This window comes from Carcharodon carcharias, chromosome 10, assembly GCF_017639515.1.
Source record: "Carcharodon carcharias isolate sCarCar2 chromosome 10, sCarCar2.pri, whole genome shotgun sequence".
Lineage (NCBI taxonomy): Eukaryota > Metazoa > Chordata > Chondrichthyes > Lamniformes > Lamnidae > Carcharodon > Carcharodon carcharias.
The window spans coordinates 104,681,495-104,825,673 of NC_054476.1; the positions used below are offsets into that span (position 1 = coordinate 104,681,495).

Here is a 144,179-nt window from a genome sequence, read left to right on the forward strand (position 1 = left end):
AACTGAGCCCTGACCCCCCCGACCTCCACACGGAGCATCTGAAGTGCTGTAACCAGCAAGGATACAGACCAGGTCCTGGAAAATGGGATTAAAATGAGCAGTCAATTTCTTTTTTCTCATTTTGGCCAGCGCAGCCCATGCTGGACTGAATGGACTCTTTCTGTACAGTAACTTTTCTACGGTTCCATGGCCTGACCCCCCGAGCCCCCCCACTCCCCTCCCCCGACCTCCAGTTCCAACCCCCACCCCCAAACCCTATCCACCTACCTACTCCTTGACCTGTCAAGGACCTTTATATCTCAATCGGTTTACAGCAGCCAGTGCTGTTAAAAAGGGGGCGTGGCCTCCACTTTGACAGAGCTGGACTTTGACACTGGGCTCCGGGGACGCGCTGCACTGCCTGGATATCGCCCAGCCTGAGTTGGAAGGTCAGGTGAGATAGCATCGGAAAAAAATTTGAAGTAATTGCGCACTGAGTGGAGATCCAATGCTGATTACAACTCCAAAGAATTTATGGCTCAATTTGTAGTGCTGAGTTTCCCAATAAGTTATGAAGCATCTGAAATTTTGCTACCATGGACTGAAGGCCACTGTCACTCATCGTAATGTCAGGAATGCCGTAATGACTGAAGTATGCTTTCAGTCATTCTAGAATCTCACTGTTGGTCGTTGGTGTCAGCTTGTCCAATTCGCAGTAGTCTGAATAATAGTCAATAGTGACAAGATAGTTCCAAAGAGAGTGAAGAAGTCCACTCCAAGCTTCATCCACGATCTGGGATGTCATGATTCATGAGCGGCTCTTTAGCTTGCTTAGCTTGATGTTTATTACAAGCACTGCACTGACTGATATGGTTCTTGACCTCATTGCTCATGATTGAGCAGCAGAGCACTTCTCTTGCCTTCCTCAGACTAGACTTGATTTCTTAATGGTATGCCTGGATGCTCTTCTTCATCTCTTTTCTCATCTCCCTAGCTCCTTGTAGAAGATGCCATCTTGAGTAATCACTTTATTCCTGTATGCCCTATACACATAATAATAGGTGTGTCTTTGATATTTTCAGGCCATCCTTTCATCACTACCTTCTGCAGCACTTGGAGATTTGCATAAAGTTGGAAACATCTCTCCCACCCCACTCCCCTCCCCTCCTCACCCCCGGCCTGGCCTGGTGTTTGAAAAAAGCTAACCTTCTGAGTTAATCATAAAGAGAATTTGCTGCATGTAACTTATAAAATTGGACCACACAAACTGAGGGTTTGGGGAAAGATGCCTACTTTAAAATAATTCAAAATCATCACTGGTTACAAAGGGAGGATAAAGAAGGTTGGTTGCCTCTCTCTCACTCTCCTGTCCGTAATACTTCTTTCTGCAGTGATTTAGCTTCTTGCAGTTAGAGTACTGCTTTCCCACCTATTTCTACTATTGTTTTATCTAACCTTTTAACCTATTTCGATCCTTTCCCCCCACCCCACCCCCACTAGGACTCTGTCACTTCCTCCTCCTGCATTCTACCCTTAGCACATTCCTTAGCTAATATCACCACCGTTAACACCCCTTTTTATCCTTTTGTCTATGACATCTTTGGCAATCTCTTCTTTGCCTCCATCTATCACTGGCCCTCTATCCAGCTCTACCTGTCCCACTCCTCTCAACCAACTTATATTTCACCTCACTTCTATTTTTCCTTAGTTCTGATGAAGAGTCATACAGACTCAAAACGTTAACTGTGTTCCTCTCCGCAGATGCTGTCAGACCTGCTGAGTTTTTCCAGGTATTTTTGTTTGTGAATCTTTGGAATTCTTTATCCCGAAATTTTGTGGATGCTCCATCATTGAATACATTTAAGGCAGGGACCTTCAACATCCTGGTGATCACCGTCGAACATATAGGAATATGTTTATGTTGTACATTGAATATAGTAAATCTGTGTGAACGAGAAACATATGGAATGATTATGATCGTAGATCCTTATACTTCCGATATATATCCGTGTTTGGTGTTGTTGCAGTGCCTGAGAAAAGCATTTCTGTTTACCTCTGTGACTACAACAATGACATGGACAAAAAATGATGAATAGCAATGTTACCTGGAAATACAAAGTGCAGATGTAACGGATGTGCCCGGTAATTGAAAGCTACCAGATCAAGGGGAGAAACAGGAGAAGCACAGCTGTGATTATTTGAGCGGCGCCATTATTAGTCCTGGCCGCTGCCGGCCCACTCCACGGCTCGGTGTGACGTAGGGGTATTTTCGGGTATTTCCGACAGTACTCGGGCTGCTCCGGCTTTGTTTGGCGGTCGCTCTGTGATGACGCAATGCACAGCGACGGATTGTGTCCAGCATGTGTCCAGCTGTTTAGCCCGGGTCCCGGTCTGTGTCCCTGATGGAAAGCACCCCCCCACCAGCCAAGAAGTTTAAAACCTCGTTGTCGCTGTGCGGCCAAAGGCGGGACCATGCGTTCACCAAGGAGATGGAGCAACAGCGGAGAGAGCTTCCCATCTCCCGGGCTCGGGGCAAACTCATCGGGCAGCTGCGGCAGCTGGAGACGGCGATTATCATAGGTAGCGACCCCACACCGCACACACACACCCCACACACAACCACCCCCACCCACACACACCCACTCCCCACCCAGCCCCCCCCACCCACACACACCCACTCCCCACACACCCACTCCCCACCCAGCCCCCCCACCCACACACACCCACTCCCCACACACCCACTCCCCACCCAGCCCCCCCCACCCACACACACCCACTCCCCACCCAGCCCCCCCCACCCACACGCACCCACTCCCCACACACCCCCCACACACACACCCCGCCCCCACACACCCACTCCCCACACACAGCCACACACACCCACTCCCCCCACACAGCCACCCCACCCACACACATCCACTCCCCCCACACAGCCCCCACACCCACACACACCCACTCCCCACACACAGCACCCCCCCCACGCACACACCCCCCAAACACACACCCCCCCACCCACACACATCCATTCCCCACACACATCCACTCCCCACACACAGCCCCACCCACCCACACACACCCACTCCCCACACGCAGCTCCCCCCACCCACACACACCCACTCCCCACACACACACCCACTCCCCCCACCCACACACACCCACTCCCCACACGCAGCTCCCCCCACCCACACACACCCACTCCCCACACACACATACACACACACCCACCCCGCCCAGACACACACCCCGCCCAGACAACCCCTCCACACACCCACTCCCCACACACAGACCCCCCCACCCACACACACCCACTCCCCCCACACACACATCCCCACACACACACACCTACTCCCCACGCACAGCTCCCCCCAACCACACACACCCACTCCCCACACACCCATCCCTCACACATACACCCACCCCCCCCACACACACCCCCCCCCACAAACACACACCCCCTCCCACACCCCCCCCCTCCCACACCCCCCCCGCACACCACCCCCCCCCGCACACCCCCCCCCCCTCGCACACACCTACCCTCACCCACACACCTACCCTCACCCACACACCTACCCTCACCCACACACCTACCCTCACCCACACACCTACCCTCACCCACACACATACCCTCACCCACACACACACCCTCACCCACACACCTACCCTCACCCACACACCTACCCTCACCCACACACCTACCCTCACCCACACACCTACCCTCACCCACACACACACCCTCACCCACACACACACCCTCACCCGCACACACACCCTCACCCACACACACACCCTCACCCACACACATACACACCCCTCCCACAAACAACCTCCACACACACCCCCAACACCCACAGCCACGCGCACACCCACACCCCCTCACACACAAACCCACACACCCCCCCACACACACACACACACACACACACACTCCACACACACACACACACACACACACACACATCCCCCAACACACGCACCTCCCTCCCACACACACAGCCCACCCCACACACGTCCCCCACACAGACCCCTCCCCACACAGATCCCCCCCAACACAGATCCCCCCCCACACAGACCTCCCCCCCCACACAAACCCCCACCACACGCACAGACTCCCCCCACACGCACAGACTGCCCCCGAGGCGCCCAGCCTCCCCCCGAGGCGCCCAGCCTCCCCCCCAGGCGCCCAGCCTCCCCCCCAGGCGCCCAGCCTCCCCCCCAGGCGCCCAGCCTCCCCCCCAGGCACCCAGCCTCCCCCCCAGGCGCCCAGCCTCCCCCCCGACGCGCACACGGTCTCTCCGCCCCCCCCAGGCACCATCACTCGCGCCCCCCCCCCCCCCCCCACGCGCCCTCCCTGGCCCCCCCCCCCCCCCCCCCCCCCCCCCCCCCCCCCCCCCCCCGCGTGCCCACCCTTTCCCCGTGAAGCCTCCCCCCAACCCCCACGCATCCTCTCCCCCACCCCCTACACACACCCCCACCCTCCCCCTTCCCCCCTGCAAGCTCTGTGCGTGTGTCAGCCCCACTGTGCCGCCCCCGGCCTGAGCTGTGTGTGCACCTCTGCACCAGCCTCCACCCCTACTCCCCACATGCAGGTTACTGGACTTTGGGTGCATATCAGACACTTTTTAAATGAGTTGAGGGCTTTTGCCTCTCCTGCCCTTTCAGACCGAGAGTTTCAGACCCCTGCCACCCTCTGGGTGAAAATATTTTTTTCACTTCCCTTCTAATCTTTCTACCAATCACTTTAAGTCTATGCTTTGTAATCACTGACCTCCCTGCCAAAGTATATATGGGCTTCCCATCTACTCTATCCAGGCCTCTCATAATTAGTACATCTCAATCAGATCTTTCCTCATAGCTGCAATAGTCCTGGCAATATCCTTGTAAATCTCCTCTGTACCCTCTCTAATGCAATTCCATCCTTTCTGGAATGAGGTGACCAGAACTGCACACAGTTGAAGCCTAACTAATGTTTTATACAGTTCCAGCATAACCACCCTGCTGTTATACTCTATGCCTTGGCTAATAGATGAAAGGATGCCATATATCTTAACACCTTATCAACATGTCCTGCTACCACCTGGGACCTGTGGATGTGCTATCCAATGTCCCCCACTTTCTCTACACCACTCTGTATCCTCCCATTTATTGTGTAATCCTTCATTCAAATCTAACCTATACCAATAGAAGGAAGGATTCTTCAGCCTATTGGTTCTGAGGGTCTCAAAGGAAATGAGTTTGGACAGTTTCAACTGGGCCAGAGTGTATAGATCCTCAGCTCGTTCTGTGTTTCTTTTCAATTCGAGGTGAGACAGGTTCTGGAAAGACGACCCAGATTCCTCAGTATCTGTATGAAGCTGGCATCGGGCGACAGGGTGTCATTGCCATCACACAGCCCCGGCGAGTGGCAGCGATATCACTCGCAGCCAGGGTCGCCGAAGAAAAGAAAACTGAGTTAGGCATGTTGGTAAGATTTGTTTTTATTTGTTTTCAGGATGTTGGTGACACTGTCAAAGCCACCATTTATTGTTCACCCTTAGTTGTCCCTGGCGTGGTCCTTCTAACAACAAACTAAATAGGAACTGGAGTTGGCCATTCAGCCCTCAGAGTCTGTTCCATCGCTTAATACAATCGTGGCTGATCATCTACCTCATCTACACCTTCCTGCCTGATCCCCATATCACTTGCTTCCCTTAACATTCAAGAACCTATTGATCTGTCTTGAATTTAGCCAACAGCTGAGCCACCACAGCCCTCCGGGGTAGAGAATTCCAAAGATTCTGCACCTCTGAAATAGTGAATGGTTGTTTATCAGACTGGAGGGGAATACACTGTGGCATCTCCAGGACCATTACTCTTTTAATGTATGTTTCCAACCTGGACTGGGTGTGGGCAGCATTACGAAGTCGATAGATGGCACAAGGCTTGGGAGGATAGTAAAGACTTCAGTAAGACATAGACAGACTGGTGAATGGGGTAGGCACATAGTAAATGTAAAGTCAAGTGATGCATTTTGGTAGAAAGAATGATGAAAGGCAATATTAACTAAATGGTGCGATTTTAAAGGGAGGACAGAAACAGAGCTGAGAGTTCTCACAGTGTTTCAAGGTGGCAGAACAAGTTGATGAGGTTTTTCAGAAACATGGTATCCTTGACCTTATAAATAGAAGCATAGAATATAAAAGCAATGAAGTTAAGCTCAATCTTTATAAATCACTGGTTAGGCCTCAGCAGGAGTGTTATGTTCAGCTCCGGTATCACATTTTAGGAAGGGTGTCAAGGCCTTAGAGAGGTTGAAGAAGAGATTTGCTGAAACTCTACCAGTTTGTTATTGGAGAGACCAGAGAAGTGAGAATTGCCCTTGCTGGAGCAGTGAAGGTTAGGGAGATTATGAGGCGTTCAGTATTAATTGGGTTATAATAGAGTTGAGACTGAGAAACTATTTCCACTGCTACAGGGGCAGTAACAAGTGAGCACAGATTTAAAATAAATGCCAAAAACAGGTGGTGATGAGAATCTTTTTACTCCTGCCTGATAAGGCGGTCGAACCAGATTCAAAAATATAACTTAATACAAAAGCAAAATACGTTGGATGCTGAAAATCTGAAATAAAAACAAAAATTGCTGGAAACACTGAGCAGGTCAGGCCGCATGTGTGAAGAGGAAGAGTTAACAGCTCAGGTCAATCAGAATTTTGACCTGAAGCATTAACTTTCTTTCTCTTAACAGATGCTGCCTTACCTGCTGAGTGTTTCCAGCATTTTGTTCTTATTTCAAATGAAACCTTGGTGAAGTGGGTTTAGAAAGGAAACATTTGTAAAGCTATGGGGAAAAGAGCAGGAAAGTGGACTCGGTAGTTCTTTCAGAGAGCTGCCACAGGCATCATGGACTGAACAGCCATCTGTGCTGTATGACTTGAAACACAGTCTAGAAGTGATGTCCTTTAGGACTCGGTCAGCATTGATATTCCCCACCCAATGTACATTTTGTGCCCTTGCTAACTCTGTGCTTCATGCAAATAGTGTTCAACATGGAGACATACTGAAACATCAGCTAAGGGAGAACAGTAGATGGTAATCAGCAGGAGGCCTCCTTGCCCATGTCTGTCTCTGGGCCCCATAAACTTTCATGATATTGGGTCAGTGTTCAGGGCTTCCAGGACCACTATAGATAAAAACAAAAAAACTGCGGATGCTGGAAATCCAAAACAAAAACAGAATTACCCGGAAAAACTCAGCAGGTCTGGCAGCATCGGCGGAGAAGAAAAGAGTCGACGTTTCGAGTCCTCATGACCCTTGACAGAGTTCTGTCGAAGGGTCATGAGGACTCGAAACGTCGACTCTTCTCCGCCGATGCTGCCAGACCTGCTGAGTTTTTCCGGGTAATTTTGTTTTTGTTTCTTCCAGGACCACTACCTGTGCATGTGGGTGGGTAGGTGTGGGAGTCTGGTATGTTGGCTGGTTGGTATGATTATGGGCTTGACTAGGTTTGTGACAGCTCTCCCAACTTGCTAGATTTTCATTTAGGTCTGAAAGATATATTTTTTCACTGTAGTATTGTTTAGTTCTGCGCTGCTAACTTGCTACTATATCACAGAAATAGATATTCAGCATAATACATCTGTATCACTGTTTCATGTCCACACAAGCTGCTTTCACCCTTACTTATTCCTTGATTCTTAATGTACTTTTCTAATTTCCTCTTAAATGCATTATTTACTATTCCCCTCAACTACTCAATTCTTGCCAATCTGGGTAAAGAGGTTTCTCCTGAATTCCCTATTGGATTTATTATTTTCTATTTATCAGCCTTGGTTTTGGCTCACCCCAGTTTTATCTATACCTATCCTATTGAATCCCTTCATTATTTTAAAAATTTCCATAAGGTCACTTCCCAGTCTTATTTTTTCTAAGTAAAAGAGCCCCAGTTTGTTCTATCTTCAAGAGTATTCTGCTTTTTAATTCTTATGACCAAAGTGAATAACCTCGCTTCCCCACGTTATACTCCATCTACCACCATGTTGTCCACTCAATTAACCTGTCCACATCTTGCATCTGCTCTGAAGCCCTCATTCATGCCTTCATTGCATCTAGACTTGACTGGCTGGTCTCCCACATACTGCCCTCTGTAAACTTGAGATCATATAAAATTCTGCTGCCCTTGTCCTAACTTGCACAATGTCCTGTTCACCTGTTGCCCATGTTGGCTGACCTACTCTGCTTCCTGGTTAACAACTCCTTGATTGTCAAATTTTCAGCCTTGGTTTCAAATCCGCCATGGTCGTGTCCCTCCCTATCTCTGTAATCCTCATCAGCCCTACAATGTTCAGATATCTGCACTCACCTAACTCTGCCCTCTTGAGTAGCCCTGATTTTAATGACGTCACCATTGGCAGACCATGGGCCCTAAACTCTGGAATACCCTCCCTTTCTGCCTCTCTTTCATCATTGAAGATACTCCTTTAAACCTACCTATTTGCCTTAATCATATTATGTCACATTTTGCTGCCAGTAAAGTCTGCTCGGATGTTTTATTACAAAAAAGCTGCTATATAATTACAAAAGTAAAATGCTACAGATGTTGGAAATCTGAAATAAAAACTGAAAATATCAGAAATACTCATCAGGCCAGGCAACATCTGGAGAGGGAGAAACAGAGTTAATGTTTCAGGTTACAATGACCTTTCATCAGAATTGCACACACGGAGAGATCTAATAAGGTTTGAGGAAGTGAAGGTGAGGGGTGGTGGCAGTGGGAAAAAGAATGAAAGGGAAGGCTTGTGATAGGCTAAAAGGGAAGGAGAGATTAAATGATAAAAGAGTTGATTGTGCACGGTAAAAGGAATGGTAATAGGAGAAGTGAGGAAACAAAAGATGTCCAGAGGAGGTGTGAATGACAGGATGATGAACAGCTGTCCTGCATAATCAATAAAAGAGAAAAGTGAGGAAAAACTAACAGCAGCAGAGGAAATATGGTTCCAGAGGTTAGAGTTTGAAATTGTTGAATGTGGTATTGATTCAGGATGACTGTAAACCACTGCAGGCTATGTAATGTGGGCACACCCACAGTGCTGTTCGGAAGGGAGTTCCAGGATTTTGACCCAGTGAACGGTGAAGGAGCGTGTGTGGCTTGGAGAGAACTTGCATTTGCCGATGGTCCCATGGATCTGCTGCCCTTTCCCTAAGTGGTAGAGGTCATGGGTTTGGCAGGTGCTGTCAAAGGAGCCTTGGTGTGTTTCTGTCGTGCATCTTGTGCATGGCACACGCTGCTGCCACTGTGTGTCGGTGGTGTAGGAAGTAAATGTTTAAGGAAGTGGAAGGGTTGCCAATCAAGCAGGTTGCTTTGTCCTGGATGATGCTGAGCTTTTTGAGTGATGTTGGAGCTGCACTCATCCAGGCAAGTGGAGAGTATTCCATTACCCTCTTGACTTGTGCCTTGTAGATGGTGGACAGGCTTTGGGGAGTCAGGAGGTGAGTTTTGCCCAGTTTTGAGTTGCTGGATCGGTTCGAAATCTAACCCATCTTGCATGGTGGTAGTGCCACACAGCATGATGGAGGGTATCCTCAATGTGAAGTGGGACCTTGTCTCCTCAAAGACTGTGTGATGGTCACTCCTAAAGATACTGTCATGGCTAGATGCAATAATACAAAATTAGGTGTTTTCTGTTGTTGGTCCCCTCACCACTTGCTGCAGACCCAGTCAAGCAGCTACGTCCTCTAGGACTTGGCCAGTTCAGTCAGTAATGATGCTACCGAGACACACTCCTACTCAGGGTACATTCTGTACCTTTGCCACCCTCAGTTCTTCCTCCAAGTGGTGCTCAACGTGGAGAATCCCAGAATTGTTGCAACTAAGAAGGAGGCCAATTGGCCCATCTTGTCTGCAATGGCTCTCCGAATGAGCAACTCACCTCGTTCCATTTTCCAGCCTTCTCCCCATAACCCTGCACATTCTTTCTTTTCAAATAACAGTCTTATCCCCTTTTGATTGCTTCAATTGAACCTACACCTACCACAATCTCAGGCAATGCATTCCAGACCCTAATTACTCACTGTTTGAAAATGTTTTTCCTCCTATGACTAATTGCTTTAAATCTGTGGCCTCTCATTCTCAATCTGTTTATGAGTGGGAGCAGTTTCTCTTTATCCACTCTGTCCAGACCCCTCATGATTTTGAATACTTCTATCAAAATTCCTCTCAGCCTTCTTTTCTCTGAGCAAAACAGTCCTAACTTCTCCAACCTATTTTCATAACTGAAGTTTCTCATCACTGGAACCATTCTCGTGAATCTTTTCTGCACTCTGTCCAATGCCTTCACATCCTTCCTAAAGTGCAGCACCCAGAACTGGGCGCAATACTCCAGCTGAGGCCTGACTAGTGACATACACAAGTTCAACATAACCTCCTTGCTATATGCTCCTAATAATTAAGTCTAGAATACAGTATGCTTTATTAACTGCTCTCTCAACCTGTCCTGCCACCTTAAATGACTTATGCAAACATACACCCATGTCTCCCTGCCCCCCCCCTTTAGAGTTGTACCCCTATTTTCTACTCTCTCCGTGTTCTTTCTAATAAAATGAATCACTTCACATTTCTTTGTGTTGAATTTCATCTGCCACCTGTCTGTCCATTCCACCAACTTGTCTATGTCCTTTTGAGGTTCTCCACTATCCTCCTCACAGTTCACAATGTTTCCAAGTTGTGTATCATCCACAAATTTGTTCTGATTCATCAGCTGAAGGCGGAGTGGGGGGATGCAGTATATGGTAGTCAGGTTTCCTTGTCCATGTTTGACCTGATGCCACGAGACTTCATCGGGTCCAGAGTCAATGTTTGGCACTCCTGGGACTACTACTTTCCGACTGTATACCACAGGGCTGCCACCTTTGGCGAGTCATTCTGTCTGTCTCAAATAGGACATACCCAAAGATTGTGATGGTGGTGCCTGGGCTGTAGTCATACTCACAGAATCATACCTTACAGACAATGTCAGGCTGTTGCTTGACTAGTCTGTGAGACAGCTCTCCCAATTTTGGCACAAGCCCCCAGATGTTAGTAACGAGGCCTTTGCAGGGTTGACAGGACTGGGTTTGCCGTTGTCGTTTCTGGTGCCTGGATTGGTGCTGCGTGATCCATCCAGTCTCATTCGTTTTAGACTTTGTCGTGGTTTGGTACAATTGAGTGGCTTGCTAGGCCATTTCATAGGACATTTAAGAGTCATTGTAGACCAGACCAGTTAAAGACAGCAGATTTCCTTCCCTAAAGGGCATTAGTGAACCAGGTGGGTTTTTACAACAATCGACAATGGTTTCATGGTCACTATAACTGAGACTAGCTTTTTAATTCCAGATTCATTAATTCAATTCAGATTCCACCAGTTACTCTGTTAGGATTTGAATCCGTGTCTTCAGCATTAGCCTGTGCCTCTGGATTACTAGTCCAGTGACATTTTCACTGCATCACTGCCTCCCCTGTCATTTCAATGTTGTTCTCTGATTTGATAATCTGCTTGCTCTGTGCGCTGGTAGCCATTGTTAGCTGGACATGTGCAAACCCCTTTACTTCACGCCAGAAGTGTGTGCATGCATTTTGGATACAATTTTCTTGTGCTAGGAGTCCCCAGAATGCCTAATTTTAAAATATAAAGGCACCATGGGGCTCCATTTTACCCCACTATTTGCCAGATTCCTTGTATCTGCAGCTTGCTTTTAACCCCGTCCTCCACCTCTGTGCATTTTCCTTTTTGTGGGCATCATTAACTTGAATTTATGTGATGCCTCACAAGGTACTTCACAGGAGCATTATCAAACAAAATTGGACATTAAGCCACAGAGCTGACAGACAAAGAGGTCGGTTTTATGGAGCATCTTGAAGAGAGAGAGGCAGGGAAGCTTAAAGATGGAATTTTAGGTCTTGCTGTTTGTGTAGCTGAAAGCACAGCCACCAGTGATTAAAGTCGGATGTTAAAGAGGCCAGAATTAGACAAGCGCAGATATCTTTGAGGGTTGAGGGGCTGAACAAGGTTACAGGTAGGGAGGGGCAAGGACATGGATGGGATTTCAAAATTATAAAACAAATATTAACATTAACATTCTTCATTTATTTGTTGCCTACCTGTGGTTAGCATAACTAATTTGTATGTCTCCCTTTCTCTAACCTTATGAAAGCGCTTATCTTTTAGATTATCGTTCTGATAATTGTGCACTTGAAGCATGAACTTCTCTGCTGTTTACGGATGCTAATTGACTTGATTTGTGTTCCTAACATTTTCTGCTTTCCTTTGATTTTCCCCATTTATAGTTTGTTAATGTTTCTCCTAAATTTATGTCTCAGATTGGATATACTGTGAGGTTTGAAGATCTCACCTCTGACAAGAGTAAAATCAAGTTTTTAACAGATGGGATGCTGCTTCGTGAGGCAATAGTAGACCCACTCCTTCGCAGGTACACTGTTGTGATTTTGGATGAGGCCCATGAAAGGACTGTCCACACGGATGTTCTCTTTGGCATTGTGAAAGCTGCACAGAGAAAACGAAAGGAACTCAATAAATTGTCACTGAAGGTAAGGGGTGGGGTGGAGGGGCATTTATCACCTAATCACATGCAAAATTCTAGAAAACTGAACAATGTTTCTGAATCCCAACCTTACCCCAAGTTCTTACTGTGTTATGGAACAGTACAGAACAGGAGGCGGCCATCTGTTCATTGAATCTTTGTCAACTCTTATCCAAGAGCGATCTAGTTAGTTCCACTCTCTGTTCTTTCCCCATATTTTGTCTCCAAATATTTATCCTATTCCCTTTTGAAGTCTCCCATTGAATCTGTATCCATCATCCCATCAGGCAGCGCATTCTAAGTCCCAACCTTTCGTGACATAGAAGTTTTTCCTCATGTTGCCTCTGGTTCTTTTGCCAATCGCCTTAAATCTGCACCCTCTTTTTATCTGCTCTTTAGCAATTGGAAACAGTTTATCTCTATTTACTTTATCTAAACCCTTCATGATTTTAAAGCCCTGAATCAAATCTCCTTTAATCATTCACTGCTCTGAAGAAAACAACCCCAGATTCTCCAGTCTATCCACATAACTGTAACAACCTTATCCCTGGAGTCCTTCAAGTAAATCTCTTTGCTCCTTCCTGAAGCCTTCAGCTCCTTTCTAAAATGCAGTGGCCAGGATTGGACAAAATGTTGCAGTCAGGGCTAACTAGTGTTTTATGTAGGTTTGGGATAACTTCCTGCCTTTTGTCTTGTATGTTTCTGTTCATAAAACACAGGCTTCCATTTTTTTTATTAACTCCTTTGTTAAGTTGCCCTGTCACATTCAAAGATTTGTGTACAAACACTGCTCGGTCTCCCTGTTCAGGTGCCCCCTTATAAGTTGTACTATTTAACTTGTATTGCCTTTCCTCCAAAATATATCTGCTCGCACTTTTTTGCATTGAATTTCATCAGCCGTTTGCCTGGCCATTCCACTGGCCTGACGATGTCCTCTTGAAGTTTATCACCATCTTCCTCACTTTACCACACTTCCAAGTTTTGTGTCACCTGAAAATTTGAACTTGACTCCTGTACCCTCAAGTCTAATTTGTTAATGTTTCTCAAAAACAGCAATGGGAAACACCACTGTATACCTCCTGTCAGTCTGCAAAACAGCCATTCACCACATCTCTGTTGTCTATCCAGCAGCTAATATTGTATCCAGGCTGTTGCTGCTCCTTTTTATCCTGTGAGCTTTAACATAACTAACAAGCATAATATGCGATACTTAATATCAAACACCTTTTGAAAGTCCATATACACACATCAACTAACACCCTTGTGGGCGGGTTTGCTAGTGCTGTTCGGAGGAGTTTAAACTAATTCGGCAGGGGGAGGGGACACAGAATGTTAGCAGAATAGGGACGCATCATAATACAGTAAAACAATCAAGTCAGAGGGAGTACAGCTGCATTGAGCTTCAGGGGAGTAAGGCAAGGCTGAATGGCCCCTAATGCCAGAAGTATTACAGGTAAAATGGATGAGTAAAGGGTGAGGATTGACACGTGGAATTGTGATATAGTAGCCATCACAGAGACGTGGTTGAGGGAGGGGCAGGATTGACAGCTTAACATTTTGGGATATAGAATTTTCAGGCGAGACAGGGGACGGGGTAAAACAGGAGGAGGCATTGCATTATTAGTTAAGGAGTCAGTTACTGCAGTAAGGAGAGATGATACCTTGGAGGGAGCATCGAATGAAGGTTTGTGGGTAGAGCTTAGGAATAAAAAAGGGGCAGCCACATTGTTAGGTGTTTATTGTAGACCTCAAGATAGTCAGCGGGAAATTGAGGAGCAAATTTGTGCACAATTTGCGGAGGTGTGTAAAAACAATAACAATAGGGTAAAGATATTAGGTGATTTCAACTTCCCAACATTAATTGGGATAGACATAAGTGTTAAGGGCTTGGATGGAGTGGATTTCTTGAAATGTGTACAGGAGAACTTTTTAGGTCAATATGTAGAGGGTCCGGCAAGGGATGGTGTACTGCTGGACCTAATTCTGGGGAATGAAGCTGGACAGGTGGCTGAGGTGGTGGTGGAGGAGCATTTTAGTGATAGCGACCACAACATGGTACAATTTAAAACAAAAACAAAAATACCTGGAAAAACTCAGCAGGTCTGACAGCATCTGTGGAGAGGGATACAGTTACGTTTTGAGTCCGTATGACCCTTCATCAGAACTAAAAAATATAGAAATGAGATGAAATATAAGCTGGTAGAGGGGAGTGGGAGGGACAGGTAGAGGTACAATTTAAGCTTGTTATGGACAAAGAAATGGACAAGTTGCAAAAAAATGTTTTGGATTGGGGGAGAGTGGATTTTAGTAAAATAAGGCAGGATCTAGCCAAGGTAGACTGGGAACAGCTACATGTGGGGAAATCTGCAGAAGAGCAGTGGGAGGCATTCAAAAAGGAAATGGGGAGGGTACAGGCTCAACATGTTCCCTCTAGGGTGATAGGAAAGAGTAACAAGCCCAGAGAACCATGGATGACCAGAGATATTCAGGATCAGATGAAAAGGAAAAGAGAGGCTTTTAGCAGGTACAAGGGAAACACGTATTAGTGGAGTACAGACAGTGCAGGGTGGAGCTTAAGAAAGCAATTAGGAGAGCAAAGAGGGGATATGAGAAAGCTCTGGCTGGTAGGGAAAATCCCAAGATGGGAAAATCCCAAGATAATGTATAAGTATAACAATGGGAAGAAAATAACCAGGGAAAGAGTAGGGCCCATTAGGGACTAAGAGGGCAATCTAAGGATGGAGCCAGAGGGCAGTGATAGAGTGTTGAACGAATACTTCATTTCCGTCTTCACCCAAGAGAATGAGGATGAAGGTATGGAACTCGGGGAGAGGGACTGCGAGGCTCTTGAGCAAATTGATATAGGGAGTGACAAGGTATTGGAGGTGTTGGCAGGCATAAAACTGGACAAATCTCCAGGTCCGGATGATTTGTGTCGCAGACTGCTGAGGGAGGCAAGGGAGGAGATCGAAGGGGCTCTGACCCAAATTTTTAATTCCTCTCTGGCCAGGGGGGAGGTCCCAGAGGACTGGAGAACAGCTCATGTTGTTCTGCTATTTAAGAAGAGTTGTAGAGAGAAGCCAGGGAACTACAGACCAGTGAGTTTCGCATCAGTGGTAGGGAAACTATTGGAGAAAATTCTGAAGTAGAGAATCTATTTCCACTTGGCGAGGCAAGGTTTGATCAGGGATGGTCAGCATGGCTTTGTCAGAGGGAGGTCATGCCTAACAAATTTGATTGAATTTTTTGAGGAGGTGACCAGGTGTGTAGATGAGTGTAGTGTAGTTGATGTAGTTTATATGGATTTCAGCAAAGCCTTTGAGAAGAACTCACATGGGAGACTTATAAAGAAGGCAAATGCACATGGGATACAGGGTAATCTGATAAGGTGGATTCAAAATTGGCTTAGTTGTAGGAAACAGAGGCTGATGACAGAAGGTTGCTTTAGTGACTGGAAGCCAGTGTCCAGTGGTGTACCACAGGGATCTGTGCTGGGTCCCCTATTATTCATAATTTATATAAACGGCACAGATGACTATGTGTGTGTGTGTGTGGGTAGGTAGGGAGGTCATGTTGGAGTTGTATAGAACCTTGGTGAGGCCACAGCTGGAGTTCTGTGTGCAGTTCTGGTCATCACATTATAGGAAGGATGTGATTGCACTGGAGGGGGTGCAGAGGAGATTCACCAGGATATTGCCTAGGATGAAACATTTAAGTTATGAAGCGAGGTTGGATAGACTTGGGTTGTTTTCGTTGGAGCAGAGAAGACTGAGGGGCGACCTGATCGAGGTGTATACGATTATGAGGGGCATGGACAGTGTGGATAGGGAGCAGCTGTTCCCCTTTGTTGAAGGGTCAGTCACGAGGGGGCAGAAGTTCAAGGTGAGGGGCAGGAGGTTTAGGGGGGGTTGTGAGGAAAAACATTTTTACCCAGGGGGTGGTGATGGTCTGAAATGCACTGCCTGGGAGGGTGGTGGAGGCAGGTTGCCTCATACCCTTTAAAAAGTACCTGGATGAGCACTTGGCACATCATAACATTCAAGGTTATAGGCCAAGTGCTGGTAAATGGGATTAGGTCGGTGGATCAGGTGTTTCTCACGTGTCGGTGCAGACTCGTTGAGCCGAGGGGCCTCTTCTGCACTGGCTGATTCTGTGAATTGCACTACCCATATCCACTCTGTTATCTCATCAAAAAACTCAACTAAATTAGTCAAACACAATTTGACTCCCTCCCCATCTCTAACTCCACCTCGACAGCAAGTAATACTTCGTCACTAAGACTGCGACCATCCCTTCTGCCAACTCTGTTGCGTCCATACTTCTGCTTGCTGGCCATGCCAAATCCCCCCTCAACTGGGGTCTTGAACTTGCACCTTTCTCCAGTTTCTTGACTCAAACCAGTTATTAACCCCCCCTCAAAAAAATCCACATTCACCCTCTGTCGTGAGGGGCAATTGCTTATCTCCAATCTACCTTGTCCTTGAAAATGTCTCCTTCCAAATTTGTGACCATTTTTCCTGCAAATTCACATTGAAACCTCTGTCATCAGGTTTCTGCCCCTGCTACAGCACTGAAACAGTCCACAAATGATCCTCTGAGGCTGCACCATCCCTCCTCATTCTTCTGAACATCTCTGCACCATCTCAGCTTTTCTGCAGACTTTATCACTGGACACTACACCCTTGTACTACAACATCTCTCTTCCATTGTCTGTTCTGTGGGACTGCCACTCTTAGCAATCTAGTTGTAGCCAGAGAATCTTCAGCAATGGCTTCTCTTCCTTCTCCCACATTGTTACCTTGGGGTCCCTTCACTTCCAGATCTTCATCCTGCCCTTTGGCACCATCTGCAAACATGACGTTAACTTTCACAAGTCTACCCATGATATCCACCTCTCTCGACCCGCTCTGTGCTTGTTTGATAGCTGCTGTTGAATAAATGATTATTTCCTCCAGTTTAACTTTGTATAGGATCTATATAGAATCCACAGCATAAAAACTCAATCCAACTGGTCTGTGCCAAATAATTTATGTAATCGATCTTAGGAGCCCTTGTTCAGAACTCACCCACAAGTGGAAACTGTTTCTCCACATATGCCCCCTCAAACCCCTTTGTAATTGTCAAGACCTGTTGTCATGTACGGTGAAACTTGGATTTCCTGTACTTTGCAGTATGGAGGAAGTACTGCAAACTCTTGAATGGAAAATTATTTCATAACTTCAAAGGGGCAATTTTTCTCACTTGCATTACTGATTATCTTCGCATTAACTTGTCCCATTAGGATGCCATTTTAATTCCCTCTTTATCAGAACAAAGGTCCTTAGGAGTCAAAACAATTTGAATGATTCTTCCTTCCACAGCTTCCAGCCTCATAGTCTCCCAACCTCAGACTTCTACCTCCTACCCAAAATCCACAAACAGGACTGTCCTGGCAGACTGATCAAGTCAGCCTGTTCCTGTCCCATGGAACTCATTTCTTGCTATCTTGACTCCATTCTCTCCCCCATTGTCCTGTCCCTTCCCACCTACATCCGTGATTCCTCTGACACCTACATCATGTCAACAATTTCCAGTTCCCTGGCCCCAACCGCCGCCTCTTCACCATGGACGTCCAATCCCTCTACACCTCCATCCCCCACCGGGATGGTCTGATGGGTCTCCGCTTCTTCCTCAAACAGAGGCCCGAACAATCCCCATCCACCACTACTCTCCTCTGTCTGGCTGAACTTGTTCTCACACTGAACAATTTCTCCTTAAACTCCTCTCACTTTCTCCAAATAAAAGGTGTGGCTATGGGTACCTGCTTGGGCCCCAGTTATGCCTGTCTCTTTATGGGGTATGTGGAACATTCCTTGTTCCAGTCCTACTCCAGCCCCCTCCCACAACTTTTTCCGGTACATCGATGATTGCTTCGGTGCTGCTTCATGCTCTCATCTGGACCTGGAAAAATTTATTTATTTTGCTTCCAATTTCCACCCCTCCATCATTTTCACATGATCCATCCCTGACACCTCCCTTCCCTTCCTTGACCTTTCAGTCTCAATTTCTGGTGATAGACTGTCCACCGATATTCATTACAAGCCTACCGACTCCCACAGCTACCTCGACTATAGCTCCTCACACCCCGCTTCCTGTAAGGATTGCATCCCATTCTCTCAGTTCCTTCGCCTCTGTTGCATCTGTTCTGATGATGCCACTTTCAAAAACAGTTCCTCTGACATGACCTTAATCGAGATTTTCCACTCACGGTGGTTGATAGGGCCCTCAACCGTGTCTGGCCCATCTCCCGCGCATCCACCCTAACACCTTCCTCTCCCTCCCAGAACCATGATAGGGTCCCCCTTGTCCTCACTTATCACCCCACCAGCCTCTGCATTCAAAGAATCATCCTCCGCCATTTCTGCCAACTCCAGCATGATGCCACCACCAAACACAACTTCCCTTCACCCCCCTGGTGGCATTCCGCAGGGATCGTTCCCTCCGGGACACCCTGGTCCACTCCTCCATCACCCCTACACCTCAACCCCCTCTTACGGTACCTTCCCATGCAACCGCGGAAGGTGCAACACCTGCCCCTTTACTCCCCCTCTCCTCACCGTCCAAGGGCCCAAACACTCCTTTCAAAGTGAAGCAGCATTTCACTTGCACTTCTCTCAATTTAATCTACTGCATTCGTTACTCCCAATGTGGTTTCCTCTACATTGAAGAGACCAAACGCAGACTGGGTGACCGCTTTGCAGAACACCTTCGGTCTGTCCGCAAGCATGACCCAGACCTCCCTGTCGCTTGCCATTTCAACACTCCACCCTGCTCTCATGCCCACATGTCCGTCCTTGGCCTGCTGCATTGTTCCAGTGAAGCTCAACGCAAACTGGAGGATCAGCACCTCATCTTCCGACTAGGCACTTTACAGCCTTCCGGACTGAATATTGAGTTCAACAATTTTAGTTCATGAACTCTCTCCTCCATCCCCACCCCCTTTCCGACCTCCCCTTTTTTTTCCAATAATTTATATAGATTTTTCTTTTCCCACCTATTTCCATTATTTTTAAATGTATTTCCATCCGTTGTTTTATCTCTTCCTTTTAGCCTATTTCGGTTCCTTCCCTTCACCCCACCCCACCCCCACTAGGGCTATCTGTACCTTGCTTGTCCTGCTTTCTACCCTTAATTAGCACATTGCTTAGATAATATCATCACCTTCAACACCTCTTTGTCCTTTTGTCTATGACATCTTTTGGCCATCTCCACCTATCACTGGCCCTCTATTCAGCTCTACCTGTTTCCCCCCCCGCCCCCCCTTAAACCAGCTTATATTTCACCACTTTTCTAATTTTACTTAGTTCTGTTGAAGAGTCATATGGACTTGAAACGTTAACTGTGTTCCTCTCCGCAGATGCTGCCAGACCTGCTGAGCTCAGTTTTTCCAGGTATTTTTGTTTTTGTTTTGAATGATTCTTCCTTTTCTCTCTGAAAGGTAATTGTCATGTCTGCCACAATGGATGTAGATCTCTTCTCCCAGTACTTTAACGGAGCACCCGTTTTGTATCTTGAAGGGAGGCAGCATTCTATTCAGATCTTTTACACAAAGAAACCTCAGAGTGACTACTTCCATGCTTCTCTCGTGTCAATCTTTCAGATCCACCAGGTGAGCTTATATACAAAGTATCTTGGCCAAATAATCTGTTGCCCTTTTCATTCTGACCATTGGGTTAGATTTTGTCTGAATTTTGAATGCTTTCATTTTTGCAGTATTATTAATATAAAGTGCGCATTCAAAAGGGGTAACACAATCAATCTTTAATCTATTAAAAATCTCACAAAGGGTGTGTACCCCCTGTCCGCAAACCTCATTTTCTGTTACTTTGGTGTCAACATCTTCCATTCAACTCTCTCAATCCAGTTGCAGATTCGGAGCATGAGGGGACTGGGATGAATTTCTGTAGACTCTTTCTAACAACTTAATCATCACCTCCCTGTAGATGCAGCCTCTCATCACTGGTATAATTTAATGATTCGTTTCTGCACCATCACCCATATCCTTGACCATATCCTAAAAGGAGGCATTCAAACCCAGATATGCCGTTTGATGGTTCGGTTGTGTAGAGCCTTAGTCAGATCCAATCTAGTGTACTGCATTCAGTTTTGAGCAGTGGATCTCTGGAAGGATACATTGGCCTTGGAGGAGTACAGCATAGATTCATCAGAATGCTAGCCAGGTTAAATTATATGTGCAGGTTGCATAAACTTGGTCCTTATTGTTTTGGGTTTTGAAGGTTGATGGATGATCGAATCAAGATGTTTAAAATGATAAAGGGATTCAATACGATAGTTAAACAAAACCAATCTCCTTTGGGATAATCCAGAACAAGGGGTCATAATCATGAAATTAGAAACAAAAACAAAAATTGCTGGAAAAACTCAGCAGGTCTGACAGCATCTGTGGAAAGGAGGACAGTTAACATTTCGAATCCATATGACTCCTCTTCAGAACTAAAGAGGAATAAGAAATGTGGTGAAATATAAGCTGTTTAAAGGGGAATGGGACAGGTGGAGCTGGATAGAGTGGCCAGTGGAGGCAAACGAGAGATTGCGAAAGATGTCATAAACAAAAGGACAAAGGGGTGTTGACGGTCGTGATATTAGCTAAAGAATGGGCTAATGGTGGCATTAAGAGTAGAAAGCTGGATGAGCAAGTGACAGGTGGCCCTAGTGGGGGTGGGGTTGGGGGAATGGATCGAAATAGGCTAAAAGGTGGAGATAAAACAATGGACGGAAATACATTTTAAAAATAATTATAGAAATAGGTGGGAAAAGAAAAAAAAAATATATAAAAAAAAATTATTATTATTAGAAAAATGGATCAAAAAGGGGGTGAAGATGGAGAAGAGAATTCATGATCTGAAGTTGTTGAACTCAATGTTGAGTCCGGAAGGCTGTAAAGAAGAGTCTTACGGACTCGAAATGTTAACTCTGTTTTCCTTTCCACAGATGCTGTCAGACGTGCTGAGTTTTTCCAGCAATTTTTGTTTTTGTTTCAGATTTCCAGCATCCGCAGTATTTTACTTTTATCATGAAATTAGAGATTGACCAGTCGGGAGTGAAATCAGGAAGCACTTTTCACACACCATTCAGTTGAAATATGGAATTATCTCCCTACAAGAGGCTGGGGATCAGTTTAAATTTTCAAGACTGAGATTTTTGTCAGGTCAGGTTATCACATGATGTGGCAGTTGTACAAATTAGCTGTGATCTAATTGAGTGCTGGGTCTGAATGGCCTCCTGTTCCTATTCTTTTCCAACTGCAGAATAATCAGTAACGTGCAGAAATCATGTGCCCAATCTATTAACCCTTAGATAATTGCTGAAGTTGTGGAGGGTTTCTCTGTAGTTAACCACATTCCCTATTATTCTGTAATCAGCTAATGTTGATATTGTGCCCCTCCCATCCTCCAAACCAACAGCTTTGATCCCTGGGGAGATATGGCAGTTCGCATCCATTGACTCTTCAAAAAAATGTTTGTTTTCTATTCTTTAACCAACTTCCTACCATGGTGTAACACCCTTTGATACTATGTGATTAATGTTGTTCGCTAGCTTCCCACGCAGCACCGATCTAAAACCTTGTGATGACCCACATGCACAATATCCACTGCATTTCCTTTATTAATGCCATCCATTAATTCTCAGTTACATCTTTCAGATACCATTTGTTGATTTACCCATATCTTTCTGGGTGATCTGTGTATTTTGGTGTCCAGGAGTTTACCTCAGAGTTGGGCCAATTGGTCTGTAGTTACCTGGTTTACTCCTTTTTCACTTTTTTTGAACAGTGGTAATACTCCAGTTCTCTGGAACAGCTGCCATATCCATCTCAATGTTTGGAAGATTGTGGTCTAAGCCTTTGCTCTTTTCTCAAACTTTCTCCATCATAGTAAAGTTGCAGCCATCAGATCCCAGTGCCTTTTCCACTTTGACACCCAGCAGTTACTTTAGTATTCCTTATCTGTCGTTCTTTTTCTTCAGACTGCTCCACCACCTCCTCATGTATCACTTCATTCCCAATGCTATAGTCACGATAGAGTATCAATTTAGTTGTGACAGAGGAAAATCCATCAGATTATGGAAAAGTATCCTGGATATTGGAATGCTACTTGCTTCACTTCTGTTATGTTCTTGTGAAAATACCCTGTCACATATAGAGGAATCCTTGACCATCTCTTGCATTATTTTTATGATATTGTGCGTGTCCTTACAGATATGTGGTATTCACAATTGAAAGAAAATTTAATGAAAGGTAATATGAGGAATGGGGAAGGTGTTTGAAAGAATGTTGCTGTGAAAATATGGTAATTGTTGCTTTTCCAACAGGAAGCACCGCCTTCACACAACATTCTAGTTTTTCTGACTGGACAGGAGGAGATTGAGGCCATGAGTAGAATGTGCAGGGACATTGCAAAGCACCTTCCACAAGGCTGTGCACAGATGTCAGTATTTCCTCTGTATGCATCACTCCCTCACCTACAGCAGCTTCGAGTCTTTCAACTGGGACAGAAGGTACTTTTTAAAATTCCTGAACTGTTGATCAAATCATAAAATAAGCATTAAAAGATCTGTTTATTCTTCATAGAATTAACAATTGTTAAAGCAGGATTGTTGGAATATACATTAGGCTGTTAGCCTGTAGACAAAATCTGATTTGTGAGCTCCCTTTAGCTGTTAGGTCCCTAACAGGTCTCTTCACCCTTGCATCCATGTATGCAAAGCTGATTTAACTTTAGCTCAACTTTAGCCCTTTAAGCTTGCAGTCCTAGAAAAGGTTACTGCGTGATTGCTGGATTTAAGCCTACAGAAAATTATTGTAATATGCTTTGGGAAGCTTGTAATTTCCCTGTTGATTGCGCAGCACAGTTCCTTCCATCTAATGCTACGGTCAGATTTCATGTTTGTCCTTGTAGCACCTGTCTCTGTGCATTTAATATGCAGTAACTAATGGGTTTTATAATACCCCAGTTTATAATCAAATATAATACCTATTACTTCATGATAGCATAATGACAATGTTACTGGACTACGAATCCAGAGGCCTGCTATGGAGACATGAGTTCAAATCCCCGCACAGCAGCTGGGCAGTTTAAGCTGACTTAATCAAAAAATCTGGAATAAAACGCTAGTCTCATTAAAAATGATCGTGAAACTACCCAGATTGTCATTAAAAATCCATCTGGTCAGTAAGGGGTGCATGAGGAGACAAGCGGCTACACTGAAGTGATATGGAGACCAAGTGAGTCGCAAATTAGGCTCACGTGGGAATTCAGTGCATGGAGGAAAGAGGTGTGCTGTACATAGGAATTATTCTAAGTCAGGTACAAGAGCAGCTGAGCAGAAATGGACCTGGGTGTAAACCCCACCTTTGGAGCTGAATTTGGAAAAAAAATCAAACAGTGACATCGCAGGAAAATCATAAGTTTGTTAGTTGAATGGAAACCATTGTTAGGGAGTGTCTTTATATAGCCATAAATTAGAAAAGCACATTATTTTGAAAGAAATAGCTACTTGGATTTGAGTAAGAAACACTAGGAATAAGGGGAAGTCAGGACCAGTAACATAAAGTAAGATAAGTAAACCGAAGTAAAACACAGTTAACGTAAGGAAAGTAAAGACAGGACAGGGCCACTCAGTCGTATGGAATGCATGTCCTGTAATATGTGGGAAGTTGCAGACACTACTGGTGTCCTAGATGACCACATGTGCAGGAAGTGTCACCAGCTGCAGAAACTTGAGCTCCGGGTTTCGGAGCTCGAGCGGTGGCTGGACTCACTGTGGTGCATCCGCAAAGCAGAGAGCTACGTGGATAGCACATTCAGAGAGGAGGTCACACCACAGGTTAGGAATGTGGTGGCAGAAAAAGAATGGGTGACCGCCAGCAGTCTAAGAGAACCAGGTACTGAAGGAGTCCCTTGGGGTCCTGCTCGCTAATTGGTTTTTCCATTTTGGATACTGGCGAGGGCATTGAGTCCTCAGAAGAGTGTAGTCACAGCCACGAGCAGCACGGCTTTACAGGAGGGGAGGAAGATGAAAGGAAGAGCAATAGATAGGGGTTTCATTAGTTAACAGACAGGCGTTTCTGTGGCTGTAGACGTGACTCCAAGATGGTATGTTGCCTCCTTGGTACCAGGGTCAAGGATGTCACCAAGCAGCTGCAGGACATTGTTCTGGAGGAGGGTGAGTAGCTAGAGGCTGTGGTCCACCTTGGTACCAATGACTTAGGTAGGAAGGGGGATGTGGTCTTGCAGACGAAATATAGGGAGCTAGGTGGAAAATTAGCAAACAGGACCTCAAAAGCAGTAATCTCCAGATTACTCCCAGTGCCACGTGCAAGTGAGTACAGGAATAAGAGGATAAAGTAGATGAATGTATGGCTGGAAAGATGGTGCAGGAGGACTTTAGATTCCTTGGACATTGGGAGTGCCTCTAGGGTGGATGGCACCTGTACAAGCTGGACAAGTTGCCCCTGAATAGAGCTGGGACTGAGTTCCTTGCGGGGCATTTTGCTAGTGCAGTTGGAGGGGCTTTAAACTAACTCAGGCTGTAGGAGCCAGGAGAGAATATTGGAGGGTTATACCAAGGTGCACAAAATACTGGGAAGGACAGATAGCACTAGAATAGAGAATAGTAAGTTAATAGGTGAGTTCGGAGAAAGGGAGAAAGAAACAAAGCCTAAATCAGGGTTATACTGCATGAATGTGAATCCACGGAGTATAATAAATAAGATTGGGCAGCTACAGGTGCAGATTGCCATGTGGAAATATGATGTTGTGGCGATAACTGAGACCTGGCTCAAGGAAGAGTAAAACTGGCCGATAAATATTTCCGAGTACAAGGTGTTCAGAAAAGATAGGAAAGGAAGGAAAGTGGGAGGGGTGTCGGTATTGGTTAAGGAGAGCTTTGCAGTGTTGGAGAAAGAGGATGTCCCAAAGGGTTCAAGGACAGAATCAATTTGGCTCAAGCTAAGGAACAAAAAGCTTGCAACTTCATTGTTCCGTGTAGTCTATAAACCATGAACTGGTGGGGAGGATGTTGAGGAACAAATCTGAAAGGAAATTATAGAGAGGTGCAAACATTATGGGGTAGTTATAAGGGGGACTTTAATTACCCGAATAGAGTAGTGAAGCCTTGCTTCAGTTGAATAGAAGCTTGGTTAGATCTCACCTGGAGTACTGTGTGCAGTTTTGGTCCCCTTACTTCAGAAAGGATATTATTGCCATCGTGGGAGTGTAATGAAGGTTCACCAGACTTATCTGGGGATGACGGGACTGTCTTATGAAGGAAACTGGGCCTGTATTCTCTAGAGTTTCGAAGAGTGAGAGGTGATCTCATTGGAATCTACAAAACACTTAAAGGAATAGGCAGGGTAAATGCAGGTAAGATGCTTCCCCTGGTTGGGGAGTCTAGAACCAGGGAACACAGTTTCAAAATAAGAGGGAAGCCAATTAAGACCGAGATGAGGAGAACTTTCTTTACTCAGAAGGTTGTGAATCTTTGGAATTCTCTACCCCAGAGGGCTGTGGAAGCTCAGTCATTGAGTATGTTTAAGGTAGAGATTGATAGATTTCTGATTAACAATAATGTAAAGGGTTATGGGGGTAGTGTGGGTAAAAGATATTGAGATGTTCGATCAGCCATGATCGTATTGAATGACGGAGCAGGCTCAATGGGCTGAATGGCCTTCTCCTGTTCCTATGTTCCTAGACTGGGATAGTGATAGTGTAAAGTGCAGGGAGGGGCAAGAATTCCTAGATTGTGTTCAGGAGAATTTTCTACAGCAGTATGTGACCAGTCCAACAAGAAAGGAGGCACTGCTAGATCTGGTTCTTGAAAATGAGGTGGGCCAAGTAGCTCAAGTGTCAGTGGGGGAACATTTAGGAATTAGTGATCATTATGTCATAAGATTTAGGATGGTGGTAGAAAAGGACAATGGGAAATCCAGAGTAAGAATAATTAACTGAGGGAGAGCCGACTTCAATGGGGCAAGAATGGAGCTGGGTCAGATAGACAGGAGCCAAAGGTTGGCAGGAAAATCTGCAGTTGAACAATGGGCTACCTTGATGAAGAGAGAGTTTGGTCACAGTCAAGGTATATTCCTCAAAAGGGAAAGGTAGGGCAGACAAATCCAGAGCTCCCTGGATGACAAATGAGATATAAATTAAGATAAAGAAGAGAAAGTGTGCTTATGACAGGTGTCAGGCAGAACATACAACTGAGAACGAAGTTAAATACAGAAGGTTCAGAGGAGTGGTGAAGAAGCAAATAAGAGAAGCGAAGAGGGAGTATGAGAGATGACTAGCAGCAACATAAAGGGGAACCTCAAAGTCTTCTATGGGCATATAAATAGTAAAAGGGTGGTAAAAGGAGGAATAGGGCCAATTAGGGATCAAAAAAGGGAATTTGCACATGGAGGCTGGGGGCATGGCTGAGGTGTTAAATGAATGCTTTACATCGTCTTTACCAAGCAAGCATTGCTACCCAAGTCATAGTGACAGGGGATGAAACACTGTCACTAGGAGGGTTCAAAATTGATAAGGAGGTGGTATTGGATAAAGAATTGATACTTAAAGTTGACAAAGCACCGGGACTTGATGAGATGCATCCAAGGCTATTGAAGGAAGAGAGAGTAGAGAGTGCAGGGTCATTGGCCATAATCTTTCAGTATTCTCTGGAATCAGGGGAGGTGCCAGAGGACTGGAGAATTGCAAATATTACACCCTTGTCCAAAAAAGGTTGAAAGGATAAGCCCAGCAATTACAAAGCAGTCAGTTTAACTTCGGTGCTGGGAAGCTTCTAGAAACAATTATTCAGGATAGAATTAATAGTCACATGGAAAAATATGTGTTGATTAGGAAGAGCCAGCATGAATTTCTTAAGCGAAATTTTATTCATTCACGGTATTTGGGCTTCGCTGGCTGGGCCAACATTTATTGCCCATCCCTAATTGCCTTTGAGAAGGTGGTGGTGAGCTGCCTTCTTGAACCGTTGCAGCCCCTGTGGTGTAGGTACAACCACATTGCTGTCAGAAAGGAAATTTCAGGATTTTGACCCAGCGACAGCGAAGGAACAGGGATATATTTCCAAGTCAGGATGGTGAGTGACTTGGAGGGGAACTTGCAGGTGGTGGTATTCCCATCTATCTGCTACCCTTGTCCTTCTAGGTGGTACGGGTTGTGGGTTTGGAAGGTGCTGCCTAAGGAGCTTTGGTGAACTCCTTCAGTGCATCTTACAGATGGTATACATTGCTGCTACTAAACTAACATGCTGGAGCTTTTTGAAGAGGTAACAGAGAGGGTTGACGAGGGTAATGCTGTTGATGTGGTGTATATGGACTTCTAAAAGGCATTTGATACAGTGACACACAACAGACTTATGAGAAAAGTTATGGCTTATGGAATAAAAGGGACAGTAGCAACATGGATACAAAATTGGCTAAAAAATAGGAAGCAGACAGTAATGGTTAATGGGGTATTTTTCAAGCTGGAAGAAGGTTTGCAGTGGCGTTCCCCAGGGGCCGGTACTTTTCCTGATATATATTAATGATCTAGATCTTGGTGTGCAGGGGACAATTTCAAAGTTTACGGATGATACAAAACTTGAAAGCATTGTAAGCTATGAGGAGGACAGTGTAGCACTTTAAAAGGACATAGACCAGTTGATGGAATGGGCAGACAGGTGGCAGATGAAGTTCAATGCTAAGGAGTGTGAGGTGATGCATTTTAGTAGGAAGAATATAGAGAGGCAATATAAAATAAGGGGTACAATTCTTAACGGTATGCAGGAGCAGAGAGACCAGAGTGTATATGTACATAGATCATTAAAGGTGGCAGGACAGGTGGAGAGAACAGTTAATAAAGCATACAGTACTCTGGGCTTTATTAATAGGGGCATAGAGTACAAGAACAAAGAGGTTATGCTGAACTTGTATAGGACACGAGTTAGACCTCAGCTGGAGTATTGTGCCACATTATAGGAAGGATGTGAACACATTGGAGAGGATGCAGAACAGGTTTACAAAAATGGTTCCAAGGATGAGAAACTTCAGCTATGAGGTTAGATTGGAGAAGTTGGGACTGTTCTGCTTGGAGAGAAGAAGACTAAGAGGAGATTTGATAGAGATGCTCAAAATCATGAGGGGGCTGGATAGAGTAGATAGGGAGAAGCTGTACCTACTCGTAAAAGGATCAAGAACAAGAGGGCACAGATTTAAAGTGATTTGCAAAAGAAGGAAATGCGATGTGAGAAAAAAACTTATTCACACAGCGAATAGTTCAGGTCTGGAATGCGCTGCCTGGAAGTGTGGTTCAATCGAGGCATTCAAGAAGGCATTAGATGATTATTTAAATAGAAACAATGCGCAGGGGTATGGGGAAAAGACAGCAGGATAGGCACTGAGTCTAATGCTCATTCAGAGAGCTGGTGCAGGCGCAATGGGCCTAATGGCCTCCTTCTGCACAAAGCGATGCTGTGGTTCACTCATGTCCTTCAGGGGATGAAATCTTCTGTGCTCACCCGGTCTGGCCCACAGGTTACTCCAGATCCACAACAATGTGATTGAACGTTAACTGCCATCTGACAGGGCAGTAGCAAGCGATTCAGTTGTATCAAACCACCATGGAAAACAACACTATGGGTGTACCTACCCCACATGGACTGCAGAGATTCAAGACGGTGACTCAGTACCACCAGTCAATTAGAGATCGGAAATAAATGCAGACCTTGCTGTAACACCCAAATGCCATGAACAAATATAAAAAAAATCTCTGGCTCTACATTTAAACAGTGCCACAAAACACTGGCTGTCAAACTCAAATGATTCATGTCCTTTTTGAGCAGGACATTGGAAAGGAGGTTACGAGTAAAAATTGGGATGCAGAGAATTATATGAAAATGAAGGATACTGCAGTGGCTTGTGATGATGTGTGTTTTATCTCTGTAGAACTGCCGCAAAGTGATTCTTTCCACAAACATTGCGGAAACATCTGTCACGATTCCTGGCATCAAGTATGTTGTTGATACGGGGATGGTGAAAGCCAAGCACTACACACCTGGTAGGTGATATTACTCCCTTAAGGCTCTCCACCTTGTCCCCCTCCTTGTCTTCACCCTGCTTCTGCCCCTATCCTATGGGATGTAGACAGATTAAGTGAACGGGCACAATTGTTGTCTTTGGCACATACCTGATTTCCATTGTTTCATCATTGGTGGCCAAGTTGTCAGTTGCCTCAGTCCTAAACTCTAGAATTTCCCTCCCTAAACCCCTCTGCCATTCCCTCTATCGCTTCACCCCTCTCCCCTCCTCTAAGAACTTCATTAAATCCTACTCCTATAACCAAACTTTTGGCCACCTATTGTCAATTATGTTGCTTGACTGATAAGGCTGCTCTTGAACACTTGGGCATGTGTTACTAGGCACTATAGAGACACATAGGAATGGAGGAGGCCATTTAGCCTTTCGAGCCTGTTTCCCCATTCAAATGATCATGGCTGATCTGTTACCTAATGCCATTTACCTGTTTTTGCCCCATATCCCTGAATACAAATGTGTATCAGTCTTAGATTCAGAATCAATTATCATGAATTTCCATTGACAAACTCTTACCACTCTTTCTTTGCAGAAGTGTTTCCCAATTTTGCTTCTGAAAGATTTGGCCCTAATTTCTAAGACAATGCCCCTGAGACTCCTCAACCAGCAGAAATAGTTTCTCTCTATCTATCTTGAAAACTTTGATTAAACCACCCCTTCACCTTTCAAATTCCAGGGATATAACCAGAGTTTGTTAACTCTCTTTGTAAATTAACCCTTGGAGGCCAGGTAGAATTCCTGTGTGGTTCATCTTCTCCCCAATGTTTGTGCAAATTGAGGATTTTTCCTGAAGTAGGCCCAGCTACCTAACTGAATGAAATAAACTGAAGCTCGAAACCTGTGGTAAATATTGCTGTGTTGTAGAGAGTGGATTGGAGGTCCTTGCTGTACAGCAGGTTTCGAAAGCTCAGGCCTGGCAGCGAGCAGGGCGAGCAGGACGGCAACATGCAGGAATCTGTTACCGACTCTACACCGAGGAAGAGTTCGAAAAATTCCTCAACATGACTGTACCGGAGATACAAAGGTGATTACATCTGATACATCGAGAGCCATAGAAACTGTTTGGGATCATGTTGCTAATAGTTGAATCAAAGTTTGCCATTGCTGTGACAAGTTGTGATACAGTATGATTTGATGCTGACTTCAGCCCATCCTGTAACCTTCTCTTGTGCTTCCTGTCATGTTGCTGTGTGCAGGTGTAATCTGGCGAGCGTGATGCTTCAGCTCCTGGCACTTCGGATCCCCAACATCCTCACATTTGACTTTATATCGAAACCATCTCCAGGTAAGGGGATAAATAGTCCCGTCACATAATTATCCTACGTTTACGTGCCCCTGACAGGTAGAGTTTCTACAGAAAGCCAAAGAAGAACTTTGAGTATTCTCATTCCTTGGAAATGTAACCACTATAAATACATGAAAGAAAAGCTAATACAAAAAGATAAAATCCTGCAGATGCTGAAAATCAGATTTCATCAGAACTGGCAAAAGTTGGAGATGTAACCGGATTTAAGCAAGTAGAGAGGCAGGAGGAAACAACAGAAGGGAAGGTCTGTGATATGGTGGAAGATGGGAGAATAAATGACATAAGGGATAATTGTGAAAGGCAAAAGGAGATAGTAACGGGACAGGTAAAGAAACGAAGGATGTGTAAATGGCAAGAGCAGGATCAGTACTGCCACCTGCTGTCTATCTCTGCCATTCCTGCCATCTCCAGCATGATGCCATCACTAAACACAGCTTCCCTTCCTTTTCAGCATTCCGAAGGGACTGTTCCCTCTGTGACACCCTCAGTCACTCTCCAATGCATCATCCCCTTCCCATGGCACATGTGCATGGACAGGAGATGCAACACCTTCCATCTTCCCTCTCACTGTCTCAGGCCCCAAACACTCTTACCAGGTGAAACGGTGGTTCACACATACTTCTAGTTTAGTATACTGTATTCCCTACTTATAGTGCAGTCACCTATACATTGGGGAGACCAAATGCAAACTGGGTCACTTTGCGGAACACCTCTGTTCAGTCCGCAAAAGTGACCCTCAGCTACCAGTTGCTTGTCATTTTAATTCTCCACTTTGTATCCACTCTGACCTCCGTATAATGTTCTAATGAAGCTCAATGTAAGTCTGGGTGATACCACCTCATCTTTACAACCTTTGAGATTCAATATCAGATTATAGAATCATGAAATGGTACATCACTGAAGATTTGAATAGTGTTATAACCGTGACTCCCTGTTTTTCACACAAGTTCTGTTACCGATCCTCTTTCCTAGACCTGCCTTTATTTCTTTCCTTGTCCCATTGTTGTCACCTTTTGTCTTGCATCATTTAATCTCTGCTGCCTTCCACCCTATCGCAGACCTTCCCTTTGGTTCTCCCCACCACCCCCCGGCTTAAAACCTGTTACATCTCTATCTTTTTCCAATTTTTAAACCTGAACTGTTAATTCTTCCTCTCTCTAGAGATGCTGCCTGACCGACTGAGTATTTCAGCATTTTCCCATTTTTTATTAAAAAAATCCAACATAATGCTGATTTTCTTTGAGCTGGGGAAGGACAAAGCAACTTGCTGAGCATCCTTAGACCCCAGGATCCTTCATGCCTGACCTTATCCCCCAGTTTGATTCAGTAGCACCCCAACGAAGGTGGTACTGAGAGGTAAAGCTGAATGGAGCATTGTTTCCTGTCCTCACCTTCAGCCCCATTGAGTGAGCTCCATTGCCATGAGCCTATTAAGTGGTTAAGGTGACTGGGGAATAATTGAGTTATTTTTCAATAGCTGCTCGACATGCTGATGTTGAAAAGTGAAGTTAACTGTTATGTTAGTTTGAAATAACCTTTCTGTGAAATGTCTTACGAAAGGAACATGATGCTGCAAACAGGAGCATTTGGGAACCTGTGAGACTCCATTCCACTGATTAGTCATTCCTGCTTCTGATCTCAGCCACAATCACAACAGTCAGTTGTCGAAGTTATTTCGATTTTTACATTGAGTCTCATGGCTCCTGCTGATGCTTCAGTTGCTGAATTCCCAAGTACCTATGCCATTCGCACCTGGAAGTTCAATCCTAATTGGCTTCATTGGTCATTTCCTGGAAAGGTGACATAGTGGCTTTGTTAAGGAATGAGTAATCCAGAGGCCCAAACAAATGGTCCAGAGACATGAATTCAGTTAATGATATAAAAATCTTCATTAAAAAGCTGGTATTAGTAACAGTAACCATGAAACTATTGAATCATTATTTTAAAAAGAAAACCCCATCTGGTTCACTGATATCCTTCAGGGAAGGAAATCTGCTGTCCTCATCCAGTCTGGCCTACATGTGACTCCAGACCCACAGCAATGTGGTTGACCCTTAACTGCCCTCTGAAATGATCTAGCAAGCCACTCAGTTGTATAAAACTGCTGCAGAAAATTTGGAGAAGAATAAAACCGGATGGACCACCCAGTATCAACCTAGGCACCAGAAATGATGACACAGTGCCCAGTTGATGCTGCAAATTCCTCCTTATTAACATGTGGGGATTGTGCCAAAATTGGGAGAGCTGTCCCACAGACTAGTCAGGCAACAGCCTGACATAGGCTGTGAGGTATGATTTGGTGTGAGAGACTATGTTCCAGACACCACCATCATCTTCCCTGCAACACATATGGGCTTTAAGTTTGGAGCATTGAGCTTACCTTTATTTGTAGATAAAAAATACATAGACTTTGCAGCACAGAGATGGGTCATTTGGCCCGAGCAATCTGTGCCAGTGTTTATGCCCCGTACTTTAGTATACAGCTGAATAGCCTCCACCTGAACCCTGTTGGGACCTGTATCCTGGCAAATCGTACAACTAGGACTGTAGAGGGAGCTTTAAAATAAATAGTGGGGTTGGCGGCAGGGAGGTTCATGTGAGGGAGATTTGGAAAGTTAAAGAGAAAGGACAGGGCAATAGTATAGGTTAGTGATATGGGTAATGATAACCAGAGTGTACAAATGTAAGAGTGCACCAACAGATAAGGTCAGAGTGAGGAAAAATAAGGCTCTTTATCTGAATGTACTCTTCATCCGTTTTGCTATGAATGCTTTGTTAGCACAAATAGAAATAAATGACTATGATATGGTAGCCAATACCAAGACATGGTCGCAAAGTGACTGAGGCTGTGAATTAATTATTCAAGGGTACTTGACATTTTGGAAGAGCAGGGAGAAAGGAAAAGAAGATGGGGTAGCTCTGTTAATGAAGGATAAGATCAGTACAGTCGTGAGAAATGATCTTGGTTTGGAAGATCAAGATGTAGAATCAGTTATGGTGGAGGTAAGAAAAAGTAAAGAAATTATTGATTAGACTAATTTACAACAGTATAGGACAGGGCATAAATTGAGAATGATGGGGGCTTGTAAGAAAGGTATTGCAATAATGGAGGGTGATGGATGAATTAAATTGGCAAAGCTAGCTTTGAGGATGAGTTCATAGTGTATTTGGGACAGTTTCTTGGAACAATACATTCTGAAATCTATCAGGGAGCAGGCTATTTTAGACCTGATAGCGTATAATGAGACACGATTAATTAATGACATCATAGCAAAGGATCCTCTAGGTAAGAGTGATCATAACTGAATGTGAAATTCTATCATGTTTACGGGAAAGGAATTTGGGCCTGAAACTAGTGCCCTTAAGTTAAATAAAGGCAATTGTAAGGGTATGAAGACAGAGTTGGCTGAAGTGGACAGCATTAGGATCTGGTTAGGGACTAGTAATGGTTTGCTTAAAATACAGGAAATTTGAAATCCCATTTACTTCCTTAGAGAATAAAGTCACCAGATTCCATGGTTCTAAACAAACAGAAGAAATTTTACTATACTAGAGTCAAGAAAGATAGAACTCTAACATCCAGAATTTACAAGAAATAAATGTGAATTAACAGGCAACCTGTGGTCAAACACCACAATCTGTGCAAAATAGTGCAGACACACCCAAGTCAGGTCTCCAGATTTCTCAGCAACCCACCCAGATGCTGGTTGTTACTAAGCCACAAAAATTCTTTTAAAATTCTGATTCCTCATGAGGAATTTCAGCTCCTCTCTTTCACAGAGCTAGTCTAATCCCTAGCCAACAGAAGCTCTACCCTACCCGAGTTCCTTGGGTACAATCCTGACCCAAAAGGCACATTATTCCAGATCTCTGTCAGATTTGCTCCCAGTCCAGTCGCCTTGTTTTTCTTTTCCAGTTGAGCTGACCACCTACCGAGACTGCGTCCCACTGTGTTAGTCAGCCTACACTCCAACGTCTAAACATAGGGATGGTCCCTGCTGCTCAGTCACACTGCTGCCAACAATTGCTTCTGACCTTCATGAGCCCCAATCTCCCCAGAGCCAGAGCCGTAGCTGCAGGGAGTTAATCGCTGCATGAAGCTGGCAACCTTCTACCTCTTCAGCTCCAGACATTTCTTGGCACCCTTTTTGTGCCCTAAAACCTTAATCTTGTGGTTGGGGTTTCACACCCTCTTCAAATAGGTTGTCCTTATGCATGTGTGCCCTTGCTGCACTCTGCACTTGCACCTGAACACATGGGCATGCCAGGAGTTGTTGTTCTTTCACAGCATGAACCAGAGTGGCAGGCAGCAGTGTTGCATTCCCTTAGAACTGGGAAGATAGGTTAAAAGGTAAGACAGTAGAGAAGCAGTGGCAGACGTTTAAGATATCTTGTAACTCTCAACAGTTATATATTTTGTTGAGAAAGAAGGACTAGGAGAGGGATGCTCTGTCTGTGAGAAACTAAGGAAGTTAAAGATGGTATCAAATTGAAAGAAAAGATGTTGAGTGCTGCAAGGGTTAATGGTAGGCCAGAAGATTGGGAAAATTTTACAAATGAATTAAAAAAAAAAGAAATTAGAATGAGAATAAACTAGTAAGAAGTATAAAAACAGGCAGTAAAAGCTTCAACAGGTATATCAAAAGGACAGCAGCTAAAGTAAGTGTTCCCTAGGAGAGACTGGGGAATTCATAATTGGAAACAAGGAAATGGCAGAGATTTTGAACAAATATTTTGTATCCATCTTCTTGATTTGTCAAATCAAAAGGACAAAGGGAAGGAGGAACTTAAAACAGTCAGCCATCACTAGCGAAAAAGTACTTGAAAAACAAATGGGACTAAAGGCTGACAAGTCCCCTGGACCTGATGGCCGGCATCCCTTCAGGACTATAGAGATAGCGGATGTATTGGTTGTAATCTTCCAAAATTCCTTAGATCCTGGAAATGTCCCAGCGGATTGGAAAATGACAAATGTAACACCTCTATTCAAGGAAGGAGGGAGACATAAAGCAGGAAACTATCAGCCAGTTAGCCTACCATCTGTCATTGGGAAAATGCTCGAATCCATTATTAAGGAAGTAGTAGCAGGGCACTTAGAAGATCATAATTTGGCTACAATACACTCAGTCCCTTCAGCCAGGCCATTATATAGATCATAAATAGTCGAGGCCCCAGTATCGATCCGTGTGGCACTAAACTAATTACCATTTTTCAACCTGAAAATGACCCATTTATTCCAACTCTGTTTCCTTTGGTTAGCCAATCCCCTATCCATGCAAATATATTACTCCAATACCATGAGCTCTTGTGTCGTAACCTTTTATGTAGCACAGTAACAGAAATCACTGTGGTTTTACAAAAAAAAAAATGGTGTTTCACAAATTTATTCCAGTTCCTTGAGGATGTGACAAGCAGGGAGGATAAAGGAAACCCGATACTCTGGTGTATGTGGATTTCCAAAAGGCATTCGATAAGATGCCACGTAAAAGATGACTGCACACGTTAAGAGCTAATGATGTTGGAGTAATATATTTGCATGGATAGGGGATTGGCTAACTAACAGGGAACAGAATCGGAGTAAATGGGTCATTTTCAGGTTGGAAAATGGTGACTAGTTTAGTGCCACAGGGATCAGTGCTGGGGCCTTGACTAGTTATGATCTATATAATAACCTGGATGAAAGGACCGAGTGTATTGTACCCAAATTTACTGTTGATGCAAAAATAGGTGGGAAAGCAAATTGTGAAATGGACACAAAAGAGCCTGTGAGGGTTAAGTGAGTGGGCAAAAATTTGGCAGATGGAGTATAATGTGGGAAAATGAGGTTGCTGACTTTGGTGGGAAGAATAGAAAAACAGAATATTATTTAAATGGAGAGAGATTGCAGAATATTGTGGTACAGAGGGACCTGGGTGCCCTTGGCATGAATCATAATTGTTAGCATGCAGGGACAGAAAGTAATTAGGAAGGGAAATGGAATGTTGGCCTTTATTGTAAGGGGGATGGCATTTAAATGTAGGGAATTCTTGCTACAACTGTACAGAGCATTGCTGAGATCCCATCTGGAGCACTCTGTACAATGTGTTCTCTTCACGTAAGGAGGCATATACTTGCATCCTCAGTCAGGGAATGAAGCTTTGTGTATCCAAAGGTGCCGTGATGTTTCTAGTGTTTGGGTGAAGAGAGTTAGCATGCATTCTGCTCTTGTGCTAGTTTGCTTCTCATTTTCAGGTCACACCACTGGCTAACAGCAACGCAGAAAGAGAGGCAAATGTACAAGTCTCTCCCTGCCTGTACACAGCTTCTCCATCAGCAAGACCTCATCTATGCCTCCTTGTTGAAACATGGAAACTAGGTCCCTCGTGGCCTCAGGCTAAAACTTCGGAGAAGGTTTGCCCCTCAGACATGCAGTGTGTAGAGCTACTGGCGTGTGGACACACCCTGACACTCATGAACCAAGCTTCATTGCCTTGTGTATACCTTGGGAGAGTTGAAGGCTAAGGGAGTAAATGCTGACAAAAAATTCAAAAGCAGACTGCTGCCTAAATATGTCATCTTTCCAGCAGCTCCTGCAAACCATGCTGGCACCAAATGTAGTGCTTTGCATTCTGTTGGGAGATTGCAAGGGGGCCTGTAATGTTTGGGCAGCCCAAGGCCTCCATAAATTTTGCCCAGGTTTGTGCCCTAGAGAGGACAGTGAAGCTTCACTGCATAGCATTAACGCAACATGGCAGACAGCAGTTATGAGAGTTCGGTTGGATAAGAAGAGGGCCAAGAGAAAACAGAGGCCAGCAAATCGTGCACCTTCTCAACCCACTGTCTTCCTCTGCACCAAATGCGGCAGAGACTGCCATGTCAAGATGGGACTCCTGAGTCACACCTTAACACAGAGTTGACCAGGACGCAAGCTATTGTTTTACGAGAATGAAGGGTGCCCCTAGTGTTGGAAGCAGTTCAGAGAAGGTTGTCTAGGCTGATCCCTGGAATCAAGGAGTTCATTGAAGTTTCGAAGAATGAGTGGTGACCTTATTGAAACATATAAGATTTAGAGGGGACTTAACAAGGTAAGTACTGTGAGGATGTTTCACGAGTGATGGAATCGAGAAGTGGGGGCACAGTTTCAAAATAAGAGGTGTCTCATTAAAGAAAATGAGGAGGAATTTCTTCTCTCTAATGTCCATTGCAACTCTCTTCCCCAGGGAGCAGTGGGTTCTGGGTCATTGAATATAGCCGATGCTGAGTTTGACAGATTTTTGATCTACCAGGGAATTGAGGATTATTGGGGTTTGGGGGAGAGTGGGGGGAGCTGCAGCAAAGTGGAGTTTAAGGCCAAAATCAGAACTTATTAAATGATGGAGCAAGCTCAAGAGCCTGAATGGCATACTCCATTTCTTATATCTTGTTGGGCCTTGCCTTATCAACATATCAATATGATTCAGATATAGAGGTTAATTACTGAATGCAGTCAACTGTTCAGGAGCATGTCACAAATCACTAGTCACAAGGCGCAATCCCCAATCCGTCAGTGAATTTTAATTATTTGTAGAATATATTGACCAGCGTTCACACATTTGGGAATAGCCCTAGAGTGTATTTCAATGTAGTTGAACATAAGAACTAGGAGCAGGAGTAGGCAATTCAACCCCTCGAGCCTGACCCGCCATTCAATACAATCATAGCTGATCTCATTTCGACCTCAACTCCAATTTCCCGTCCTCTCCCCATAACCTTTCAACCTGTTACTAATTAAAAATCTGTCTATCTCCTCAAATTTATTCAGCGTCCTGGCATCCACTGCCCTCTGAGATTGTGAATTCCACAGATTCACGACCCTTTGAGAAAAGTAATTCCTCCTCATGTCTGATTTAAATCTACCACCACTTAGCCTAAAACTATGGCCTCTCGTTCTAGAATGCCCCACAAGGAGAAACATCAGCTCCATGTCTATTTTGCCTATTCCCTTTAACATCTTATATTCCTCAATTAGATCTCCTCTCTTCCTTCTAAACTCTAGCGAGTATAGGCCTAAACTACTCAATCTCTCCCCACAAGACAAGCCCCACATCTCTGGAATCAATCTAGTGAATCTCCTCTGAACTGCCTCCAATGCAACTACATCCTTCCTCAAGTAAGGGGACCAAAACTGTGCACAGTACTCCAAGTGTAGCCTCACCAATGCCTTGTATGGTTGCAACAACACTTTAATATTTTTATACTCTATTCCTTTAGCAATAAATGCCAAAATTCCACTTGCCTTCCTTATTACCTCCATACTAGCTTTCAGCGATTAATGCACGAGGACACCCAGATCCCTCTGCACTGAAGCATTCTGAAGTTTCTCTCCATTTAAATAATAAGTCGCCTTTTTATTCTTCTGACCAAAATGGATAACCTCACACTTAGCCACATTAAACTCCATCTGCCAAATTTTGGCCCATTCACCTAACCTGTCCATATCCATTTGTAAATTTCTTAGTTCTTCATTGCAACTTACTTTCCCACCCATTTTGGTATCATCTGCAAATTAGCTATAGTGCCTCCTATTACTGAATCCAAGTCATTAATATAGATTATAAATAGCTGGGGCCCAAGGACCAAACCCTGTGACACTCCACTAGTTACAGCTTGCCATCCAGAAAAAGACCCATTTATCCCGACTGTCTGCTTTCTGTTGGTTAGCCAATCCTCTATCCAAGCTAATATATTACCCCTAACTCTGTGTGATCTTATCTTGTGTTTTAATGTTTTGTGTGGCACCTTATCAAAGACCTTCTGGAAGTCCAGATATCCTACATCTAGTGGATCCCCGTTATCCACTTTGCTTGTCACACCTTCAAAGAACTCTAGCAAATTAGTCAAACACTATTTTCTCTTCATAAAACCATGCTGACTCTGATGGATTGCATTTTGACTTTCCAAATGCCTCATTATTACTTCCTTAATAATGGATTCCCACAATTTCCCAACGACAGACCTTAAACTAACTGGCCTATAGTTTCCTACTTTCTGCCCCCAACACACACACCCCCACCGTCTTTTGAATAAGGGCTTTATATTAGCATTTTTCCAATCCACTGGAACCTTTCCAGAATCCAGGAATTTTGGAATATTATAGCCAATGCATTCACTATCTCCACTGCCACTTCCTTTAAGATCCTGGGATGTAGGCCATCGTGTTCCTGGGACTCGTCACCCTTTAATCCCAATAGTTTGCTCAGTACTTTTTCTCTAGTGATTGTCCTAAGTTCCTCCTTCTCTATACCTTCTGCACTACCTGTTACTATTGGGGTGATACTAGTGTCCTGCACCGTGAAAACTGAAGCAGAATATTGAAGAAGCGTCTCTGCCATTTCTGCGTTCCCCACTATTAACTTCCCAGTCTCATCCTCCAAGGGACCAACATTCACTTTAGGTGCTCTCTTTCCTTTTAGATACTTGTAGAAGCTTTTGCTATAAGTTTTTACAAAAGTTTCTCACTCTCAAACTGAACTTGAAATTCTAGCATGCTATGATCACTCTTCCCCAGAGGATCCTTTACTATGAGATAATGAATAAATCCCATCTCATTACCCAAAACCAAATCCAGAATAGCCTGCTCCCTGGCTGGTTCCACAACATATTTCTCCAAGAAACAATCTCTAATACACTCTATGAACTCTCGAGGCTACCCTTGCCAATTTGATTAGTCCCAGACTATATGCATTTTGAAAGAAGCCATGATTATTGCCGTGCCTTTCTTACGTGCTCCCAGTATTTCCTGGTTTATACTGTGCATTTCTGCTGAACTGCTGTTTGGGGACCTATAGATTACTCCCACCAGGGACTTCTTTCCCTTGCTATTTCTTATTTCTACCCAGACTGACTCTACGTCTTGCTCTCCAGTGCCTATATCATTCCTCATTATAGCACTGATCTCTTCCTTTACTAACAAAGCTACACCATCTCTTTTTCCTTCCTGCCTATCCTTCCGAAACACTGATTACCTTTGGATATTCAACTCCAAACCTGTTCTCCCTGTAACCACGCCTCAGTAATTGCTACCAGACCATATCTATTTATCTCTATTTGTGCTATTAACTCATTAGTTTTATTCCGAATGCTACGCACATTCAGATACAAAGCCTTTAAGTTTGCCCTATTGTCAATTTTGCCTGCTCTTATATGATTCTTTGGTGCAACATGGCGTTCACACACTCTGTCCCTTTCCTTTTACTTTTTGGTAACAATCAGCCTTGTCACTAACCTGCACTCTTACCCTCTCCTTGAAATTTGATTTTTTATATTTCCATGCAACTGAACCCTCCCCCCAACCCAACTATTTAGATTAAAGCCCTATCTACGACCCTAGTTATGCAATTTGCCAAGACACTGGTCCCGACATGATTCAAATGGAACTCGTCCGAACAGAATAGCCCCCTCTTTCCCCAGTACTGGTGCTGATGTCCCATGAATTCGAACCCATTTCTCCCACACCAACCTTTGAGCCACGCATTTACCTTTTTAATCTTATTGACCCTGTGCCAATTAGCTCATGGCTCAGGTGGTAATCCAGAGATTATTAACTTTAAGTTCTGCATTTTAATTTAGCCCCTAGCTGCTCGTATTCCCTCAGCAGAACATCTTCCCTAGTTCTACCTATATCGTTGGTACCTACGTGGACCACGACAACTGGATCTTTCCCCTCCCACTCCAAGTTCCTCTACAGCCCAGATGAGATATCCTTAACCCTGGCACCAGGTAGGCAACACAGCCTTTGGGACTCTCGATCCTGGCGACAGAGAACAGTATCTATTCTTTATAATTACCTGGAAAAACTCAGCAGGTCTGGCAGCATCGGCGGAGAAGAAAAGAGTTGACGTTTCGAGTCCTCATGACCCTTCGACAGAACTTGCGTTCGAGTCCAAGAAAGAGTTGAAATATAAGCTGGTTTAAGGTGTGTGTGTGGGGGGCGGAGAGATAGAGAGACAAAGAGGTGGAGGGGGGGGAGGTGTGGTTGTAGGGACAAACAAGCAGTGATAGAAGCAGATCATCAAAAGATGTCAACGACAATAGTACAATAGAACACATAGGTGTTAAAATTAAAGTTGGTGATATTATCTAAACGAATGTGCTAATTAAGAATGGATGGTAGGGCACTCAAGGTATAGCTCTAGTGGGTTTTTTTTTTATATAATGGCAAACACTAGGAGGGAAATGGAAAGCAAGGAAGGTGAGCAAGACAACAGAGAGATACGGAAATCTTGTCGCAGAGAGGAACAGAACTTCTTCAAGGAGGTAGGCATTTCTTGAAGAGCAGTGGCAGTCAATTAAACACAGAGATAAAAACAAAAAAACTGCGGATGCTGGAAAAAAGGAAAATCTTTATAATTACCTGGAAAAACTCAGCAGGTCTGGCAGCATCGGCGGAGAAGAAAAGAGTTGACGTTGACATCTTTTGATGATCTGCTTCTATCACTGCTTGTTTGTCCCTACAACCACACCCCCCCCCCAACCTCTTTGTCTCTCTATCTCTCCGCCCCCCACACACACACCTTAAACCAGCTTATATTTCAACTCTTTCTTGGACTCGAACGCAAGTTCTGTCGAAGGGTCATGAGGACTCGAAACGTCAACTCTTTTCTTCTCCGCCGATGCTGCCAGACCTGCTGAGTTTTTCCAGGTAATTATAAAGATTTTCCTTTTTTCCAGCATCCGCAGTTTTTTTGTTTTTATCTCTGTGTTTAATTGACTGCCACTGCTCTTCAAGAAATGCCTACCTCCTTGAAGAAGTTCTGTTCCTCTCTGCGACAAGATTTCCGTATCTCTCTGTTGTCTTGCTCACCTTCCTTGCTTTCCATTTCCCTCCTAGTGTTTGCCATTATATATAAAAAAACCCACTAGAGCTATACCTTGAGTGCCCTACCATCCATTCTTAATTAGCACATTCGTTTAGATAATATCACCAACTTTAATTTTAACACCTATGTGTTCTATTGTACTATTGTCGTTGACATCTTTTGATGATCTGCTTCTATCACTGCTTGTTTGTCCCTACAACCACACCACCCCCCCCCCTCCACCTCTTTGTCTCTCTATCTCTCCGCCCCCCACACACACACCTTAAACCAGCTTATATTTCAACTCTTTCTTGGACTCGAACGCAAGTTCTGTCGAAGGGTCATGAGGACTCGAAACGTCAACTCTTCTTCTCCGCCGATGCTGCCAGACCTGCTGAGTTTTTCCAGGTAATTATAAAGATTTTCCTTTTTTCCAGCATCCGCAGTTTTTTTGTTTTTATAACAGTATCTATTCCCCTAACTATACTATCCTATCTATATCCTAACTGCACTATCAAAGATTGTCATCTTTGAGCTAGCAGAGAGTGTGTTTGTGGAGAATTGTGTTTGTGGACAATTAATGCTACCATGAATTTTAAAAGCTTTGGATTCTAATGCAGTTTTTCCATTCTTGTTTTGCAATGCTGTTTTTGTTGTTATCTAAAAGTATAATCTGCTTTTCCATGTGGCTCTTGGCTCTTTAATGACACCCTAATCTTACATTGTGTGTCCACAGATGCGGTGCGAGCTGCCATTGAACAGCTTGAACTGCTGGGTGCGGTAGAGCACAAAAACAACCAGATCACCCTGACACCAATGGGCAAGAAAATGGCAGCATTCCCACTGGAACCCAGATTTTCTAAGGTAGCACTAGTAACGGTTTAACTCATAGCTTCCAAAATCAAGATGCCCAGACCCTAGGAAGTAGATGGGGAGCTGTGCAGCGTTGGACAAGTCCCAGGGAAGCACCTGAACATGAGGTGACTAGTCCCAGAGTGTACCTGGGCCCCTGGTGATTCACAAGATTATGTTTAGCCACTTTATTCAAAGTATGTGGAATAGACTGCCCAGAGGGTGTGGCTATGGGATGGGGAGTGAGGCAGGGGGTGATGAATGTGACTATTCCAGGCTGGAATTCTTGACAGGAAATTGAGAGGGGGAGGTTTGTAGGGTCTTGAACTGAGGAATGGTTTCCTCAGCAAGGTATTGTGAAAAAATGCAGATATTTGAAGTGAGTTTGAAAAGGAACAGTGTTCTGGGGAAAGGGCGGGAGAATGTCACTTAGTGAATTGCTCATTCAGAGAGGTGGTACAGACACAATGGGTCGAATGGCCTCCACCTGCGCTGTCCAAATTCTGTGATACTATGACGGCCTATTTGTGGGGTGGGCTGATTGGATTGCTGCGTGTTCTTTCCTCCTGCAGTTCCTTTATTCCTGTATGGCAAGAGAAATTATGTGTTTATAGCTGAATGAAGAAAGAAAACCATACAGTATGGGAATTGTTCTGACCAGGTGAGAAAGGGGTGAACTGGCTCCCCTCTATCCAGCCTTCTCAATCGGTCACAACAAAGATTTAATTTCTTTTTCACGAGGATATGCCTTTTCCGAATCCAAATGTATTTAACTATTTATGCAGGGAGCTAATCAAACAAGGTTTTCTTGAGTTAAAGCGAGAGCAAATTTATTAACCACTAAACTTGAGAGAAAAGTAAAATAAAAACACATCACGCACGCAGGTATAAGGAAAGTTAGAGCCTAATAAATTTAAAAGAATAATACCGTTAAATGTCCTTTGATTGTTCTGGAGGTGTAGATTTTTAAACGTTGTGGCCAGTGAGTTTGAAGTGAGTTTGAAAAGGAACAGTGTTCTGGGGAAAGGGCGGGAGAATTTTGTGATTTTGTGGATGTGGTCACATGTAGAAGATGTTGCAATTCTTACAAGATCTTTACTCGCTGGTAGATTTCTAGTAATGCTGGTTTCCGAACTGGTGATACACTTGTTCCATAAGAGCGAGAGAGCCCAGCTGTAAGCCTGTTTCTACTGCTTTCTTGCAATCTCCCTGCAGTAGCTGCAGTCTGGCCTGAAATATCTCACCCTTTGTGTACTTCCGAGGGGTTTTGGGTGGGCCTATCTGTGGCAGTTATTGTTTTAATATCCAGCACTTTTCATTTTAATGTCTCTTCCTTAGACATTGACGGGTTTCAATGGGTCTCTGAATTATGGGAAATGTCACCCTCTTCACACTCTCCTGAAGATGATTTGTTTGCTTTTCCCCTTCACCTTGGGAGGTGGCCTTGCATTTTAAAGTAGATTATTCTGTCTCATTTCAAATTGCAAAATTTCTAACAGTTGAAAGGGGCGGCATGGTGGCGCAGTGGTTCGTGCTGCTGCCTTGCAGCTCAAGTGACCTTGGTTCGATTCTGACCTTGGGTGCCTGTCCGGTGGGTTTCCTCTGGTGTTCCAGTTTCCTCCCACCATCCAAAGACATACTGGTTAGGTGGACTGGCTGCAGTAAGCTGCCCCTTAGTGTTTGTGTGTGTGTCCTGTGATGGATTGGCTTCCCGTCCTGGGTGTACCCCTCCTAGCGGCCATTGCCTGTTGGAATAGGCTCCAACTTCCCGTCACCCTGAATTGGATGAAATGGTTCTGGAAAAGTGAGTGAGAGTGAAAGTTGAAAAATCATATTTACAAAAAGTACAGGGCGTAGCCTCGTGATAGAATCTAAGCTTGAGCTCCTTGCCTCCTGATTCTAATATTTATGGGAGTTTTCAGCATATTGCCAGGGATTAGCCTATTCCTTATGGTTCTTGAGTACCCCGGAGCATCGGAGGCCACGTCCCGGAGCATCAGAGGGCGAGAGGAGGACCCTGAGACAGAAAGTAGTACCTAGAGAATCTGGTGTATCTAGAGGATCTAGCAACACAGAAGTGTAAGAATATAAGGCAGTAATAGTAGGGGATCTTAAATACCCAAATATTAACTGAGATAATTTTAGTGTTCAAGGTAGGGAGGGAGCAAAATTCATGAGTTGCATCCAGGAGTACTTTTTTAGCCAGTAAGTAGAAAGCCCAGCAAAGGAGGGGCAGTTCTGGACCTAATATTTGGAAATGAACCCAGGCAGGTGGAAGGTGTATCAGTAGGGGAGCATTTTGGAGATAGTGACCATAACTTAGATGTAGGGTAGTTATGAGAAAGGATAAGTTTGGACCAGGAATAAAAGTTCTAAACTAGGGAAAGGCTAATTTTACTAAGATGAGATATGATTTGGCCCAAGTGGACTGGGAGCAGCTAAATGCAGATAAAACTGTGTCAGAGCAGTAGGAGGCATTAAAGGAGGAAATAGCGAGTGTAGCAAGGGCACGTATGTTCCCGTAAAGACAAAGTGGGGGACCAAGTCCAGAGAGCCCTGCATGTCAAGGGACATAAAGGTTAGGATTAAGAAAAAAAGAGAAGCCTATGGCAGATACTGAGGGCTCAATATAGCAGAGTCCCTGGAGGAGTATGAAAAGTGCAGAGCGAACTTAAAAAGGAAATTAAGAAAGCTAAGAGAGTGCATGAGAAAGCATTGGTGGGTAGAATAAAGGAAAACCCAAAGGGGTTTTTTAAATATATAAAGAGCAAGAGAATATCTAGGGATAGTAGGGCCAGTTAGGGACCATAGAGGTAATCTGTGTGGACCTGGAAGACGTGGATACAGTCCTCAATGAATATTTTGCATCGGCCTTCACATTGGAAAAGGACAACGCAGGTATAGACATCAGGGTGGAGAACTGTGAAATGTTAGAGGAAATTAACATAGAGAGAGAGGAGGTACTAGCGAGTTTAGCAGCCTTAAGAGTCTACAGGCTCAGATGAGATGTACCCCAAGCTGTTGAGGAAGGCAAGGGAAGAGATGTCAGGGGCCCTGGTAATAATTTTCAAATCCTCTCTGGCCACAGGTGAGGTGCTAGAGGACTGGAAGACTGCTAATGTTGTCCCGTTATTAAAAAAGGGAGGAAGGGCTAAAGTCCTGGAAGTTACAGACCAGTCAGTCAAACCTCGGTGGTGGGGAAGTTAACTAGAAAGAATTCTGAGGAACAGAATATATCTGTACTTGGAGAGACACGGATTAATCAGGGATAGCCAGCATGGATCTGATAAGAGAAGGCCGTGTTTGACATATTTGATTGAATCCTTTGAGGAGGTGTTCCTCTCCTCAGATGCTATCAGACCTGCTGAGTTTTTCCAGGTATTTTTGTTTTTGTTTTCCTTTGAGGAGGTAACCAGGAGTATCAGTGAGGGTAATGCATTTGATGTGGTCCACATGGACTTTAGCAAGGCTTTTGATAAGGTCCCTCATGGCAGATTGATCAAGAAAGTAAGAGCCCATGGGATCCAAGACAAAGTTGCACGTTGGATCCAAAATTGGCTAAGAGGCAGGAAGCAGAAGGTGATGGCAGAGGGATGTTTCTGTGACTGGAAGTCAGTTTGCAGTGGGGTTCCGCAGGGCTCAGGGCTGGGGCCCTTGCTGTTTGTGGTGTACATAAATGATTGGGACTTAAATGTAGGTCTATGATCAAGTATTCACATGACACGAAAATTGGTAGGGTGGTAAATAGTGAGACGATAGCTGTAAACCACAGGAGCTTATCAATGGACTGGTTTGTTAGGCAGAGCAATGGCAAATGGAATTTGTGTGAAAATGCACTTGGGGAGGGCTAACAAGACAAGGAATTTCACTATGAATGGTAGTACTGAAAATCAGAGGGAACTTGGTGTGCATATCTACAGATCCCTGAAGGTAGCAGGGCTGGTAGATAAGGTGGTTAAGAAGGCATATGGGAATACGTGCCTTTATTAGCCGAGGCATAGAATACAAGAGCAGGTAGGTCATGTTGGAGTTGTATAGAACCTTGGTGAGGTCACAGCTGGAGTACTGCTTGCAGTTCTGATCACCACATTATAGGAAGGATGTGATTGCACTGGAGAGGGTGCAGAGGAGATTTACCAGAATGCTGCCCGGGCTGGAGGGTGTGAGCTATGAGGAAAGATTGGATAGGCAGGGGTTGTTTTCCTTGGACCAACGAAGGTTGAGAGGGGACCTGATAGAGGTGTATGAGATCATGAGGGACATAGATAGGGTGGATAGGAAGGCACTTTTTCCATTAGTAGAGGCGTCACTAACCAGGGAGTGTAGATTTAAGATAAGATGTAGAAGGCTAAGAGGGGAGTTGAGGAGAAATATTTTCACCCAGATGGTGGTGGGAGTCTGGAACTCACTGCTTGAAAGGGTAGTTGAGTCAGAAGCTCTCATAACATTTTAGAAGTATTTAGATATTCACTTGCGTGCCATAGCCTCCAGGGCTATGGGCCAAGTGCTGGAAAATAGGATTGGTGTTGACAGATCTTGGTTGACTGGCGTGGATACGATGGACTGAATGGCCTCCTTCTGTGCTGTAAACATCTGAGTCTAATCAGGCAGCACAACAAAAAGGCTGTTCAGCCCATTGTGCCTGTGCTGGCTCTGTGAAAGAGAGTCCCAATCAGTCCTGCACTTTGCCTTCCATGGCCCTGCAAATTTTCCCCAAGTCTTTATTCAATTCCCTTTTGAAAGTTGCTGTTGAATCTGCTACCACCACTCTTTCAGGAGGTGCATTTCAGATCACAACAGCTGACTGTGCATGAAACCATTCCCTGCAATTCCCCTCTGGTTCTTCTGCCAGCTACCTTCAATCTATGCTCTCTGGTTGCTGACCCTCTTGCCAGTGGAAAGTTTCCCCTGATGTAATCTATAAAAACTCTTGATTTTGTACACCTCTCACATGTCATTTTAATCTTCTCTGCTCTGAGGAGAAGAGCCCTAACTTCTCTAGTCTTTCCATACACCTGAAGTCCTTCATCCTTGGTATCATTCCAGTCTGCACCCTCTCCAAGGCCTTCAAATCCTTTCGAAAAAATGGCACTCAGAATTCAACACGTTCAGCTGGGGCTTAACCAATATTTTATTGTTCATGGGATGTGGGTGTTGCTGGCTAGGTCAGCATTTATTGCCCATCCCTAATTGTCCTTGAGAAGGTGGTGGTGAGCTGCCTTCTTGAACTGCTGCAATCCATGTGGTGTAGGTACACCCACAATGCTGTTAGGAAGGGAGTTCCAGGGTTTTGACTCAGCAACAGTGAAAGAACAGCGATTATATTTCCACGTCAGGGTTGTGAGTGACTTGGAAGGGAACTTCCAGGCGGTGGTGTTCCCATCTATCTGCTGCCCTTGTCTTTCTAGCTGGTAGTAGTCATGGGTTTGGAAAGTGCTATATAAGCAGGCTTGGTGAGTTCCTGCAGTGCATCTTGAAGATGCTACACACTGTTGCCACTGTCCGTCAGTGGTGGAGGGAGTGAATGTTAGTGGATGGGGTGCCAATCAAGTGAGCTGCTTTGTCCTGGATGGTGTCGAGCTTCTTGAGTGCTGTTGCAGCTGCACTTATCTTGGCAAGTGGAAAGTATTCCATCACACTCCTGACTTGTTCCTTGTAGATGGCGGACAGGCTTTGGGAAGTCAGGACGTGAGTTACTTGTCGCAGTATTCCTAGCCTCTGACCTGCTCTTGTAGCCACAGTATTTATATGGCTAGTCCAGTTCAATTTCTGGCCAATGGTAACCCCAGGATGTTGATAGTGGGGGATTCAGTAATGGTAATGCCATTGAATGTCAAGAGGTGATGGTTAGATTCTCTCTTGTTGGAGATGGTCATTGCCTGGCACTTGTGTGGCGCAAATGTTACTTGCCACTTGTCAGCCCAAACCTGGATATTGTCCAGTTCTTGCTGCATTTAGACATGGACTGCTTCAGTATCTGACGAGTCACAAATGGTGCTGAACATTGTGCAATCATCAGCTAACATCCCTACTTCTGACCTTATGATGAAAGGAAAGTCATTGATGAAGCAGCTGAAGATGGTTGGGTCCAGGACACTACCCTGAGGAGCTCCTGTAGTGATGCCCTGGAGCTGAGATGACTGGCCTCCAACAACCACAACCATCTTCCTTTGTGTTAGGTATGGCTCCAACCAGCGGAGAGTTTTTCCCCGATTCCCATTGACTCCAGTTTTGCTAGGGCTCCTTGATGCCACACTCAGTCAAATGCTGTCTTGATGTCAAGGGGCAGTCACTCTCATCTCATCTCTGGAGTTCAGCTCTTCTGTCCATATTTGAACTAAGGCTGTAATGAGGTCAGGAGCTGAGTGGCCCTGGCGGAACCCAAACTGGGTGTCAGTTCAATGAGCAGGTTATTGCCAAGCAAGTGATGCTTGATAGCACTGTTGATGATCCCTTCCATCACTTTACTGATGATTGCGAGTAGACTGCTGAGGTGGTAACTGCCTAGGTTGGATTTGACCTGCTTCTTCTGTACAGGACATAACTGGGCAATTCTCCACATAGCTGGGTAGATGCCAGTGTTGTAGCTGTACTGGAACTAGCTTGGCTAGGGGTGCAGCAAGTTCTGAAATACAAGTCTACAGTACTATTGCTGGAATATTATCAGAGCCCTTAGCCTTTGCAGTATCCAGTGCCTTCAGCTGTTTCTTGGTATCATGTGGAGGGAATCGAATTGACTGAAGACTGGCACCTGTGATGCTGGGGACTTCGGGAGGAGGCCGAGATGGATCAACCACTCGGCACTGCTGGCTGAAGATTGTTGCAAGTGCTTCAGCCTTATCTTTTGCACTGATGTGCTAGGCTCCTCCATCATTGAGGATGGGGATATTCGTGGAGCCTGCTCCTCCAGCGAGTTCAAGTGTCCACCACTATTCAGGACTTGGTGTAGTAGGACTGCAGAGCTTAGACCTGATCCGTTGGTTCTGGAATCACTTAGATCTGTCTATCATTTGCTGTTTATGCTATTTGGCATGCAAGCAGTCCTGTGTTGTAGCTTCACTAGTTTCAGATGCCATTTTTAGGCATGCCTGGTGCTGCTCTTGGCATGCCCTCCTGCACTCTTCATTGAACCAAGGTTGATCCACTGGCTTGATGGTAATGGTAGAGTGGATGATATGCCAGACCATGAAGTTACAGATTGTGGTTGAGTGCAGTTCTGCTGCTAGTGATGGCTCACAGCGCCTCATGGTTGCCCAGTCATGCATTGTTAGATCTGTTTGAAATGTAACCCATTTAGCATGGTGGTATTACCACAGAACACAATGGAGGTTATTCTCAATGTGAAGACAGGACTTCGTCTCCACAAGAGTTGTCCGCTGGTCCCTCACTCTCTCGTTTTCACGGTCTCTCACTCTCAGTTAGCCATGACCTCCGTTTCGGGTCATCCATCTCACTGAAATTGCCCTTCTTTCCATTGAGTATCTGCACCTTCAATTGTTCTTTTTGTTTATCCTTTAGAATCACAGTGCAGAAGAGGCCCATCGAGTCTGCACCGACACATGAGAAACACCTGACCTACCTACCTAATCCTATTTACCAGCACTTGGCCCATAACCTTAAACGTTATGATGTGCCAAGTGCTTATCCAGGTACTTTTTAAAGGATGTGAGGCAACCCGTCTCCACCACTCTCCCAGGCAGCGCATTCCAGACTGTCACCATCCCCTGGGTAAAAAAGTTTTTCCTCACATCCCCCCTAAACCTCCTGCCCCTCATCTTGAACTTATGCCCCCTTCTGACTGACTCTTCAACAAAGGGGAACAGCTGCTCCCTATCCACCCTGTCCATGCCCCTCATAATCTTGTACACCTCGATCAGGCCTCCCCTCAGTCTTCTCTGCTCCAACGAAAACAACCCAAGTCTATCCAATCTCTCTTCATAACTTAAATGTTTCATCCCAGGCAACATCCTGGTGAATCTCCTCTGCACCCCCTCCAGTGCAATCACATCCTTCCTATAATGTGGCGACCAGAACTGCACACAGTACTCCAACTGTGGCCTCACTAAGGTTCTAGACAACTCCAACATGACCTCCTTACTTTTGTAATCTATGCTTCGCTTGATAAAGGCAAGTGTCCCATATGCCTTTTTCACCACCCCACTAACGTGCCCCCCTGCCTTCAGAGATCTATGGACACACATGCCAAGGTCCCTTTGTTCCTCAGAACTTCCCAGTGCCATGCCGTTCATTGAATATTTCCTTGTCAAATTACTCCTTCCAAAGTGTATCACCTCACACTTTTCAGGGTTAAATTCCATCTGCCACTTATTTGCCCATTTGCCAATCCCGTCTTTACCTTCCTGTCGCCCAAGACACTCAACTTCACTGTTAACCACCTGGCCAATCTTTGTGTCATCTGCAAACTTATTAATCCTACCCCCCACATAGTCATCTATGTCATTTATATAAATGACAAATAATAGGGGACCGAGCACAGATCCCTGTGGTACACCACTGGACACTGGCTTCCAGTCACTAAAGCATCCTACTGTCATCACCCTCTGCCTCTTACAACTAAGCCAATTTTGAATCCACCTTATCAAATTACCCTGTATCCCATGTGCATTTGCCTTCTTTATAAGTCTCCCATGTGGGACCTTGTCAAAGGCTTTGCTGAGATCCATATAAACTACATCAACTGCACTACCCTCATCTACACATCTGGTCATCTCCTCAAAAAATTCAATCAAATTTGTTAGGCATGACCTCCCTCTGACAAAGCCATGCTGACTATCCCTGATCAAACCTTGCCTCTCCAAGTGGAGATAGATACTCTCCTTCAGAACTTTCTCCAATAGTTTCCCTACCACCGACATGAGACTCACTAGCCTGTAGTTCCCTGGCTTATCTCTACAACCGTTCTTAAATAGCGGAACCACATTAGCTGTTCTCCAGTCCCTTGGCACCTCCCCCGTGGCCAGAGAGGAATTAAAAATTTGGTTCAGAGCCCCTGCGATCTCCTCCCTTGCCTCTCTCAGCAGTCTGGGACACAAATCATCCGGACCTGGAGATTTGTCCACTTTTAAGCCTGCCAACACCTCCAATACCTTGTCACTCCCTATATCAATTTGTTTAAAAACCTCACAGTCTCTCTCCCAAGTTCGATACCTTCATCCTCATTCTCTTGGGTGAAGACGGATATGAAGTATTCCTTCAACACTCTAGTGATGTCCTCTGGTTCCACCCATAGATTGCTCTACTCTTTCCCTGGTTATCCTCTTCCCATTGATATACTTATAGAATATCTTAGGATTTTCTCGAAAGGGCAAGAGGGCCCAGACTAGGCCTCTGAACCGTCAGAAAAGCCACAGCCATGAATATCAAGTTCTTGAGTCTGAGCAAAGAGATAAACTGTGATAAAGTCTTCAGCTAATTACTCTAAATGTGATCATTCTCGACCTAAAAATATTGAGAGACTTGAACCTAATCTCTCCTTGATCTCTGCAGTGATCAGTGCTGGGTCCAATACCCACTCCTCACATATAGACAAATCAAATTGTTAAAATTCACTTGGTGCAGCGGTTCTCGAGCCTTTTGCTTCTGAGGCCCCTCTCCCCTGTTGCTAAAAGAAATCTGGGGGCGCCCTGTAACACGATGAACATTTATCTTTATTAAAATAGGGTTGTACAATTAAAAACAAAAACAGAATTACCTGGAAAAACTCAGCAGGTCTGGCAGCATCAGCGGAGAAGAAAAGAGTTGACGTTTCGAGTCCTCATGACCCTTTGACAGAACTTGAGTTCGAGTCCAAGAAAGAGTTGAAATATAAGCTGGTTCAAATCCAATCCAAACCCATTTGTACAATTAAATATGTTTGTGTCTTTTATATATTGTATATATTATCTTTGTTTAATTTTCCTCCTCCTATTTTGGAAACACAACTACCCTCTTACTTCAATTCTAAGCCCAACATATGGGTAAAAATCAGTGACTCGAATTAGCCACACCAGGGATGGCGAAATGGCACGAGAGAAATGGAGAAACAATCAGGGCTGTGAGCAACTTGACACATCCAACCTTAATGCCGCAGCTCCAGGCTTCCTCCTCCCCTCCCTTCCACAAATAGCTGATTCGAAAGGACAAGAGGGCCCAGACTAGGCCTCTGAACCGTCAGAAAAGCCACAGCCATGAATATCAAGTTCTTGAGTCTGAGCTAAGAGATAAACTGTGATAAAATCTCCAGCTATTATCAACTCACAAAATGATTACAGCATGGAAGGTGGCCATTTGGACCATCATGTCCTCTGAAGGAGCAATTCACCTGGCCCCAGTAACCCATCTTATGAGTTCCCTTTTGACAGCCATGATTGACCCTATCCACCCCACACACTCAGGCAGAATATTCCAGATCCTAACCACTCGATTGACCTTGTCTCCCTCACACTCTCGGGCAGTATATTCCAGATTCTAACCACTCGATTGATCCTGTCTCCCTCACACTCTCGGGCAGTATATTCCAGGCCCTAATCACTCAAATGACCCTGCCTTCCCCACATTCTCAGACAGCATATTCCAGGTTCTAACCATCACTGCTTTCCCCACAAACTCAGGCATTGTGTCCCAGTTCCTAACCACTCTATTGACCCTGTTTTCCCCACACACTCAGGCAGTATATTACAGATCCTAAACACTTGATTGACCCTGTCTACCCCACACACTCAGGCAGTATATTCCAGATCCTAAACACTTGATTGACCCTGTTTCCACCACACTCTCAGACAGTGCATCCAAGATGCTAAACACTCACGGCTTCCCCAACACATTCAGGCAGTGTATTCTGGATCCTAACCACTCAATTGACTCTCTCTTCCCCACACACTTACAGTGCATTCCGGATTCTAACCACTCGATTGACCCTGCCTTCAGCACACTCTCAGGCAGTGTATTCCAAACCCTAACCAATCGATTGACCCTGTCTCCATCACACTACCAGGCAATATATTCCAGATCTTAACCACTTGCTGCTTCCACCACAAACTTAAGCAGTGATTTCCAGATCCTAACCATTCACTGCTTCCCCCACATTGTCAGGCAGTGCATTCCAGATCCTAACCACTTGATTGACCCTGTCTCCCCCACACACTCAGGTAGTATATGCCAGATCCTAACCACTTGCTGTGTGGAAAAGTTGCTTCTCTAGCCAGCCCATATCGATCTGTGCCCTCTTCTCGATCCTTCCACCAATGGGAACGGTTTCTCCCTATCTACTCTGTCTGTATCTCTTCATGATTTTGAATAAAGCTATCAAATCTACTCGCCATCTTCTTCCCCAAAGAGAACAGTCCCAACTTCTCCAACCTTTCTATGTAACTGAAGCTCCTCACCCCAGAACTATTCTTGAGTCTTTACTGTACCCTCTCTCATGTCTTCAGACCCTTCCTAAAGAACTGGACGCAATACGCCAGTTGAGGCAAAACCAAAACCAGTGTTTACACAGATTTAGTATAAGTTTGTTGCTTTTGGTGAAGCCCAGGATTCTGTCTGTTTTATTAACTGCACAGGCCATCTTCAATGAAGGTGCACGTATACACCCAGGTTCCTCTGCTCCTGCATCCCCTTTAGAATTGTATCCATTATTTTATATTGTGTCTCTACGTTCTTCCTATCAAAATGAGCCACTTCACACTTCTCTGCATTACTTCATCTGCCACTTGTCTGCCCATTGCAGCAACCTGATTATCCTTTTGAAGCCCTACATTTCCTCGTCATAGTTCACAATGTTTTCAAGTTTCGTATCAGCTGGAAATATTGAAATTCTGCTTGGAACACCAAAGTCTGTGTCATTAGTGTATGTGGCAAGCCCTTGCTTTAAGTTGCCTCGTTTTGAGACATTTCGATTTAATATACTTTTTAATGGAGATGGTATTTTAGTGTTTAGCATTGTGGATTTGTAGTAATGTCATTTTGTGTTGTGCGACCCAATCAGTGTCATTCGGAGTGGCCTCTCTCGCTCCCTGATCCTCCCAGCCTTCACCGATGCTCCTGCTGTCTGACCCTCCTGCTTGCTGCCTCTCCAATTTCCATTTTCCCTCCGTGACTCTGCAGTGCGAAGCTGCACTCATTCTGTGAGCTGCTTCCTGCCTCTCAGAGTGGGGGAGTTGGTGAACACCATCAGCATGAGGTGGAGTGTTGGGGCGCAGGAGAAGCAGTGAGCAGGAGGTAAGTAGAGTTAGCCTATTTTTCATATTTTTAAGTTCATTTTATTTTAAAAATTGTGTTGTTTACCAATATAGTAATTTAGCATGTACAGTATTTAATGTTTTTTCTGATGTTAAATGCCCCACAGAACCTAGCTAATCTTTGTAATTGATTTAATGGGAAAATCTGATTTGTTCATTTAAAGTTGCACTGTTCAGGAACGGAACTACACCAATAAGTGAGGAATTATAGTGGTCCTAATACCTGGGGAACTTCACTATAAACCTCTCTCCTGTCCAAAAAAGAAACAACTGTTCACCACTAATGTTTCCTGTCACTCAGCCAATTTCGTATCCATGTTGCTACTGTTCCTTTTATTCCACAAGCTCTAACTTTCCTCATGGGTCTGTTGTGTAGCACTTTATCAAATGCCCATTGGAACTCCGTGTACGTGAACAGTATTAGCCTCATCAACCCTCTCTGTTAGCTTATCGAAAACTCAAACAAGTTAGTTAAACATGAGTCCCCCTTAGGAAATCCATGCTGGCTTTCCTTAATTAACCAGAATTTGCCCGAGGGACTATTAATTTTGTCCTGATCATTTGTAGAAGTTTCCCCACTACTGAGATTAAACCAAATTGCCCGACATATGGCTTATCTTTATGCACCTTTTGGAACAAGGGTGTGACATTTGTAATTCTCCAGTCCTCCGGCACCATCCCTGAATCGAAGGAAGTTTGGAATATTATGGCCAGTGTCTCAGCAATTTCCACCCTTGCTTTTCTCAGTATCCTTGGATGCATCCCAATGGTCCTGGTGCCTTATATGAAGTCAGACTGAAGGAAAGAATCTCATTGGATGCTGATTATTATGCTCTTGCCGCAGGACCAGAGATTAGAGAGTCTCTTTGTTTACACCCAATTTCCCCTGCACCCTCCCTCCTGGCCCCCACACCCAAGACTATGTGGTGTGTGCATGCTCTCCATTGACTTGGGTGGCACTTGTACTACCAATGTGGTTTTGAACCATACAGAACAGGAAGGATCCTGAATTTGAACCCTGGTCTGTGCTAAGTTACCTGATCTGAGCTAGGGTGGCAATAGTGATGCTACACTTGGTCTCGAAGCTCCTGAATAACACCAACATGGGTTATGGCTTTGCTGAGGCCCAGAGACTGGCAAGTGTCTTTCTATCCACCCTCCCCTTCTCCTCTATGGCCATGTGGCACTCACTTTCTCCAATGTCCACAACCCCTCACCATCTCAAAGCAGCAGTTTAATCAGGAAAAAAAAAACTTGTTTTTCAACTCTAGCACCCGCTTCCGTCCAACATGGTAATTCTGCACAAGAGGAAAGGGAGGGTTGAAAGGAAGCGTCACTTTGTCGTCCCACACAGCACAGGCTAATGGATTTTCCTGCCCTCAAACCAGTTTTCAAGAAGTTCTGACACCCTCTAGTTATTTAGCTCAGCCATGAAAAGCAGCGAGTGTCTCTGTCTGTGATGTTGACACAGTAAGAAGCAGTTACTGAGATGAATCTGTAAAAGCCAGTGATACACAGAGGAACTCGCCCAACCACCTTTCTCTGTGGGTTGGTGGGTGGGGGCTGTTCCCCCACCCACCCCTGTGAGACAACATGCCCCTTTTCTGTGGGAAGAGACATGCCATTTTCCTTCGGGGCTGTGTGTGTGTGTCCCTTGTCCCCCCTCTGTGGGGAATGTGGGGGGAGCAATCCCCCTTGTCTATGGGGACTGGGAGGATGCTATCTGTGTGAAGGGAGCCATGGCCATTTGCCAGTGGGGGTGGGAATGCTGGTCCCCTTGCCCCTTCTCTGTGTGGGTGGGGGCGGGGTGCATGCTTCTCTGCGGCGTGGTGGGGAGCCGTGTTCATCTGTGGGTTTTGGGAGGGCTGGCCCCCATGCCCCTTCTCTGCAGCCCTTCCAGTACTTGGATATTTCCCTTGTGCCTGGTGACCAGCATTGAATACAATGATGGCGTTCAAAGAGAAGACTTCATTTGGCCCTCCAATTACACTCTTGCCATATTAACGTTGAGCTGTGTAATTCACGGTGGTATCCTCCTGATTATGTTGGTAGCAGCAGGTTGCTCCTTTCAGAATAAAACTTGAATATTTTCATACCCTTGTATGATTTGGGTGGCCTTGTCTCTACGGAGCAGACTCGGAGGGAGAAGCACCGGTGCGGTGACCTCGGGGTACAGAATAACTGAAGCCAAAACTGAAAAAGTGAAGTCCCAGGAAAGCTGTGACCTGATTGGTTGGTAGGAAATCTGCACCAAATTTGAAAAAAAAACACTGCAAAACTAATTAATAAATTAATTATCTAAGTAGAGATGGCTGGGCAGGTGATGTGCTGTAGCTGTATGATGTGGGAGCTGGCAGATCCCATTGTGAGCCACAGTGACCACATCTGCAGCAAATGTTGGTTGCTGGAGGAACTCCGGCTCAGAATTGATGAGCTGGAGTTCGAGCTCCGGACGCTGCAGCACATCCGGAGAGTTACTGGACACTTTGTATCAGGAGGCGGTCACACCCGGTAGATTAAGTGCCTCAAGTCTAGTCAGTGGTCAGGGTCAGCAGGTGTGACTGCAAGTGAGGCAGGTAGAGGCATCCTGTGTTCAGGAACAGAGGAACCTCAGCTCTTGACCTTGTCCAACAGGTACGAGGTACTTGCTCCCTGTGTGGATGAGGAACAGGGCTGTAGGGAGGATGAGCCAGCTGACCACGGCACCGTGGCACAGGAGGCCATTCAAGAGGGGGGAGCAAAAAGACAAGTGGTAGTTGTAGGGGATTCTATAATTAGGGGAATTGATAGCTTCCTTTGTAAGCAGGATCGAGAGTCCCGCATGGTATGTTGCCTGCCCGGTGCCAGGGTGAGGGACATCTCTGTCTAGCTTGAAAGGATATTGGAGAGGGAGGGGGAGGATCCAGTTGTTGTGGTCCACTTCGGGACAAATAACATAGGTAAGACTAGGAAAGAGGAACTGTTTGGGGATTATCAGGAACTAGGAACTAAATTAAAGAACAGGTCCTCAAAGGTAATCTCCGGATTACTACCTGAGCCACGTGCAAATTGGCATAGGGACGCGAGAATAAGGGAAGTAAGCACATAGCTAAAGGAGTGGTGCAGGAAAGAGGGATTCCATTTCGTGGGGCACTGGCATCAGTATTGGAACAGGCGGGATCTGTACCGTTGGGATGGTCTCCACCTGAACTGATATGGGACCAATGTTCTAGCGAAAAGGGTAAATAGGGTGGTCAACAGGACTTTAAACCAGAAAGTTGCGGGGGAGGGAATGGTCAAACTCCAAACTAATGGGAAACAAAGTAGCAGGTTAGCATGTAGTGGGGTGGATTCAACTTCATGGAAAATTATGAAAAAACTGAAAAGAAAGGAGAGCCCAGGAGAGGCTATTAAAGTATCCAGAACACAAAATAGGACAGAGTATTTGGAAAGGGCTAGGAATCTAACTTCAAGCACATCAGATAAAGGGATGACAATAAGAAAGGGGACGGGAAATACAGGACTGAAGGTGTTGTATCTGAATGCACGCAGTATATGAAATAAGGTAAATGAGCTTGTGGCGCAGATTGAAATTGGCAGGTATGATGTGGTGGGCATTATGGAGACATGGCTGCAAAGGGATCAGGACTGGGAGCTAAATATCCAAGGACATACATCCTATTGACAAGATAGGCAGGTTGGCAGAGGGGGTGGGGTTGCTTTGTTAGTAACAAATGAAATTAAATCGATAGCAAGAAATGATGTAGGGTCAGATGATGTAGAATCTGTGTGGGTAGAGTTGAGGAACCGCAAAGGTAAAAAAACAAGAATGGGAGTTATGTCCAGGCCTCCGAACAGTAGTCAGGATGTGGGGCACAAGATACACCAGGAGATAGTAAAGGTGTGTAAGAAAGACAAGGTTACAGTGATCATGGGGGATTTCAATATGCAGGTAGGCTGGGAAAATCAGGTTGGTAGTGGATCCCAAGAAAAGGAATTTGTGTAATATCTACAAGATGGCTTTTTGGAGCAGCTTGTGGTGGAGCCCACTAGGGAACAGGCAATTCTAGATTTAGTGATGTGTAATGAGGCAGATTTGATAAGGGAGCTTAAGGTGAAGGAACCCTTAGGAGGAAATGACCATAATATGAAAGAATTTAGCCTACAATTTGAGAGGAAAAAGCTGGAATCAGATGTAACGGTATTACAGTTGAATAAAGGCAACTACAGAGGTATGAGGGAGGAGCTGGCCAGAATTGACTGGGAGATGAGCCTAGCAGGAAAGACAGTGGAACAGCAATGGCAGGAGTTTCTGGGAGTAATTTGGGAGACACAGCAAAAATTCATCCCTACGAAGAAGAAGAATACTAAGGGGAGGACGAGGCAATCGTGGCTGACAAGGGAAGTCAGGGACAGCGTAAAAGTTATAGAGAAAGCATACAATGCGGCGAAGAGCAGTGAGAAACCAGGGGATTGGGAAGCCTACAAAGACCAACAGAGGACAACTAAAAATGAAATAAGGGAGAAGATTAAATATGAGGGTAAACTAGCCAGTAATATTAAAAAAAGATTGCAAGAGTTTTTTAGATATATAAAGGGTAAGAGAGAGGCAAAAGTGGACATTGGGCCGTTGGAAAATGACGCTGGAGAAGTAGTAGTGGGGAACAAAGAAATGGCGGAGGAACTGAATAGGTACTTTGCGTCAGTCTTCACAGTGAAAGACACGAGTGACATCCCCAAAGTTCAAGAGAGTTGGGGGCTGAGGTGAGTATGGTGGCCATTACCAAGGAGAAGGTACTAGGAAAACTGAAAGGTCTGAAGGTGGATAAATCACCTGGACCAGATGGATTACACCCTAGAGTTCTGAAGGAGATAGCTGAAGAGATAGTGGAGAGGTTAATGGTAATCTTTCAGGAATCACTGGAGTCAGGGAGGGTCCAAGAGGACTGGAAAATTGCTAATGTAACCCCCTGTTTAAGAAGGGAGTGAGGCAAAAGATGGGAAATTACAGGCCGATTAGCCTGACCTCAGTTGTTGCTAAGATTTTGGAGTCCATTATTAAGGATGAGATTTCAGAATACTTGGAAGTGCGTGGTAAAATCGGGCAAAGTCAGCATGGTTTCATCAAGGGGAGGTCATGCCTGACAAATCTGTTAGAATTCTTTGAGAAAGTAACGAGTAGGTTAGACAAAGGAGAGCCAATGGATGTTATCTACTTGGACTTCCAGAAGGCCTTTGACAAGGTGCTGCACAGGAGGCTGCTCAGTAAGATAAGAGCTATTGGTGTTAGAGGCAAGGTATTAGCATGGATAGAAGATTGACTATCTGGCAGGAGGCAGAGAGTGGGGATAAGGGGGTCCTTCTCAGGATGGCGGCCAGTGACTAGTGGAGTTCCGCAGGGGTCAGTGTTGGAACCACAACTTTTCACTTTATACATTAATGATCTAGATGAAGGAACTGAGGGCATCCTGGCTAAGTTTGCAGATGATGCAAAGATAGGTGGAGGGACAGGTAGTATTGAGGAGGCGGGGAGGCTGTAGAAGGATTTGGACAGGTTAGGAGAATGGGCAAAGAAGTGGCAGATGGAATACAATGTGGGGAAGTGCGAGGCCATGCACTTTGGTAGGAAGAATAGAGGCATAAACTATTTTCTAAATGGGGAGCGAATTCAGAAATCTGGAGTGCAAAGGGACTTGGGAGTCCTGGTCCAGGATTCTCTTAAGGTTAACTTGCAGGTTGACACGGTAGTTAGGAAGGCAAATGCAATGTTGGCATTTATTTCGAGAGGACTAGAATACAAAAGCAGGGATGTGCTGCTGAGGCATTATAAGGCTCTGGTCAGACCATATTTAGAATATTGTGAGCAAATTTGGGCCCGGTATCTCAGGAAGGATGTGCTGGCCCCGAGGATCCAGAGGAGGTTCATGAGAATGATCCCAGGAATGAAAGGCTTAACATATGAGGAGCGTTTGAGGTCTCTGGGTCTATACCCGATGACGTTTAGAAGAATGAGGGGGGATCTGATTGAAACTTACAGAATACTGAAAGGCCTGGATAGAGTGGACGTGGGGAAGATGTAGGAGAGACTAGGACCTGAGGGCACAGCCTCAGAGTAAAGAGAAGACCTTTTAGAACAGAGATGAGGAGAAACTTCTTTAGCCAGAGAGTGGTGAATCTATGGAATTCATTGCCACAGAAGGCTGTGGAGGCCAGGTCATTGAGTGTACTTAAGACCAAGATAGATAGGTCCTTGATTGGTAAGGAGATCAAAGGTTACGGGGAGAAGGCAGGAGAATGGGGTTGAGAAACTTATCAGCCATGATTGAATGGCAGAGTAAACTCAATGGGCCGAATGGCCTAATTTCTGCTCCTATGTCTTATGGTCTTATACCCTATAATTCCACTGATCTGTCTCTTGAACTGCCCCTATCTAAGCTATTCTTTGAATGCTATGTTAAACTGAGATCCTACCTGCATGCTCTTGGGGTTAGAATGCATCTTCAAGTTCCCATGATGTTGTTCAACAACGTTCCTAACTGTACTGTGGGTGTACCTACACCACATGGACTGCAGCGGTTCAAGGCAGCTCACCACCAACTTCTCAAAGGCAACTATGGATGGGCAATATATGCTGGCCCAGCCAGCGAAGCCCACATTCCGTGGACGAATAAAACAAAGTTAGCTAGTTCTGTGATGAACAAAGTCAGTAATTCAGCATCAGGAGTTTACAGAGTTTTGCAGAGCATAAAATAGTTGCTGCTTTTGCTCGTGAACAGTTGCTTTAATTCAGTGGTTCATTGTAAGTGAATTACTTAGCAATTATATAAAAAGGCCATTGAGGTACTGGAGAAGATGCAAAAACAATCAAGAATGAAACCAGACTCAGAGGCCGTAGCTATCAGGAAAGATTGAACAGGCTGGCACTTTTCTGAAAACAAGAATGCTGAGGAGTTGACCTGATCGAGACATTCAAGATTGTGGAAATATTTGTCAGGGTGGACGTAGGGAAGGTGTCGCCACATGTAGAGAGTACAGAACTGGTGCCACAAATATAAAATTGATCCCAATAAATCCAAAGGGAAATTCAAGAGAAACCTTACCTAGAGAGTGGGTGAAATGCAGAATTCACCACCACAGTGAGTAATTGAGGCGAATAGCATTGATGCATTTAAGGGGAAGTTAAGTTAAACATACAAGAGAAAAAGGAGTAGATATATTCTGATGGTATTAGATAAAGGAGGGTGGGTGGAGGCTTCTGTGCAACATAACCACTAGCAGAGACCATTTGGGCCAAAAGGCCTGTTTCTGTCCTGTAACTACTTTGTAATGCTCCTGAGATACATTGTAATGCTTAACATAACTGAGTGCGTGCTTCTTCTTGTAACAGACTCTCCTGCTGTCCCCAGCGTTTCACTGCACTGAAGAGGTCATGACCATTGTTTCAATGCTTTCTGTGGACAGCATCCTCTACAATCCACATGCAAGACGGGATGAAGTGCACTGTGTGAGGAAGAAATTCATCTCTAGTGAGGGTGATCACATGACATTACTGAATATATATCAGGCCTTTAAACACGTCGGAGGACATAAGGTAATAAATATCCCTTTAAGTCTTTTGTGGAGAGAGCTCGAGAACATAGGAATTGCTAGATAAAGCAGAGCAAGACCCTTTGAAATCACCTTCTACCAACCTGGTTAGTTGTATTAAGCAAGAAAATGGAGTTATTGCCTAATAACAGCAATAATCTCCCAACAGTTAGTCCACAACAGACCCAGAATGAGTTGAGGAAAACCCTATAAGTGGAAAGCTTTGACAGTGCTGTCAAGCGGCACTTACTCAGTAATAACCTGCTCATCGATGCTCAGTTTGGGCTCCATCAGGAACACTCAGTTCCTGACCTCATTACAGCCTTAGTCCGAACAAGGGCAAAAGAGCAGATCTCAAGAGGTGAGGTGTGAGTGGCTGCCCTTGACGTCAAGGTAGCATTTGACCAATTGTGGCATCAAGGAGCCCTATAAAAATTGAAAGCGATACAAATTGGGGAAAAATTCTTCACAGGTTGGAGGCATACCTAGCACAAAGGAAGATGGGTGTGGTTGTTGGAGGTCAATCATCTCAGCTCGAGGATATTACTCAGGGTAGTGTTCTGGGCCCAACCATCTTCAGCTGCTTCACCAATGACCTTCCTTCCATGTAACATGTTTGGAATATATATGTATATATTGTAATATGCATTCGTTGTTCAATATCAACAGTATAAAAGTTGTGTTTTAAATATTGGCTTTGGATTACAATATTGGCCTCCGATGTGGACAAGATTCAACTTGACAACGTGAAATGGCTACTAGCACTGATAGTTTAAATTTATCCAGAAGGAACAGCACCTGGATAAGCTGCAGTTATTTGGGGATTGTTGCTCAGTAATATTGAGCACCTTGAGACAAAGAGTTGGAGAGAGGAGGAATTGATGTGGTCCCTAGGTTGTAGGGTGTATTGCGGTTTCTCTGATTACTGAAGCAGTTGTATGCCTAACAAACACACATATTTATAAACATTATATACTTCTATAATTTTCCATTTTTGTTTTGTCTAACATCTCAGGAATGGTGCAGAGAGAATTTTGTGAATAGTCGGAACATGGCAATGGTGGCAGAAGTTAGAAGTCAACTGCACGAAATTTGTGCAAAGGTAAAAGTGGATTTCTCACCAGGTCAAATACTTCCTGCAGTGGGCGGCTGAATTGATGTCAGTGCTAGTTTTCTCTTGGATACTAGGCAAAGCAGCCCAACGTGGCTCTACCCCACAGGCAAAGGAAGTGCCTGGCCTGCTGGGCTCATCATGGCTGAGGCTGTAACAAACTTGCATATAAACAGCAAATTAATTTCAGTATAACTAAACGAGTTGGTGAATTTTGGGAGAAATAGTAGGAATCTAAATGTGATAGAGGAGCAAGGCGAATCTAGGGAACTAGATACACAAATCATTAAAAATGGAAAAGCTGGATAACAAAGCTGAAAGTACAAACAAAGCTCTGGGGCCATTTCTAGAGGGACAGAATTCAAAAGAAAAAATGTGACATTGAATGATACAATCTTGATCAGAGGTACTTTTCAGACTGGGTGGAGTATATACTTTGGAAGGATTTGTTTTGGGACCAGTGTTCTTTTAGATATATATGACTGATGTGGGCTTGGGTATACAGGGCTCAAATTTCAAGTTCTCAGTTAATATGAAACTCAAAGGTAGCAAACAGTGAGGAGGATTTCGGGAGGGCATAGGTAAAATGACAAGACAGATGACAGATGAAATTTGCTGCAGGGAAGTGTGAAGTGATGGATTTTGGTACAAAGAATGAGGAAAGACAATATGAATTAAACTATACAATTTTGTAGGTGGGCTCAGGAACAGAGAGTAGGAGTTGCCGAGGGGAGGTGAATGTATTCAAACCTTTGAAGGTGGCAGGACAGATTGAACAAGCTGTTAAAACACTGTGGTTAGGCCTCAGCTGGAGTTGAGTTCTGGGCACTGCAATTTACAAAGGATGTCAAGAGCTTGAAGATGGTGCAGAAGAGATTTACTACAGTGATGCCAGGGATTAGGGACTTGTGGGAGATGGTAGCATAGTGGTAATGTCACTAGACAAGTACTCCAGAGGCCCAGACGAATGCTCTGGGGACATGGGTTCAAATGCAACCGCGGCAATTAAGAACATAAGAAATAGGAGCAGGAGTAGGCCATTCAGCCCCTCAAGCCTGCCTTGCCATTCAATACGATCATGGCTGATCTGCCCCAAGCCTCAACTCCTCTGTCGTGCCAACTCCTCATAGCCCTCAACTCCCCAGTATTTCAAAAATCTGTCTACCTCCTCTTTAAATACATTCAGTGATCTAGTCTCCACAAATCTCTGGGGTAGAGAATTCCAGGCATTCACTACCCTCTGAGAGAAGAAATTCCTTCACATCTCAGTTTTAAATGAGTGTCCCCTTATTCTGTAACTATGTCCCCTAGTTCAAGATTCCCCCACCAGTGGAAACATCATTTCAACATTTACCCTGTCAAGCCCCCTCAGAATCTTGGATGTTTCAATAGGATCACCTCTCATTCTTCTAAACTCTAATGAATAAAGGCCTAATTTGTTTGGCCGTTCTTGATAAGTCAATCCCTTCATCCCAGGAATCAGTCTAGTGAATCTCTTTTGAACTGCCTCCAATGCCTTCAGTATATTCCAATACCCTTTCTTAAATACGGAGACAAAAACTGTACACAGTACTTCAGGTGCGGCCTCACCAGCACCCTTTACAGTTGTTACAAGTCTTCCCTATTTTTAAACTCCAACCCCCTAGTAATACAGCCCAAAATTCCATTTGTCGCCTTAATTATTTGCTGCACCCGCACGCTAACTTTTTGTGTTTCATGCACAAAAACACCCAGATCCCTCTGTGCGTGGGGAGTCTCTCCCCATCTAAATAATAGCCTGCCTTTTGTTTCTTCCTATCAACATGCATGACCTCACCCTTTCCTACATTAAACTCCATCTGCCAAGTTTTTGCCCGCTCACTCAACCTAGATTCCTTATGTCCCCAACACAACATGCCCTCCCACCTATTTTTGTATCATCAACAAATTTGAATACATTACACTCTGCCCCCTCCTCCAAGTCATTAATATAGATAGTAAATAATTGAGGCCCTAGGACTGATTCTTGTGGCACTCTGCTAGTTACATCTTTCCAATCTGAGGGAAACCCGTTAATCCCAACTCTGTCTTCTGTGTGTTAACCAATCCCCACTACATTACCCCCAATACCGTAAGCTCCTATTGTGTGCAATTAGCTTTTATGTGGTACCTTATCGAATGCCTTCTGGAAATCCAAATCTACATTTACCAGTTCCCCTTTATCAACTCTGCTTGTTATATCTTCAAAGAACTCCAGCAAATTTGTCAAACATGATTTTCCTTTCACAAAACCATGTTGACTCTGTTTGATTGCATTAAGCATTTCTAAATGTCCTGCTATTTCTTCCTTAATAATGGACTCTAGCATTTTCCCAACGACAGATGTTAGACTGACTGGCCTATAGTTTCCTGCTTTTTGTCTCCCTCCCTTCTTGAACAGGGGCGTCACATTAGTGGTTTTCCATTCCGCTGGGACCCTCCTGGAATTCAGTGCGTTCTGATATATTTTGACCATTGCCTCCACCATTGCCGCTTCCTTTAAAACCCTTGGATGCAGGCCATCAGGTCCTGGTGACTTGTCTGCTTTTAGTCCCATTAGTTTGTCAAATACTTTGTCCCTCGTGATAGAGACTATTACAAGATCTTTTCTCCCTTTAGCTCTTTGCTTATCTGATATTTTTGGGATGTTTATACTGTGAAGACCGATGCAAAATATTGGTTTAAATTATCTGCCATTCCCCTGTTTCCTGTTATCAATTCTCCAGTTGCATCCTCCAAGGGTCCCACTCTCACTTTAGCCATTCGCTTTCTTTATATATACCAGTAGAAGCTCTTGCTGTTTGTTTTTATATTTGTTGCCAATTTAGTTTCATAATCAATTTTCTCCCTTTTTATTAGCTTTTTAGTCATCTGCTGCTGGTTTCTAAAAAAAAAATTCCCAAGATTTGGACAATATAATATCCAGGCTTGGGCCTGGATATTATTGATGAGTGGCAAGTAACATTTGCACCACACAATGACCATCTCCAATAAGAGAGAATCCATCCATCACCCCTTGACATGAACATTGTTGAATCCCCCACTATCACATCCTAGGGGTTACCATTGACCAGAAAATGAACAGGACTAGCCATATAAATACTGTGGCTACAAGAGCAGGTCAGAGGACGGGAATCCTGTGACGAGATACTCATCACCTGACTCCCCAAAGCTTGTCCACTATCTACAAGTTAGGAGTGTGATGGAATACTCTCTAATTGCCTGAATGAGTTCAACTCCAACAATGCTCAAGGAGCTTGACACCATCCACGACAAAGCAACACACTTGATTGGCACACCATTCACAAACATTCACTCCCTCCACCATCAACAGACAGTGGCAGCATTGTGATAGTGTAGTGGTAATGTCGCTGGATTGGTAATCCAGGGTAATGCTCTGGGGACCTCAGTTCGAATCCTGCCATGGCAGATGGTGGAATTTGAATTCAGTAAAAATCTGGAATTTAAAGTATAATGACAACTATTGTTGATTATTGTTAAAACCCATCTGGTTCCCTTTAGGGAAGGAAATCAGCTGCCCTTACCTGATCTGGCCTACATGTGATTCCAGACCCACAGCAATGTGATTGACTCTTAAATGCCTTCTGAACTATGGATGGGCAATAAATGCTGGCCTGGCCAGAGACACCCACATCCCATGAACGAATAAAAAAAATGCACTGCAGGAACTCACCAAGGCTCCTTTGACCGCTACCATCTAGAAGGACAAGGGCATCAGACACGGGAACACCACCACCTGGAAGTTCCCCTCGCCACCCTGACTTGGAAATATATCGCCGCTCCTTCACTGTCACTGGGTCAAAACCTTGGAACTCCCTCCCTAACAGCACTGTGGGTGTACCTACACCACATGGACCACAGCGGTTCAAGAAGGCAGCTCACCACCACCTTCTCAAGGGCAATTAAGGGTGGGCAATAAATGCTGGCCTAGCCAATGATGTCCACATCCCATGAATGATGAATTAAAAGAAAAACCCCTTGTTTACTTTTTAAAGCAAGATGCAATTTTTACAGTCCTCCAACCCTCTGGCACCACACCTGCATCCAGTGAGGATTGGAAAATGGTCAGAGCTATTCCTCCTATTTCCTCCCTTACTTCTTTTAACAGCCTGGGGTACATTTGATCCACCCCTGGTGATATATCCACTCTGAAGAATGCTAACCCCCTTATTACTTCCTCTCTCCCTATATTTATCACATCCATTATTTCACACTCCTCTTCCTTAACTACAATGTCTGCATCGACCACCTGTTTTGTGAAGACACACGCAAAGTATTCATTAAGAACCATACCCACCTCTGCACACCAGTTACCTTTTTGACTTTTTATGGGCCCTTCTCTTTCCTTAGTTATACGCTTATTCTTAATGTATTGAGAAAACATCTTTGGGTTCTCCTTGATTTTGTTTGCCAATATTCTTTCATTTCCTATATTTGCTTTCCTAATTTCCTTTTTGATTCCACCCTCCTCTTTCTCTACTTCTCTGGTTTGCTGTAGTTTTTGAGTTCTCAGTGTCAGACATAAGCTTTTGTCTTCTGCCTTATCTTACCCTGAAAACTCCTTGACATTCAGGGCACTCTAGATTTGGCTGTCCCACCCTTTTTCTTTGTTGGAACATGTTTACTCTGAACCCCTTGGATCTCCCTGTTGATTCCCTCCCACTGCTCTGACACTGATTTACCTTCAACTAGCTGTTTCCAGTCCACTTTCACTAAATCACTCTTCAGCTTGGTAAAATTGGCCTTGCCCCAATTTAGAACTTTAACTCCTGTTCTATCTTTGTCCTTTTCCATAATTATGTTAAAATTAACTGAATTATGATCATTACCTCCAAAATGCTCTCTCACTGTCACTCCTGCCACCTATTCATTTCCTAAAACTAAGTCCAGAACCTTGTTGGACTTGCTGTATACTGGCCAGAAAAGTTCTCCTGAATACACCTTAAGAATTCTGTTCCCTCTATTCCTTTTACACTAAAACTATTCCAGTTAATATTGGGGTAGTTAAAATCCCCTACTAATACTACCCGATTGTTTTTGCACTTCTCAGAGATTTGTCTACCATATTTGCTCTTCTACCTCCCTCTGACTGGGGGTCTAAAGTACACTCCCAGTTGTGTGACTGTCCCTTTTTTTTGTTCCTAAGCTCAATCCATGCTGCCTCATTTGATGATCCTTCTAACATATCATCTATCCTCAAAGTGTTGTCGTTTCTTTGACCAAAATTGCCACCCCACTTTCTGTTTTTTTTTCCCTCTATCTCTTCTGATAACTCTGTAACCTGGAATGTTGAGCTGCCAATCCTGTCCCTCTTTAAGCCATGTTTCTGTAATAGCTGTGATATCATACTGCCATGTTTCTATCTGTGCCCTCAGCTCGTCTGCTTTATTTGCTCTACTCCTGGAATTGAAGTAGATACCCTTGAGCACTGCCAAACTTATTTTTCATTTTCCAACTTTTGTTTCCTCTGCCTTTCAAATTCTTTCACTAATCTTCTGCCTTCCATTTCCAGTTCTGATTTTGCCCCATCCAACTTTACCCTCAGGTTCCTATCCCTCTGTCAAACTAATTTAAATCCTACCCAAAGGCATGAGCAAACCTCCCCACAAGGATATTTGTCATGGTGCAAACCGTCCGGCTTGTACATGTCCCACCTCCCCCAGTACTGGCCCCAGTGCCTCAGGAATCACCTAGTTCCCTCTTAAGCTATGGGGTGACCACATCTATAAACGTGCTATCCATGAAGTGCTCAGCTTCTCGAATGCTCTGCAGTGATATGAGCTGCTGCTCAAATTCCAAAACCCGAAGCTCAAGCTGCTACAACTGATGACACCTCCTACACAAATGGTTATCCAGGACATGGGAAGTGTTCTGGATTCCTATGTTGCACAGGATGGGCCCTCTCAAGGTTGGAGCAGCCCTGTCATTCTGCTGCTCATTAATAACCTAACGCGAATAAAACTTACTCCTAATAAATGTTACCAATACCATTAAAGGTTACCAATACTAAAAAACCTTGCTACTCACAATAAACCTTACTATTACTGAGAAACCTTACTAATACTTAATAGACCTTACTAGGAATTACACGAGACTCACTAACCTGTTATTGATGGGCTTTTTTTTTGTACTTAAACTCTGTTGTTTAGCATTGGTCCCTAAGCAGCAATACCCAGCAGCCAATCGATTTACTATGTTCGTGGATGTTGCGGTTTGATTCTTTTTCCCCAAAGTTGATGTTGTGCAGCAGCTGCTTCACTAATCCTTTCCCCCTCCGGTGTATTGTGTGGCAGGTCCGCTGCCTCCGCTTTCTTCCTGGTAACTGCCCAGTTTAGACAGAATAAGTAGGACATACTCACCAGCCAATCACTTGCCTGCTTTCCTGTGATGTCAGACTTTGATCATTGTTTCCGAACTCAAATCCACAGACTGGAGCGACCTTTCTCCCCCTTTCTGAGTTGGCACCCCGTCTCCTCTTGTTGCACCCCCCCCCCAGTCTCCCCAAGGGAGCCTTGCTCTACCACCCCCTCCCCTCCCGAGGGGTCTTCGCTCTTCCCACCCTCCCCGAAGTGGCCTCGTTCTTCACCTCCACCCCAACCTGCATCCCACCCCTGTCTCCCCAAGGGGGTCTCGCTCTTTTCCCCTCTCCCTCCCCCGAGGAGACCTTGCTTGTCCCTCAGTTCTAGGGCATTCAGGACCTTGACCTCCTTACTAACCTTGCCAGCGATGCCCACATTGCATGAAAGAATAAGGAAAAGTAAGTTTAAGGACTGACTGTAGAAACTGGGTACAGAGATGGTTAAGAGGAAGTTTGATAGCAAAGTTCAGATCGTGAATGTTTATTATGTGGCATTTTACCAAATGCTTTTTGAAGATTGATTTACATAGGGTCAACTGCACTACCCTCAACTCTCTCTATTACTTCGAATAACTCGATCAAGTTAGTCAAATCCAATTTGCCTTCAGTAAATGTATGCTAACTTTCATTTATTTGCCCATACTTTTTCTCATTTTGCCCTGAATTATTGTTTCCATAAGTTTCCCCATCACTGACATTAGGTCAACTGGCCTGCAATTGCTGGGTTTTTTATTCTTCCCTTAATGTGAGTGACATTTGCCCACTGGCAGTACCCCCATATCTAAAGGCTGAAAGATTGTGACCAAAGCCTCTGCAATCTCCACCCTTAACTTCCCACAGTAACTGGCTGCATCCTGTCGGAACCACGTGACATTTCGGTTCTGAGGACTGCCAACCTTTTAAGTACACTGTCTTTATTTTTATCTTAAATGTTGTATGTTGATGGATGGAGTGAAGTAAGGTGGAAGGAGGCTTCCAGAAAGGAGCATAAGCAGCTGCCTAAATCTGTTTGGCTGGATTGCTTGTTTCAGTGCAGTAAATTTACGTTATTCAAGCCATTGTTATCATATTATTAAAATAAATTATTTAAAAATTATTTATTTTGCCCATCTCTCCTCGAGCCTAAAGGTTTGTGAGATATCTTAAATCACAGGAAGTCCTCCTGTTACTGTGTCAGTTACTGCCTGATGGGCTGTTAAAACAAAGTGGCTATCAGAATCTGCTGTCATTGGCATCCACACAATGAACTGCGTTCATTGTGCAGTGTTTGGGGCTAGGGAAGCTGGTTGATTTTCTTATTTTGCAGCCCAGGGCTGCTGCTTTCAATTGGCACAGTCCTTCTACCAAGCTCAGTCTCAGGCATTCTAGCCTTTCTGCTTCAGTTACCAAGTTGCAGAGTTGAGTTCTTTAATTGATTTAAATTGAAAGTACATTTGTGATGATCTGATTTGAATTTGTTTTTATTTTAGTTTGGAGTTCGTTTGGTGTCTTCTCGCTCAGACACTGGCAACATCCGGCGGTGCTTGGCTCACGCTTTGTTTCTGAATGCCGCAGAGCTGCAGCCGGATGGGACATATGCAACTCTGGACACTCGGCAGCATGTGGCTATCCACCCCTCCTCAGTCCTCTTCCACTGCAAACCTTCCTACGTTTTATACAATGCGCTACTCCACACCTCCAAGTGCTACATGCGGGACTTGTGTGTGGTGGATGCTGAGTGGCTTTATGAGGCAGCCCCAGAATACTTTGGCAGGAAGTTAAAAGGAGTAAAAAGCTAATAAATCTGAAAAAGCCCAAGTGCAATGACTGCTTTCAACATATCTGCTGTAGAGAGGAGCATTGTTGGTTTTAGGAAGGCAAATAACCACAGAGCTTTGCGCGGAGAAATCTGCCTCGTTACAAGTAATGCAGTTATAAACAAAGCGGTTCTTGTATGAACGAACACAGTGTGATGCATCATTGGCCTTTTCTGATTAATCTTTTTGCAACCTGATACAGCATCACTGGAGGAAGTGCACTGGCCAACGATACTTACCATTTATGGTATTAAATGTTGCTGTAACCGGTTAGTCCGTGGTAGAGTTGAGCTTTAGAATTAGAACTACTTTTAATGATCAACTAGAAGGGATATAATGAGTTTTAGCTTTTTATCATATTTTCCTTGCATTGTGAGATCTCGGGGAAATTCATTGCTCTATGCAATTGGGAATGAGTGTATACATGTGTACACACTTAACATGCTCAATCTAGTAGTTTTGGGGCAAAAACTTTGAATGATTACTCACTGAACTCGGGGTTGCCCATCTGTTTTCTTTTTCTGACTGCTGTGTTATTCTGTGCTGGCATTCTTTGATGTTTAATTCAATCAGAGATCATTAATATTAAACTCTGAGCTTATTTAATGGGATTATATCAGAAGGAGCTGGAATTGACCTTGTTCCCCGAGTTAGGGAAGGGAAGGAATGGCCTAGATTCCTACTGCCAGTTATAAGAAGAGTGCCCCCCACCCCCACCCTCGGCCTGGTTAGAGACCATGTAGTTGTATCTGAGAAGCACAGGTCAATTGTGATCCCAGTCAGATACCAGTTATGTTCCCAGTTTTACGAGTCACATGCAGATTGAGGTCAGAGTCATTACAGTACAGGAGGAGGCTATTCGGCCTGTTGAATCCATACCTACTCTTTGTAGAGCCGAATCAGATCCATTCTCCTGCTCTATCCCCGCAGCTCTGCAAGTTTACTTCTCTCAAGTGCCCATCCAATTTCTTTTTGAAATCATTTATCGATTCCACTTCTGCCATTCTCGTGGGCAGAGTGTTTCAGGTCATTACCACTCACTGTATAGAAAAGTTCTTTCTCACTTGCCACTGCATCTCTTGCCCAAAACCTTAAACCTCTGTCCCTATCCTTGTACCATCAGCTATGAGAACAGATGTTTATCTACCTTATCTCCAAGGAGAACAACCCCAGCTTCTCCAACCTAACCTTCTCACTAAGTTCCATCATCCTTGGAACTATTCTGGTAAATCTCTTCTGCACCTGCTCAGGGACCCTCACATCCTTCCAAAAGTGTGGCGACCTGAACTGGGTGCAATACATGGTGACCAGAGGCCTAACAGAGCTTCAGCATATCTTCCCTGATTTTACATTGCCTCTATTTATGAAGCCCATGATCATAAATGTTTTGCTAACTACTCAGAACAGCCTGCCACCTTCAAAGATCTGTGCACATCCATCCCCAGGTTCCTCTGTCCCTACATATTCTTTAGAACTGTGCCGATAAGTCTATATGGCCTCTCCCTATTCCTTCTCCCAAAATGCATCACCTCACACCTTTCTGTACTAAACTCCGTCTGCCTGTTCTGTTAGCCTATCTATGTTCTATTGCTACACTTTGGAGTTTGCTATCATTGACAAATTTTGAAATCTTACCCCATATTCCAATCACTAAATCATTTATATATCAAAAAGAACGGTGGTCCTAGCACTGACCCTTGGAGCATCACTGCTAATCATTATGACTTCTGTAGAGATTGATAATTTTGAGATTCAAAGTTAGTAGCTGAAAGAATGGCGCAACAAGATTTCATGTTTTAAAACATTTACTATAACAAATGACTAAAAAAAAATTGACAACACTATTTTCTTACTTATCACATCGCACTCGCCGTAGAATTACAGTCCTTATAGCAAACAATCACAGTTCAGCTTGTTCATTGAGTAGTACAACGAGTGACCATCTCCAGGCGCTTTTCTCGGTTTTCAGAGAGTGCCTTAAATCCTACTCCGATCATTCTTCTTTCCCCGGCCATGTCAGAATGAATCTTCTTAGACGCTTGCAGCATACATCTCTTCAACTAAACACCATCTTCCTCCTGCATCCGGCTGTGATAGTTTGCAAAGCCAAGCAGCTAGAACTGCTGTCTGCCTGAGATTCATTGATTTGTAAGGAAGCCTGTAATCTGGTCTCAAGAAAGGCTTCTTCTGCCTTCTTCCCCATGGCAATGTGAAACACGTTAGCCCTGTATCTAGGTAGAAATGATAATCAGCTATCCTTGAGAGCTCAGCTCTCTTTCATCTTAGAGGTAAATGGACAGTTTACAGCACAAACAAAAACAGAATTACCTGGAAAAACTCAGCAGGTCTGGCAGCATCGGCGGAGAAGAAAAGAATTGACGTTTCGAGTCCTCATGACCCTTCGACAGAACTTGAGTTCGAGTCCAAGAAAGAGTTGAAATATAAGCTGGTTTTTTGATGCTGCCAGACCTGCTGAGTTTTTCCAGATAATTCTGTTTTTGTTCTGGATTTCCAGCATCCGCAGTTTTTTTGTTTTTATCTCTCAGTTTACAGCACAGCTGTTTGCACCTGGAACCTTCAACACCTTTGTGGGACTTTGGGAGACACTGCTTATTGTAAACTCAGGGACTGCTACCATCGTTTCCAAGCATAAATATCTTGCATCTTCTTCCCAATAAAACAATCAAAGTCTTCCTTTGATCTCTAACAATCAAACTACCCAGGTCACATGACCCCCTTCATTTACCCTAAATTTAAAGCTACAGTTCCAAAGTATAGTTTCTAATATAACACCAACCTAAGAACATAAGAAGTAGGAGGAGGAGTAGGTCATTCAGCCATTTGAGCTTGCAATGCCATTCACTAAGATCGTGGCTGACCTGACTGTTTTCTCAGCTCCACTTTCCTGCCTGCCCCCATAACCCTTGACTCCTTTGTCAAACAAAACTCTGTCTAACTCAGCCTTGAATATGTTTAATGACTCAGACAGCACTGCTATCTAGGGAAGAGAATTCCAAAGATTAGCAACCTTTTGAGAAGAAATTCTTCCTCATCTCCATCTTAAATGGGAGACCCCTTATTTTTAAACTGTCTCCCCCTTCGTTCTAGATTCCCCATGAGGGGAAACATCCTCTCAGCATCTACCCTGTCAAGCCCCTTCAGAATCTATGTTTCGATAAGATCACCTCTCATCCTTCTAAACTGCTCAACCTTTCGTCATAAGACAATCCTTTCAACTCAAGAGTTAATTGAGTGAACCTTCCCTGAACTGCTTCCAATGCAAGTATATCTCTAAGACCAAAACTATAAGCAGTTTTCTATGTCCTATACGTTGTAACAAGACTTCCCTACTTTTATACACTGTTCCCTTTGCAATAAAGGCTATTTGGCTTTCTAATTACATGCTGTACCAACTACCTGCTAACTTTTTGAGATTCCTGTATAAGGAGACTTAGATCCCTCTGTACCATAGTATTCTGCAGCTTCCATTTAAATCATATTTTGTTTGTCTATTCCTGCTAACAACCTCACATTTTTCCACATTATACTCCATCTGCCGCTCACTCACTTAACCTATCTATTTCCCTCCACAGACCGTGTCCTCATAACTTGCTTTCCCACCTATCTTTGTATCATCATTAAATTTGGCTGCAGTACACTCTGTCCCATGATCTAAGTCATTAATATAGATCATAGAAGGATTGTTGAGACCCTAACGCTGATCCCAGTGGCACCCCAATAGTTACGATTTGCCAGCCTGTGAGTAATCTATTTATCCTGTTTCCTGCTTTCTAGCCAGTCTTCTATCTTTGCTGATACACTATCTCCTACACCATGAGCTCCTGCATTGTGCAGTAATCTTATGTGGCATCTTATTGAATGCTTTTTGGAAATCTAAATACGCTGCCCTGCAAGTTACACCCTCAAAGAACTCTTAATGGATTTTGTTAAACACTATATTGTTTTCACAAAACTATGTTGACACTGCTTGATTGTACCATGATTTTCTAAATGTCCAGCTGCTATGACCTTAATAATGGATTCCAGCATTTTCCCATTGACATGTTAGACTAACTAACCTATACTTTCCTGCTTTCTGTCCCTCCTTTCTTGAATAGTGGTGTTACATTTGTGGTCTTCCCATCTGCTGGGGCCTTTCCAGAATCTAGGGAATTTTGGAAGATTGTGACCAATACATCCACTATCTCTGTAGCCACTTCTTTTAAGACCCTAGGATGCAGGCCATCAGATCCAGGAGATTTATCAGCTTTTAGTCCCACTAGTTTTGCACTTTTTGTCTTGTGATAGTAATTGCTTTAAGTTCCTCCCTTTTGTCCGTGGTTTTTTTTTTGCTGTTATTATCGGGATGCTTTTCATGTCTTCTACCTTGAATACAGGTACTAAATACTTCTTCAAGTCCCTGCCGTTTCCTTGTTTCTCACTATTAATTCCCTAGTCTTATTTTCTAAGAGACCATTGACTTTAGCTACTCTCTTCCTTTTCCTTATACTTGTAGAAGCTCACTAGTTTATTCTCATTTTAATTTCTGCCTATCCTTTTATATGGACCTTTGTCAATTAGGTTAGTCAGACATGAGCTGTCTTCTACAATCTGTGCTAACTCAAATCTCCCCAAGTGCCCCTGTTGATTTTTTCCCTTATTATTTCTAAAAGCCCCTACTACAGATATTAAAGTGATTGACCTATACTTATCTAGGAATGTCCTTACACCCTTTCTTGAATCAGGCTGTCAGATTTGCCTCTTCCCAATTGTCAGGCACCTCCCCTATTTGGGGAAGATTTGAAAGATTGTGGCAAGGCATTCCATTATTTATTCTCCATTTCCTTTTTGGGATTCAAGCCCCCTGTTCAGGTTTCTTATATGCTGTAAGTGTAGCCAGCCTTTCCAGTATATCCTGCCTGTCAATTATCACCCTACCCAATACCTCTACCATCTCCGATACGACTGTTTTGAGGGAATCCTTACTAAACACTGATTCAAGTTACTCATTAAGTAGATAGAAGTCCTGCACCTCTAAGCATATATCATCCTCTTTGCCCCTAATAAGACCCACCATGCCTCTTACTCCTCCCTTACATGCCAGTAGAAGATTTTTGGGTTATCATTAAGTTAACTGTCGTTCTACTCTCATTTTCTCATTGCCAGTCTTTTTTTTCTTGTCATTCCCCCTCTCAACTTAGTGCACCTGGCTTGGTTCTCACTTTAAGAATTCACCTACCAGTGCATCCTGCACCCTCTTCTTTAATTTCATCATATTCTCTATCTCCCTTGTCAGCCAAGGAGTGCTGGCTTTGGTTCCCTTATGTTTTACCCTTGTTGGAATGTAACCTGTACCTGAAACATTTCCTCCTTAAAGATCACCTATTATTTCATTGCGACATTTCCTGCCAGGCTTTTTTCCATTTTATCCTGGCTAGGTCCCTCCTTGTCCCAATGAAGTTTAAATTCCACTGTAGATTGTTCCTTACCCTTCTCCATTATTGTTCTAAACATTATGATGTGATGATCACTCTTACCTAAGTGTTCCTCCACAGGCAGCTGGTCCACCTCTTTCCCCAGCACCAGACCCAGCAATCTTTGAAGAAAATTTGAAGATTCCGAAGAAGAGTCATATAGGACTCAATGTTAACGATTTCTTTTGATACAGATGCTGCCAGACCTGCTGAGCTCTTCAATGCTTTGTATTTTTATGCCCCCTTTCCAATTGGGCCGATAACATACTGCAAGCTCTCCTGAACACATTTCAGATATGCTTTCCCCCCTCCCCAACTTTCCCTTTACTTTTATTCTATCCCAATTGATATCCCCCTAATATCACCACTCTGTAGTTCTTGCACACCTCTGTGAATTTTCCTGCATGTTTGCTCCTCTATTTCTCTCCCATTATTTGGAGGCCTGTAGAATGTCCCCATTAGTGTGATTATATGCATTTTATATTTCAATTCTAACCAAATAGATAAAATGTATCTTATGACCCTTGGGCTCCCAGGTTCCTGTGTAGCCTATTGCTGAGCTCAACAGCTTGATATTTCTGTCTATTTATTCTACAGGATCTTGGGTGGTGTGGACGGGGTGGGGGAATGCGGGGTCTCTGGTGGAGTGCGGGGTCTTGGGTGGTGTGCGGGTTCTCGGACGGTGTGCGCGGGGGGGGGAATGCGGGGTCTCAAGTGGTGTGCGGGGGGGAATGTAGGGTCTCGAGTGATGTGCAGGAGTGATGCTGGGTCTTGAGTGGTGTGTGGGGAGGAATGCGGGGTCTCGGGTGATGTGTGGGGTGGGGTGCAGGCTCTCGGGTGATGTGTGGGGTGCGGATTCTCGGGTGGGGTGTGGGGTGGGATGCAGGCTCTCGGTTGATGTGTGGGGTGGGGTGCAGGGTCTCAGGTGGAGTGTGGGGTCTTGGGTGATGTGCGGGTGGGGTGTGGGGTCACGAGTGATGTGCAGGGGAGTGCGGGGTCTTGGATGATGTGCAGGGAAATGCGGGGTCTCGAGTGATGTGCAGGAGTGATGCTGGGTCTCGAGTGGTGTGCAGGAGGGGGGTGCGGGGTCTCGGGTAATGTGTGGGGTCTCCGGTGGTGGGGTCAACGTGGGATATCGGGCGGTGTGTCGGGGACAGGGTCTCGGGCGGTGTGTCGGAGTTGGGCGGGGTCTCGGGCGGTGTGTCGGAGTTGGGTGGGGTCTCGGGCGGTGTGTCGGAGTTGGGCGGGGTCTCGGGCGGTGTGTCGGAGTTGGGCGGGGTCTCGGGAGGTGTCGGAGTTGGGCGGGGTCTCGGGCGGTGTGTCGGAGTTGGGCGGGGTCTCGGGCGGTGTGTCGGAGTTGGGCAGTGTGTCGGAGTTGGGCGGGGTCTCGGGCGGTGTGCCGGAGAGGGGGCGGGTCAATGTGGGATCTCTGAAATGCCAAGCTTTTTTTAATAGCCTCACAAACAATCTGTTTAATGTCCAGTTTCCAGTCCATTAATGTTTCAGGCAAGACTTATTGTAGGATATTTTATTAAGTTTTTATAAAGAAAAAAACAATGAAATTATAATTGGTCTGTCCAAACTGAAATATCTCTGGTGCTTAGTGTCAAAAGTAATATTTACAGAATATTTTGTTCCTTTCACTGCAGTTATTCTCCTGCTCCCTCTGCCTGTGCACTTATGTTGATTTATTTTTGCTGCTATCATTCCCTGAGTGCCTCTTCATGTGAACTACTGGAGAAATTACATTTGAACTCAGTTCTGTTCTCGGGTCGCATTTCCAAGTACCTTAGGGAGCCAGTGCAGGTCAGTGAGAATGTGGGGCATAAGGGTGAACCCTCACTGGGCTTTTTTTCCTAATCCTCAGAGTTAAATGTCACAACAACAAATTCTAAATTGATATTTTCTGCCCTGACTGCTTTTGCAATAGCGTTCTTCCTGAATGCTAAAAGCGACATACATCCAAATGCAGGGTCCTGTTCTCTGCCATCAAAAAAAAATAGGTTCAAGCCTTGTGCCTTGTTTGAATTACCTGGGAGCTTGGGGTGCCTATAGTTCTCCCAGCTTTCGCCATGGTAACACCTCAGCCAATCAGGGTCACCTTTGCAACCAATCAGCACCCTTTTTCTCCTGAATTATAAATTATTGTGGTTGTTTGTAATTTGGTATTCTTGTGTTTGTCCTCATGAGTTCAACATGGAAAGCTTTGGCAACATATCTCCAGCCAGATTCAAAAGTATTTTCAGTCTGCAAAGGCCTAGCACTAGCAGGTGTGCTAAACACTCCTTTCTCCAAATGACTTTAGAACTCACCTGGCTGTCAAATGGCAAGCATCTCCTCTTGTACATTTACATTTCTACAGACTCAGTTTATGCTTTTTAAAACAAAAATTCCAGTTTTTCACATCTCAGTTAGTTTCTGGTGCACTGCCTTGTGAGCTGCCCTGAGTTGTATACTCCTAATGGTCTACTGTGCTAACATTTCTCCCATTCCTGTCTCAGTCATGTTTTCGGACAGGTTCCCAAAACTACTTGGTCTCTTCTGGGGTCAGTTTTTCGCAACAGCAGGTTCTGTGAGTAGACCTCAGAGACCTCAAAGGGACCTGAAGGTCAGATCAGAATTGGGGCTACAACTGTTTGATACTGCTGTTATAGCTCATTGACAGTGAGTCATCAGACATTTGTTACCATCATTCCACAGTTAAGTGAACCGGATTGGGTGAAGCACTTGACTGAGAGTTGCAAATGGACCAGGAACCTGAGTAGACATTCTGTAAAAGTTTATACCTTGAAGTGCCTTTGTCTAGTGGAAGACTTCAAATAAAGTTTAACGTTGTTGAATTCTCATAAATATTTATACAAATATGAAATCTTTTTTATATGCAGTTACTATATAATTTTCGTATAGTCCCTTTCAAGTTTTCTTTTCCTAAAGCGCACACGTTCCCAGCTGTTAGGGGATGCAGGTTAATCTACTCTGCAGCTGTCAATGGGTGATGCAGTCCCATGATGCCTCCCACATAGTTAGGGTGGTAGCAGGAGGATCTGTGTGATGATGAAGATGTGAATGCGTGTCCCTGCACTTGCCAGCAAATTATGTTGGTACACCAGTACACCGCCCTGTGTTTAAATCAAAATGCTGAAGTACAACTATTTTAAAATCTTTTTATAACTGTAAAACACATCAGTTTGCAGGGCACAATGTAATTACCGCAGATTGAATTTTGTGAAATTTGTAGGATCTTCAGATTTTTTAGGGTTCACCTTGATTCAGGTGTTTTCTTATTCAAAGAGCAAAAGGTGAGGTTGTATGCATCCCTGATATGTAGCAGGCTGCTCGTTGTCATTGCTGGTAGTGTTTAAGGTACATCTCAAATATTACTTTCCATTATGTGTCTTCAGTATGTGAACTTTAAATGCAGAGTCTTCAGGTAAGGTGGTGCTTTTTATTTCTGTAATTAACTGAAAAATGGTCTTCAAGTGAGGAGGCTGATTATAGGGAGAGAGGAAAAGCCAATACTCTGCCTCAGTGACTGTACTCTGGGAAGAGGAACACTTCAATAAACATCCTATGTGATAAATTCAGTTGGAAACATTTAGGATTTTAATGTCAACTTTGTAAAGTTATGCTGTGCAATCTTGTTGGTTTAACTTTTGTGAAAAGTTTTGACAGAAATAAATCTTTGCCTTCACATTTGTGGCTTTATTTGCCAATCTTCATTTGAAGTCCATGCAAATTATAATTCAGGTTCAAACTTAAAAGACATTTTATGATAGTGCCACATTTGGGCCTGATTGCTACCTGGTGGCTCCTTGAAAATGTATTTGGATATTCATATTGACAATTTAGGTTCTCACCTGAAAAATAGTAACTTGGGAAGGTATCAGAGTGTGCCTTCATACTTTTGGGACACAGGACTTGGGAGCTGGAATAGGCCATTTGGTCCTTCACACCTCTTCCACCAATCATTAAGAACATGGCTGACAGGAAACAAAGGGTAATGATTGACGCATGTTTTTGCAAATGGAAAGGGATTTCCAGTGGCCTTCCACAGGGCTCAGTGTTGGGTCCCTTGCTGTTTGTTGTATATATTAATGATTTGAGCTTAAATGTGGAAGGCATGATTTGGAAATTTGCAGATGACAAAAATCGGCCGTGTAGTTGATAGTGAAGAGGAAGGTTGTCGACTCCAGAATGATATCAATGGTCTGGTTGAGTGGGCAGAAAAGTGACTGATGGAATTCAATCAAGGGAAGTGTGAGGTAATGCACTTGTGGAGAGCAAACAAAGCAAGGGATCACCTAATAACAGGAGGATACTGAGAGAGGTTGAGGAAGCGAGAGACCTTGGAGTACATGCCCACAAGTCCATGAAGGTGGCAGGACAGGTGAATAAGATGGTAAAGAAAGCAAATGGAATGCTTTCTGTTATTGGGTGAGGTATTGAACACAAAAGGGATGTAATGATGGAACTGTATAAAATGCTGGTTAGGCCACAGCTGGAATTTTGTGTACAATTCTGGTCGTCACATTACAGAAAGGATGTAATTTCTCTGGAGAGAGTAGAGAGGAGATTTACAAGAACGTTGCCAGGGCTTGAAAATTGCAGCCATAAGGAGAGATTGGATAGGCTGGGGTTGTTTTCCTTAGAACAGAGGAGGCTGAGAGGTGACATAATTGCAGTGTACCAAATTGAGGGTAGACAGGAAAGAATTGTTTCCCCTAGCAGAGAGGTCAATTACCAGGGGGTATAGATTTAAGGTGATTGGTAGAAGGATTAGAAAGGGTATTAGGAATAACTTTTTCACCCAGGATTGGTGGTTGAGGCAGAAACCCTTAACTCGTGAAAACAGTACTTGGATCTGCACCTGAAGTGCTGTAAACTGCAAGGGTGCTGGAAGGTGGGATTAGAATGGGTGGCTAGTTTTTCCAGCTGGTGCAAACATGATTGACTGAATGGCCTCTTTGTGCCATAACTTTTCTATGGTTCCAATGGTTGTAGTCTCAACTCCACTTTCTTCCTGCCACCCATAACGCTTGACAATCTAACTTTGCCTTGAATAAATTCAGTGACCAGGCTCCACTGCTTTCAATTCCACACCCCACTGACCCTCAGAGAAAAACTATTTCCTCATCCCCATCTTAAAAGGGTGACCTCTTATTTTTAAACTGTGTCCCCTAGTTCTAGTCTCCCCCACAAGAGAAAACATTCTCTCTGTATCCACCCTGTCAAGTCTCTTCAGATCTTTTATGTTTCAATAAAATCGCATCTCATTCTTCAAAACTCCAATTAGCCCAACCTAATCAACCCCCCTTCACAGGATCAGCCCTTCATCCCAGGAATGACTATTATATATTTTCTCAAATAAGGAGACCAGTACTACACAGTCCTCCAGATATGGTCTCACCAAGGCCCTGTACGTTCCCCTTGTAATAAGCAGCAACATTTCATTTGCCTTCCTAATCACTTGCTGCACCTGCATAATGACTTTTTTGTGATTCATGTAGCAGGACACCCAGATCCCTCTGTATCACAGAATCAAAGTGCAGAAGAGACCGTTTGGCCCATTGAGTCTGCTCCGACATGTGAGAAACACCTGGTCCACCTACCTAATCCCATTTACCAGCAGTTGGCACATAGCCTTGAATGTTATGATGTGCCAATTGCTCATCCAGGTACTTTTTAAAGGATGTGAGGCAACCCGCGTCCACCACCCTCCCAGGCAGTGCATTCCACACCGTCACCACCCTATGGGTAAAAAAGTTTTTCTCACATCCCCCCCTAAACCTCCTGCCCTTCACCTTGAACTTATGTCCCCTCGTGACTGACCCTTCAACTAACTCCCTATCCACTCTGTCCATGCTCCTCATAATCTTGTATGCCTTGATCAGGTTGCCCCTCAGTCTTCTCTGTTCCAACGCAAACAACCCAAGTCCATCCAACCTCTTTTCATAACTTAAATGTTTCATCCCAGGCAAATTCTGGTGAATCTCTGCTACCCCTCCAGTACAATCACATGCTCCCTATAATGTGGCAACCAGAACTGCACACAGTACTCCAGCTGTGGCCTCACTAAGGTTCTATACAACTCCAATATGACCTCCCTACTTTTATAATCTATGCCTCGAGTGATAAAGGCAAGTGTCCCATATGCCTTTTTCACCACCCCACTAACATGCCCCTCCAGAGATCTATGGACACACACGCCAAGGTCCCTTTGTTCCTCAGAACTTTCTAGTGCCATGCTGTTCACTGAATACTTCCTTGTCAAATTACTCCTTCAAAAGTGTATCACCTCACACTTTTCAGGGTTAAATTCCATCTGCCACTTATCTACCCATTTGACCATCCCGTCTATATCTTCCTGTAGCCCAAGACACTCAACCTCACTGTTAACCACCCGGCCAATCTTTGTGTCATCTGCAAACTTACTAATCCTACTCCTCACATAGTCATCTATGTCGTTTATATAAATGACAAATAACAGGGGACCCAGCACAGATCCCTGTGGTACGCCACTGGACACTGGCTTCCAGTCACTAAAGCAGCCTTCTGTCATCACCCTCTGTCTCCTACAACTAAGCCAATTTTGAATCCACCTTATCAAATTATCCTGTATCCCATGTGCATTTGCCTTTATAAGTCTCCCACGTGAGACCTTGTCAAAGGCTTTGCTGAAATCCATATAAACTACATCAACTGCACTACCCTCATCTACACACCTGGTCATCTCAAAAAATTCAGTCAAATTTGTTAGGCCTGACCCTCCTCTGACAAAGCCATGCTGACTATCCCTGATCAAACCTTGCCACTTCAAGTGGAGATAGATTCTCTCCTTCAGAATTTTCTCCAATAGTTTCCCTACTACTGAGGTGAGACTCAATGGTCTGTAGTTCCCTGGCTTATCTTTACAGCCCTTCTTAATTAGTAGAACCATATTAGCTGTTCTCCAGTCCTCTGGCACTTCACCCGTGGCCAGAGAGGAATTAAAAATTTGGGTCAGAGCCCCTACGATCTCTTCCCTTGCCTCCCTCAGCAGTCTGGGACACATCATCTGGACCTGGAGATTTGTCCACTTTTAAGCCTGCCAACACCTCCAATACCTTGTCACTCCCCATATCAATTTGCTAAAGAACCTCGCAGTTTCTCTTCCCGAGTTCGATACCTTCATCCTCATTCTCTTGGGTAAAGACGGATGTGAAGTATTCGTTCCACTGAGTTCTACAATCTCTCTCCATTTAAATAGTATGCTGCTCTTCTATTCTTCCTACCAAAGTGAACAAGTTCATATTTTCCCACATTATACTCTATCTGCCAAATCTTTGTCCGCTCACTTAACCTGCCTATATCCCTTTGCAGACTTTCTACTTCCCCTTGACAACTTAATCTCCTATCTATCTTGGTGTCATCAGTAAATTTAGCTACCATACAGTTGATCCCTTCATCCAAATCATTGATATAGATTGTAAATAGTTGAGGTCTCAGCAATGATCCTTGTAACACCCCAATAGTTACAGCTTGCCTACATGAAAAAGACCCATTTATCCCACTCTCTGTTTCCTGTTAACTACCTAATTCTTTATCCAGGCTAATATGTTACGCCCTACACTGCTTTCTTACCTTGAGTAGTAACTTTTGATGTGGCGCCTTATCAAATGCCTTTTGGAAATCCACATACACCTCATCTACAGGTTCCCCTTTATCCAACTTGTTTATTGCTTCCTCAAACAACTCTAATAAATTAGTTAAACGACTTGTCTTTCACAAAGCCATGTTGACTCCATGTGACTCTAATGTGATCACATTATTATTTTCGAAGCATCCTGCTATAACTGTTACCGGATATTAGGGCACGGTGTCCGAGCGGTGTCACAGGGCGCTGTTACCGGATATTAGGGCACTGTGTCTGAGCGCTGTAACAGGGCACTGTTACCGGATATTAGGACAATGCGTCCGAGCGCAGTCACTGGGCACTGCTACCTAGTCTCAGGTGTCTGAGTGCAGTCACTGGGGCCAGATACCGAATCTCAGGACACTGGGTCTGAGCACAGTCACTGGGACCAGATACCGGATATTAGGGCACTGTGTCCGAGCGACATCACTGGGGCCAGATACCGATTCTCGGACACAGTGTCCGGGCGACATCACTGGGGCCAGAAACCGAATCTCAGGACACTGGGTCCAAGCACAGTCACTGGGACCAGATACCAGATATTAGGGCACTGTATCCAAGCGACATCACTGAGGCCAGATACCGAATCGCGGACACTGTGTCCGAGCGACATCACTGGGGCCAGAAACCGAATATCAGGACACTGGGTCCGAGCACAGTCGCTGGGACCAGATACCGGATATTAGGGCACTGCGTCCGAGGGCTGTCACTGGGATCACTTACCGGATATTAGGGCACTGTGTCCGAGCGCCGTCACTGGGACCATTTAGCGGATATTAGGGAACTGTGTCTGAGTGCAGTCACTGTGATCGGTTACTGGATATTAGGGCACTGTGTCCGAGCGACATCACTGGGGCCAGACACCGAATCGCGGACACTGTGTCCGAGCGACATCACTGGGGCCAGAAACCGAATCTCAGGACACTGGGTCCGAGAACAGTCGCTGGGACCAGATACCGGATATTAGGGCACTGCGTCCAAGGGCTGTCACTGGGACCAGTTACCGGATATTAGGTACACTGTGTCCAAGCTCTGTCACTGGGACCAGTTACCGGATGTTAGGGCACTGTGTCCGAGCATAGTCACTGGGACCAGATACCGGATATTAGGTGCACTGTGTCCGAGTGCAGTCACTGGGACCAGTTACTGGATATTACTGCACTATGTATGAGCGCAGTCACTGGAGCCACTTACCAGATATTAGGGCACTGTGTCCGAGCACCGACACTGGGACCATTTAGTGGATATTAGGTAACTGTGTCTGAGTGCAGTCACTGTGATCAGTTACCAGATATTAGGTCACTCTGCCCAAGTGCCGTCAATTTGATCAGTTACTGGATATTAGGGCACAGTGTCCGAGCACCGTCACTGGTGCTAGTTACCAGATATTAGGGCACTGTTTCCTTGCACCGTCACTGGAACTAGTTATCGGTTATTAGGGCACTGTGTCTGAGCGCCGTCACTGGGACCAGATACCGGATATTAGGGCAGTGTTTCCAAGCACAGTCAACTGGACCATTTGTTGGTTACTAGAGCACTGTGTCCGAAAGCCATCACTGCGGCTAGTTAACAGATATTAGGACACTGTGTCCGAAAGCTGCCACTGGGACTAATTACCAGATATCCGGGCACTGTGTCTGAGCCCATTTCCTGGGAACAGTTACCAGATATTAGGGCACTGTGTCTGAGCGCCGTCACTTGGCCCTTTGCCGGATATGAGGGTACCGTGTCTGAGCGCAGTCACTGGGACACTTTAGCGGATATTAGTGCTCTGTGTGCGAGCGCAGTCACTGGAACCAGTTACCGGATATCAGGGCACTGTGTCTGAGCGACAACAATGGTGCTAGTTACGAGATATTAGGGCACTGTATATTTGTGCCATCAGTGGAACCAGTTACCGGATATTAGGTGACTGCGTCCGAGCGCCGTCACCGGGACCAGATACCGGATATTAGGTGCACTGTGTCCGAGCTCTGTCATTGGGACCAGTTACTGGATATTAGGGCACGGTGTCCGAGTGTAGTCACTGGGACCAGTTACCGGATATTATGGCACAGTGTCAGAGCGTAGTCACTGGGACCAGATACCGGATATTAGGTGCACTGTGTCCGGGTGCAGTCACTGGGACCAGTTATTGGATATTAGGGCACTGTGTCCGAGTGGAGTCACAGGGACCAGTTACCGGATATTAGGGCACTGTGTCTGAGCGCCGTCTCTGTGTCCCGTTACCGGATATTAGGGAACTGTGTCCAAGTGCAGGCACTGTGATCAGTTACCGGATATTAGGCTACTGTGTCCGAGCGCCGTTGCTGGGACCAGTTACCGGATATTAGGGCACTGTGTACGAGTGCAGGCACTGGGACCAGTTACCGAACATTAGGGCACTGTGTCCGAGTGCCGTCACTGGGGCCAGTTACCGGACAATAGGGCAGTGTGTTCGAGTGCCTTCACTGGGACAAGTTGCCGGATATAAGGGCACTTTGTCCTTGCGCAGTCCTTGGAGGCAGTAACCGGATACTAGGGCACTGTATCCGAGTGCAGTCACTGGAGCCAGTTAACTGATATTCGAGCTCTGTGTCCGAGTGCAGTCACTGGGACCAATTAACAGATATTAGGGCACTGTGTCTGAGCGCCGTCACTGGGACAAGTTCCCAAATATTAGGGCACTGTGTCCAAGCGCAGTTACTGGGACCAGTAATTGGATATTAGGAAACTGTATCCGAGACCAGTCACTCGGAACATTTAGGAGATATTAGGGCACTGTGTCCGAGTGCAGTCATTGGGAACAGTTACCGGATATTAGGGCACTGTGTTCGAGCGCTGTAACAGGGACCAGTTACCGGATATTAGGACACTGTCTCCGAGCGCAGTCAGTTGGACCAGTTACGGGATATTGGGGCACCGTGTCTGAGTGCAGTCACTGGGACCAGTAATCGGATATTAGGACACTGTGTTGGAGCACTGTCACTGGGACCAGTTACCGGATATTAGGGCACTGTGTCCGAGTGCAGTTACTGGGACCAAGTACTGGATATTACCGCACTGTGTACGAGCTCAGTCACTGGAGCCACTTACCGGATATTAGGGCACTGGGTCCGAGCGCAGTCACTGGTACCATTTAGCGGCTGTTAGGGAACTGTGTCTGAGTGCAGTCACTGTGATCAGTTACCGGATATTTGGGCACTGTGTCCGAGTGCCGTCAATGTGATCAGTTACTGGATATTAGAGCACAGTGTCCGAGCACCGTCACTGGTGCTAGTTACCAGATATTAGGGCACTGTTTCCTTGCATCGTCACCGGAACCAGTTATCAGATATTAGGGCATTGTGTCCGAGCGCCGTCTCCGGGACCAGATACCGGATATTAGGGCAGTGTTTCCAAGCACAGTCAATGGGACCATTTACTGGTTATTAGAGCACTGTGTCCGAGCACCGTCACTGCGGCTAGTTAACAATATTAGGACATTGTGTCCGAAAGCTGTCACTGGGACCTATTACCGGGTATGAGGGCACTGTGTCTGAGTCCATTTCCTGGGAGCAGTTACCAGATATTAGGGCACTGTGTTGAGCGCCATCACTTTGACCAGTTACCGTATATTAGGGCACCGTGTCTAAGCGCAGTCACTGGGACACTTTAGCGGATATTAGTGCTCTGTGTGCGAGCGCCGTCACTGGAACCAGTTACCGGATATTAGGGCACTGTGTCTGAGCGACGTCAATGGTGTTAGTTACGAGATATTAGGGCACTGTATATTTGTGCCGTCAGTGGAACCAGTTAGCGGATATTAGGTGACTGCGTCCGAGCGCCGTAACCGGGACCAGATACCGGATATTAGGCCGATGTGTCCGAGCGCAGTCACTGGGACCAGTTAATGGATATTAGGGCACTGTGTCCGAGCATCGTCACTGGATCCAGTTATCGGATATTAAGGCACTGTGTCCGAGCACCGTCACTGGGTCCAGTTTCCGGATATTAGGGAACTGTGTCCAAGTGCAGGCACTGTGATTAGTTACCGGATATTAGGGCACTGTGTCCGAGCGCAGCCACTGGAGCCAGTTGTGGGATATTAAGGCACTGTGTCCGAGCGCAGTCATTGGGACCAGTTACCGGACATTAGGGAACTGTGTCCGAGTACCGTCACTGTGATCAGTTACTGGAGATTTGGGTACTGTGTCCGAGCACCTTCACTCGGACCAGTTACGGGATATTAGGCTACTGTGTCCGAGCGCCATTGCTGGGGCCAGTTACCGGATATTAGGGCACTGTGGCCGAGCGCAGCCACTGGAGCTAGTTGTGGGATATTAAGGCACTGTGTCCGAGCGCAGTCATTGGGACCAGTTATCAGATATTAAGGCACTGTGTACGAGTGCAGGCACTGGGACCAGTTACCGAACATTAGGGCACTGTGTCCGAGCGCCGTCACTGGGGCCAGTTACCGGACAGTAGGGCAGTGTGTTCAAGTGCCGTCACTGGGACAAGTTGCCGGATATAAGGGCACTTTGTCCTTGCACAGTCGTCGGAGCCAGTAACCGGATACGAGGGCACTGTGTTCGAGTGCAGTCACTGGAGCCACTTAACTGATATTCGAGCTCTGTGTCCGAGTGCAGTCACTGGGACCAATTAACTGATATTAGGGCACTGTGTCTGAGCGCCGTCACTGGGACAAGTTCCCAAATATTAGGGCACTGTGTCCAAGCGCAGTTACTGGGACCAGTAACTGGATATTAGGAAACTGTATCCGAGACCAGTCACTTGGAACATTTAGGAGATATTAGGGCACTGTGTCCGAGTGCAGTCTTTGGGAACAGTTACCGGATATTAGGGCACTGTGTCCGAGCGTAGTCAGTTGGACCAGTTACGGGATATTAGGGCACCGTGTCTGAGTGCAGTCACTGGGACCAGAATCGGATATTAGGACACTGTGTTGGAGCACTGTCACTGGCACCAGTTACCGGATATTAGGGCACTGTGTCCGAGTGCAGTTACTGGGACCAGTTACTGGATATTACCGCACTGTGTACGAGCGCAGTCACTGGAGCCACTTACCGGATATTAGGGCACTGTGTCCGAGTGCAGTTACTGGGACCAGTTACTGGATATTACCGCACTGTGTACGAGCGCAGTCACTGGAGACACTTACCGGATATTAGGGCACTGTGTCCGAGTGCAGTTACTGGGACCAGTTACTGGATATTACCGCACTGTGTACGAGCGCAGTCACTGGTACCATTTAGCGGATATTAGGGAACTGTGTCTGAGTGCAGTCACTGTGATCAGTTACCGGATATTTGGGCACTGTGTCCGAGTGCCGTCAATGTGATCAGTTACTGGATATTAGGGCACAGTGTCCGAGCACCGTCACTGGTGCTAGTTACCAGATATTAGGGCACTGTTTCCTTGCATTGTCACCGGAACCAGTTATCGGATATTAGGGCACTGTGTCTGAGCGCCGTCACCGGGACCAGATGCCGGATTTAGGGCGATGTGTCCGAGTGCAGTTACTGGGACCAGTTACTGGATATTACCGCACTGTGTACGAGCGCAGTCACTGGTACCATTTAGCGGATATTAGGGAACTGTGTCTGAGTGCAGTCACTGTGATCAGTTACCGGATATTTGGGCACTGTGTCCGAGTGCCGTCAATGTGATCAGTTACTGGATATTAGGGCACAGTGTCCGAGCACCGTCACTGGTGCTAGTTGCCAGATATTAGGGCACTGTTTCCTTGCATTGTCACCGGAACCAGTTATCGGATATTAGGGCACTGTGTCTGAGCGCCGTCACCGGGACCAGATGCCGGATTTAGGGCGATGTGTCCGAGCGCAGTCACTTGGACCAGTTAATGGATATTAGGGCACTGTGTCCGAGTGGAGTCACTGGGACCAGTTACCGGATATTAGGGCACTGTGTCCAAGTGCAGGCAGTGTGATCAGTTACCGGATATTAGGGCACTGTGTCCGAGCGCAGTCACTCGGACCAGTTACCGGATACTAGGGCATTGCGTCCGAGCGACGTTGCTAGGACCAGTTACCGGATATTAGGGCACTGTGTCCGAGCGCAGCCACTGGAGCCAGTTGTGGGATATTAAGGCACTGTGTCCAAGCGCAGTCATTGGGACCAGTTACCAGACATTAGGGAACTGTGTCCGAGTACCGTCACTGTGATCAGTTACTGGATATTAGGGCACTGTGTACGAGCGCCTTCACTCGGACCAGTTACGGGATATTAGGGCACTGTGTCCGAGCGCCGTTGCTGGGACCAGTTACCGAATATTAGGGCACTGTGTCCGAGTGCAGCCACTGGAGCTAATTGTGGGATATTAAGGCACTGTGTCCGAGCGCAGTCATTGGGACCAGTTATCGGATATTAGGGCACTATGTACGAGTGCAGGCACTGGGACCAGTTACCGAACATTAGGGCGCTGTGTCCGAGTGCAGTCATTGGGAACAGTTACCGGATATTAGGGCACTGTGTTCGAGCGCTGTAACTGGGACCAGTTACCGGATATTTGGGCACTGTGTCCGAGCGCAGTCAGTTGGACCAGTTACGGGATATTAGGGCACTGTGTCTGAGCGCAGTCACTGGGACCAGTAATCGGATATTAGGACACTGTGTTGGAGCACTGTCACTGAGACCAGTTACCGGATATAAGGGCACTGTGTCCGATTGCAGTTACTGGGACCAAGTACTGGATATTACCGCACCATGTACGAGCGCAGTCACTGGAGCCACTTACCGGATATTAGGGCACTGGGTCCGCGCGCAGTCACTGGTACCATTTAGTGGATATTAGGGAACTGTGTCTGAGTGCAGTTACTGTGATCAGTTACCGGATATTTGGGCACTGTGTGCGAGTGCAGTTACTGGGACCAAGTACTGGATGTTATCGCACTGTGTACGAGCGCAGTCACTGGAGCCACTTACCGGATATTAGGGCACTGGGTCCGCGCGCAGTCACTGATATCATTTAGCGGATATTAGGGAACTGTGTCTGAGTGCAGTCACTGTGATCAGTTACCGGATATTTGGGCACTGTGTCCGAGTGCCGTCAATGTGATCAGTTACTGGATATTAGGGCACAGTGTCCGAGCACCGTCACTGGTGCTAGTTACCAGATATTAGGGCACTGTTTCCTTTCATCGTCACCGGAAACAGTTATCGGATATTAGGGCACTGTGTCCGAGCGCCGTCACCGGGACCAGATATCGGATTTAGGGCAGTGTTTCCAAACACAGTCAATGGGACCATTTGCCGGTTATTAGAGCACTGTGTCCGAGCGCCGTCACTGGGGCTAGTTACCAGATATTAGGACACTGTGTCCAAAAGCTGTCGCTGGAACCAATTATCGGATTTGAGGGCACTGTGTCTGAGCCCATTTCATGGGAACAGTTACCAGATATTAGGGCACCGTGTCTGTGCGCCGTCAATTGTGCTAGTTTCCAGATATTAGGGCACTGTATATTTGTGCCGTCAGTGGAGCCAGTTCCCGGATATTAGGTGACTGCGTCCGAGCGCCGTCACCGAGACCAGATACTGGATATTAGTGCACTGTTTCCCAGCGCAGTCAATGGGATAATTTACCGGATATTAGGGCGATGTGTCCAAGCGCAGTCACTGGGACCAGTTACGGGATATTAGGGCACTGTGAACGCCGTCACTGGGAGCAGTTACTGGATATTAGGGCACTTTATGCGAGCGCAGTCACTGGGTCCAGTTACCGGATATGAGGGAACTGTGTCCAAGTGCAGGCACTGTGATCAGTTACCGGATATTAGGGCACAGTGTCCGAGCGCAGTCACTCGGACAGGTTCCGGGATATTAGGGCACTGCGTCCGAGCGCCGTTGTTAGGGCCAGTTACCGGATATTAGGGCACTGTGTCCGAGCGCAGCCACTGGAGCCAGTTGTGGGATATTAAGGCACTGTGTCCGAGCGCAGTCATTGGGACCAGTTACCGGACATTAGGGAACTGTGTCCGAGTACCGTCACTGTGATCAGTTACTGGAGATTTGGGTACTGTGTCCGAGCACCTTCACTCGGACCAGTTACGGGATATTAGGCTACTGTGTCTGAGCGCCGTTGCTGGGCTCAGTTACCGGATATTAGGGCACTGTGTACGAGCGCCTTCACTCGGACCAGTTACGGGATATTAGGCTACTGTGTCCGCGCGCAGTCATTGGGACCAGTTAATGGATATTAGGGCACTGTGTCCGAGCGCCGTCACTGGATCCAGTTATCGGATATTAAGGCACTGTGTCCAAGAGCCGTCACTGGGTCCAGTTTCCGGATATTAGGGAACTGTGTCCAAGTGCAGGCACTGTGATCAGTTACCGGATATTAGGGCACTGTGTGCGAGCGCAGTCACTCGGACCAGTTACCGGATATTAGGGCATTGCGTCCGAGCGACGTTGCTAGGACCAGTTACCGGATATTAGGGCACTGTGTCCGAGCGCAGTCATTGGGACCAGTTACCGGACATTAGGGAACTGTGTCCGAGTACCGTCACTGTGATCAGTTACTGGAGATTTGGGTACTGTGTCCGAGCACCTTCACTCGGACCAGTTACGGGATATTAGGCTACTGTGTCCGAGCGCCGTTGCTGGGGCCAGTTACTGGATATTAGGGCACTGTGTCTGAGCGCAGCCATTGGAGCTAGTTGTGGGATATTAAGGCACTGTGTCCGAGCGCAGTCACTGGAGCCACTTACCGGATATTAGGGCACCGTGTCCGAGTGCAGTCACTGGGACCAGTAATCGGATATGAGGACACTGTGTCAGAGCACTGTCACTGGGACCAGTTACCAGATATTAGGGCACTGTGTCTGAGTGCAGTCACTGGTACCAATTAACGGATATTAGGGCATTGTGTCTGAGCGCCGTCACTGGGACAAGTTCCCGGATATTAGGGCACTGTGTCCAAGCGCAGTTACTGGGACCAGTATCTGGATATTAGGGCACTCTGTCCAAGACCAGTCAATCGCACTAGTTAAGAGATATTAGGTCACTGTGTCTGGGCGCTGTCAATGGTGCTAGTTACCAGATATTAGGGCACTGTATATTTGTGCCGTCAGTGGAACCAGTTACCGGAGATTATGTGACTGCGTCCGACCGCCGTCACTGGGACTAGATACCGGATATTAGGGCACTGTTTCCGAGCGCAGTCATTGGGACCAGTTACTGGATATTAGGGCACTGTGTACGAGCGCCGTCACTGGAGCCACTTACCAGATATTAGGGCACCGTGTCCGAGTGCAGTCACTGGGACCAGTAATCGGATATGAGGACACTGTATCAGAGCACTGTCACTGGGACCAGTTACCGGATATTAGGGCACTGTGTCCGAGTGCAGTCACTGGTACCAATTAACGGATATTAGGGCATTGTGTCTGAGCACCGTCACTGGGACCAGATACCGGATATTAGGGCACCGTGTCAGAGCAGAGTCACTGGGAACAGTTACCAGATAGTAGGGCACTGTGTCCGAGTGCAGTCCCTGGGACCAGTTCCCGGATATTAGGGCACTGTGTCCATGCAAAGTTACTGGGACCAGTAACCAGATATTAGGACACTGAGTCCGATCGCAGTCACTGGGACCAGTTATCGGATATTAGGGCACTGTGTCCGAGTGCAGTCAGTTGGACCAGTTACGGGATATTAGGGCACCGTGTCTGAGCACGGTCACTGGGACCAGTTAATGGATATTAGGGCACTGTGTCCGAGCAGCGTAACTGGGACCAGTTACCGGATATTAGGGCACTGTGTCAGAGTACAGTCACTGGGACCAGTAATCGGATATTAGGGCACTGTGTCTGTGTGCAGTCACCGTGATCAGTTAACGGATATTAAGGCACTCTGCCCGACTGCCGTCAATGTGATCATTTGCTGGATATTAGGGCATAGTGTCCGAGCACCGTCACTGGTGCTAGTTACAGATATTAGGGCACTTTTTCCTTGCACCGTCACTGGAACCAGTTACCGGATATTAGGGCACTGTGTCCGAGCATAGTCACTGGGAACAGATACTGGATATTAGGTGCACTGTGTCCGAGTGCAGTCACTGGGACCAGTTACTGGATATTACCGCACTGTTTCCGAGCACAGTCATTGGGACCAGTTACTGGATATTTGGGCACTGTGTCCGAGTGCTGTCACTGGGACCAGTTACTGGATATTAGGGCACTGTGTCCTAGTGCCATCACAGCGAGCAGTTACCGGCTATAAGGGTACTGTGTCCTTGTGTAGTCACTGGAGCCAGTTACCGGATATTAGGGCACTGTGTCCGAGTGCAGTCACTGGGACTTATTAACGGATATTAGGGCACTGTGTCCGAGAGCAGTCACTGGTACCAGTTACCGGATATTAGGGCACTGTCTCTGAGCGCCGTCACTGGGACCAGTTACTGGAAAGTAGGGCACTGTGTCCGAGCGCAGTCACTGGAGCCAGTTAATGGATATTAGGGCACTGTGTCCGAGTACAGTCACTGGGACCAATTAACAGATATTAGAGCACTGTGTCTGAGCGCCGTCACTGCAAGCAGTTACTGCAAATTAGGGCACCGTGTCCGAGTCCCGTATCCGGGACCAGTTCTCGGTTATTAGGGCAGTGTGTCCAAACGCAGTTACTGGTACCAGTTCCCGGATATTAGGGCACTGTGTCCAAGCGCAGCTACTGGGACCAGTTACCGGATATTAGGTCACTGTGTCAGAGCGCCGTCACCGGGACCAGATACCGGAAATGAGGGCACTGTTTCCGAGCGCAGTCAATGGGACCAGTTATCAGATATTAGGACAATGTGTTCGAACGCAGTCACTGGGACCAGTTACTGGATATTAGAGTGCTGTGTCCGAGCGCAGTTACTGGGACCAGATACCGAATCGCAGGGCACCGTGTCCGAGCGCAGTCACTGGGACCAGTTACCGGATATTAGGGCACTGTGTCCGAGTGCAGTCAGTTGGACCAGTTACGGGATATTAGGGCACCGTGTCTGAGCACAGTCACTGGGACCAGTTAATGGATATTAGGGCACTGTGTCGGAGCAGCGTAACTGGGACCAGTTACCGGATATTAGGGCACTGTGTCAGAGTGCAGTCACTGGGACCAGTAATCGGATATTAGGGCACTGTGTCTGAGTGCAGTCACTGTGATCAGTTAACGGATATTAAGGCACTCTGCCCGACTGCCGTCAATGTGATCATTTGCTGGATATTAGGGCACAGTTTCCGAGCACCGTCACTGGTGCTAGTTACAGATATTAGAGCACTTTTTCCTTGCACCGTCACTGTAACCAGTTACCGGATATTAGGTGCACTGTGTCCGAGTGCAGTCACTGGGACCAGTTACTGGATATTACCGCACTGTTTCCGAGTGCAGTCATTGGGACCAGTTACTGGATATTTGGGCACTGTGTCCGAGTGCTGTCACTGGGACCAATTACTGGATATTAGGGCACTGTGTCCTAGTGCCATCACAGCGAGCTGTTACCGGCTATAAGGGTACTGTGTCCTTGTGTAGTCACTGGAGCCAGTTACCGGATATTAGGGCACTGTGTCCGAGTGCAGTCACTGAAGCCAGTTAACGGATATTAGGGCACTGTGTCCGAGTGCAGTCACTGGGACTTATTAACGGATATTAGGGCGCTGTGTCCGAGAGCAGTCACTGGTACCAGTTACCGGATATTAGGGCACTGTCTCTGAGCGCCGTCACTGGGACCAGTTACTGGAAAGTAGGGCACTGTGTCCGAGCGCAGTCACTGGAGCCAGTTAATGGATATTAGGGCACTGTGTGCGAGTGCAGTCACTGGGACCAATTAACAGATATTAGGGCACTGTGTCTGAGCGCCGTCACTGCAAGCAGTTACTGCAAATTAGGGCACCGTGTCCGAGTCCCGTATCCGGGACCAGTTCTCGGTTATTAGAGCAGTGTGTCCAAGCGCAGTTACTGGGACCAGTTACCGGATATTAGGTCACTGTGTCGGAGCGCCGTCACCGGGACCAGATACCGGAAATGAGGGCACTGTTTCCGAGCGCAGTCAATGGGACCAGTTATCAGATATTAGGGCAATGTGTTCGAACGCAGTCACTGGAACCAGTTACCGGATATTAGGGTGCTGTGTCCGTGCGCAGTTACTGGGACCAGATACCGAATCGCAGGGCACTGTGTCCGAGCGCAGTCACTGGGACCAGTTATCGGATATTCGGGCATTGTGTCCGAGCGCAGTCACTGCGATCAGTTACGGGATATTAGGGAACTGTGTCCAAGCGCCGCCACTGAGACCAGTTACCTTATGGTAGAGCAATATGTCTGAGCGCTATCACTGGGACCAGTTACCGGATATTAGGGCACCGTGTCCGAGTGCCGTCACTGGGACCAGTTACTGGATATTAGGGCACTGTGTCCGAGCGCTATCACTCGGACCAATTAGCAGATATTAGGGCACTGTGCCCAAGCACCAGCACTGGGACCAGTTACCGGATATTAGGGCTCTGTGTCTGAGTGCAGTCACTGGGCCACTTTAGCGGATATTAGTGCTCCTTGTGCGAGCGCAGTCACTGGGACGAGTTACCGGATGTTAGGGCAGTGTGTTGGAGGGCCGTCACTGGGACCAGTTGCCGGATATAAGGGCACTTTGTCATTGATCAGTCCCTGGAGCCAGTTACCGGATAATAGGGCAATGTGTCCAACCGCTGTCACTGGGACGAATTACTAGATATTCGGGCACTGTGTCCGAGTGCCGACACTGGGGCCAGTTACTGGATATTAGAGCGCTGTGTCCGAGCGCTGTCACTGGGACGAATTACGAGATATTCGGGCACTGTGTCCAGCTCATTTACTGGGAACAGTTACCAGATATTAGGGCACTGTGTCTGAAAGCTGTCACTCGGACCAATTACCGGATATGAGGGCACTGTTTCGGAGCCCATTTCCTGGGAACAGTTACCAGATATTAGCACACTGTGTTTGAGCACCGTCACTTTGACCAGTTCCCGGATATTAGGGCATCATGTCGGAGCGCCGTCACTGGGACATGTTAACAGATATTAGTGCTCTGTGTGCGAGGGCAGTCACTGGAACTAATCCCTGGATATTAGGGCACTGTGCCCGAGCGCCAGCACTGGGATCAGTTATCGGATATTAGTGCAGTGTGCGAGTGCAGTCACTGGAACCAGTTACTGGATATTAGGGCACTGTGCCCGAGTGCCAGCACTGGGATCAGATACCGGATATTAGGGCACTGTGTCGGAGTGCTCTCAATGGTGCTAGTTACCAGATATTAGGGCACTGTTTATTTGTGCCGTCAGTGGAACCAGTTACCGGATATTAGGTCACTGCGTCTGAGCGCCGTCACCGGGACCAGATACCGGATATTATGGCACGGTTTCCAAGCACAGTCAATGGGACCATTTACCGGATATTAGGGCATTATGTCCGAGCACTGATATTGGGAAAAGTTACCGGATATTTAGGCACTGTGTCCGAACGCAGTCACTGGGACCAGTTACCGGATCTTAGGGCACTGTGACTGAGCGCTGTCACATGAGCCAGTTAATGGATATTAGGGCACTGTGTCCGAGTGCAGTCACTGGGACCAATTAACGGATATTAGGGCACTGTGTCCGAGCACCGTCACTGCAACCAGTTACTGCAAAGTAGGGCACTGTGTCCGAGTGCCGTATCTGGGACCAGTTCTCGGTTATTAGAGCAGTGTGTCCAAACGCAGTTACTGGTACCCATTCCTGGATATTAGGGCACTGTGTCCAAGCACAGTTACTGGGACCAGATACCGAATTGCAGGGCACTGTGTCCGAGCGCAGTCACTGGGAGCTGTTACCGGAAATTCGGGCATTGTGTCCGAGCGCAGTCACTGCGATCAGTTACTGGATATTAGGACACTGTGTCCGAGCGCCACCACTGAGACCAGTTACCGTATGGTAGGGCAATATGACTGAGCGCCATCACTGGGACCAGTTACCAGATATTAGGGAACTGTGTACGAGCGTTGTCACTGGGACCAGTTATCAGATATTAGGGAACTGTGTCCGAGTGCAGTCACTGTGATCAGTTACCGGAAATTAGGGCACTGTGTCCGAGCGCCGTTACCGGGACCAGTGACCGGATATTAGGGCACTGTGTCCGAGCGCAGCCACTGGAGCCAGTTGTGGGGTATAAAGGCACTGTGTCCAAGTGCAGTCATTGGGACCAGTTACCGGATTTTCGGGCACTGTGTCCGAGTGCAGTCACCGGAGCCAGTTACAGGATATAAGGGCACTGTGTCCTAGCGCAGTCACTGGAGCCAGTTAATGGATATTAGGGCACTGTGTCCGAATGCTGTCACTGGGACAAATTAACGGATATTAGGGCATTGTGTCCGAGCGCAGCCACTGGAGCCAGTTGTGGGGTATTAAGGCACTGTGTCCAAGCGCAGTCATTGGGACCAGTTATCGGATATTAGGGCACTGTGTCCGTGTGCCGTCACTGGGGCCATTTGCTGGATAGTAGGGCACAGTGTTTGAGCGCCTTCACTTTGACCAGTTGCCAGATATAAGGGCTCTTTGTCCTTGCTCAGTCCCCGGAGCCAGTTACTGGATATTAGGGCACTGTGTCCGAGTGCAGTCACTGGGACCAATTAACAGATATTAGGGCACTGTGTCCGTCACTGCAAGCAGTTACTGCAAATTAGGGCACCGTGTCCGAGTCCCGTATCCGGAACCAGTTCTCGGTTATTAGAGCAGTGTGTCCAAACACAGTTACTGGTACCAGTTCCCGGATATTAGGGCACTGTGTCCGAGTGCAGTTACTGGGACCAGTTACCGGATATTAGGTCACTGTGTCGGAGTGCCGTCACCGGGACCAGATACCGGATATGAGGGAACTATTTCCGAGCACAGTCAATGGGACCAGTTATCAGATATTAGCGCAATGTGTTTGAACGCAGTCACTGGGACCAGTCACCGGATATTAGGGTGCTGTATCCAAGCGCAGTCACTGGGACTAGATACCGAATCACAGGGCACTGTGTCCGAGCCCAGTCACTGGGACCAGTTACCGGATATTAGGGAACTGTGTCCGAGTGCAGTCACCGCGATCAGTTACTGGATATTAGGGCACTTGTTTCCGAGCGCAGTCACTCGGACCAGTTACCGGATAGTGGGGCAGTGTGTTCGAGTGCCGTCACTGGGATCAGTTACCGGATATTAGGGCACTGTGTCTGAGTGCCGTCACTGGGACCAGTTACCGGGTATTAGAGCACTGTGTCCGAGTGCAGTCACTGGAGCCAGTTAACGGATATTAGGGCTCTGTGTCCAAGAGCAGTCACTGGGACCAGTTACCGGATATTAGGGTACTGTGTGCGAGTGCAGTCACTGTGATCAGTTACCAGAAATTAGGGCACTGTGTCCGAACGCCGTCACCGGGACCAGTTACCGGATATTAGGGCACTGTGTCCGAGCACAGCCACTGGAGCCAGTTGTGGGGTATTAAGGCACTGTGTCCGAGCGTAGTCATTGGGACCAGTTACCGGATATTAGGGCACTGTGTCCGAGAGTAGTCACTAGAGCCAGTTACCGGATATTAGGGCATTGTGTCCGAGTGCAGACACTTGGACCAATTAACGCATATTAGAGCACTGTGTCCGAGCGCAGTCACTGGAGCCAGTTAATGGATATTAGGGCACTGTGTCCGAGTGCAGTCACTGGGACCAATTAACGGATATTAGGGCATTGTGTCCGAGCGCCGTCATGGCGACCAGTGACTGCAAAGTAGGGCACTGTGTCCGAGTGCCGTATCTGGGACCAGTTCTTGGTTATTAGGGCAGTGTATCCAAACGCAGTTACTGGTACCAGTTCCCGGATATTAGGGCACTGTGTCCAAGCGCAGTTACTGGGACCAGTTACCGGATATTAGGACACTGTATCTGAGTGCCGACACTGGGACCAGTTACTGGATATTAGGGCACTGTGTCCGACCGCTGTCACTGGGACGAATTACTAGGTATTCGTCACTGTGTCTAGCCCATTTACTGGGAACAGTTACCAGATATTAGGGCACTGTGTCTGAAAGCTGTCACTGGGACCAATTACCGGATATGAGGGCACTGTGTCTGAGCCCATTTCCTGGGAACAGTTACCAGATATAAAGGCACTGCGTCTGAGCGCCGTCACTTTGACCAGTTCCCGGATATTAGGGCATCGTGTCGGAGCGCCGTCAATGGGACATGTTAGCGGATATTAGTGCTCTGTGTGCGAGGGCAGTCACTGGAACTAGTCCCTGGATATTAGAGCACTGTGCCCGAGCGCCATCACTGGGACAGTTATCGGATATTAGCGCACTGTGTCTGAGCGCCATCACTTTGACCAGTTACCGGATATTAGGGCACCGTGTCTGAGTGCAGTCACTGGGACACTTTAGTGGATATTAGTGCTCCTTGTGCGAGCGCAGTCACTGGGACCAGTTACCGGATGTTAGGACACTGTGTCTAAGCGCCTTCAATGGTGCTAGTTAGCAAATATTAGGGCACTGTTTATTTGCGCCGTCAGTGGAACCAGTTACTGGATATTAGGTCACTGTGTCGGAGCGCCGTAACCGGGACCAGATACCGGATATGAGGGCACTGTTTCCGAGCACAGTCAATGGGACCAGTTATCAGATATTAGCGCAATGTGTTTGAACGCCGTCACTGGGACCAGTTACCGGATATTAGGGTGCTGTGTCCAAGCGCAGTCACTGGGACTAGATTCTGAATCGCAGGGCACTGTGTCCGAGCCCAGTCACTGGGACCAGTTACCGGATATTAGGGAACTGTGTCCGAGTGCAGTCACTGCGATCAGTTACTGGATATTAGGGCACTTGTTTCCGAGCGCAGTCACTCGGACCAGTTAACGGATATTAGGGCTCTGTGTCCAAGAGCAGTCACTGGGACCAGTTACCGGATATTAGGGTACTGTGTGCGAGTGCAGTCACTGTGATCAGTTACCAGAAATTAGGGCACTGTGTCCGAACGCCGTCACCAGGACCAGTTACCGGATGTAAGGGCACTTTGCCCTTGCGCAGTCACTGGAGCCAGTTAACGGTTATTAAGGCAGTCTGTCCAAATGCAGTTACTGGTACCAGTTCCCGGATATTAGGCACTGTGTCCAAGCACAGTTACTGGGACCAGTATCCGGATATTAGGACACTGTTTCTGAACGCTGTCACTGGGACCAGTTACCGGATATTTGAGCACTGTGTCTGAGCGCAGTCAGTGGGACGAATTACCGGATATTAGGGCACAGTGTCCGAGTGCCGACACTGGGACCAGTTACTGGATATTAGGGCACTGTGTCCGAGCGCTGTCATTGGGACGAATTACCAGATATTCGGGCACTGTGTCTAGCCCATTTCCTGGGAACAGTTACCGGATATTAGGGCACTGTGTGCATGCGAAGTCACTGGGATCAGTTACTAGATATTAGGGCACTGTGTCTGAGCGCCATCTCTTTGACCAGTTACCAGATATTAGGGCACTGTGTATGTGCGAAGTCACTGGGACCAATTACAAGATATTAGGGCACTGTGTCTGAGCCCATTTCCTGGGAACAGTTACCAGATATGAGGGCACTGTTTCTGAGCGCCGTAACTTGGCCTGTTGCCGGATATTAGGGCACCGTGTCGGAGCACCGTCACCGGGACCAGATACCGGATATTAGGGCACTGTGTCTGAGCGCTGTGAATGGGACCAGTTATGGGATATTAGGGCACTGTGTCCGAGCGCCGTCACTGGGTCCAGTTACCGGATATTAGGGAACTGTGTCCAAGCACAGTCACTCGGACCAGTCATGGGATATTAGGCCACTGTGTCCGAGCGCCGTTGCTGGGACCAGTTACCGGATATTAGGGTACTGTGTCCGAGCGCAGCCACTGGAGCCAATCGTGGGATATTAAAGGCACTGTGTACAAGTGCAGTCATTGGGACCAGTTATCGGATATTAGGGCACTGTGTCCGAGCGCTGTCTCTGGGACCAGTTACCGGACATTAGAGCAGTGTGTTCGAGAGCCGTCACTGGGACCAGTTGCCGGATATAAGGGCACTTTGTCATTGCTCAGTCCCTGGAGCCAGTTACCGGATATTAGGGCACTGTGTCCGACCGCTGTCACTGGGACGAATTACTAGATATTCGGGCACTGTGTCCGAGTGCCAACACTGGGACCAGTTACTGGATATTAGGGCACTGTGTCCGAGCGCTGTCACTGGGACGAATTACTAGATATTCGGGCACTGTGTGTAGCCCATTTACTGGGAACAGTTACCAGATATTAGGGCACTGTGTCTGAAAGCTGTCACTGGGACCAATTACCGGATATGAGGGCACTGTGTCTGAGCCCATTTCCTGGGAACAGTTACCAGATATTAGCACACTGTGTCTGAGCGCCGTCAATTTGATCAGTTCCCGGATATTAGGGCATCATGTCGGAGCGCCGTCACTGGGACATGTTAGCGGATATTAGTGCTCTGTGTGCGAGGGCCGTCACTGGAACTAGTCCCTGGACATTAGGGCACTGTGCCCGAGCGCCAGCACTGGGATCAGTTATCGGATATTAGTGCACTGTGTGCGAGTGCAGTCACTGGAACCAGTTACTGGATATTAGGGCACTGTGCCCGAGCGCCAGCATTGGGATCAGATACCGGATATTAGGGCACTGTGTCGGAGTGCTCTCAATGGTGCTAGTTACCAGATATTAGGGCACTGTTTATTTGTGCCGTCAGTGGAACCAGTTACCGGATATTAGGTCACTGCGTCCGAACGCCGTCACCGGGACCAGATACTGGATATTACGGCACTGTTTCCAAGCACAGTCAATGGGACCATTTACCGGATATTAGGGCATTATGTCAGAGCACTGATGTTGGGAAAATTTACCGGATATTTAGGCACTGTGTCCGAACGCAGTCACTGGGGCCAGTTACCGGATATTTGAGCACTGTGTCTGAGCGCAATCAGTGGGACCAGTTACCGGATATTAGGGCACTGCATCCGAGTGCCGACACTGGGACCAGTTCCTGGATATTAGGGCACTGTGTCCAAGCGCTGTCACTTGGACCACTTACCGGATATTAGGACACTGTGTCCAAAAGCTGTCACTGGGACTAATTATCGGTTCTTAGGGCACTGTGTTCAAGTGCCGTCACTGGGACCAGATATTGGCTATTAGGGCACTGTGATCGAGCACTGTCACTGGAGCCAGTTACCGGATATTAGGGCACTGTGTCAGAGCGCCGACACGTTGACCAGTTCCCGGATATTAGGGCATCGTGTCGGAGCGCCGTCACTGGGACATGTTAGCGGATATTAGTGCTCTGTGTGCATGGGCAGTCACTGGAACTAGTTCCCAGATATTAGGGCACTGTGCCCGATCGCCAGCACTGGGATCAGTTATCGGATATTAGTGCACTGTGTCCGAGCGCTGTCACTGTGATGCATTACTAGATATTCGGGAACCGTGTCTAGCCCATTTACTGCAAAGTAGCGCACTGTGTCCGGCTGCTGTACCTGGGACCAGTTCTCGGTTATTAGGGCACTGTGTCCAAGCGCAGTCACTCGGACCAGTTACTGGATATTAGAGCACTGTGTCCGAGCACCGTTGCTGGGACCAATTAACGGATGTTAGGGCACTGTGTCCGAGCGCTGTCACTGCAACCAGTTACTGCAAAGTAGGGCACTGTGTTCGAGTGCCGTATCTGGGACCAGTTCTCGGTTATTAGGGCAGTGTGTCCAAGCGCAGTTACTGGTACCAGTTCCTGGATATTAGGGCACTGTGTCCAAGCGCAGTTACTGGGACCAGTAACCGGATATTAGGACACTGTATCCGAACGCTGTCACTGGGACCAGTTACCGGATATTTGAGCACTGTGTCTGAGTGCAGTCAGTGGGACCAGTTACCGGATATTAGGACACTGTGTCCGAGTGCCGACACTGGGACCAGTTACTGGATTTTAAGGCACTGTGTGCGAGCGCAGTCACTGGAGCCAGTTACCAAATCGCAGGGCACTGTGTCTGAGCGCAGTCACTGGGACCAGTTACCGGATCTTAGGGTACTGTATCCGAGCGCCGTTTTTGGAGCCAGTTTTCGGATATTAGGGCACTGTGTCCGAGCACAGTCACTCGGACCAGTCACGGGATATTAGGGCACTGCCTCCGAGCGCGGTTGCTGGGACCAGTTACTGGATATTAGGGCAGAGTGTTCGAGGGCCATCACTGGGACCAGTTGCCGGATGTAAGGGCACTTTTTCATTGCTCAGTCCCTGGAGCCAGTTACCGGATATTAGGGCTCTGTATCCGAACGCTGTCACTGGTACCAGTTACCGGATATTTGAGCACTGTGTCTGAGTGCAGTCAATGGGACCAGTTAGCGGATATTAGGACACTTTGTCCGAGTGCCGACACTGGGACCCGTTCCTGGATATTAGGGCACTGTGTCCGAGCGCTGTCACTGGGACCAGTTGCCGGATATAAGGGCACTTTGTCATTGCTCAGTCCCTGGAGCCAGTTACCGGATATTAGGGTACTGTGTCTGAACGCTGTCACTGGGACCAGTTACCGGATATTAGGGTACTGTGTCCGAACGCTGTCACTGGGACCAGTTACCGGATATTAGGGCACTGTGTCCGAACGCTGTCACTGGGACCAGTTACCGGATATTTGAGCACTCTGTCTGAGCGCAGTCAGTAGGACCAGTTGCCGGATATTAGGACAGTGTGTCCGAGTGCCGACACTGGGACCAGTTACTGGATATTAGGGCACTGTGTCTGAGTGCAGTCAGTGGGACCACTTACCGGATATTAGGACACTGTGTCCAAAAGCTGTCACTGGGACAAGTTACCGGATCTTAGGGCACTGTGTTCGAGTGCCGTCACTGGGACCAGATATTGGATATTAGGGCTCTGTGATCGAGCGCTGTCACTGGAGCCAGTTACCGGATATTAGGGCACTGTGTCCGAGCGCTGTCACTGGGACCAGTTGCCGGATATAAGGGCACTTTGTCATTGCTCAGTCCCTGGAGCCAGTTACCGGATATTAGGGCACTGTGTCTGAGCGCCGTCACTGCGCCATGTACCGGATATTAGGGAGCTGCGTCCAAGTGCAGGCACCGTGATCAGTTACCGGATATTAGGGCACTGTGTCCGAGCGCACTCACTCGGACCAGTTACGGGATATTAGGGAACTGTATCCGAGCGCCGTTTCTGGGACCAGTCACCGGATATTAGGCACTGTATCCAAGCGCAGCCACTGGAGCCAGTTGTGGGATATTAAGAAACTGTGTCCGAGCGCAGTCATTGGGACCAGTTACTGGACATTAGGGAACTGTGTCTGAGTGCAGTCACTGTGATCAGTTACCGGAAATTAGGGCACTGTGTCCAAGCGCAGACACTCAGACCAGTTACCGGATAGTAGGGCAGTGTGTTCGAGTGCCGTCACTGGGACCAGTTATGGGATATTAGAGCACTGTGTCGGAGCGCCGTTGCTGGGACCAGTTCACGGATATTAGGGAACTGTGTCCGAGTGCAGACACTGTGATCAGTTACCGGGAATTAGGGCACTGTGTCCGAACGCCGGCACCGGGACCAGTTACCGGATATTAGGGCACTGTGTCCGAGCACAGCCACTGGAGCCTGTTGTGGGATATTAAGGCACTGTGTCCGAGTGCAGTCATTGGGTCCAGTTACCGGATATTAGGGCACTGTGTCCGAGAGTAGTCACTAGAGCCAGTTACCGGATATTAGGGCATTGTGTCCGAGTGCAGACACTTGGACCGATTAACGGATATTACGGCACTGAGTCCGAGCGCCGTCACTGCGACCAGTGACTGCATAGTTGGGCACTGTGTCCGAGTGCCGTATCTGGGACCAGTTCTTGGTTATTAGGGCATTGTGTCCAAACGCAGTTACTGGTACCAGTTCCTGGATATTAGGGCACTGTGTCCAAGCGCAGTTACTGGGACCAGCAACCGGATATTAGGACACTGTGTCTGAATGTTGTCACTGGGACCAGTTACCGGATATTTGAGCACTGTGTCTGAGCGCAGTCAGTGGGACAAGTTACTGGATATTAGGGCACTGTATCCGAGTGCTCTCAATGGTGCTAGTTACCAGATATTAGGGCACTGTGTCCAAGTGCAGGCACCGTGATCACTTACCGGATATTAGGGCCCTGTGTCCGTGCATAGTCAATGGTGCCAGTTACCGGATATTAGGGCACTGTGCTGAATGCAGGCACTGGCACCAATTAACGGATATTAGAGCACTGTGCCCTAACGCAGTCACTGGAGCCAGTTAATGGATATTAGGGCACTGTGTCCGAGTGCAGACACTGGGACCAATTAACGGATATTAGGGCACTCTGTCTGAGCGCCGTCACAGCAACCAGTTACTGCAAAGTAGCGCACTGTGTGCGAATGCCGTATCTGGGACCAGTTCTCGGTTATTAGGGCAATTTGTCCAAGCGCAGTCACTCGGACCAGTTATGGGATATTAGAGCACTGTGTCCGAGCGCCGTTGCTGGGACCAGTTCACGGATATTAGGGAACTGTGTCCGAGTGCAGTCACTGTGATCTGTTACCGGAATTTAGGGCACTGTGTCTGAACGCCGTCGCTGTGATCAGTTAACAGATATTAGGGCACTGTGTCCGAGCACAGCCACTGGAGCCAGTTGTGGGATATTAAGGCACTGTGTCCGAGCGTAGTCATTGCGACCAGTTACCGGATATTAGGGCACTGTGGCCGAGCGTAGTCACTAGAGCCAGTTACCGGATATTAGGGCATTGTGTCCGAGTGCAGACACTCGGACCAATTAACGGATATTAGGGCACTGTGTGCGAGCACCGTCACTGCGACCAGTGACTGCAAAGTAGGGCACTGTGTCCGAGTGCCGTATCTGGGACCAGTGCTTGGTTATTAGGGCAGTGTGTCCAAACGCAGTTACTGGTACCAGTTCCCGGATATTAGGACACTGTGTCCGAACGCTGTCACTGGGACCAGTTACCAGATATTTGAGCACTGTGTCTGAGCGCAGTCAGTGGGACCAGTTACCGGATATTAGGGCACTGTGTCCGAGCGCTGTCACTGGGACGAATTACTAGATACTCGGGCACTGTGTCTAGCCCATTTCCTGGGAACAGTTACCGGATCTTAGGGTACTGTGTACGTGCGAAGTCACTGGGATCAGTTACCAGATATTAGGGCACTGTGTCTGAAAGCTGTCACTGGGACCAATTACCGGATATGAGGGCACTGTGTCTGAGCGCCGACACGTTGACCAGTTCCCGGATATTAGGGCATCGTGTTGGAGCGCCATCACTGGGACACGTTAGCGGATATTAGTGCTCTGTGTGCGTGGGCATTCACTGGATCTAGTTCCCAGATATTAGGGCACTGTGCCCGATCGCCAGCACTGGGATCAGTTATCGGATATTAGTGCACTGTGTCCGAACGCCATCACTGGGTCCAGTTACCGGATATTAGGGAACTGTGTCCGAGCACAGTCAGTCGGACCAGTCACGGGATATTAGGCCACTGCGTCCGAGCGCTGTTGCTGGGACCAGTTACCGGATATTAGGGTACTGTGTCCAAGCGCAGCCACTGGAGCCAGTTGTGGGATATTAAAGGCACTGTGTACAAGTGCAGTCATTGGGAACAGTTATCGGATATTAGGGCACTGTGTACAAGTGCAGTCACTGGGACCAGTTACCGGACATTAGAGCAGTGTGTTCGAGGTCCGTCACTGGGACCAGTTGCCGGATATAAGGGCACTTTGTCATTGCTCAGTCCCCGGAGCCAGTAACCGGATATTAGGGCACTGTGTCCGAACGCTGTAACTAGGACCAGTTACCGGATATTAGGATACTGTATCCGAGTGCCGACACTGGGACCAGTTACTGGATATTAGGGCACTGTGTCCGAGCGCTGTCACTGGGACGAATTATTAGATATTCGGGCACCGTGTGTAGCCCATTTACTGGGAACGGTTAGCAGATATTAGGGCACTGTGTCTGAAAGCTGTCACTGGGACCAATTACCGGATATGAGGGCACTGTGTCTGAGCGCCGACACGTTGACCAGTTCCCGGATATTTGGGCATCGTGTCGGAGCGCCATCACTGGGACACGTTAGCGGATATTAGTGCTCTGTGTGCGTGGGCAGTCACTGGAACTAGTTCCCAGATATTAGGGCACTGTGCCCGATCGCCAGCACTGGGATCAGTTATCGGATATTAGTGCACTGTGTCCGAACGCTGTCACTGTGATGCATTACTAGATATTCGGGAACTGTGTCTAGCCCATTTACTGCAAAGTAGCGCACTGTGACTGGCTGCCGTATCTGGGACCAGTTCTCGGTTATTAGGGCAATGTGTCCAAGCGCAGTCACTCGGACCAGTTACTGGATATTAGAGCACTGTGTCCGAGCACCGTTGCTGGGACCAATTAACGGATGTTAGGGCACTGTGTCCGAAAGCCGTCACTGCAACTAGTTACTGCAAAGTAGGGCACTGTGTTTGAGTGCCGTATCTGGGACCAGTTCTCGGTTATTAGGGCAGTGTGTCCAAGCGCAGTTACTGGTACCAGTTCCTGGATATTAGGGCACTGTGTCCAAGCGCAGTTACTGGGACCAGTAACCGGATATTAGGACACTGTATCCGAACGCTGTCACTGGGACCAGTTACCGGATGTTTGAGCACTGTGTCTGAGTGCAGTCAGTGGGACCAGTTACCGGATATTAGGACACTGTGTCCGAGTGCCGACACTGGGACCAGTTACTGGATATTAAGGCACTGTGTGCGAGCACAGTCACTGGAGCCAGTTACCAAATCGCAGGGCACTGTGTCTGAGCGCAGTCACTGGGACCAGTTACCGGATCTTAGGGTACTGTATCCGAGCGCCGTTTTTGGAGCCAGTTTTCGGATATTAGGGCACTGTGTCCGAGCACAGTCACTCGGACCAGTCACGCGATATTAGGGCACTGCCTCCGAGCGCGGTTGCTGGGACCAGTTACTGGATATTAGGGTACTGCGTCCGAGCGCAGCCACTGGAGCCAGTTGTGGGATATTAAAGGCACTGTGTACAAGTGCAGTCACTGGGACCAGTTACTGGACATAAGGGCAGTGTGTTCGAGGGCCGTCACTGGGACCAGTTGCCGGATATAAGGGCACTTTTTCATTGCTCAGTCCCTGGAGCCAGTTACCGGATATTAGGGCTCTGTGTCCAAACGCTGTCACTGGTACCAGTTACCGGATATTTGAGCACTGTGTCTGAGTGCAGTCAATGGGACCAGTTAGCGGATATTAGGACACTGTGTCCGAGTGCCGACACTGGGACCCGTTCCTGGATATTAGGGCACTGTGTCCGAGCGCTGTCACTGGGACCAGTTGCCGGATATAAGGGCACTTTGTCATTGCTCAGTCCCTGGAGCCAGTTACCGGATATTAGGGTACAGTGTCCGAACGCTGTCACTGGGACCAGTTACCGGATATTAGGGCACTGTGTCCGAACGCTGTCACTGGGACCAGTTACCGGATATTTGAGGACTCTGTCTGAGCGCAGTCAGTAGGAACAGTTACCGGATATTAGGACAGTGTGTCCGAGTGCCGGCACTGGGACCAGTTACTGGATATTAGGGCACTGTGTCTGAGCGCAGTCAGTGGGACCACTTACCGGATATTAGGACACTGTGTCCAAAAGCTGTCACTGGGAAAAGTTACCGGATCTTAGGGCACTGTGTTCGAGTGCCGTCACTGGGACCAGATATTGGATATTAGGGCACTGTGATCGAGCGCTGTCACTGGAGCCAGTTACCGGATATTAGGGCACTGTGTCTGAGCGCCGTCACTGCGCCATGTACCGGATATTAGGGACCTGCGTCCAAGTGCAGGCACCGTGATCAGTTACCGGATATTAGGGCACTGTGTCCGAGCGCACTCACTCGGACCAGTTACGGGATATTAGGGAACTGTATCTGAGCGCCGTTGCTGGGACCAGTCACCGGATATTAGGCACTGTATCCAAGCGCAGCCACTGGAGCCAGTTGTGGGATATTAAGAAACTGTGTCCGAGCGCAGTCATTGGGACCAGTTACTGGACATTAGGGAACTGTGTCTGAGTGCAGTCACTGTGATCAGTTACCGGAAATTAGGGCACTGTGTCCGAGCGCAGACACTCAGAACGCAGATAGTAGGGCAGTGTGTTCGAGTGCCGTCACTGGGACCAGTTATGGGATATTAGAGCACTGTGTCGGAGCGCCGTTGCTGGGACCAGTTCACGGATATTAGGGAACTGTGTCCGAGTGCAGACACTGTGATCAGTTACCGGGAATTAGGGCACTGTGTCCGAACGCCGGCACCGGGACCAGTTACCGGATATTAGGGCACTGTGTCCGAGCACAGCCACTGGAGCCTGTTGTGGGATATTAAGGCACTGTGTCCGAGTGCAGTCACTGGGACCCGTTACCGGATATTAGGGCACTGTGTCCGAGAGTAGTCACTAGAGCCAGTTACCGGATATTAGGGCATTGTGTCCGAGTGAAGACACTTGGACCGATTAACGGATATTACGGCACTGAGTCCGAGCGCCGTCACTGCGACCAGTGACTGCATAGTTGGGCACTGTGTCCGAGTGCCGTATCTGGGACCAGTTCTTGGTTATTAGGGCACTGTGTCCAAGCGCAGTTACTGGGACCAGCAACCGGATATTAGGACACTGTGTCCGAATGTTGTCACTGGGACCAGTTACCGGATATTTGAGCACTGTGTCTGAGCGCAGTCAGTGGGACAAGTTACCGGATATTAGGGCACTGTATCCGAGTGCAGACACTGGGACCAATTAACGGATATTAGGGCACTCTGTCTGAGCGCCGTCACTGCAACCAGTTACTGCAAAGTAGCGCACTGTGTGCGCGTGCCGTATCTGGGACCAGTTCTCGGTTATTAGGGCAATTTGTCCAAGCGCAGTCACTCGGACCAGTTATGGGATATTAGAGCACTGTGTCCGAGCGCCGTTGCTGGGACCAGTTCACGGATATTAGGGAACTGTGTCCGAGTGCAGTCACTGTGATCTGTTACCGGAATTTAGGGCACTGCGTCTGAACGCCGTCGCTGTGATCAGTTAACAGATATTAGGGCACTGTGTCCGAGCACAGCCACTGGAGCCAGTTGTGGGATATTAAGGCACTGTGTCTGAGCGTAGTCATTGCGACCAGTTACCGGATATTAGGGCGCTGTGGCCGAGCGAAGTCACTAGAGCCAGTTACCGGATATTAGGGCACTGTGTCCGAGCACAGCCACTGGAGCCTGTTGTGGGATATTAAGGCACTGTGTCCGAGTGCAGTCACTGGGACCCGTTACCGGATATTAGGGCACTGTGTCCGAGAGTAGTCACTAGAGCCAGTTACCGGATATTAGGGCATTGTGTCCGAGTGAAGACACTTGGACCGATTAACGGATATTACGGCACTGAGTCCGAGCGCCGTCACTGCGACCAGTGACTGCATAGTTGGGCACTGTGTCCGAGTGCCGTATCTGGGACCAGTTCCTGGTTATTAGGGCACTGTGTCCAAGCGCAGTTACTGGGACCAGCAACCGGATATTAGGACACTGTGTCCGAATGTTGTCACTGGGACCAGTTACCGGATATTTGAGCACTGTGTCTGAGCGCAGTCAGTGGGACAAGTTACCGGATATTAGGGCACTGTATCCGAGTGCAGACACTGGGACCAATTAACGGATATTAGGGCACTCTGTCTGAGCGCCGTCACTGCAACCAGTTACTGCAAAGTAGCGCACTGTGTGCGCGTGCCGTATCTGGGACCAGTTCTCGGTTATTAGGGCAATTTGTCCAAGCGCAGTCACTCGGACCAGTTATGGGATATTAGAGCACTGTGTCCGAGCGCCGTTGCTGGGACCAGTTCACGGATATTAGGGAACTGTGTCCGAGTGCAGTCACTGTGATCTGTTACCGGAATTTAGGGCACTGTGTCTGAACGCCGTCGCTGTGATCAGTTAACAGATATTAGGGCACTGTGTCCGAGCACAGCCACTGGAGCCAGTTGTGGGATATTAGGGCACTGTGTCTGAGCGTAGTCATTGCGACCAGTTACCGGATATTAAGGCGCTGTGGCCGAGCGTAGTCACTAGAGCCAGTTACCGGATATTAGGGCATTGTGTCCGAGTGCAGACACTCGGACCCATTAACGGATATTAGGGCACTGTGTGCGAGCGCCGTCACTGCGACCAGTGACTGCAAAGTAGGGCACTGTGTCCGAGTGCCGTATCTGGGACCAGTGCTTGGTTATTAGGGCAGTGTGTCCAAACGCAGTTACTGGTACCAGTTCCCGGATATTAGGACACTGTGTCTGAATGTTGTCACTGGGACCAGTTACCAGATATTTGAGCACTGTGTCTGAGCGCAGTCAGTGGGACCAGTTACTGGATATTAGGGCACTGCGTCCGAGTGCCGATACTGGGACCAGTTCACGGATATTAGGGCACTGTGTCCGAGCGCTGTCACTGGGACGAATTACCAGATATTCGGGCACTGTGTCTAGCCCATTTCCTGGGAACAGTTACCGGATCTTAGGGTACTGTGTACATGCGAAGTCACTGGGATCAGTTACCAGATATTAGGGCACTGTGTCTGAGCGCTGTCTGTTTGAGCAGTTACCAGATATTCGGGCACTGTGTACGTGCGAAGTCACTGGGACCAATTACAAGATATTAGGGCACTGTGTCTGAGCCCATTTCCTGGGAACAGTTAGCAGATATGCGGGCACTGTGTCTGAGCGCCGTCATCTGGCCCGTTGCCGGATATGAGGGCACCGTGTCTGCGCGCAGTCACTGGGACACTTTAGCGGATATTAGTGCTCTGTGTGTGAGCGCAGTCACTGGAACCAGTTACGGGATATTAGGGTACTGTGTCGGACCGCATTCACTGGGACCAGTTACCGGATGTTAGGGCAATGTGTCTGTGCGCCGTTAATGGTGCTAGTTACCAGATATTAGGGCACTGTATATTTGTGCCGTCACTTGAACCAGTTACCAGATATTAGGTCACTGCGTCCGAGCGCTGTCACTGGGACCAGATACCGGATATTAGGGCACTGTTTCTGAGCGCAGTCACTGGGACCAGTTACGGGATATTAGGGCACTGTGTCTGAACGCCGTCAATGGGACCAGTTACTGGATATTAAGGCACTGTGTGCGAGCGCAGTCACTGGAGCCAGTTACCAAATCGCAGAGCACTGTGTCTGAGCGCAGTCACTGAGACCAGTTAGCGGATATTAGGGTACTGTATCCGAGTACCGTTACTGGAGCCAGTTATCGGATATTAGGGCACTGTGTCCGAACGCCGTCACTGGGTCCAGTTACCGGATATTAGGACACTGTGTCCGAGCGCTGTCACTGGGACGAATTACTAGATATTCGGGCACTGTGTGTAGCCCATTTACTGGGAACGGTTAGCAGATATTAGGGCACTGTGTCTGAAAGCTGTCACTGGGACCAATTACCGGATATGAGGGCACTGTGTCTGAGCCCATTTCCTGGGAACGGTTACCAGATATTAGGGCACTGTGTCAGAGCGCCGACACGTTGACCAGTTCCCGGATATTAGGGCATCGTGTCGGAGCGCCGTCACTGGGACACGTTAGCGGATATTAGTGCTCTGTGTGCATGGGCAGTCACTGGAACTAGTTCCCAGATATTAGGGCACTGTGCCCGATCGCCAGCACTGGGATCAGTTATCGGATATTAGTGCACTGTGTCCGAGCGCTGTCACTGTGATGCATTACTAGATATTCGGGAACTGTGTCTAGCCCATTTACTGCAAAGTAGCGCACTGTGTCCGGCTGCTGTATCTGGGACCAGTTCTCGGTTATTAGGGCACTGTGTCCAAGCGCAGTCACTCGGACCAGTTACTGGATATTAGAGCACTGTGTCCGAGCACCGTTGCTGGGACCAATTAACGGATATTAGGGCACTGTGTCCGAGCACCGTCACTGCAACCAGTTACTGCAAAGTAGGGCACTGTGTTCGAGTGCCGTATCTGGGACCAGTTCTCGGTTATTAGGGCAGTGTGTCCAAGCGCAGTTACTGGTACCAGTTCCTGGATATTAGGGCACTGTGTCCCAGCGCAGTTACTGGGACCAGTAACCGGATATTAGGACACTGTATCCGAACGCTGTCACTGGGACCAGTTACCGGATGTTTGAGCACTGTGTCTGAGTGCAGTCAGTGGGACCAGTTACCGGATATTAGGACACTGTGTCCGAGTGCCGACACTGGGACCAGTTACTGGATATTAAGGCACTGTGTGCGAGCACAGTCACTGGAGCCAGTTACCAAATCGCAGGGCACTGTGTCTGAGCGCAGTCACTGGGACCAGTTACCGGATCTTAGGGTACTGTATCCGAGCGCCGTTTTTGGAGCCAGTTTTCGGATATTAGGGCACTGTGTCCGAGCACAGTCACTCGGACCAGTCACGGGATATTAGGGCACTGCCTCCGAGCGCCGTTGCTGGGGCCAGTTACTGGATATTAGGGTACAGCGTCCGAGCGCAGCCACTCGAGCCAGTTGTGGGATATTAAAGGCACTGTGTACAAGTGCAGTCACTGGGACCAGTTACTGGACATTAGGGCAGTGTGTTCGAGGGCCGTCACTGGGACCAGTTGCCGGATATAAGGGCACTTTTTCATTGCTCAGTCCCTGGAGCCAGTTACCGGATATTAGGGCTCTGTGTCCAAACGCTGTCACTGGTACCAGTTACCGGATATTTGAGCACTGTGTCTGAGTGCAGTCAATGGGACCAGTTAGCGGATATTAGGACACTGTGTCCGAGTGCCGACACTGGGACCCGTTCCTGGATATTAGGGCACTGTGTCCGAGCGCTGTCACTGGGACCAGTTGCCGGATATAAGGGCACTTTGTCATTGCTCAGTCCCTGGAGCCAGTTACCGGATATTAGGGTACAGTGTCCGAACGCTGTCACTGGGACCAGTTACCGGATATTTGAGCACTCTGTCTGAGCGCGGTCAGTAGGACCAGTTACCGGATATTAGGACAGTGTGTCCGAGTGCCGACACTGGGACCAGTTACTGGATATTAGGGCACTGTGTCTGAGCGCAGTCAGTGGGACCACTTACCGGATATTAGGACACTGTGTCCAAAAGCTGTCACTGGGACAAGTTACCGGATCTTAGGGTACTGTGTTCGAGTGCTGTCACTGGAGCCAGTTACCGGATATTAGGGCACTGTGTCAGAGTGCCGTCACTGCGCCAGGTACCGGATATTAGGGAGCTGTGTCCAAGTGCAGGCACCGTGATCAGTTACCGGGTATTAGGGCACTGTGTCCGAGTGCACTCACTCGGACCAGTTACGGGATATTAGGGAACTGTATCTGAGCGCCGTTGCTGGGACCAGTTACCGGATATTAGGCACTGTATCCAAGCGCAGCCACTGGAGCCAGTTGTGGGATATTAAGAAACTGTGTCCGAGCGCAGTCATTGGGACCAGTTACTGGACTTTAGGGAACTGTGTCTGAGTGCAGTCACTGTGATCAGTTACCGGAAATTAGGGCACTGTGTCCGAGCGCAGACACTCAGACCAGTTACCGGATAGTAGGGCAGTGTGTTCGAGTGCCATCACTGGGACCAGTTATGGGATATTAGAGCACTGTGTCGGAGCGCCGTTGCTGGGACCAGTTCACGGATATTAGGGAACTGTGTCCGAGTGCAGACACTGTGATCAGTTACCGGGAATTAGGGCACTGTGTCCGAACGCCGGCACCGGGACCAGTTACCGGATATTAGGGCACTGTGTCCGAGCACAGCCACTGGAGCCTGTTGTGGGATATTAAGGCACTGTGTCCGAGTGCAGTCACTGGGACCAGTTACCGGATATTAGGGCACTGTGTTCGAGAGTAGTCACTAGAGCCAGTTACCGGATATTAGGGCATTGTTTCCGAGTGCAGACACTTGGACCGATTAACGGATATTACGGCACTGAGTCCGAGCGCCGTCACTGCGACCAGTGACTGCATAGTTGGGCACTGTGTCCGAGTGCCGTATCTGGGACCAGTTCTTGGTTATTAGGGCATTGTGTCCGAACGCAGTTACTGGTACCAGTTCCTGGATATTAGGGCACTGTGTCCAAGCGCAGTTACTGGGACCAGCAACCGGATATTAGGACACTGTGTCCGAATGTTGTCACTGGGACCAGTTACCGGATATTTGAGCACTGTGTCTGAGCGCAGTCAGTGGGACAAGTTACCGGATATTAGGGCACTGTATCCGAGTGCTCTCAATGGTGCTAGTTACCAGATATTAGGGCACTGTGTCCAAGTGCAGGCACCGTGATCACTTACCGGATATTAGGGCCCTGTGTCCGTGCATAGTCAATGGTGCCAGTTACCGGATATTAGGGCACTGTGCTGAATGCAGGCACTGGCATCAATTAACGGATATTAGAGCACTGTGCCCTAACGCAGTCACTGGAGCCAGTTAATGGATATTAGGGCACTGTGTCCGAGTGCAGACACTGGGACCAATTAACGGATATTAGGGCACTCTGTCTGAGCGCCGTCACTGCAACCAGTTACTGCAAAGTAGCGCACTGTGTGCGAGTGCCGTATCTGGGACCAGTTCTCGGTTATTAGGGCAATTTGTCCAAGCGCAGTCACTCGGACCAGTTATGGGATATTAGAGCACTGTGTCCGAGCGCCGTTGCTGGGACCAGTTCACGGATATTAGGGAACTGTGTCCGAGTGCAGTCACTGTGATCTGTTACCGGAATTTAGGGCACTGTGTCTGAACGCCGTCGCTGTGATCAGTTAACAGATATTAGGGCACTGTGTCCCAGCACAGCCACTGGAGCCAGTTGTGGGATATTAAGGCACTGTGTCCGAGCGTAGTCATTGCGACCAGTTACCGGATATTAGGGCACTGTGGCCGAGCGTAGTCACTAGAGCCAGTTACCGGATATTAGGGCATTGTGTCCGAGTGCAGACACTCGGACCAATTAACGGATATTAGGTCTCTGTGTGCGAGCACCGTCACTGCGACCAGTGACTGCAAAGTAGGGCACTGTGTCCGAGTGCCGTATCTGGGACCAGTGCTTGGTTATTAGGGCAGTGTGTCCAAACGCAGTTACTGGTACCAGTTCCCGGATATTAGGACACTGTGTCCGAACGCTGTCACTGGGACCAGTTACCAGATATTTGAGCACTGTGTCTGAGTGCAGTCAGTGGGACCAGTTACCGGATATTAGGGCACTGCGTCCGAGTGCCGATACTGGGACCAGTTCACGGATATTAGAGCACTGTGTCCGAGCGCTGTCACTGGGACGAATTACCAGATATTCGGGCACTGTGTCTAGCCCATTTCCTGGGAACAGTTAGCAGATATGAGGGCACTGTGTCTGAGCGCCGTCACCTGGCCCGTTGCCGGATATGAGGGCACCGTGTCTGCGCGCAGTCACTGGGACACTAGCGGATATTAGTGCTCTGTGTGTGAGCACAGTCACTGGAACCAGTTACGGGATATTAGGGTACTGTGTCGGACCGCATTCACTGGGACCTGTTACCGGATGTTAGGGCATTGTGTCTGTGCGCCGTTAATGGTGCTAGTTACCAGATATTAGGGCACTGTATATTTGTGCCGTCACTGGAACCAGTTACCAGATATTAGGTCACTGCGTCCGAGCGCTGTCACTGGGACCAGATACCGGATATTAGGGCACTGTTTCTGAGCGCAGTCACTGGGACCCGTTACGGGATATTAGGGCACTGTGTCTGAACGCCGTCAATGGGACCAGTTACTGGATATTAAGGCACTGTGTGCGAGCGCAATCACTGGAGCCAGTACCAAATCGCAGAGCACTGTGTCTGAGCGCAGTCACTGAGACCAGTTAGCGGATATTAGGGTACTGTATCCGAGTACCGTTACTGGAGCCAGTTATCGGATATTAGGGCACTGTGTCCGAGCACAGTCACTCGGACCAGTCACGGGATATTAGGCCATTGCGTCCGAGCGCCGTTGCTGGGACCAGTTACCGGATATTAGGGTACTGTGTCCGAGCGCAGCCACTGGAGCCAGTTGTGGGATATTAAAGGCACTGTGTACAAGCGCAGTCACTGGGACCAGTTACCAGACATTAGGGCAGTGTGTTCGAGGTCCGTCACTGGGACCAGTTGCCGGATATAAGGGCACTTTGTCATTGCTCAGTCCCCGGAGCCAGTAACCGGATATTAAGGCACTGTGTCCGAACTCTGTCACTAGGACCAGTTACCAGATATTAGGACACTGTATCCGAGTGCCGACACTGGGACCAGTTACTGGATATTAGGGCACTGTGTCCGAGCGCTGTCACTGGGACGAATTACTAGATATTCGGGCACTGTGTGTAGCCCATTTACTGGGAACGGTTAGCAGATATTAGGGCACTGTGTCTGAAAGCTGTCACTGGGACCAATTACCGGATATTAGGGCACTGTGTCCGAGCACCGTCACTGCAACCAGTTACTGCAAAGTAGGGCACTGTGTTCGAGTGCCGTATCTGGGACCAGTTCTCGGTTATTAGGGCACTGTGTCCAAGCGCAGTTACTGGGACCAGTAACCGGATATTAGGACACTGTATCCGAACGCTGTCACTGGGACCAGTTACCGGATATTTGAGCACTGTGTCTGAGTGCAGTCAGTGGGACCAGTTACCGGATATTAGGACACTGTGTCCGAGTGCCGACACTGGGACCAGTTACTGGATATTAAGGCACTGTGTGCGAGCACAGTCACTGGAGCCAGTTACCAAATCGCAGGGCACTGTGTCTGAGCGCAGTCACTGGGACCAGTTACCGGATCTTAGGGTACTGTATCCGAGCGCCGTTTATGGAGCCAGTTTTCGGATATTAGGGCACTGTGTCCGAGCACAGTCACTCGGACCAGTCACGGGATATTAGGGCACTGCCTCCGAGCGCGGTTGCTGGGACCAGTTACTGGATATTAGGGTACTGCGTCCGAGCGCAGCCACTGGAGCCAGTTGTGGGATATTAAAGGCACTGTGTACAAGTGCAGTCACTGGGACCAGTTACTGGACATTAGGGCAGTGTGTTCGAGGGCTGTCGCTGGAACCAGTTGCCGGATATAAGGGCACTTTTTCATTGCTCAGTCCCTGGAGCCAGTTACCGGATATTAGGGCTCTGTGTCCAAACGCTGTCACTGGTACCAGTTACCGGATATTTGAGCACTGTGTCTGAGTGCAGTCACTGGGACCAGTTACCGGATATTAGGGCACTGTGTCCGAACGCTGTCACTGGGACCAGTTACCGGATATTTGAGGACTCTGTCTGAGCGCACTCAGTAGGAACAGTTACCGGATATTAGGACACTGTGTCCGAGTGCCGGCACTGGGACCAGTTACTGGATATTAGGGCACTGTGTCTGAGCGCAGTCAGTGGGACCACTTACCGGATATTAGGACACTGTGTCCAAAAGCTGTCACTGGGACAAGTTACCGGATCTTAGGGCACTGTGTTCGAGTGCCGTCACTGGGACCAGATATTGGATATTAGGGCACTGTGATCGAGCGCTGTCACTGGAGCCAGTTACCGGATATTAGGGCACTGTGTCTGAGCGCTGTCACTGCGCCAGGTACCGGATATTAGGGAGCTGCGTCCAAGTGCAGGCACCGTGATCAGTTACCGGATATTAGGTCACTGTGTCCGAGCGCACTCACTCGGACCAGTTACGGGATATTAGGGAACTGTATCCGAGCGCCGTTGCTGGGACCAATCACCGGATATTAGGCACTGTATCCAAGCGCAGCCACTGGAGCCAGTTGTGGGATATTAAGAAACTGTGTCCGAGCGCAGTCATTGGGACCAGTTACTGGACATTAGGGAACTGTGTCTGAGTGCAGTCACTGTGATCAGTTACCGGAAATTAGGGCACTGTGTCCGAGCGCAGACACTCAGACCAGTTACCGGATAGTAGGGCAGTGTGTTCGAGTGCCGTCACTGGGACCAGTTATGGGATATTAGAGCACTGTGTCGGAGCACCGTTGCTGGGACCAGTTCACGGATATTAGGGAACTGTGTCCGAGTGCAGACACTGTGATCAGTTACCGGGAATTAGGGCACTGTGTCCGAACGCCGGCACCGGGACCAGTTACCGGATATTAGGGCACTGTGTCCGAGCACAGCCACTGGAGCCTGTTGTGGGATATTAAGGCACTGTGTCCGAGTGCAGTCACTGGGACCAGTTACCGGATATTAGGGCACTGTGTCCGAGAGTAGTCACTAGAGCCAGTTACCGGATATTAGGGCATTGTGTCCGAGTGCAGACTCTTGGACCGATTAACGGATATTACGGCACTGAGTCCGAGCGCCGTCACTGCGACCAGTGACTGCATAGTTGGGCACTGTGTCCGAGTGCCGTATCTGGGACCAGTTCTTGGTTATTAGGGCACTGTGTCCAAGCGCAGTTACTGGGACCAGCAACCGGATATTAGGACACTGTGTCCGAATGTTGTCACTGGGACCAGTTACCGGATATTTGAGCACTGTGTCTGAGCGCAGTCAGTGGGACAAGTTACCGGATATTAGGGCACTGTATCCGAGTGCAGACACTGGGACCAATTAACGGATATTAGGGCACTCTGTCTGAGCGCCGTCACTGCAACCAGTTACTGCAAAGTAGCGCACTGTGTGCGCGTGCCGTATCTGGGACCAGTTCTCGGTTATTAGGGCAATTTGTCCAAGCGCAGTCACTCGGACCAGTTATGGGATATTAGAGCACTGTGTCCGAGCGCCGTTGCTGGGACCAGTTCACGGATATTAGGGAACTGTGTCCGAGTGCAGTCACTGTGATCTGTTACCGGAATTTAGGGCACTGCGTCTGAACGCCGTCGCTGTGATCAGTTAACAGATATTAGGGCACTGTGTCCGAGCACAGCCACTGGAGCCAGTTGTGGGATATTAAGGCACTGTGTCCGAGCGTAGTCATTGTGACCAGTTACCGGATATTAGGGCGCTGTGGCCGAGCGTAGTCACTAGAGCCAGTTACCGGATATTAGGGCATTGTGTCCGAACGCTGTCACTGGGACGAATTACCAGATATTCGGGCACTGTGTCTAGCCCATTTCCTGGGAACAGTTACCGGATCTTAGGGTACTGTGTACATGCGAAGTCACTGGGATCAGTTACCAGATATTAGGGCACTGTGTCTGAGCGCTGTCTGTTTGAGCAGTTACCAGATATTCGGGCACTGTGTACGTGCGAAGTCACTGGGACCAATTACAAGATATTAGGGCACTGTGTCTGAGCCCATTTCCTGGGAACAGTTAGCAGATATGAGGGCACTGTGTCTGAGCGCCGTCACCTGGCCCGTTGCCGGATATGAGGGCACCGTGTCTGCGCGCAGTCACTGGGATACTTTAGCGGATATTAGTGCTCTGTGTGTGAGCGCAGTCACTGGAACCAGTTACGGGATATTAGGGTACTGTGTCGGACCGCATTCACTGGGACCAGTTACCGGATGTTAGGGCATTGTGTCTGTGCGCCGTTAATGGTGCTAGTTACCAGATATTAGGGCACTGTATATTTGTGCCGTCACTGGAACCAGTTACCAGATATTAGGTCACTGCGTCCGAGCGCTGTCACTGGGACCAGATACCGGATATTAGGGCACTGTTTCTGAGCGCAGTCACTGGGACCAGTTACGGGATATTAGGGCACTGTGTCTGAACGCCGTCAATGGGACCAGTTACTGGATATTAAGGCACTGTGTGCGAGCGCAGTCACTGGAGCCAGTTACCAAATCGCAGAGCACTGTGTCTGAGCGCAGTCACTGAGACCAGTTAGCGGATATTAGGGTACTGTATCCGAGTACCGTTACTGGAGCCAGTTATCGGATATTAGGGCACTGTGTCCGAACGCCGTCACTGGGTCCAGTTACCGGATATTAGGGAACTGTGTCCGAGCACAGTCACTCGGACCAGCCACGGGATATTAGGCCATTGCGTCCGAGCGCCGTTGCTGGGACCAGTTACCGGATATTAGGGTACTGTGTCCGAGCGCAGCCACTGGAGCCAGTTGTGGGATATTAAAGGCACTGTGTACAAGCGCAGTCACTGGGACCAGTTACCAGACATTAGGGCAGTGTGTTCGAGGTCCGTCACTGGGACCAGTTGCCGGATATAAGGGCACTTTGTCATTGCTCAGTCCCCGGAGCCAGTAACCGGATATTAGGGCACTGTGTCCGAACGCTGTCACTAGGACCAGTTACCAGATATTAGGACACTGTATCCGAGTGCCGACACTGGGACCAGTTACTGGATATTAGGGCACTGTGTCCGAGCGCTGTCACTGGGACGAATTACTAGATATTCGGGCACTGTGTGTAGCCCATTTACTGGGAACGGTTAGCAGATATTAGGGCACTGTGTCTGAAAGCTGTCACTGGGACCAATTACCGGATATGAGGGCACTGTGTCTGAGCCCATTTCCTGGGAACGGTTACCAGATATTAGGGCACTGTGTCAGAGCGCCGACACGTTGACCAGTTCCCGGATATTAGGGCATCGTGTCGGAGCGCTGTCACTGGGACACGTTAGCGGATATTAGTGCTCTGTGTGCATGGGCAGTCACTGGAACTAGTTCCCAGATATTAGGGCACTGTGCCCGATCGCCAGCACTGGGATCAGTTATCGGATATTAGTGCACTGTGTCCGAGCGCTGTCACTGTGATGCATTACTAGATATTCGGGAACTGTGTCTAGCCCATTTACTGCAAAGTAGCGCACTGTGTCCGGCTGCTGTATCTGGGACCAGTTCTCGGTTATTAGGGCACTGTGTCCAAGCGCAGTCACTCGGACCAGTTACTGGATATTAGAGCACTGTGTCCGAGCACCGTTGCTGGGACCAATTAACGGATATTAGGGCACTGTGTCTGAGCGCCGTCACCTGGCCCGTTGCCGGATATGAGGGCACCGTGTCTGCGCGCAGTCACTGGGACACTTTAGCGGATATTAGTGCTCTGTGTGTGAGCGCAGTCACTGGAACCAGTTACGGGATATTAGGGTACTGTGTCGGACCGCATTCACTGGGACCAGTTACCGGATGTTAGGGCATTGTGTCTGTGCGCCGTTAATGGTGCTAGTTACCAGATATTAGGGCACTGTATATTTGTGCCGTCACTGGAACCAGTTACCAGATATTAGGTCACTGCGTCCGAGCGCTGTCACTGGGACCAGATACCAGATATTAGAGCACTGTTTCTGAGCGCAGTCACTGGGACCAGTTACGGGATATTAGGGCACTGTGTCTGAACGCCGTCAATGGGACCAGTTACTGGATATTAAGGCACTGTGTGCGAGCGCAGTCACTGGAGCCAGTTACCAAATCGCAGAGCACTGTGTCTGAGCGCAGTCACTGAGACCAGTTAGCGGATATTAGGGTACTGTATCCGAGTACCGTTACTGGAGCCAGTTATCGGATATTAGGGCACTGTGTCCGAGCGCCGTCACTGCGACCAGTGACTGCAAAGTAGGGCACTGTGTCCGAGTGCCGTATCTGGGACCAGTGCTTGTTTATTAGGGCACTGTGTCCAAACACAGTTACTGGTACCAGTTCCCGGATATTAGGACACTGTGTCCGAAAGCTGTCACGGGGACCAGTTACCAGATATTTGAGCACTGTGTCTGAGTGCAGTCAGTGGGGCCAGTTACCGGATATTAGGGCACTGCGTCCGAGTGCCGATACTGGGACCAGTTCCCGGATATTAGGGCACTGTGTCCAAGCGCAGTTACTGGTACCAGTTCCCGGATATTAGGACACTGTGTCCGAACGCTGTCACTGGGACCAGTTACCGGATATTTGAGCACTGTGTCTGAGCGCAGTCAGTGGGACCAGTTACCGGATATTAGGGCAGTGCGTCCGAGTGCCGATACTGGGACCAGTTCACGGATATTAGGGCACTTTGTCCGAGCGCTGTCACTGGGACGAATTACCAGATATTCGGGCACTGTGTCTAACCCATTTCCTGGGAACAGTTACCGGATCTTAGGGTACTGTGTACGTGCGAAGTCACTGGGATCAGTTACCAGATATTAGGGCACTGTGTCTGAGCGCCGTCTCTTTGAGCAGTTACCAGATATTCGGGCACTGTGTACGTGTGAAGTCACTGGGACCAATTACAAGATATTAGGGCACTGTGTCTGAGCCCATTTCCTGGGAACAGTTAGCCGATATGAGGGCACTGTGTCTGAGCGTCGTCACCTGGCCCGTTGCCGGATATGAGGGCACCATGTCTGAGCGCAGTCACTGGGACACGTTAGCGGATATTAGTGCTCCTTATTCGAGCGCAGTCACTGGAACCAGTTACAGGATATTAGGGAATCTTGTCTAAGCGCCGTCACTGGTTTCAGTTCCCGGATATTAGGGTACTGTGTCTGAGCGCAGTCACTGGGACACTTTAGCGGATATTAGTGCTCTGTGTGCGAGCGCAGTCACTGGAACCAGTTACGGGATATTAGGGCACTGTGTCGGACCGCATTCACTGGGACCAGTTACCGGATGTTAGGGCATTGTGTCTGTGCACCGTTAATGGTGCTAGTTACCAGATATTAGGGCCTGTATATTTGTGCCGTCACTGGAGCCAGTTACCGGATATTAGGGCACTGAGTCCGAGCGCTGTCACTGGGACCAGTTACCGGATATTTGAGCACTGTGTCTGAGTGCAGTCAGTGGGACCAGTTACCGGATATTAGGTCATTGTGTCCGAGTGCCTACACTGCGACCAGTTACTGGATATTAGGGCACTGTGTCCGAGCGCTGTCACTGGGACGAATTACTAGATATTCGGGCACTGTGTGTAGCCCATTTACTGGGAATGGTTAGCAGATATTAGGGCACTGTGTCTGAAAGCTGTCACTGGGACCAATTACCGGATATGAGGGCACTGTGTCTGAGCGCCGACACGTTGACCAGTTCCCGGATATTAGGGCATCGTGTTGGAGCGCCATCACTGGGACACGTTAGCGGATATTAGTGCTCTGTGTGCGTGGGCAGTCACTGGATCTAGTTCCCAGATATTAGGGCACTGTGCCCGATCGCCAGCACTGGGATCAGTTATCGGATATTAGTGCACTGTGTCCGAACGCCATCACTGGGTCCAGTTACCGGATATTAGGGAACTGTGTCCGAGCACAGTCAGTCGGACCAGTCACGGGATATTAGGCCACTGCGTCCGAGCGCTGTTGCTGGGACCAGTTACTGGATATTAGGGTACTGTGTCCAAGCGCAGCCACTGGAGCCAGTTGTGGGATATTAAAGGCACTGTGTACAAGTGCAGTCATTGGGAACAGTTATCGGATATTAGGGCACTGTGTACAAGCGCAGTCACTGGGACCAGTTACCGGACATTAGAGCAGTGTGTTCGAGGTCCGTCACTGGGACCAGTTGCCGGATATAAGGGCACTTTGTCATTGCTCAGTCCCCGGAGCCAGTAACCGGATATTAGGGCACTGTGTCCGAACGCTGTAACTAGGACCAGTTACCGGATATTAGGATACTGTATCCGAGTGCCGACACTGGGACCAGTTACTGGATATTAGGGCACTGTGTCCGAGCGCTGTCACTGGGACGAATTATTAGATATTCGGGCACCGTGTGTAGCCCATTTACTGGGAATGGTTAGCAGATATTAGGGCACTGTGTCTGAAAGCTGTCACTGGGACCAATTACCGGATATGAGGGCACTGTGTCTGAGCGCCGACACGTTGACCAGTTCCCGGATATTTGGGCATCGTGTCGGAGCGCCATCACTGGGACACGTTAGCGGATATTAGTGCTCTGTGTGCGTGGGCAGTCACTGGAACTAGTTCCCAGATATTAGGGCACTGTGCCCGATCGCCAGCACTGGGATCAGTTATCGGATATTAGTGCACTGTGTCCGAACGCTGTCACTGGGACCAGTTGCCGGATATAAGGGCACTTTTTCATTGCTCAGTCCCTCGAGCCAGTTACCGGATATTAGGGCTCTGTGTCCGAACGCTGTCACTGGGACCAGTTACCGGATATTTGAGCACTGTGTCTGAGTGCAGTCAAGTTGACCAGTTACCGGATATTAGGACACTGTGTCCGAGTGCCGACACTGGGACCCGTTCCTGGATATTAGGGCACTGTGTCCGAGCGCTGTCACTGGGACCAGTTACCGGACATTAGGGCAGTGTGTTCGAGGGCCGTCACTGGGACCAGTTGCCGGATATAAGGGCACTTTGTCATTGCTCAGTCCCTGGAGCCAGTTACCAGATATTAGGACACTGTGTCCAAATGCTGTCACTGGGACCAGTTACCGGATATTTGAGCACTGTGTCTGAGCGCAGTCAGTAGGACCACTTACCGGATATTAGGACAGTGTGTCCGAGTGCCGACACTGGGACCAGTTACTGGATATTAGGGCACTGTGTCTGAGCGCAGTCAGTGGGACCACTTACCGGATATTAGGGCACTGTGTACGTGCAAAGTCACTGGGATCAGTTACCAGAAATTAGGGCACTGTGTCTGAGCGCCGTCTCTTTGACCAGTTACCAGATATTCGGGCACTGTTTACGTGCGATGTCACTGGGACCAATTACAAGATATTAGGGCACTGTGTCTGAGCCCATTTCCTGGGAACAGTTACCAGATATTAGGGCACTGTTTCTGAGCGCCGTCACTTGGCCCGTTGCCGTATATTAGGGCACCGTGTCGAGCGCAGTCACTGGGACACTTTAGCGTATATTAGTGCTCTGTGCGCGAGCGCAGTCACTGGAACCTGTTACGGGATATTAGGGCACTGTGTTGGAGCGCATTCACTGGGACCAGTTACTGGATGTTAGGGCATTGTGTCTGTGTGCCGTTAATGGTGCTAATTACCAGATATTAGGGCACTGTATATTTGTGCCGTCACTGGAACCAGTTACCAGATATTAGGTCACTGCGTCCGAGCGCTGTCACTGGGACCAGATACCGGATATTAGGGCACTGTTTCTGTGCGCAGTCACTGGGACCAGTTACTGGATACTAAGGTACTGTGTGCGAGCGCAGTCACTGGAGCCAGTTACCAAATCGCAGAGCACTGTGTCTGAGCGCAGTCACTGAGACCAGTTAACGGATATTAGGGTACTGTATCCGAGCACCGTTACTGGAGCCAGTTATCGGATATTAGGCCACTGCGTCCGAGCGCCATTGCTGGGACCAGTTACCGGATATTAGGGTACCATGTCCGAGCGAAGCCACTGGAGCCAGTTGTGGGATATTAGAGGCACTGTGTCCAAGTGCAGTCATTGGGACCAGTTATCGGATATTCGGGCATTGTGTACAAGCGCAGTCAGTGGGACCAGTTACCGGACATTAGGGCAGTGTGTTCGAGGGCCGTCACTGGGACCAGTTGCCGGATATAAGGGCACTTTGTCATTGCTCAGTCCCCGGAGCCAGTTACCGGATATTAGTGCACTGTGTCCGAACGCTGTCACTGGGACCAGTTACCGGATATTAGGACACTGTATCCGAGTGCCTACACTGGGACCAGTTACTGGATATTAGGGCACTGTGTCTGAGCGCTGTCACTTGGCCCGTTGCCGGATATGAGGGCACCGTGTCTGAGCGCAGTCAAAGGGACACTTTATCGGATATTAGTGCTCCTTGTGCGAGCGCAGTCACTGGAACCAGTTACGGGATATTAGGGCATCGTGTCTAAGCGCCGACACTGGGACCAGTTACTGGATATTAGGGCACTGTGTCGGAGCCCATTTCCTGGGACCAGTTACTGGATATTAGGTCACTGTGTCAGAGCGCTGTCACTGGGACGAATTACTAGATATTCGGGCACTGTATGTAGCCCATTTACTGGGAACAGTTACCAGATATTAGGGCACAGTGTCTGAAAGCTGTCACTGGGACTAATTACCGGATATGAGGGCACTGTGTCTGAGCCCATTTCCTGGGAACAGTTACCAGATATTAGCGCACTGTGTCTGAGCGCAGTCACTTTGACCAGTTCCCGGATATTAGGGCATCGTGTCAGAGCGCCGTCACTGGGACATGTTAGCGGATATTAGTGCTCTGTGTGCGAGGGCAGTCACTGGAACGAGTTCCCGGATATTAGGTCACTGTGCCCGAGCGCCAGCACTGAGATCAGTTATCGGATATTAGTGTACTGTGTGCGAGCGCAGTCACTGGAACCAGTTACTGGATATTAGGGCACTGTGCCCGAGCGCCAGCACTGGGATCAGATACCACATATTAGGGCACTGTGCCCAAGCGGCAGCACTGGGATCAGATACCGGATATTAGGGCACTGTATCTGAGTGCTCTCAATGGTGCTAGTTACCAGATATTATGGCACTGATTATTTGTGCCGTCAGTGGAACCATTTACCGGATATTAGGGAACTTTGTCCAAGTGCAGGCACCGTGATCAGTTACCGGACATTAGGGCACTGTGTCCGAGCCTAGTCACTGGTGCCCGTTACCGGATATTAGGGCACTGTGCCGAATGCAGGCACTGGCACCAATTAACGGATATTAGGGCACTGTGTCTGAGCGCCGTCACTGCAACCAGTTACTGCAAAGTAGGGCACTGTGTGCGAGTGCCGTATCTGGGACCAGTTCTCGGTTAATAGGGCAGTGTGTCCAAGCGCAGTTACTGGTACCAGTTCCTGGATATTAGGGCACTGTGTCCAAGCGCAGTTACTGGGACCAGTAACTGGATATTAGGACACTGTATCCGAACGCTGTCACTGGGACCAGTTATCGGATATTTGAGCACTGTGTCTGAGCGCAATCAGTGGGACCGGTTACCGGATATTAGGGCACTGCATCCGAGTGCCAACACTGGGACCAGTTACTAGATATTAGGGCACTGTGTCCGAGCGCTGTCACTGGGACCACTTACCGGATCTTAGGGCACTGTGTTCGATTGCCGTCACTGGGACCAGATATTGGATATTAGGGCACTGTAATCGAGCGCTGTCACTGCGTCCAGGTACCGGATATTAGGGCACTGTGTCCAAGTGCAGGCATCGTGATCAGTTACCGGATATTAGGACACTGTGTCCAAAAGCTGTTACTGGGACAAATTACCGGATCTTAGGGCACTGTGTTCGATTGCCGTCACTGGGACCAGATATTGGATATCAGGGCACTGTGATCGAGCGCTGTCACTGGAGCCAGTTATCGGATATTAGGGCACTGTGTCTGAGCACTGTCACTGCGTCCAGGTACCGGATATTAGGGAACTGTGTCCAAGTGCAGGCACCGTGATCAGTTACCGGATATTAGGGCACTGTGTCCGAGCGCACTCACTCGGACCAGTTACGGGATATTAGGGAACTGTACCCGAGCACCATTGCTGGGACCAGTCACCGGATATTAGGCACTGTATCCAAGCGCAGCCACTGGAGCCAGTTGTGGGATATTAAGAAACTGTGTCCGGGCGCAGTCATTGGGACCGGTTACTGGACATTAGGGAACTGTGTCTGAGTGCAGTCACTGTGATCAGTTACCAGAAATTAGGGCACTGTGTCCGAGCGCAGACACTCAGACCAGTTACCGGATAGTAGGGCAGTGTGTTCGAGTGCCGTCACTGGGACCAGTTACCGGATATTAGGGAACTGTGTTCGAGTGTAGTCACTGCGATCAGTTTCTGGATATTAGGGCAATGTGTCCAAGCGCAGTCACTCGGACCAGTTACGGGATATTAGGACGCTTTGTCGGAGCTCCGCTGCTGGGACCAGTTCATGGATATTAGGGAACTGTGTCCGAGTGCAGTCACTGTGATCAGTTACCGGGAATTCGGCCCTGTGTCCGAACGCCGTCACCGGGACCAGTTACCGGATATTAGGGCACTGTGTGCGAGCACAGCCACTGGAGCCAGTTGTGGGATATTAAGGCACTGTGTCCGAGCGCAGTCATTGGGACCAGTTACCGGATATTAGGGCACTGTGTCCGAGAGTAGTCACTAGAGCCAGTTACCGGATATTAGGGCATTGTGTCCGAGTGCAGACACTTGGACTGATTAACGGATATTAGGGCACTGTGTCCGAGCGCCGTCACTGCGACCAGTGACTGCATAGTTGGGCACTGTGTCCGAGTGCCGTATCAGGGACCAGTTCTTGGTTATTAGGGCAGTGTGTCCAAACGCAGTTACTGGTACCTATTCCCAGATATTAGGGCACTGTGTCCAAGCACAGTTACTGGGACCAGTAACCGGATATTAGGACACTGTGTCCGAATGCTGTCACTGGGACAAGTTACCGGATATTTGAGCACTGTGTCTGAGCGCAGTCAGTGGGACCAGTTACCGGATATTAGGACAGTGTGTCCGAGTGCCGACACTGGGACCAGTTACTGGATATTAGGGCACTGTATCCGAGCCCTGTCACTGGGACGAATTACCAGATATTCGGGCACTGTATCTAGCCCATTTCCTGGGAACAGTTACCGGATATTAGGGCACTCTGTACGTGCAAAGTCACTGGGATCAGTTACCAGATATGAGGGCACTGTGTCTGAGCGCCGTCACTTGGTCCATTGCTGGATATTAGGGCACTGTGTCTGAGCGCAGTCACTGGGACACTTTATCGGATATTAGTGCTCCTTGTGCGAGCGCAGTCACTGGAACCAGTTACGGGATATTAGGGCATCGTGTCTAAGCGCCGACACTGGGACCAGTTACTGGATATTAGGGCACTGTGTCTGAGCCCATTTCCTGGGAACAGTAACTGGATATTAGGACACTGTATCCGAGTGCCGACACTGGGACCAGTTACTGGATATTAGGTCACTGTGTCCGAGCGCTGTCACTGGGATGAATTACTAGATATTCGGGCACTGTGTGTAGCCCATTTACTGGGAACAGTTACCAGATATTATGGCACAGTGTCTGAAACCTGTCACTGGGACCAATTACCGGATCTGAGGGCACTGTGTCTGAGCCCATTTCCTGGGAACAGTTACCAGATATTAGCGCACTCTGTCTGAGCGCCGTCAATTTGACCTGTTCTTGAATATTAGGGCATCGTGTCGGAGCGCCGTCACTGGGACACGTTAGCGGATATTAGTGCTCTGTGTGCGAGGGCAGTCACTGGAACTAGTTCCCGGATATTAGGGAACTGTGCCCAATCGCCAGCACTGGGATCAGTTATCGGATATTAGTGCACTGTGTGCGAGCTCAGTCACTGGAACCAGTTACTGGATATTAGGGCACTGTGCCCGAGCGCCAGCACTGGGATCAGATACCGGATATTAGGGCACTGTTCCCGAGCGCCAGCACTGGGATCAGATATTAGGGCACTGTGTCTGAGTGCTCTCAATGTTCCTAGTTACCAGATATTATGGCACTGTTCATTTGTGCCGTCAGTGGAACCAGTTACCGGATATTAGGTCTCTGCGTCCGAGCGCCATCACCGGGACCAGATACCGTATATTACGGCACTGTTTCCAAGCACAGTCAATGGGACCATTTACCGGATTTTAGGGCATTATGTCCGAGCACTGATGTTGGGAAAATTTACCGGATATTTCGGCACTGTGTCCGAACGCAGACACTGGGACCAGTTACCGGATCTTACGGCATTGTGACCGAGCGCCGTCACTGGATCCAGTTACCGGATATTAGGGCACTGTGTCTGAGCACCGTCACTGCGTCCAGTTACTGGATATTAGGGAACTGTGTCCAAGTTCAGGCACCGTGATCAATTACCGGATATTAGGGCACTGTGTCCGAGCGTAGTCACTGGTGCCAGTTACCGGATATTAGGGCACTGTGCCGAATGCAGGCACTGGCACCAATTAACGGATATTAGAGCACTGTGCCCTAATGTAGTCACTGGAGCCAGTTAATGGATATTAGGGCACTGTTGTCCGAGTGCAGTGACCGGGACCAATTAATGGATATTAGGGCACTGTGTCTGTGCGCCGTCACTGCAACCAGTTACTGCAAAGTAGGGCACTGTGTCCGAGTGCCGTATCTGGGACCAGTTCTCGGTTATTAGGGCAATGTGTCCAAGCGCAGTCACTCAGAACAGTTACGGGATATTAGAGCCCTGTGTCCGAGCGCCGTTGCTGGGACCAGTTCACGGATATTAGGGAACTGTGTCCGAGTGCAGTCACTGTGATCTGTTACCGGAAATTAGGGTACTGTGTCCGAACGCCATCACTGTGATCAGTTACCGGATATTAGGGCACTGTGTCCGAGCACAGCCACTGGAGCCAGTTGTGGGATATTAAGGCACTGTGTCCGAGCGCAGTCATTGCGACCAGTTACCGGATATTAGGGCACTATGGCCGAGCGTAGTCACTGGCGCGAGTTACTGGATATTAGGGCATTGTGTCCGAGCGCCAGCACTGGGATCAGATACCACATATTAGGGCACTGTGCCCAAGCGGCAGCACTGGGATCAGATACCGGATATTAGGGCACTGTATCTGAGTGCTCTCAATGGTGCTAGTTACCAGATATTATGGCACTGATTATTTGTGCCGTCAGTGGAACCATTTACCGGATATTAGGGAACTTTGTCCAAGTGCAGGCACCGTGATCAGTTACCGGACATTAGGGCACTGTGTCCGAGCCTAGTCACTGGTGCCCGTTACCGGATATTAGGGCACTGTGCCGAATGCAGGCACTGGCACCAATTAACGGATATTAGGGCACTGTGTCTGAGCGCCGTCACTGCAACCAGTTACTGCAAAGTAGGGCACTGTGTGCGAGTGCCGTATCTGGGACCAGTTCTCGGTTAATAGGGCAGTGTGTCCAAGCGCAGTTACTGGTACCAGTTCCTGGATATTAGGGCACTGTGTCCAAGCGCAGTTACTGGGACCAGTAACTGGATATTAGGACACTGTATCCGAACGCTGTCACTGGGACCAGTTATCGGATATTTGAGCACTGTGTCTGAGCGCAATCAGTGGGACCGGTTACCGGATATTAGGGCACTGCATCCGAGTGCCAACACTGGGACCAGTTACTAGATATTAGGGCACTGTGTCCGAGCGCTGTCACTGGGACCACTTACCGGATCTTAGGGCACTGTGTTCGATTGCCGTCACTGGGACCAGATATTGGATATTAGGGCACTGTAATCGAGCGCTGTCACTGCGTCCAGGTACCGGATATTAGGGCACTGTGTCCAAGTGCAGGCATCGTGATCAGTTACCGGATATTAGGACACTGTGTCCAAAAGCTGTTACTGGGACAAATTACCGGATCTTAGGGCACTGTGTTCGATTGCCGTCACTGGGACCAGATATTGGATATCAGGGCACTGTGATCGAGCGCTGTCACTGGAGCCAGTTATCGGATATTAGGGCACTGTGTCTGAGCACTGTCACTGCGTCCAGGTACCGGATATTAGGGAACTGTGTCCAAGTGCAGGCACCGTGATCAGTTACCGGATATTAGGGCACTGTGTCCGAGCGCACTCACTCGGACCAGTTACGGGATATTAGGGAACTGTACCCGAGCACCATTGCTGGGACCAGTCACCGGATATTAGGCACTGTATCCAAGCGCAGCCACTGGAGCCAGTTGTGGGATATTAAGAAACTGTGTCCGGGCGCAGTCATTGGGACCGGTTACTGGACATTAGGGAACTGTGTCTGAGTGCAGTCACTGTGATCAGTTACCAGAAATTAGGGCACTGTGTCCGAGCGCAGACACTCAGACCAGTTACCGGATAGTAGGGCAGTGTGTTCGAGTGCCGTCACTGGGACCAGTTACCGGATATTAGGGAACTGTGTTCGAGTGTAGTCACTGCGATCAGTTTCTGGATATTAGGGCAATGTGTCCAAGCGCAGTCACTCGGACCAGTTACGGGATATTAGGACGCTTTGTCGGAGCTCCGCTGCTGGGACCAGTTCATGGATATTAGGGAACTGTGTCCGAGTGCAGTCACTGTGATCAGTTACCGGGAATTCGGCCCTGTGTCCGAACGCCGTCACCGGGACCAGTTACCGGATATTAGGGCACTGTGTGCGAGCACAGCCACTGGAGCCAGTTGTGGGATATTAAGGCACTGTGTCCGAGCGCAGTCATTGGGACCAGTTACCGGATATTAGGGCACTGTGTCCGAGAGTAGTCACTAGAGCCAGTTACCGGATATTAGGGCATTGTGTCCGAGTGCAGACACTTGGACTGATTAACGGATATTAGGGCACTGTGTCCGAGCGCCGTCACTGCGACCAGTGACTGCATAGTTGGGCACTGTGTCCGAGTGCCGTATCAGGGACCAGTTCTTGGTTATTAGGGCAGTGTGTCCAAACGCAGTTACTGGTACCTATTCCCAGATATTAGGGCACTGTGTCCAAGCACAGTTACTGGGACCAGTAACCGGATATTAGGACACTGTGTCCGAATGCTGTCACTGGGACAAGTTACCGGATATTTGAGCACTGTGTCTGAGCGCAGTCAGTGGGACCAGTTACCGGATATTAGGACAGTGTGTCCGAGTGCCGACACTGGGACCAGTTACTGGATATTAGGGCACTGTATCCGAGCCCTGTCACTGGGACGAATTACCAGATATTCGGGCACTGTATCTAGCCCATTTCCTGGGAACAGTTACCGGATATTAGGGCACTCTGTACGTGCAAAGTCACTGGGATCAGTTACCAGATATGAGGGCACTGTGTCTGAGCGCCGTCACTTGGTCCATTGCTGGATATTAGGGCACTGTGTCTGAGCGCAGTCACTGGGACACTTTATCGGATATTAGTGCTCCTTGTGCGAGCGCAGTCACTGGAACCAGTTACGGGATATTAGGGCATCGTGTCTAAGCGCCGACACTGGGACCAGTTACTGGATATTAGGGCACTGTGTCTGAGCCCATTTCCTGGGAACAGTAACTGGATATTAGGACACTGTATCCGAGTGCCGACACTGGGACCAGTTACTGGATATTAGGTCACTGTGTCCGAGCGCTGTCACTGGGATGAATTACTAGATATTCGGGCACTGTGTGTAGCCCATTTACTGGGAACAGTTACCAGATATTATGGCACAGTGTCTGAAACCTGTCACTGGGACCAATTACCGGATCTGAGGGCACTGTGTCTGAGCCCATTTCCTGGGAACAGTTACCAGATATTAGCGCACTCTGTCTGAGCGCCGTCAATTTGACCTGTTCTTGAATATTAGGGCAGCGTGTCGGAGCGCCGTCACTGGGACACGTTAGCGGATATTAGTGCTCTGTGTGCGAGGGCAGTCACTGGAACTAGTTCCCGGATATTAGGGAACTGTGCCCAATCGCCAGCACTGGGATCAGTTATCGGATATTAGTGCACTGTGTGCGAGCTCAGTCACTGGAACCAGTTACTGGATATTAGGGCACTGTGCCCGAGCGCCAGCACTGGGATCAGATACCGGATATTAGGGCACTGTTCCCGAGCGCCAGCACTGGGATCAGATATTAGGGCACTGTGTCTGAGTGCTCTCAATGTTCCTAGTTACCAGATATTATGGCACTGTTCATTTGTGCCGTCAGTGGAACCAGTTACCGGATATTAGGTCTCTGCGTCCGAGCGCCATCACCGGGACCAGATACCGTATATTACGGCACTGTTTCCAAGCACAGTCAATGGGACCATTTACCGGATTTTAGGGCATTATGTCCGAGCACTGATGTTGGGAAAATTTACCGGATATTTCGGCACTGTGTCCGAACGCAGACACTGGGACCAGTTACCGGATCTTACGGCATTGTGACCGAGCGCCGTCACTGGATCCAGTTACCGGATATTAGGGCACTGTGTCTGAGCACCGTCACTGCGTCCAGTTACTGGATATTAGGGAACTGTGTCCAAGTTCAGGCACCGTGATCAATTACCGGATATTAGGGCACTGTGTCCGAGCGTAGTCACTGGTGCCAGTTACCGGATATTAGGGCACTGTGCCGAATGCAGGCACTGGCACCAATTAACGGATATTAGAGCACTGTGCCCTAATGTAGTCACTGGAGCCAGTTAATGGATATTAGGGCACTGTTGTCCGAGTGCAGTGACCGGGACCAATTAATGGATATTAGGGCACTGTGTCTGTGCGCCGTCACTGCAACCAGTTACTGCAAAGTAGGGCACTGTGTCCGAGTGCCGTATCTGGGACCAGTTCTCGGTTATTAGGGCAATGTGTCCAAGCGCAGTCACTCAGAACAGTTACGGGATATTAGAGCCCTGTGTCCGAGCGCCGTTGCTGGGACCAGTTCACGGATATTAGGGAACTGTGTCCGAGTGCAGTCACTGTGATCTGTTACCGGAAATTAGGGTACTGTGTCCGAACGCCATCACTGTGATCAGTTACCGGATATTAGGGCACTGTGTCCGAGCACAGCCACTGGAGCCAGTTGTGGGATATTAAGGCACTGTGTCCGAGCGCAGTCATTGCGACCAGTTACCGGATATTAGGGCACTATGGCCGAGCGTAGTCACTGGCGCGAGTTACTGGATATTAGGGCATTGTGTCCGAGTGCAGACATTTGGACCAATTAACGGATATTAGGGCACAGTGTCCGAGCGCCGTCACTGCGACCAGTGACTGCAAAGTAGGACACTGTGTCCGAGTGCCGTATCTGGGACCAGTTCTTGGTTATTAGGACAGTGTGTCCAAACGCAGTTACTGGTACCAGTTCCAGGGTATTAGGGCACTGTGTCCAAGCACAGTTACTGGGACCACTTACCGGATATTAGGACACTGTGTCCGAACGCTGTCACTGGGACCAGTTACTGGATATCAGGGCACTGTGCCTGAGCGCAGTCAGTGGGACCAGTTACCGGATATTAGGACACTGTGTCCGAGTGCCGACACTGGGACCAGTTACTGGATATTAGGGCACTGTGTCCGAGCGCTGTCACTGGGACGATTTACCAGATATTCGGGCACTGTGTGTAGCCCATTTACTGGGAACGGTTACCAGATATTAGGGCACTGTGTCTGAAAGCTGTCACTGGGACCAATTACCGGATATGAGGGCACTGTGTCTGTGCCCATTTCCTGGGAACGGTTACCAGATATTAGGGCACTGTGTCTGAGCGCCGACACTTTGACCAGTTCCCGGATATTAGGGCATCGTGTCGGTGCGTCGTCACTGGGATATGTTAGCGGATATTAGTGCTTTGTGTGCGAGGGCAGTCACTGGAATTAGTTCCCGGATGTTAGCACACTGTGCCCAATCGCCAGCACTGGGATCAGTTACCAGATATTAGGGCACTGTGTCTGAGCGCCGTCACTTTGACCAGTTACCAGATATTAGGGCACTGTGTACGTGCGAAGTCACTGGGACCAATTACAAGATATTAGGGCACTGTGTCCGAGCGCTGTCACTGGGACGAATTACCAGATATTCAGGCACTGTGTCTGAGCCCATTTCCTGGGAACAATTACCAGATATTAGCGCACTGTGTCTGAGCGCCGTCACTTTGACCAGTTCCCGGATATTAGGGCATCGTGTTGGAGCGCCGTCACTGGGACATGTTAGCGGATATTAGTGCTCTGTGTGCGAGGGCAGTCCCTGGAACTAGTTCCCGGATATTAGGGCTCTGTGCCCGATCGCCAGCACTGGGTTCAGTTATCGGATATTAATGCACTGTGTTCGAGCGCAGTCACTGGAACCAGTTACTGGATATTAGGGCACTGTGCCCGAGCGCCAGCACTGGGATCAGATACCGGATATTAGGGCACTGTATCTGAGTGCTCTCAATGGTGCTAGTTACCAGATATTATGGCACTGATTATTTGTGCCATCAGTGGAACCATTTACCGGATATTAGGGAACTGGGTGCAAGTGCAGGCACCGTGATCAGTTACCGGGTATTAGGGCACTGTGTCCGAGCGTAGTCACTGGTGCCAGTTACCGGATATTAGGGCACTGTGCCGAATGCAGGCACTGGCACCAATTAACGGATATTAGAGCACTGTGCCCTAACGCAGTCACTGGAGCCAGTTAATGGATATTAGGGCACTGTGTCCGAGTGCAGTGACTGGAACCAATTAACGGATATTAGGGCACTGTGTCTGAGCGCTGTCACTGGGACCACTTACCGGATATTAGGACACTGTGTCCAAAAGCTGTCACTGGGACAAATTACCGGATCTTAGGGCATTGTGTTCGAGTGCCGTCACTGGGACCAGATATTGGATATTAGGGCACTGTGATCGAGCGCTGTCACTGGAGCCAGTTACCGGATATTAGGGCACTGTGTCTGAGCGCCGTCACTGCGTCGAGGTATCGGATATTAGGGAGCTGTGTCCAAGTGCAGGCACCGTGATCAGTTACCGGATATTAGGGCACTGTGTCCGAGCGCCGTCACTGTGTCCAGTTACCGGATATTAGGGAACTGTGTCCAAGTGCAGGCACCGTGATCAGTTACCGGATATTAGAGCACTGTGCCCTAATGCAATCACTGGAGCCAGTTAATGGATATTAGGGCACTGTGTCCGAGTGCAGTGACTGGAACCAATTAACGGATATTAGGGCACTGTGTCTGAGCGCCGTCACTGCAACCAGTTACTGCAAAGTAGGGCACTGTGTGCGAGTGCCGTATCTGGGACCAGTTCTCGGTTAATAGGGCAGTGTGTCCAAACGCAGTTACTGGTACCAGTTCCTGGATATTAGGGCACTGTGTCCAAGCGCAGTTACTGGGACCAGTAACCAGATATTAGGACACTGTATCCGAACGCTGTCACTGGGACCAGTTATCGGATATTTGAGCACTGTGTCTGAGCGCAATCAGTGGGACCGGTTACTGGATATTAGGGCACTGCATCTGAGTGCCGACACTGGGACCAGTTCCTAGATATTAAGGCACTGTGTCCGAGCGCTGTCACTGGGACCACTTACCGGATCTTAGGGCACTGTGTTCGATTGCCATCACTGGGAACAGATATTGGATATTAGGGCACTGTGATCGAGCGCTGTCACTGCGTCCAGGTACCGGATATTAGGGCACTGTGTCCAAGTGCAGGCACCGTGTCAGTTACCGGATATTAGGGCACTGTGTCCGAGTGCACTCGCTCAGACCATTTACGGATTATTAGGGAACTGTATCCGAGCGCCGTTGCTGGGACCAGTCACCGGATATTAGGCACTGTATCCAGGCGCAGCCACTGGAGCCAGTTGTGGGATATTAAGAAACTGTGTCCTAGCGCAGTCGTTGGGACTAGTTACTGGACATTAGGGAACTGTGTCTGAGTGCAGACACTGTGATCAGTTACCGGAAATTAGGGCACTGTGTCCGAGCGCAGACACTCAGACCAGTTACCGGATAGTAGGGCAGTGTGTTCGAGTGCCGTCACTGGGACCAGTTACCGGATATTCGGGCACTGTGTCCGAGTGCCATCACTGGGACCAGTTTCCGATTATTAGTGCTCTGTGTCCAAGAGCAGTCTCTGGGACCAGTTACCGGATATTAGGGAACTGTGTTCGAGTGTAGTCACTGCGATCAGTTATTGGATATTAGGGCAATGTGTCCAAGCGCAGTCACTCGGACCAGTTATGGGATATTAGGACACTGTGTCGGAGCGCCGTTGCTGGGACCAGTTCATGGATATTATGGAACTGTGTCCGAGGGCAGTCACTGTGATCTGTTACCGGAAATTAGGGTACTGTGTCCGAATGCCATCACTGTGATCAGTTACCGGATATTAGGGCACTGTGTCCGAGCACAGCCACTGGAGCCAGTTGTGGGATATTAAGGCACTGTGTCCGATCGCAGTCATTGCGACCAGTTACCGGATATTAGGGCACTGTGGCCGAGCGTAGTCACTGGAGCCAGTTACTGGATATTAGGGCATTGTGTCCGAGTTTAGACACTTGGACCAGTTAACGGATATTAGGGCACTGTGTCCGAGCGCCGTCACTGCGACCAGTGACTGCAAAGTAGGGCACTGTGTCTGAGTGCCGTATCTGGGACCAGTGCTTGGTTATTAGGGCAGTGTGTCCAAACGCAGTTACTGGTAGCAGTTCCCAGATATTAGGACACTGTGTCCGAACGCTGTCACTGGGACCAGTTACCAGATATTTGAGCACTGTGTCTGAGCGCAGTCAGTGGGACCAGTTACCGGATATTAGGACACTGTGTCCGAGGGCCGACACTGGGACCAGTTACTGGATATTAGGGCACTGTGTCTGTGCGCCGTCAGTGGGGCCAGTTACGGGATATTAAGACACTGTGTCCGAGTGCCGACACTGGGACCAGTCACTGGATATTAGGGCACTGTGTCTGAGCGCTGTCACTGGGACGAATTACCAGATATTCGGGCACTGTGTGTAGCCCATTTACTGGGAATGGTTACCAGATATTAGGGTACTGTGTCTGAAAGCTGCCACTGGGACCAATTACCGGATATGAGGGCACTGTGTCTGAGCACATTTCCTGGGAACAGTTACCAGATATAAAGGCACTGTGTCTGAGCGCCGACACTTTGACCAGTTCCTGGATATTAGGGCATCGTGTCGGAGCGCCGTCACTGGGACATGTTAGCGGATATTAGTGCTCTGTGTGCGAGGGCAGTCACTGGAACTAGTTCCTGGATATTAGGGTAGTGTGCCCGAGCGCCAGCACTGGGATCAGTTACCAGGTATTAGGGCACTGTGTCTGAGCGCCGTCACTTTGACCAGTTACCAGATATTAGGCCACTGTGTATGTGCGAAGTCACTGGGACCAATTACAAGATATTAGGGCACTGTGTCAGAGTGCTGTCACTGGGACGACTTACCAGATATTCGGGCACTGTGTCTGAGCCCATTTCCTGGGAATAGTTACCAGATATTAGGGCACTGTGTTCGTGCGAAGTCACTGGGACTAATTACAAGATATTAGGGCACTGTGTCGGAGCCCATTTCCTGGGACCAGTTACTGGATATTAGGTCACTGTGTCAGAGCGCTGTCACTGGGACGAATTACTAGATATTCGGGCACTGTATGTAGCCCATTTACTGGGAACAGTTACCAGATATTAGGGCACTGTGTCTGAAAGCTGTCACTTGGACCAATTACTGGATCTGAGGGCACTGTGTCTGAGCCCATTTCCTGGGAAAAGTTACCAGATATTAGCGCACTGTGTCTGAGCGCAGTCACTTTGACCAGTTCCCGGATATTAGGGCATCGTGTCGGAGCGCCGTCACTGGGACACGTTAGCAGATATTAGTGCTCTGTGTGTGAGGGCAGTCACTGGAACTAGTTCCCGGATATTAGGGCACTGTGCCCGAGCGCCAGCACTGGGATCAGATACCAGATATTAGTGCACTGTGAGCGAGCGCAGTCACTGGAACCAGTTACTAGATATTAGGGCACTGTGCCCGAGCGCCAGCACTGGGATCAGATACCGGATATTAGGGCACTGTGTCTGAGTGCTCTCAATGGTGCTAGTTACCAGTTATTATTGGCACTGTTCGTTTGTGCCGTCAGTGGAACCAGTTACCGGATATTAGGTCACTGCGTCCGAGCGCCGTCACCGGGACCAGATACCGGATATTACGGCACTGTTTCCAAGCACAGTCAATGGGACCATTTAGCGGATATTAGGGCATTATGTCCGAGCACTGATATTGGGAACATTTACCGTATGTTTAGGCACTGTGTCCGAACGCAGTCACTGGGACCAGTTACTGGATCTTAGGGCACCGTGACCGAGCGCTGTCACTGGAGCCAGTTACCGGATATTAGGGCACTGTGTCTGAGCGCCGTCACTGGAGCCAGTTACCGGATATTAGGGAACTGTGTCCAAGTGCAGGCACCGTGATCAGTTACCGGATATTAGGGCACTGTGTCCGAGCGTAGTCACTGGTGCCAGTTACCGGATATTAGGGCGCTGTGCAGAATGCAGGCACTGGCACCAGTTAACGGATATTAGAGCACTGTGCCCTAACGCAGTCACTGGAGCCAGTTAATGGATATTAGGGCACTGTGTCCAAGTGCAGTGACTGGAACCAATTAACGGATATTAGGGCACTGTGTCCGAGCGCCGTCACTGCAACCAGTTACTGCAAAGTAGGGCACTGTGTGCGAGTGCCGTATCTGGGCCCAGTTCTCGGTTATTAGGGCAGTGTGTCCAAGCGCAGTTACTGGTACCAGTTCCTGGATATTAGAGCACTGTGTCCAAGCGCAGTTACTGGGACCAGTAACCAGATATTAGGACACTGTGTCCGAGCGCTGTCACTGGGACCAGTTACCGGATATTTGAGCACTGTGTCTGAGCGCAGTCAGTGGGACCAGTTACCGGATATTAGGGCACTGTGTCCGAGTGCCGACACT

At 47.7% G+C, this 144,179-nt stretch overlaps 1 protein-coding gene across 4 annotated transcripts; it reads left to right on the top strand.

Moving 5' to 3' along the window:
• The first annotated feature begins 2,277 nt into the window (after positions 1-2,277).
• Positions 2,278-72,893, top strand: dhx33 (DEAH (Asp-Glu-Ala-His) box polypeptide 33). 4 transcript variants are annotated; one of them, XM_041196498.1, is made up of 13 exons: positions 2,278-2,559; positions 5,280-5,440; positions 12,310-12,537; positions 19,927-19,960; positions 20,087-20,178; positions 22,902-23,087; positions 29,518-29,629; positions 30,529-30,688; positions 30,861-30,949; positions 43,523-43,650; positions 63,244-63,447; positions 64,459-64,545; positions 72,421-72,893. In XM_041196498.1, exons 1-13 carry the CDS (start codon positions 2,382-2,384, stop codon positions 72,727-72,729), a joined length of 1,968 nt encoding a protein of 655 aa, XP_041052432.1. In that variant the 5' UTR covers positions 2,278-2,381; the 3' UTR covers positions 72,730-72,893. The 4 variants fall into 4 exon arrangements, with proteins under 4 accessions (XP_041052432.1, XP_041052433.1, XP_041052431.1 ...); XM_041196497.1 differs by lacking the exon at positions 19,927-19,960 and having other exon boundaries at positions 2,279-2,559; positions 20,008-20,178; XM_041196499.1 differs by lacking the exons at positions 12,310-12,537; positions 19,927-19,960 and having other exon boundaries at positions 20,008-20,178.
• The last annotated feature ends 71,286 nt before the right edge of the window (positions 72,894-144,179 follow it).

What these genes read in the sequence shown, in the direction of transcription:
- dhx33 (XM_041196497.1), top strand. Translation starts at nt 2,382, where the DNA reads ATGGAAAGCACCCCCCCACCAGCCAAGAAGTTTAAAACCTCGTTGTCG. An exon ending in ACTGTACCGGAGATACAAAG is followed by an intron (nt 30,689 to 30,860) that starts GTGATTACATCT and finishes TGCTGTGTGCAG; the next exon opens with GTGTAATCTGGCGAGCGTGA. An exon ending in TATATCGAAACCATCTCCAG is followed by an intron (nt 30,950 to 43,522) that starts GTAAGGGGATAA and finishes GTGTGTCCACAG; the next exon opens with ATGCGGTGCGAGCTGCCATT.